The sequence below is a fragment of the Chelmon rostratus genome, chromosome 4 (genome assembly GCF_017976325.1).
Source record: "Chelmon rostratus isolate fCheRos1 chromosome 4, fCheRos1.pri, whole genome shotgun sequence".
In the NCBI taxonomy this organism is placed as follows: Eukaryota; Metazoa; Chordata; class Actinopteri; order Chaetodontiformes; family Chaetodontidae; genus Chelmon; species Chelmon rostratus.
Window position 1 is genome coordinate 27,579,763 of NC_055661.1, and position 144,179 is coordinate 27,723,941.

General features: G+C 41.6%; 2 protein-coding genes across 4 annotated transcripts; one reads left to right on the top strand and one right to left on the bottom strand.

Annotated features, from left to right (window-relative positions):
* Positions 1 to 2,187: 2,187 nt before the first annotated feature.
* On the top strand, positions 2,188 to 17,444 carry lmo4b (LIM domain only 4b). Of its 2 annotated transcripts, none has more exons than XM_041935494.1 (5): positions 2,188 to 2,269; positions 8,475 to 8,715; positions 13,346 to 13,442; positions 13,983 to 14,138; positions 16,369 to 17,444. In XM_041935494.1, exons 2-5 carry the CDS (start codon positions 8,480 to 8,482, stop codon positions 16,375 to 16,377), a joined length of 498 nt encoding a protein of 165 aa, XP_041791428.1. In that variant the 5' UTR covers positions 2,188 to 2,269; positions 8,475 to 8,479; the 3' UTR covers positions 16,378 to 17,444. The 2 variants fall into 2 exon arrangements, with proteins under 2 accessions (XP_041791428.1, XP_041791427.1); XM_041935493.1 differs by lacking the exon at positions 2,188 to 2,269 and adding an exon at positions 6,507 to 6,964.
* Positions 17,445 to 24,476: 7,032 nt separating this feature from the next.
* On the bottom strand, positions 24,477 to 107,582 carry LOC121605479. 2 transcript variants are annotated; one of them, XM_041935394.1, is made up of 6 exons: positions 107,326 to 107,582; positions 102,112 to 102,233; positions 97,428 to 97,475; positions 49,771 to 49,976; positions 43,952 to 44,207; positions 24,477 to 25,242 (listed from the first exon to the last, which is right to left on the bottom strand). In XM_041935394.1, the coding sequence occupies exons 1-5, from the start codon at positions 107,381 to 107,383 to the stop codon at positions 43,985 to 43,987; spliced, it is 657 nt and encodes a 218-aa protein (XP_041791328.1). In that variant the 5' UTR covers positions 107,384 to 107,582; the 3' UTR covers positions 24,477 to 25,242; positions 43,952 to 43,984. The 2 variants fall into 2 exon arrangements, with proteins under 2 accessions (XP_041791328.1, XP_041791327.1); XM_041935393.1 differs by lacking the exon at positions 24,477 to 25,242 and having other exon boundaries at positions 42,232 to 44,207.
* Between the last annotated feature and the right edge of the window lie 36,597 nt (positions 107,583 to 144,179).

Genomic DNA, 144,179 nt, shown 5'->3' on the forward strand with positions numbered 1-144,179 from the left:
CCGTTCTGAAATACACAGCCGGTTTAAACAAAGGAACGATCTCATCTCCCACGCTGTACTGTGGTGTAGAACAGCGGCTGTGTGCAGTGCAGAGCATGTCGCTGTAAATAAAAAAGGGAAAGAGCGGTCATTCAGTAAAGTGGGGTTAGAGCCAAATGAAATATGCTCCCAATTATGGCAATGGGTGTAAGGAGCTAATAAAGTGAATGTCCCTACAAGACACTGAACTCTAATGGATCCCAACTAATTTGCTTTGACTGATGAATTTCCCACTCCAGTTGTGTGGGGTTGAATAATTATGAAATCTATCACAAGACATCGAGACTCATTAAGGATTCACGACGTTTCATTAAAGCAATGTTGTTCGAGGCAGCGCATGGTGTTCTGTTTGTGTTTGTACGTGTGCGCATGCAGAGAGTCTGAAATAGTGTGTAGAAGCAATTATCCCGCGATTAAAGCACTTAAAGGAAGGGCTGTTTTCGCTTCTCTGCCATTTAGTTCCTGAATTCCATCAATCCACATCTCTCTCCCCGTCGCTGAGATGTTTTCTGGCTCTGTTGTGCACATTCATTATTGTCAAGGGCTTCTGGCGTGTTTGAAAATGTGCACCCTGATCCATCAAAAACCTACAAAATCCATTACATTTATAGGAAAATGTCATGACAGACTAGATGGGTTCATTATAGAAATGTTTGCTTCTGAAGCCCAAATCCTGTACAGACATGAGCTTAAAGTAGAGTTAATTTGGTGGAACTAAAGTCGCTTCTTGTTTAGAATGGTATCAAATGAGAAAGGCTTTGTGGAATTACATTTGCAATGTCTGTTGAAGTGACAAACCATCTAAAAACGCCACTCAGAAACAGACGTCGTCTGACAGACATCGTTTTTCCCCTCGATTTGCTTTTTGACCCACATGTTGTGATTTGCTTCACTGTTGATACTTGTGTCTTCCTTGACAAACCCTATCCAAACCAGGGTTTGTATTCCCACCCCACTTTTATTGGTGCAGTTGGTGAGAGGCAGGGGTAGATGATGGGAGTGCGGCAATTGGCAGTTACATGTGGCATCTAGACCTGTGGTAGCATTGTAGCAGCTAACAATAGCTAAAGCGGTGGTAGTATGATAGTATCTTAGCAGTTAGTATTGGCATCTAGCAGTTAACATTAACAGTATAGATGAATCTAGCTTTATTGTCTTCTTCTGTTCCTCTTAGCAGGTAGCGGTTAGCATTTAGCATTAGCATTAGCTAAATGGTAGCATCAGAACTGTATTGTCTTCTTCTGTTCTTCTTAGCGGTTAGCATTAGCATTGGCTAAATGGTAGCATCGGTACTGGCCACTACCTGGAGCATCTCTGGGTCAGTTGAACATGGCAGTGCTGTTTGGATTGTGTAGGAGCAGTGTGAACTGGCACTAGGGGGGGTGACTCTGGGACGCCGGAGTTCATCGCCTAGCCTCCTGGAGGTGTAGTGGGACTAAGTAGGCGAAACACCGTTGAAGGGAGGTGTCCACCTGATGACCCCCAGAGACGTGTTAGGAATCACTGCTCTTTGGCAGGTATAGAGGCAGATTAGAGCTCCAAGGTTCTTCACTGAGAATGAATCCTCTTTTTGAGCACAAGTATCTTGTGTTTAAATTAACTGAAGCCTTTCAGCTCAGTCCTCTAGCACCTCAAATCAGGCCCAGGACCAGCATATGTTGTTCCACACTGCAGGGACTTGCAATGTAAAGACATATGGGGAAAATATGCAAATATAGATATTAGTCTGAAGTGCTGTAACACTGCAAGATGATACTTAGAACAGGAGACTAACACTGCAGAACACTTCGATCTAAATTGAGCTTGATTGAGCTGGAGATGGCTCATCGAGCTCAGCATGAAGACTGGAGGCAGGGGGACCTGGCTAGCCTTGCATTTCCCAAGTGTCAGTTCAAACAAACCTCTAAAACCTGCATTAACTTTGGCCACTTGTAGCCATTTTTTGGCATCAGAAACAAGCCGTAAACACAATCCTGGCATATTATATCCTTTTAAGCTAACATGGAGGTTTGTTAGCAAACAGTTGGCTATTTACACATCCGGTGCAGCTAGGAGCAACGTTAGCATTCATTTGTTGTGGTGTTTGTCAGTCTAGTGTTCACACTCATTTAACTCTATTTTTGTTTCCACCAGGGAAGAGAAATGATGAGACGATGAGATGGTGAAACCAAAACAACGAGCTGAAAGATGCTAAAACGCTCCGAATAGCTGAGGGGAACTCGGATATGAGGTGATAATTATCTTTGTTTATTACAATGAGCGACTGCTTTCACATTACACTTACTTATTTAATCCATTTTAATATAAGACGTATTGATTATAGCAGCTTTAGGTTTCATCGTTTGCGTGAGTTTGCCAGGTTTGGTCCCATTGTGCCTGTACAGAGACCAGAACCAAACCCTGTGCTTACCAACTATAGCTGGCAGCCCCACAACTATCACTACTGCAACTACAATTATCAGTACTGCAACTGGCACTATCACTGCAAGTGCAACCGTAGCTATAACTACGATAACTGTTGTTTGTTAAGAAATAGCTTGAGCACATAACATCCCTCAGTTAATATTTTTACATTTCTGTGCAGATTTTTTAAACTGAAATACATTGTGTAAATAAAACAGCTTGGACAGAGCCGGGCTAGCTGTTTCCTCCTGTTTCCAGTCTTAATGCTAAGCTAGGCTAAAGATATCCTGACTTTGGGTCCGTATTGAACTCTTAGACATGAACATAATATCAACCTTATCATCTCATTCTCAGAAAGGAAGCAAATAAGCATATTTCCCACATTGCTGAGCAGTCCCTTTAAAAGCCAGTAAATACTGCTGATACTTGCTCTGTACTGACTAATTTGTATTGTGTGTGTGACTTGTACTAAATGCCGTGAAAAGATTCACATACAGTGTCAGCCTAAGTGCTGTGTTTGTTTGAGTTTCTTTTGTTTTATCTCTTGATCTTCAGACTGCTGTATTGGTCCTGACACATTTTTTGCAGAGTTGTTGCACTGCCCGGAGCTGATGAAATCAAGAACTATGAGCCCGGGATTTGCAGAAACCCACTGACATACAGGGGCTATTTATTGAGTTGTTGATTTCTGTTTACTAAAGCTCGCTTGTTCTCTGTTTAATTACAAACGATAAATGAACAAGATCAATACCACCAAATAAATGAAGTGAGGCATATTTTGAGAGGCGGATATTGAACAAAACTCTTGTGGCTGTTTCATTGTTTACTGACCCAAGTTGAGCTGGAACCACATGGGGAAGTGGAAGGAGTACAGAGAACATACCACAAGACAAAGCTACACAGCCATGAACTCAGATTGAAGGATTTGATTACACTAATTTAGTCATTCTGAATGTGCTTATTTTCGTGCCATTTCAACTACACATCGCATGACTGTATTGATTTGCTGTGCATTGAAAGAAATACGGTCTTATAGCGTCCCGCAAAAGCACCAGAAGTTTTCTTTTTTGTTTGTTTTCTGTTATCAAACTTTCAGATAAGAACGGTCACAGCTGTTAGATCATCTTATTGGTCTTATACATGTTGCGGAAGGATTTAAACAAGTTGTTTGACATTTTGAGAAATTTGCTTACATGCTCTCTTGATGAATTATCCAAAGTTAGATGAGAAGAATGAAACCGCTCTCATGTCTGTACAGTCAATATGAGGCTGCGGCCAGCACATGGCTAGTTTAGCTTAGCATTAATGCTGGAAAAACAGGGGGAAACTGTTGGCCTGGTTCTATCCAAAGGTAATGAAATCAGTCCACCAGCACTTCTTAAGCAGTGGCAGGCTAATAAATAATACAGCTCAAACTCCCCATAAAGCAAAATTTTTTGTAATTTTTTTGCTTTGGTTTTTGCATAAATTTAAGTGTTAATTAATGTCCTTTACAGGTGCTGGTGGGTGAATTTTATTACCTTTACAAGGAACTAGGCCAACCATTGTTTTCGTTTGCTGTACTAATGCTAAGCTAGGCTAACCGTCTCCTGACTCCAGCTCGCGACTCAACACACTGACATGGAATTGATATTGAACCTGTTGTAGCTGTTCCCATCTCCTCTCTTTCCCCTCGTTTCCACTTTTTATGCTAAGCTAAGCGGCTGCTGTGGGTTTAGCTTCATATTTAGCGTGAGTGGTATTGATCTTCTCGTCTACCTCTTGGCTGGAAAGCGAATGAGTGCGTTTTCCAAAATGTGGAAATATTCCTAATGTGTTTTTAGGTAAGTAGCCAGTCACTTAGAAGATTTCATTTGGAGATCTTTCCGCCGAGTCCGATATCCTCCGTTCAGTCAGTCTCTATCTGTAGATAATCTGAACTCTAATCTTCCCTCATCAGTTGGCTCGGCTAACTGAATATCATTCTCTCTAAAAGACAGCACACACACACACACATGCAGTAAAGCGAGTGCGATGCTGTATCACAAACAGCGGACGAGGCCACACTTTGCGGTGGTAAACAATCCAATGGGATCTTGCGAGATGTGTGTGAGAGGAAGTCGCGGTGACCTGCATGTTGTTTGGTTAGAGGATTGTCTGCAGTGTGTAAACGTGCAGACTGAGAGCGGCCTCTTTGCGGCTCAGTGTCATGTTAATGGAATATAGCACAGAGTGAATCCCAGCCTGAAGTTAACCACCATGTTGAATGTGGCGCTCCTGCTTTTTCCCACAGGAGGAGCAGCTTCATTATGAAGCACCGGGGTCTCCTTTTCATCTCGGTGAGATCACCCCTGTGGGGAGTATCAACACTGCGAGCCACATCTGACGCTCTCTTGTCCCTGTTTAAACATTGAAATAGTGTTCCGCCATATTGTTGTGTGCCGCTGTTTTTTTTTTTTTTTAAGTCTGCTTCATAATGCAGCTGCTTGGAAACTGCCACAGGACTGAAAGATCTCAGCGGAGAAAGATGATCAATTTCTGAGGGAACACCCCCCCACTCCTCCTCATCCCCAATCTTTCTCCCCCTCAGAGCTCCCTGACCCCTCCACCACCTCCTCCTCCTCCTCCTCACTTCAACTCGCCATAATTATTTTGCAAAAGAGCTCCAGAAAAAGAACACGCAGAGTAATTTCTCTTGCCCAGTTATGAAAAGCTCATTAAAATAGGCCTGGAACAAACAAAGCTTTTCCTGTGAGGCCCCCTTTTCAAACCCGTTTCATAATTTCCCACTGTTTTAATCATTTATATCAATTAATCATTCCTTGGTGGAAAAGATATTCTTCGCCATCTTCTGTGGTTTTTTTGTTCTGCCGAGTGAGAGGCTTGATGAGAGCGTCAGGAGAATGTGGCTCAAACCAAGGTGGAGTCGCACTGGCTTTGCCAAAGGGAAATCAGCTTGATGCAGCACAATCTCTTTGGAGCTGCAAGAATAATTAAACAATTAAAGTCAAGAAAAAGATCATCTTTATACATCTGATGTCTTTCTAATGAAGCCAGGGGCATCTCATAATGAAGCTGTTTTGTCATGTAAAACCACTCAACCCGGTGAATCTCAAGCAACTTTTCTCTGAGGCAACTTTTCTCCAATAGCAGCGCTCCGTCAGAGCGGCCGAAGACGTCACTCGCTCCGCACAGAGCAACTCCAGGCCGCGACACTGCAGCGCTTCATCCCGGTAAAAGCTGAATGAAGAAGAGGAGGAAATCCCTCCTCGCTGTTTTTATGGGAAGGTGTCGCGGCCGCTGCCAGTTCACCTTTGAAGTTTTAACGATGGTGAAAAACTAAAGCTGTAAGACTGGACGAATTAAAGGACCTCAGCCAAATCGAGGTCTTGCAGATTAGCCTTAATAGGTGCTGAAACCAATGACCTGAGGCTTAATGAGGTTGTAAACGACAGCAGGCCTCGCTGCGATTACTTCCAGTGACAGACGATGGCGCCACTACGCAGCTATTAGGCCCTGATATTTCCCAGAGGTTGGAGTCACCCTCGGTAAACTAAGTAGTTATTGAATGTCAACTAATTAAACTCAGACGTGAGATGAATGTGGTTTACTGGATGTTTCCACGCAGCAAGTGTTTAGAAAAATGTTCATTCTGGTCTTATATGAAACCAGGCGCAAAGGAGATTCATCAGTTTTATGAGGATTATATCCAGTTATCACAGGCATTTTCTGAACATTATAGAGAAGATGGTAAATTGCACATTTTATTCATGCAGCTGATTAAACGGGACAGTGAGGACACGCTCGTTCCGCGGGTTTCCTCGGTGTCCCCCTTCTCCAGGCTGACCCTGGACAGGTGACTGAGTGCGTTTCTCCCGCACCTCTCGGGTCCATCTCCGCCGGTCACCTCCGTTTCCATCCTCCTCTGCGTGCCCGAGTCGAGCTTGCCTCCCTCTGATTGGCTGGATTTGTTATTCCTCTTAAATGGGCTGCGCGCCGATTGGCTGCGGCGACACCTTCGTCACGCGGCTAAAAGGGGTTTTTACTGGAGGTTTCTTCCTGTCAGCGACACATGTAGAGCGAGCAGCTAACGGGACCCGGAGAGCGGACCGGAGGACGCTCAGTCACAGCCTCTCTCCTCGTCTTCTTTGGCCAAAACACGCACTTCTCGCGCTGAGGAAACTACGGCATGCGTAGACCTGTTCTCGCGTCTTGCTATGGACTCCTTTTGTTCCAGCGACAAACACGAGCAGTAGAGCGGCAGCAGCAGTAAATCGGGAGCCGTCCGGTGGAAATACTATCTGATAACTCCATTTTCTCCGCCGCTCGCCGGCGAACATCCGAGCTCGAGCCCCTCGCTGAGCCTCGCCGTCGCCGTCGCGCGGAGCTGGAGGCCGACGGCGCGCGGTAGTGCGTCCGCGTCGTACCTGTACTTTTTTTTTTTTTTTTTTTTTTTTTTGGGACTGTTGCAGCCTACCTGTTTACCTGCCCGCGCTTCAAGTCGTGAACTTTCCAGCCATTACACTTAAAAGAGACAAACGAGGTGGGTGTCCGTCGCTGTTGCAGCCGCGTTGCATGAACATTTCTGGTTAATTCTCTCTGGTTGTGGCTTCTGGCTCTTGCTGGCGCTGATATTTGATAGCCTGTTATTCTTGCGACATTATCCTCCTCCTCCTCCTCCTCCTCCTTATCCCCAGCTCGCCCCGCAGTAACACCAGTGTGATGCTACGTTTCTTTCCTTTTCCATTAAAAAGCAGCAGCCAGCCGACAGGACCTGTTCCCCCCCCCCCCCCCCTCTCTCTCTCTCTCTTTTCTATTTCCATGACTTGGTCTCTGCGCCCAAATTGCCTGCCCGTGTAATTACTTGAGTTAGCCCATTTAAGTTAAAAGCCACCCCCTCCTCTTCCTCTCCTGTCCCCTCCATCCCTCACAGAGGAAAAAAAAGAAACTCCTCTCTGAATGAAACTTGACGATGGTGCGTCTTGTTTATCCAGGGAGTCACTTTCAGGCCGGCCTTTTGATTCATCTCCTTTTAGATTTAATCAGCACTGAGGCACGCTGTGGTTTGTCCCTAAGAGCCATCGCTAATGGGCTTACTGAATGCTTTTCTGTGTGCACCCCCCCCTTCTCCCCAACTCTAATTAGCCTACCTGCCTTTCAACAAAGATTTGGCTTTATCCATGTAGTCTGCTGCTCCACCAAATTGGAGAGGATTACATGTGAAAGAGCCCACGCTAGTTTTGTGGGTGAAAATGCCTGCGTTGCATTAGATCAGAACACTTAGCATCATTGCAGCAGGTCTGTGGTATACGGCGGATATGTGTCTCATTAAAGTGCTGTGAAATATTGTTTTTTAGCTTCTAGACGGATCGCATTCGTCGCCCGGGTCAAAGGCCGAGCAAGCATCAAGTGTTTGCAAACACAGAACCGGCGAGCCAAACTGTTTCACATGTCAGCTAGAAGCCAATTCTGCGTCGGCCTTTTCGCACAGTGCTCCTTTGTGTTTCGCAATAATCACCACCTTCCAGCTATTCAAACTGCAACGGAGCGAGGAATTGTGTGGCGAAGTATTGTGCTATGTAGAATTTCTTAGGACGGCTCGACAAAACCCAGTGCTGCATAATTGTTCCTTTGGCTGCCGGTGTTATCAGTTAACAGACATTCATCATGAGAGGTCCAATGAAGCAACAGCACGGGGACGAGACAGAGATCAAGGGCAGATTAGTTCGCTAAATGGCTCGTAGCTGTCTTGCAGCAGAACAGGACTCTGAACTGTTCCCTGTGTGAGATCAGCTATTGTGCTTTGGTACGATTTGCAGCCTGCAGCCGTTCAAAGCCCGCGCTGATGCAACAAGATGTTCAAGGGGCTGAATTTTTAAATTGGATAATTGATAAATTCGCTTGCGCCGCGTGGCACACGTGACGCTGTTGTGTCAGGATCAAACGCAGTCCTGTGACCTTTGCCAGGTCCTGAGCTGCTTGCATGCAGAAGAACACTCATCTGTGTGACATGTGCGACCGGTTAACGTCGTCTCTCCTGTGTGTGGTTTTAGGGACGATGGTGAATCCCGGAGGCAGCAGCCAGCCACCACCGGTGGGCACAGGTTCTCTGTCCTGGAAGCGGTGTGCAGGCTGCGGGGGCAAAATCGCAGACCGCTTCCTCCTTTACACCATGGACAGCTACTGGCACAGCCGATGCCTCAAGTGCTCCTGCTGCCAGGCCCAGCTGGGCGAAATCGGCACGTCGTGCTACACAAAAAGCGGCATGATCCTCTGTAGAAACGACTATATCAGGTGAGGAAAAGACTTTGACGCACGCATCTTTTGTTAAATTCACACCAATTTGCAGGAGATTATCATAGCTATTCCCAAAGATTATGTGAGGTACTGATGTCACAGTGTAAGTTAGATCATCCATTTCCCATCTTGCATGAATCTTTAATTGTTTTTCTCAGAAACCAGGCAACTACGTTTTAAAAGCCCTGGAATAAATTAAGAAAAGGATAATAAATCAAGTTAGAAACCGACAAAAACAGGCCTGTAAAACTGAATCAACAGACATCTTTTGTTGGTCGTGCAACGATCAGCGAGATTGGGTGTATTCCTGCGGAACATGTGTCTCAAATTGTACTAACATCATCAAAGTGTCCTGGTTGAAGTCTCCCTGGTCTCCCCTGAAGGAGGTCAAACACGCCGGCATGTTGACGGAGCACAAAGCAGAAGAGTTGTTCTGCAGGCCATCTGCATGTCTGTCCTGTTCGCTGGTCATGGTCAACTGCAGGACAGAAAATTGCTCTTGTAAGATTTATGTCAGCTCTGCGAAACATGTGTTCAGTGTTCGTGTTGGGCACCCGCCATTGTTTTACTTTTCGGCCTTTTTCTATATCACAGAAAAGCGGCATTTAATTAGCAGGGAGAGCCTTTTTAAATATTCTAGTAGGTGTGTCAGACACCCAACCAGAGCGTATTGACGACACTCATTCTGCTAATGTAGAGCAGCCTGATGTGACGGCACAAGACACAGTTTACTGAAAGTTCAAATACTGTCTTGAATCACCCTCGGGCGCAAGAACGTATTGATTTTAACCCTTTTAATGAACTGTTTTGACCATTCTTCTCTAGCACTTTAGATCACTTTCATATCAATGCAGGGCGTGTTTCAAGTTGTGTTTGTGAGTCGAAGTGCAGGTAAACGAATGCACGTAAGCTCGGGTGCAGTTATTTTGCATTAATCGTCCAAAAAGACGGAACACAGGGGAGCATGCAACACTGCCATTAAATCTGCACGGATAATTCAAAATCCAAAGCGTGCCTGTGCGCTCTCACACCCACCTCATAAAAAGGATGAGGAAGTCAATGGGGTACTTCATTCATAATGGGACTATAACGTAATTAAAATTGGAAGGGGAGAAAATGTGGATACACCTTTCCACTTGTAATGAGAGCATGCTTGGTGGAAGAGCTAAAACGCATATTATGGAACCATGAGATCTCTGCAGAGATAAAGATAGGAGCGGGGGGAAAAAAACATGTGACAGTGAGTCTACACAATTAAATGCTTTAATTATAGTCCCCCTCCATTTCCTTTAGTCCTGATGGGTTTTATCTAATGAGATCTGGTCCCTGGCTTGTATCCGCTCCCAATGACGTGTCCGAAATGAATGAGAGCCACACTGCAAACAAAACATTTAATTAACCAAATTGGCTTTTGAGAGAGAGCAAGAGAGAAAGACAGATAGAGAAGAGGGATTATTGCGAAGGCCATTTGCCGCTGTTTTTTTTCCCCCCCCTCTCATCTTAAAGGGGCAGACTCATTTTTGTAACAGACTGCTAAACTGCCCACACGACATACATTTTAAGCTCCAGACTCACATCAACACAGCTGATATGAAAATGCCCGTCTGATCGATCAAGAGTCGAAACGCATCACGTCACAGCCATAATGGGACGTACGCCCGGCCCGGGACGACACCCTTCTCCCATCAATCAAGCAGAAACGTTCGCAAGCATCAGCGGACGAGCACCGTCCCTGTTTTTCATGCAGCGCCGCCACCGAGAGCTTTAATGTCAAACTTTGAGCCAAAGTTGCATTTGCTGTGGGGATCATGTTGTTTTAAGCCGGAGGTGATGTTATTTCTGTGGGCTGCAAGCGGAGGGAGAATTAATTTACTTGTGGCTGCTGGATTCAGGGAGAATGCTGTCCCCTTAATTGAATAAGCCTAGGTAATTAAATGGCACTTTTCCAATAGAACGTGTGAGGTAAATCTAATAGTTGGTTATTTAATATCACTTTGAAGTCTGCCCACTCAAGCACTATGACAGCACAAGAGAATGTGAACTATTAGGCCGGGAAAAAAACGGGATCTCAGAAATTAATTAAATCGCATGCAATTTAGGGGAAACGTTTATCTTGATTTGTCATAACAGAATTAATTCAAGGCCTTCAATTCACTTGGGGCCAGATCTGTTACTCTGAATTAACCAAGTGTAATTTGGCTGATCCCCCACCACCACCACCCACCCTCCACCCTTACACAGACACACACACACACACACACACACACACACACACACACACACACACACCTCCCCATCCCCCTCGTCCCAAAACACATACACAACACAGATCCAAGCACGCCCTCCCTCATCCTCGCAATCTCCCCACCCCACCCCGTCCCCGTCCCCTCCACCCTTTCCTCTAATGCAGCTCTTGCCATTATGCAAAGCCCCGCTTCAGTATCAATATGGCCTAGTGCTTTTAAGGTGCTTTGGCTGCTGATGTAGAGAGGCATTTTTAATGGACTGTGTTGCAGAAATCATTGTTGTGGGGTAATTTTACCCTACTCAAAGGCCTCGGTGAATGAGGTCTGCATTTACCAGACAGCCTAGCGGCAAGCCATGCTATATTTCACCTGGCAGTCAGTGCTGAAATGAAATCCAATAGTCATTGCCTGTATAGACAACAGACAGCTCCAAATGTGTTCTTCCCTTTGTTATTTAATTTAATCAGACCCGTTGGTCGCAGCAAAGTCAGATCCACGAGGCGAGAAAACATAAATCAAGATAAAACCGTCCTCCTGAAACATTGTACGAACCACTGAATTCTTTAGGAGGAGAAAAAAGCCGAAACCAGATGTGTCATTGCAATTAAAGAGTCCCTTGGCCTTAATTATACTGACCTGGGGTGTCTACTTCACTTCGGCGCTGTAGGTCACTGGCGGAGGAGGCCATTAGAGCCCAAGTTCAAACCGATATAGCAACTTAATTGAGCACCTAAAGGCTTTAGCTCCTTAAATCAAATACCATCAAGAGCTATCCCCTGGTAAAATAATTAACCTGATATGAGTTCCACACTGTGGCGAAATATAAAAGGCTATGGTGACAACGTCCTGTAGCCTTTGTTTCGACACCTCTCCAAAGCGTCGACGTGGAGGAAACTCCTGCAGGAACAAATCCGCCGTGAACACGAGGAGCAGATTTTCAGCTGGAGCAAAGTTTGAATTTGAGATCGAGGCGGCTTTGATATGCAGAAACGTCTTTGCAGGAGGAAGCGTAGTTTTGCTTCTCCACACGCTGCATGAGCACAAGAGTCTTAAAGCGAGGCCTATATGTTCATTTCCACTATCGTGTTTGTCCCAGTGAAAGCAGAGAATTGGCAGTGTTGTGACGACAGTCTCCAGTTAATTAGTTTCCGAAATTGAGTTTTGATGGAGCCTTTCCAAATGATGCCAAGACAAAATTTGCTTCTGCCGGGGCTGTCTTATTGAAAGCCATTTCTGTGTCCCTTTGCAAAGAGCTCTGGCTTGTTTGTTCGTCAATATATCTAACAACTGCTTGTGTTATGGTGGGGATGGTAGAAGCATTTATTCCCTCGCTCCGTCTCAGCACGAATTTGTTAAATACTTTTCGTAAAATTGTCCTCAAGAACGTCTGAGCAGAAAAAATGCAATTCTTACAGCCTTTTCCTTTTTTTTTTTAGCTAATTGTTTTTTAAGCCAAACAACTTTATCTGATGCACACACAGCAATGTTAACCACTCCCCCCTATCCCTTTCTTTTTCCATCCCTCTCTCCCCTTCTCTCCGGAGCATGTCAGATGCCGTGCTCTTATTTGATTGCTTAGGAAAAGTGCAGTGATAGAGCAAACACCCGGTGAGATATGATGACAAATGGGTCCAGATCCCAGTAAATTACTTTCTGCTCAAATCGAAATTTCATTCAGTTTGCTGCTCACCGAGATGAAGTAATCTAAATTGTGGACTCAGAAGGAAGATAGAAGGGAAGCTGGAGCAAGCATTTCATTATCAAGAGGCAGAGGGAGAGAGGGAGGGAAAGAGAGAGAGAGAGAAGGTTAGGGACGAAAGAGATGAGCAGAAGCAAATCTAAAGTGTTGACACCATGATTGAAAAGGTTAACCCATGCACATTATATATCAACCCGAGTAGCTACGGGTTTCTAATGGAAACACGGCACTGACAGAGCATTCACTGGAGTCCTAATGGCAAAAGCACTATGTCTCCGCCTGGATGTACAATCAAATCCTCTTAGGTCCTGATTGCTTATGTTCCAGGTTATTATTAGGTTGCAAAAAATGTGCACCAAAAGTAATATGCAGTTTCAGCGCTGGATGCTCGTGGAGAGCAGAGTGCTGCAGGATTCATTTTCCCGTCGATATTGTGATGATTTTCTTATTCCTCTCCTCTCTCGCTCTTTTTTTTTTTCCTGCCGCATGTTTTCCCTTCATGTTGGAAATGGAGCTGGGGAATCGTGAACTTATCACTGAATGTAATTCTCATCCAGTCAGATACTCAGCAGACAAAAGTGTGGATGCCACAGTTCATTACACAAGGCTAAATCTATGCAGATGCATGCAGTGGTTCCATAGTAACACTTGCTCCTCTTCTTCTTCTCCTCCTTCCTCTCAGATTATTTGGAAACAGTGGAGCTTGCAGCGCTTGCGGTCAGTCCATTCCAGCCAGTGAACTGGTGATGAGGGCACAGGGCAACGTGTACCATCTCAAGGTAAACTCAAGTTTCCTCTGTGAAGCTGCAGCTGAAGCGAGACCTGCAGCCTTGTGATTAACAGGCTTTCTTTCTTTTCACCTGTGTGCTACATACAGTGCTGCTCGCTGGTATAAATAAAGTTGTATTGAATTGAATTGATCGTACAGTAATTTCATGGCTTGTTTGGATCAAGGTGTCGTCTGCGGCCGGTAGATGTTGAACAGCGTTGTCGCCTTGGAGTCTGAAGTGGTTGCACAGTAGAGCGTGAAAACATGTGAAACGTTTCTCTTCTGCAGCTTCTTGATTGATAGAAAAGCTGCTTTTATTCGTCGTGTGTTGATGGTGAATCAAACATCTTAAGCTACAGAGAACATTTGGCAGTTTATGGACCAAACCATTAATCAGTTAGTCAAGAAAAGCCCCCCGCTGCTGTTAACTAGCGTCCTCGTATTTCCACCTTTACCCTCTCCTCACACCTGCACGTGTGTTGCTGCATGACGGGATTGAGCGCGGCCTCGCGGGCCTGGTTGTGATCGGTTCTCTCTGTCCCCCACGCAGTGTTTCACATGTTCCACCTGCCGGAACCGGCTCGTCCCCGGGGATCGGTTCCACTACATCAACGGCAGCCTGTTCTGCGAACACGACAGACCCACGGCGCTCATCAACGGCCATTTGAGTTCACTGCAGACGAACCCACTACTGCCCGATCAGAAGGTAAGACCCCCGCCATCCCTCCTCTCTCTGCACTAGTGAAACGTGAAGGGGGGGCTTGTGATGCTGGAGAGGTCTTTGTGGTCTGGTTTCAAAGTAAGAAAAAGGGCAGAACTTCAAAGTGAAGTACAAGTCAGTAAAAGCTCGTCATCAGTCAGCCGGAGTCATTAGCAGGAAAAGAAAAACATCTGTAATTTTCACGCCAACATTTTTCTCTCTGTTTATATTGATGTCGTCGATTCACTGCGAGGCACGCAGTGGATATTAAATCTTACAGAGCAGAGATGAATTTTATTTTTAGACAGCCAATGGATTTTTCCATCATTCTTGTTGGAGGACACGCTCTCAGAAAATCTGTATTAACCGTCAGCACAAAACACGTGAAAATGATTTTTTTTCTGTGCTGTTGTCCTCGCTCTCGGTTCGTTACGAGCAGACTCATGTTTGACTCATCTTGAATTTATTCGCCGTCCCGAGTCAGACTTCCAATTGTGCTGAAAAATGACGCTCGCTGCCATTAATACCGAGTGTTTAAAACAGCATTTGACTACTGTATCAACAAGACCGGGATCACCTGGGCTAAGTTATTACTCCAAGGCCAAAAATATGTATCCAGGCCCCCGAGGTTGAGCACAGACAGCGAGCTGCAGCAGCCACTATATCATGAGAGCTGTCATCATTGGCTTTCCCCGATTTGATCTTGATGCCTCCAGTGAAAGCAAAACAGAAGGCCTAATCATATACGAAAGATAACTTCATTCTTCAGGATAGCTTCATTCTGCCCGCAGGAGATATAATCATTTCTGCCTCACAACAAGGAGCTTTATTGATACCTTGTCTGCACACACAGCACACAGAGAGATATGGGGGGTGTTTGGAGTGTGTCAGACTCTGACTGAAAGAGGAATTATATTGTTGGGAGCGTGCATTTCACCTTGAGTGGTTTTGTGAGTCGAGGAGAGGTAGAACTCCATTAAGCCCCCCCCCTCACCTCCCCACCTCCCTCCCTCCCTCCCTCCACGTCACAGGCCTTTTAAGGGCTTGTCACTTCTACAAATCAGCTCTTAGAGCTCTTAGAGCTCCTCACATTTAAATTGAAAGCCGTTGCATTATCTAGCTTAATTTTAAATGTCTGTTTAAGTCCTCACCCCCACCCCCGGTGTCTCCTGCAGCATGGCTGGTGTAGTAAATATGAGGCCTCATTGTTTATTTATGCGCTAACATCAATTGTAGTGAAAACTGCTGAATTATTGATGCTAAAATGCAATCTGAATATTGGCCCCGGTGCTTTAATTATAGCAGAGAGAGAATTATTAAATAAACAGAGACGCATTACTCAGTGGAACAGTCTCAGGACGCTTCTGTTATATCCGAGAGTGAAATAAGGCGAATTATCCCGCCGAAGCGCCTTATCGTGCAAACGCTCTCGTTGCTTTTTGCTCAAACAGAATTTGGACGGCCTGGAATAACGCAGACGTACAGTGGGATAACAGCCCTCAAAATCAATACGCCTCATGTATCCTCGGCAGCGCGGCGTGGAGCGAATGTAGGAGCGCAGGCCGGTTTAGCGGCGAGGGGATGAAGCAGTCACCCCTCACACGGAAACGCCGGGTTATCGTCTGACCGCCGTTTTGATCATGTGCGATTCTGCCGTGACATAATTGGCGTCGTCCGCGCTCATGGCGTAGGACGTGTGATGCTCGGTTATTAAGCTTTCTTCCCAGCTCCTTCCTAATCTCTTTGTTCAGAACAGACAAATTACTTCTCTCATACGGAGCTGCTTTGACCCAGGGGAGTGAGACCCTCCCAGCGTCAGTCACTTTAATTAGCCCCCAAGTAGGAGTTTGCAATTACTAATAGACTGAAGCCCTCCTAGTGATTTGAGGGATGAAGGGAAAAGTAAATCAACCTTAGAATCATAAAGAAAATACAAAAAAAAAGAGGAAAAAAGATCAGTTTCACAGGACTGAACACCTCCTGCAGTGATGTTGGAGCGTGGTTATAATTATACCAAAGAGAATCGCTTCATGGATGCACTTTTGAGTTAATGCAAAGTAAATGGGACACCAGATGGTTTTCAAAGCCTGGCTGATCAATAAATTAAACACTGGAGCTGGTGGAAAGTTGATTTATCAGGGTGAAACATTTATGGCATTCTGCGAAGTGATAACGACGCCCCAGATTTAAAAAAAAAAAAAAAAAAATGTTTTATCTCTCATCTCTCACTCTTCAGGTGTGTTAGGCAGGAGGAAGCGCAGGAAGCAGGATGTGTGCCTTCATTTTAGCCCTTACTCATCGTCACCCGAGGCAGCGTGGATCAGCAGCACCCCGGCCTTCCAGCCGTGCTCCCAGGCCCTTCGCCCTAAAGGAACCCTCGACCCATCTCACCAGTTACCTGACTTTTTATTTCTGCAGCCCATGCCCGACGCTCAGCCTTCAACCTTGGCTTTTCCCCAGATATGGGTGGATACTTGCACTTAATGCACCTGAATCGGGACGCTGAGGACTCCGTGACCTTGGAATTTAAAAAACAACAAAAATAAAATAAAAAAAAAAAGAGGAGACCGATCAGAATCCAAGGGGACTCTTCAGGAGGAGAAAATTAAACGACACACAAGAGGATGTTGTGACTGAAGTGAGGGAACGAGGACTAATGAGGTTAAAGAGATGCAGACTTTTCAACTCTGCGCATTTGTTTAAAGACTTTTTGGGGGGGAAAACCGGGACCTTTTCATTTTTCCTCTCTTCCTTTTCTATCCTCATTTCCCAACAACATGGTGTTTCCACTTTATATATTTTAAGTGTTGTCAAAGGGGAATGTGTTTTTTTTCTTTGGTGGTACAGTACATATATATATATATACTTATATATATATGTATATGTATATATATATATAAAAGGGGTTTTAAAAAATACTGTGGCTTTTTGTGGAAAACAAATCATGAACACTCTCTTGGTGTATTTGTAAAACTACCATGTATGTACAGTATGCATGTAAATGTCGTTGTCCAGGCGTGGCTACAGTACATCTGACCCTCCGCACTCGGCTCCACTCCGCCCCCCTCCCCCTCGAAACCCCAACCCACGGAAAAACTGAAGAAAACTTGCTCATAGTCGGTAACGTAGAGATCATCACCAACATATAAATGCTGAATGAAAGAGAAATTTATTTGTGATATTTTCCGAGACACTTGCTCCAGTATGGTGTATTTAATTAATAAAAATATGGAAGATTTAAAAGCCTCCTTAAATTCATTGTAAAGCTTGGGTCGTTATTAGCAATGCACACACTCAGCATTGTGCTAACGTCGCCTTGAGTCCCTTGTTTTTACCCATCAAGCATTTCAGAGGCGTCTTTATGTCTGAATTACATAATTACAGCAGGACCCCATTCGCCAAGCGCCCGAGAATTTATCTCTCATGCAAAAGGCTGATATTTAGTGCATGACTTGTCTGTCTTGCCATTGAAAAGCCTCTATTGAAGATCCTGCAGTGCCGCCATTCAGTTTCCAGCCTGGCAATCATCAAGGCGCATGATGAGCGTCTAACTGAAAATGGATAAACATGTATCCTCTCTTTCTGTTCAAATGGCCGTTTGCTATTCATCACTCTAATACCTGACAGAAATAGAGGAAAATGTCCCTTTGAAGATTCAATTACTGCAGAGAGGGAGAGAGGTGTCCCTCTTTGGCAGGCACAAATTGAACGGGCTATTTGCAGAACAAATTGGTGTTTGAAGTCCTTGCAAGACCTAATAGGTCTGAAGGAGGAACCCGGTAATGGCTGATGCACTTATCTGTGGAGTCTGGGCCCCTCGCGAGGCCGCCGCCGCCGCCGCTGAAACAATGCCGCCGTACAGGAGAAGACTTCCACGAATCAGCTCAAATAGGCCGAAAGAGTAAACAGACTTTTGTGCTTTAAAATGGAATTTAAATGCTACGAAAATCCTGCAGAACTGGAAGAAGGTGAGCTCTTTGTTTCTGAAAGCATCTCCCAAAGTTCAGCCTTGAGAGTCCTGAACGCCGAAACCTGAGTCCTGCAAGGAGTTTCAACGCTGTTGGCGTTGGAGGAACTTTCGATTTGAGTTACTGTGGCTCCTTCGACGGCTCGTGAAATCAAATATACAGCTTTTTGCCAAAATATCAGCAGCCTCATCTTCGTTGTTTGAGAAGGTTACATATAAGAGGTCCTTCTTCATATCTGACGAATGTAAACCCTTTTTCCCAGAGGACGACCTGACACGTCACACAGGTGTAAAGAACAAAACGAACGATGGCTGGATTCCATTTAGTTGCTCAAAACAGACCCCAGGAAGTTCGTACAAGCAAAGAAAGCATGTCTCCGCTTTGCAGTTTGGACGAGTTGTTGCCGCCTAAGAGCTTTCTAACATAGATTAACTTCTTAAGATCATGTTTAGACAAGCGCCTCCTCACCGCAGCTATATATTTCAGATGATAAAAGGCCGACGCTGCAGCTGATTTAATGTGACTGAGTCCAAGACAACACCCAGATTTCTGGCCTGAGTCACAGTTAGAGGCGAAGAGTTAAGGTGTGCAAAAGGTGAGGCTCAGCAAACCAACAGCATTTAAATTTAGCACATTTAAAGACAGGAAATACAGTTAACTCAACAGGCGTTGCTCTGTTTTGAGAGCCAAGCCCATCCTCAGCCTTCACGTGGTGAAAGTGAACTCGTCTCTCGGAGGGGAAGCACACTGCAGTGTGTTCAGATTTACCAAAAAAAAAAAAAAAAAAAATCAAACGATCTCGAGGGATAATTCTGCTTTTTCACGTGACGTTTAAATGGAGCTTTGGCTGGAGGACGCCTGAACCACTTAAAACCGGAATTTGGGGGAGCAGCTACGTAAACATCGTCAGCATTAATACTTAGAGGACGGCAAAACGCTTCACAAACATCATCCTCATTTAGCTTAACCGCTGCATTTGATTTAAGGTCTTTTAGGATGATTCGAGTTTGAATTATGAAACACGTTACTGTCGGCGTCCGCGGGTGATGTTCGGGAGGTGATAACCAGAGGCCCGGATCACGCATCCCACTTTCACCTGCTTATTAAATGACTCTCAGGCCAAAGAAGCCTTTTGAGTATCAGATTTTTAAAAATGAATTATCCTTTAAGTTGATTTTGGGTTTGATTTTGCTTTTAAGTGACCTCAGTAATCCACATCATAACAACACTATTCCGTGCTACACCGGCGTTGGCCTTTTCCATTATGAAATCCGCTTGGTTCCATTAAGCTGTTTTACTCACACACACGCACACACACACACACACACGCAGCCATGGACACATAAACAGACGCATACACACATAAATATACGTAAGCCGCGCGCACACACACTTCATACGTCATCAACGTATCGAACAAGTCAAAGTCAGATCCAGACTCGCTGAAATTATTGAAAAAAAAAACCTCTATTTACACATAATCCATATGTGAGAATGTGCTTTGATGTGGCGAACCAGAGTGGGGGCTAATGGATCTCAGCCACAACAATGGAGCACACTTACATGGCATGTCGGCCTGAGGGAAATCACTTTGCTTCAACTCCAGCTCCTTCCTGCTCTCGCTGGGGAGTCTGCTGATGCACCACAACTGGATTACTTATGATTAGTCACCTTGTATTTATTTGTAATTAGTTTACGTCTTCATTCTGCCTCGAGTTTTTCATCATCGTTAATCTCAGTGTGTTTGGGAGGTTTTTTTTTTATGGAGGATCAGATGTTGGGTTCTGCATGACGGGCTGTGCAAACCGAGGAACTTCAGTCAGATCTGACGAGCTCGTTTTCTCTCTTTGTTTATCAGAGACGACGCACAAACATCTGATCCTTCATGACGAGAACTTCAACACATTTTACAGGTTTATTATTGGACTAAGTTAGAGGTTTATCAGTGTTTTTCTCTAAAACTCTAAAAAATCATCAACAGCTCCAAATTCATCCCAAATCTTACACTTAAATTTTACTTTTTGAAGTATAATTTCTGTCACCTTCAAATATACCAAAGTGTACTTGAGTAGTACTTGAGTATACTTGAAGTGTAAATAGTTGCTACATTTTTTACAAACTTTATGGTACTGAAGTCCACCAGGAAAAATTTAGGATTACGAGCATTTAAAACACACTTGCAGTACAGTTGTATTACATCACCAATGTGTTGGAAATATACTTGAATATACTTCAAATGAAGGGAAGTTAAAGTACATTTTCACTAAACATGCTAATAGTGTTTTACAAAGCACACTTATTACTATTAAAAGTATTTGTAATTTAGTACACTGGTAAAAGTACATTTAGGTATTATATAAGTAGTATTAAGTTATACATATACAATAAAATGCTGTTTTTTTTAAGTACTCTGAAATACCACTTTAAGGATATGCAGAATTATTTTATATAATTAAGTGGAACTTTGAATACACTGCTTAAAAGTATCTGTCAAACATACTTTAAATTAATCAGAAAAAGTAAAAATGTACTTGCAATGATTTATCTATACTTCAATTATATTTCTACTACACTGAAGTAAACTAATAATTGATTAATGGGATGAACTGAAACAAAAGCCTGTATTAATTACTAAGACATCATGTTACACATCATCCTGCCTTCGATCCGTGTGATGAACTATAACAAACTACATGTTTGTTTTTATTCCACGCATTATTCGTCCTAACCTGGTGCCTACATTACCCACGAATCGGCGGGGCAGCTGACGGTTTGGGGTGTCTCATGCTAGTCGCGGCTAACGTAGCCTGGAGCCCGAAGCAGAGACGAGGGAGAGCGTCTCGAGGTTCCCGATCAAATCTGACATGTTTTAAGAATTAAAAAAATATGCTGGAACAAATCTGATGGTGTTACAGCAGCGTGACTGTTGCTCTTCTCTTATTTGTGCCTTTTTTTTGTAATTTTGGACCATATTGGACTATTTCTGCCTGATGTGCAGTGAGACCTCACGTTAACGGCTACGAGGAAGAAGTCACGTTTTACCAACAGACAATAATATTCCAAATAATTTTCTAAAAGTGTAAAATTGTACATCAGTAATGTTAGCTATAATTTACTATGAATTACATGAAATAACGTTAAGGTAAAGCGAACAGAGTATATGTGACACACTGGCAGTGAGGAAGAAAACTCTTCAACAAAAACGAACCAAAACAAGGTCGCACAAAGCAAAAAGGCTGAATGTGATGAACGTTAATACATTTTTTAGAAAAGCCAGCGGGCCTTCGGTTAACTTGGTTATCCGTGTGAGTCGTAGCTAACGTTAGCCAACTCATGGAAAAATGGTTTCGAGCTGAAGTTCAAAAAAGTTTGTCAATCCAACTATATATTTATATATATATATATATATATATATATACACGTGTATATATATATATATATATATATATACATATACATATATATATAATAAATAAAACAAAATAAAACACATGCAGACTCCTGGTTCGTCTGTCAACAATAAACGCAACTAAAACAGACAAAACCCACAAACATTTAAGTATGAAGCTCACTGACCCATGAGAGAGGCACAAATATCAAGAAAAAAATGACCAAATTAGCAAAATCTGGGCGAATTCACAACATTCGAAACAGAAAATATAAAATAAATTAAAAATGACAGTTTGAAAATGAATCTGAATCTAAATATTAAACTCAGAAACTCGCCTACTCATCAGGACTTCATGGATCCTGATGAAGCAAACAACCCATGTTTTAATCCCCATGCTGCTAAACCCTGATTGGTGCACAGATGTATATGACATCACCTTGTTCCAACAAGCCCCGCCCACCTCCAAGCAGTGAGAAAAGCTAAAAAAAAAAAATAAAGAGAAAATCTCTCCTGTAAAACAACCAAAGTGTTGGATCTTTGACAGAAAATGTTGTGTTCATGTGTGACTGAAAAAAACAGGTTTTCAGGGCCTTTGATACTGTTTGCTAAGCTAACAACTAAAGCAGAGAGATCTTCGCTGTGTGCTGTTACTATGCTGCAGCCTGACAGGCCGCTTTAATGTTAACTTCATGTTATCTCGTGTTTCTTCGAGTGCATCTAAAATAAATGCACGCTGCATGAGACATTTCCTGTGTTTCTTAAACAGAACTTCCTCCATATCATCATTCAACTTTCATTTCTTTATTTTGTTCCTTCATTAGCTCATCCGTCCATCTGTTTTCTTGGCCAGTCTCGATCAGATTTTGCCAAAACCTGTGAAAATTATGCATCTCACCATCGCGTTCCAGCATTTCTGTAATTACACTGATTAGGTCCAAGGGGTTTTGTCTGTTCCTTTGTTCATTTGTATCTCATAAACCATTTATCAGGTTTTGACAAAACTTGGGCAAGTGAGGCATCTCATCACCACACTCCAGTTTTCCCAGATTATAATGATTACAAAGGTATTTACTGCTGACTGACTCGAGTCAGTCTGTTTCCATGTTCAGTCGTTTACATGGCTGATTGCTGCTCTGTCTAAAGCCTCTGTCACACTGGACCAAAAACCCGCTAACACCCACTAAAATCTGGCTTTTGTCTTCTGTGGGGGGGTAACGTCAGCATCGGTTGCAGGTATTTATCGGCTCCAGCTCCAATCAGCAGCGATGGAAACATGGCGCCCGGGTCGACGCGCAAATCTAGTTCTGGATGAGAAAGAGAAACTGAAGTAAAAGATATAACAAAGCAACTGCTGTTATGTTATCACCGGCCCCCGCGCTGTTTTCTGCTGTTCCCTGTTTGCCAGAACAGTTATGAAGTCATTCCAACCTGTCGGGACCCTTTCAGACTGGTACAGACAGACGCAGGACGCAGGTGAAACCAAGGTTGAACTTAATGTACGTAAACCTAAACTTTACCACAGTGTTAACCTCGTGTTTGCTAGCTCTCAGCAGCTTTATTTTGAAAGCGCATCTGGACATTTATATTTATTGCATGTTGGAAAACGATGGTAAAGGAAGAGTCTTAACCCCTCGACGCCTGAATTTATTTAGAATTACATTAAAAAATTAATTCTTTGTGTTTTTGCTTTCAAATTGATCCTAAATTAAGAGGAGTTTGTTCATTTTTCTGTCGCACATATAATAGATATACATTTAGGTAGGTTCACCAACTACAACAGGGTTCAAACAAACAGTATATGTCCACTTTTTTCAAGGCTTAAATGCAGTAAAAACAACTTTTTTGTGTATTCAAAATTCACTTATTTCATCCAAACAGCCACGAAACTGTCTTACAACCATTACATTGTAACAACACAACAGATGTAGTTTTCACTTTGACCGGTCCGACAAGAAACCAATGCTTGCAAAAGGTTCCTAGGTGTGTGTTGAATATGCACAAACCGGCATCAGAGGAATGCATGCACGATTCAATGTGGATTAAAGCGGTGTGATGTGAATTCCCGTGTTAAGGGGTTAAAGAGGCACCAAAGAGTTTACCTGCGTTTTTTTTTTTTTTTTTTATTAAATCTGCATATTTGCATTAATTGTGACGTAAAAGTGGTCGAACATGTCAAACGATTAATTATAAATCGTTAGATCAGTCAGATCTAGAACATCTTTAGAAGCTGGCAGGTCAGAATCTAAGCTTTCAACGAAACCTGAGGTCCCTTAAAACACCATAATGGTGTGAAATGTGGTTTATAATTGTCTTGTTTCAGCCCACCGTGGAATCAGCAAACAACTTAAAATAGTGCCTGGACCGGGGTGCTCAGTTACTTAGCAGGGTGTTCAATAACACAAAGGGGGGCATGCAAATATTGGTAAGGCAATTATTGGCAGTCATGTTTGGCCTAAAGTAGCAGGTAACTCTATCCTCTCCATTATGTATGCTGTGAACTGTGGTGCAAGGAGCGCCGTTAAAGCCTTGCTTTTTACTGTTAAAAGGCTCACCTCCTGACGAAAAGTGGCTCACTTTACGCTCAGATGTCCTTCACAGTGGAAATGCACTCGTAATGCAACAAGAGAAACGAAGCACCCCCTGCCCTCAGGACTCGTATCTTCTTAAAGCCACATTTACTCAGTGGAAAGTCTTAAAATGCGGTTCTGTTTCTGCAGAAAGAAACAACAAATCAATTAATCTTTTCACATTTTCACATGAAATCTTATGTCAGACCTCCGAAGAAATGTCCAAAATATCCGTTTTTTTCTTTTTCCTAAACAGAAGTTCCGTATCACAATGACCTCAGCGACGACTGTCGCGGGATAAAGACATTTAATCGGTCGAGGCATCATCTCTCTCACCGCAAAAATAAACACACAAAAGGAATGAGAGTCGTCCTCTCTCCATTCACATAAATGTTTATTTCACCAGGGAATATTACAAACATGACATCTGGGCTCAGACCGCTTTTATGAGACGTTATTGAGAGAATGAGCATAAATACAAAAAGAATTAGAGAGTCAACACACACACACACACACGCAAACACACGCACACACACACACACTCTTCCCCTTTTACTGGTTTGACTCTTGAAAAGCATTCCTTGTTCCATTTTCCCCCGTTCTCCTCAAGAATGTAGTAACAATAATAATGCATTAAGTGGACTGAGTACTCTAAACACTCAGAGCTTCCTCTCACAGTAAGTGCAGAACCAGTTTGCCTGCTGTTGAAAGCATCTTACGCAGAGTCCTACAGAGAGTGAAGAGCTAGGCCCTGCACCCCCACCCTCTCTTTCTGTCTCACACACACACACACACACACAGACGCCTACACGCTGTCTGTGGCTCTGGATGATGAGCCCAGAACCCCGTCAGACTCGGGGGTCTGGCGCTGTCCGGTGAATCTGAGGACCTCAACGCCGTCGTTTTTGCACAGGCGTCCTGTGACGCCGGCGGAAAGAGTCCCATCTGAGTTCCAGTGCACATCATGCTCCTGTCTGCTGGAGCCACCAGCGTGGTGCAGCGCCGAGCAGGGGGTTAAATCCCCCATAAGAACACCAAAAGGTCACCAAATGCTCTTGTTTATCAGCCATCCTAAAATGAAGCGTTGAGCGGGGATCCTGTGGATTGATTTTAGTCCCTCTGTGCCTGCAGCATCGCAAACACACCAGATTGATGGTTCCACTGCTCCTTTTCATAGAAACACGCTGTAAAAAATAAGCACAGATGTAAACTTCAGGGAATCTCACGAGTTGATTACTGAGCTTGTTAATAATCAGCACTTGGTTAATTGATAGAGAATGACGTAAAGTACAACACAGCGTTTTTAACCACAAATGGCAACAAATAACATCATTTAAATAAAATAACACCTTCACTTGACGTTGTGGCGCTCTGACTCCCTTTTGTTGTTATTCCCTGAATCACCAGAGAAGCTTAAAGGTGCTGCTTCACATCTGCCTTCACCAGAGGACACGAATGAGATGAGGCCGAGGATGACGGGCAGATCCAGCACTTCATAAATTATCTGACCCCATTTTTCTCATATCAAGAAGGACTGAAGCTTTCCACAGTAACTTGCTGTTTCGCTTCCTAACACTGATCTCTCCACAGCTGGTTTTATTCCAGAGCTCTCCACAGATTTATCATTGCACTAAAGAGTAAAAACTAAAAATGAATGCAGCAGAACCAGAGAAATCGTCTGTTTTTATTCCTTTTATTCCTGCATTATTCGTCCTAACCTGGTGCCTACATTACCCATGAATCAGCGGGGCAGCTGACGGTTTGGGGTGTCTCGTGCTAGTCGCGGCTAACGTAGCCTGGAGCCCGAAGCAGAGACGAGGGAGAGCGTCTCGAGGTTCCCGATCAAATCTGACATGTTTCAAGAATTAAAAAAATAGTATTCCTAATATTTTTAATTGGAACAAAAGCTAAAACCAGAATTTGATTTAATCCTAAAAATGTGCCAAATACAGCCGGGGGGCTCTGGACCCTGGGAGCACGGGAATGACCCCAGATGAGGTCTACAGAGGTCTGACTCACCCCCAGATTTTTTTTAATTGTCAGTGTTCAGACTCCGGACAAGATGCACAAACACATGCACCTCTACCAGCACGGGGAATCTTTCTTTATTCCAGTTCCACCAGTAAACTGGATTTACCCCCGCAGACGAGGGGCCATCATGTTAGAGCATCGCTGGGAATCAATATAACAGCAGTGTTGCGCTCTGCAGCTGCAGCGACTGAGCTGCTGTTAGCTGAGATGGAAGTTTGGTGTTAGCGTAGCCTCTGGAGCGCTAGCTAAACTGGATAGCTGCCGTTGTGACTCCTGCAGCTTTTTGTTGCTAATAAATAAAAAAAAATGGGAAAATATTCCTGCATGCAAGTCTTTTCTACAAGAAAACATAAAACACGTCATCTTTCCGTTGTTTCGAGTCCAGATGAGCAGCCCAGCTGCAGGAGAAGACGCGAGGAATTTCCGAGTCTTTAAAGTTGGAGCCATTAAAGAGCACTAAATCAAGTCGCCAGTTGTCTCAGCAAAGGACTGTGTGATTTGGCATTATCCTTGCAATTATGAGGGAGGGAGCAGGATCTGCGTAAGATCTGTCTATGCCCTTTGCTGCACACACACGCACACACACACACACACACACACACACACACACACACACACACACACACACACACACAGTGTAAGCACTCCAGGCACAGAAAATATACCTGGAGGATGTCCTCTGTCTCTGATTTCATAGCTCTGCACTGCCTAAGTCCTAAATTAACTTAAATACCATAGCGATATAAAAAAGAGGGTGGGGGTGGAGGGATGTCTTCGAGGGTGGGGGCATGCTGTGTTCATCTAAGTTGAATTATGTCTGTTAATCGCTGCCACGTTCGCCCAAAGTGTCTTTACTTCTCGCTGCTGCTGTCGTGCTCTGTCGAGGCGAGCGAGTCCTGGACGTAAAGACTTCACAAATACCCCAAAACAAAAATGCAAAGCGCGAGACCTGAGAGTGAAATTCCCATTCCTCCCCCAGTCAGTGACCTATACGTGTAATTACGGGACCAGTTCAAGCAGCTTCAAATCTACCCTGAAGAATGTCCTGAACCGTCACTTCATCGCCTCAGAACTGATGTTTTTTTTTTTTTAAGGCATCACAGTTTGCTGTTTCTTCATATGTCACAAAGATTCAGAGTCTGTGACCTGAAACAGCCCGGGGGGAGCGACTTCACAGGCAGTTTCCTCGGGGACTAATGTGTTTTCAGAGCGGCGACCATCTTTTTCGCTGTTTAATGAGCTCAGTCATAAATAAATGCATGGCCTTAATTAGCCTGTGTGTGGCGGGGGTACTGGAATTAGCGTGGAGCTGTGGCGATGGAGGCTCCGCGCCCGCCCGAGTTCTTCTGGAGATGGTGATCCGGGCGTGGGGAGGTGGCCTTTGAGCAGATGCTCTCACTCTCTGCTGGTCGAGGCTTCCACGACTCCCCCCTTTCATCTAAATCTATTAAGCTGCTTCTCACCGAGCTCTCCTTGGCCGGTGGAGGGGCTTATATCAGACAGCGGGCCAAACCAGGGACGAGCACCAATCTGTTTTTAAGATGCTCAGATCAGAATGATGAAATTAAGCTAGAATTTAAAGGAATTTGCATTATTTTATACACATTTTTGTAAAATTATTATCTAATCCGTCTGTTAAATCCATTTATTGCACTTTTAAATAAATTTTTTTGATCCACCATATTGTGCAGAGAGCAGCTGCACAATTTGGATGATCCTAGTCGACATTTCAGGTGTATAAACTGCCAACATTGTGAAAAATCGCTCTCTCTGTGCGACCGAGTGCATCGTGCTGTAGAAATTGTCCTTTTAGCAACAATGCAAAGTGAACAATGTCTGTTTTTTGTATCTGGTTCCACTCGTTGACCAACAGCTATTAGCATAATAAAAAAGCTAATTTATTTGTTGTAGGTGAGGCATTATCTCATTGTGAATCTGTGTGCGACTCTTATCTCATTTTCATATCTTAATTATAAGCTGGTAAATAAAATATGACCACGACTCAAAAGTAAGAACCGCAAACTGTACAGACGTCGCTCCTTCAGCAACGCCTGAGGCGGATTCAAGCTAACAGCTAAAACGCTATCAGCTGTTTATTTTGGCTATAGTTTGGCTGAAGCTTTGTTTACGTACAAGTGAAGTTTTCGTGTGTGCTTTACAATAAAAGCAAGGCGAACTATGACATGTCGGCTCCTGAAGACAAACAAAAAGGTGCACTGCTATAGCATAAAGCTAACGTGTTAGCTTCCTGGCTGGCAGTGGTAAGGAATGCTAAGAATATGAAAATAGCATCTATGTTAGCCTCTAGGTTTAAACTTGTAGGTGCTCACATACTCGGCCAATAAATCTGATTCTGATTCTGATTTGGAAACACGACTAACGCTAACGTGCTAACTTAGCAGCCTTTTTCTTTTGAAAGAAACATCTGCTGCAGAGTACGTGACAGACGACACATTAGGACGCATTTACTCGGCTCTCGTTTGTCATTTAATGCGCGCAGATGCCTGCGAGTCAAAACGCTGGGAAACGATCACGCGTGTGAAACTCCAGAGCCAAACATGCTCTTTATATAAAGACCATGATCCAGGGGTGACTTATTGATCGTCTCCCACCAAGTGAGACGACCGGCAGACCAGGTGGGCAGCTGCGGCGTTTTCAGCTCGCAGGTGCTGACAGAAACATCACTGAAGTGGGCGAATGGCCGTCGGGGACGCAGTGACTAATTCTGCTCTCGTATTGCATTCTAAGTTACAGTGCAACTATGAGAAGGCTGGGGGCTCCTCTGCTCCGGCACGGTCTAAAACCTGAGCGCGCACACACACTGATGACTAACCGGCCTCGCTCTGATGAAAGCAGAGAGGGGCCTATCATCTCTCTTGACCGCTGCATCTGTTGTCCGCGACATCACCGCTCTTGACCATGTAAACAGCTCGGGCGCGGCGCACTTTGCCATCTCACCACACATCAACATTTGTCCAAAACAATTTGTGCAGAGTGGCCCCGGATCAGGATTGTAAAAACACATCAGGAGCAGACATTAGTAATATTGCCGGGCCATATGTGTGGCAGACCACTGAGGTCACCTGACACTGAAGGTCACCTTTTTCAGTTCAAATTATTAAGTGCTTCCCTTCTAATCAGATGAGACGTCGCACAGACTGCCCATGCACACAGCAACCAGTTTATTTATAGGCTCCAAACTGAAATGACCAGTTGGTTTAATTTAATAGTGAGCAATAGGATTATACATGGAAACAAATTACCTAAGTGGGGGTACACGCTACCAAAATCTTTTAACAATGATGGAAACCACGGACATGATGTCTCCCAGTATTATTTCATTATTGGGTTTAGCCCCTGCATCTGTCAGCTAGGCCTGGCTTCTGGATGGGCCCAGCTTGTGTCCAGACTGACGCACAGCTGCTAGCAGCTCACATAGACCCACACTCCAGGGTCATGGAGGGGAAGGGCAGCATCCTCTCCCACCAGCAACCGCAGACGCAGGCCTCTTTTACCCAATTACAATCCATTTCGTAGCTCGTTGCGGTCGAGAGGAACCGGGCGGACGTGACGGTTTCACGTGTTTTCCACCCCGTGTGTCAGGAGGCACGTCCGTCCGGCCAACGGCGGCTTTATCCGCGGATCCTGATGTTTGTCGCCGCGTCTCCCGCGAGCTTTCACTCTGACGTCGGACCCCTTTAATCGCGAGCGAGCGCAGGCGTCATTTAATCTGATGGAGTACAAGGGGGCCAACACGGGCGTGCGAGCACAAAGCTGAAAGACGTCGCAGTAAACCATTTCTCCACTAAAAGAGTCGCGCTGGTGACAAGAATTTTTTTTTTTTATTATCAAGGAATGCAATTAGACTTCAGCCTTAATATCTCAGAGGCTGTCTCATTCTCAAACTACTCTGCTATGCTTGCCAACTGCAATCAGAAATAACTCTGTCCCTTCAACTTAATGAAAAACAAGTACTTGGCTATAAACTTGTAGTCATCCTCTATCCAATCACATTGTCTTGAGTAATTAAAATGATTAGCTTAATTAGCTTAATTAACTAAATTTGACTACAGGACATGGCCATATGGTGAAGAAAAACAAAGATGGGAGCTAATTAAAGTTAAAATAATGCAGGTTTTAATTAACTCAACCCTTAGGCATCAACATTTTCAAATTTATCCAAGCTGATAATTAAAAAGTCCTCTTGCCCAAGCAACATTTCTTCTCTGAGCTAATTAAATCTGGAAATAAATTAGCAACATGACGCTCCAAATATTAATTCCTGCTAGAAGATGACTTCACTTTCTAATGAAATTAATTAGCTGCACTGGACCCTCAATCAGATGCCAGCCGCTGTCCGTGAGCATAGACCTCATGTAATCTAGCGCCGGGCTAAGGGCCCGAGGGCAGAAATTTACAATTGTAATGAACACTCTTTAACTGTGTGTCTCTCTTAATATACCAAATGAACATGTAGATCTATTTATGCCAAGGGCTTCCTCATTTATAAAGGAGCGGTAAGACCAGCTAGTTAAAACTTTCTCTTTTCAGAGAGAATGTGTAGCGCGCGAGAGCCCATAACCACATAGCTGCCAAAAGCAATGCCAAGACCAGCTTCAGCAGCCTGTAAGGTTCCACAGGCTGTGCCTGTGTGTGTGCCAGCCTATTACAGAAGACCCTCATGAATTCACCCCCCTACACTCACTTGGCAGCTTAAGGGGATGACACTGTGGATGGGGAAGATGCAGTAAAATGTATCCGTCTGCATTTTCTAGTCCTTACTGTCCCCCTTGCCTATGCATATAATTTACTGTACATACTGGGGCAGTGCTGTAAAACACACTTCGTTATGGACATTATGGCTCTGTTCAAACACGTCTGGTGTGTGTGAAGCACCTCATAAGGCACCATATTCTTATATATTTAAAGAGACGCTAAGACTTCGCATTGAGCCTGAAAGAGACGCAGCTCACTGCATCAGAGGAAAAGCAGGTTACAATATATTCAAACAGATTTTCAGATTATGATTACGAAGATAAGATCGAGATGAAATTTTAATGATCCCCAAAGGGAAAGTGCATAAAAATTAAATAATTGCAGCTAAATCCAAAAGTTCCAGTGCGCAGCAACGAGTCAGGTGTGGTACTGAAGCGAAGGAGATAAACACAAGTTCATGATGTATCACAGCCACTGCAGCATCAGTTTATGATGATAATGCAGGTGTGATTTAAATGAAACAATTCAAATATTTCTCATGACGCTCACAGACGACTCGGGTGGATGTCTGACGTTCATCACGCAGGCCAAACAATGTCATTCAATAGCCTCCTCAATGCATTCCTGCAAACAGGATAATAAGCAGCAGTGAAAAACTACCTGGAATGAACGTGCACAACAATCAGCAGTGCAGGACAAACTCCCCTGTTAGCACACTGCTTTATTTTCAATAATGAAGTCAGTCTCACGCTCAATGTCACTGATCAATACGATGCACTTTCTATTATTCAGGGCCCGCTAAGCACGTCGGCAGCCTGACGAGCAAACAAAGACGCCGGCTGTACAGTAGGTGGCTCTCCAGAAGCTGCACCACAGCCTCCCGCAGACGCTTGTTACAGCCCATCGGGGGAGTGCGGTGTGAAGGGCGAACCTTCATTTCGCCGCGGTGACAGAAGACGCCGCGGCCTTTGTGTCGAGCGCGTTCTCTCACAACAGCAGCGCGATGTCTTTAAAATTGAGATAATTGTGTTTACTGGGCGCGGAGTGGTTTTCAGTCTGTGCAGACAACAAACTATGAAGAGGAAAAAGCTGCTCTTTTGATTCTGTCAGTTTTTCAATAATTAATGCTCTCCTCTGGCAATTTTGATCCGATATGTAAATAGCATCTCATCCCATTATGCAGAGCATTGATGAATATGACAAAATTCCAAGAGATGACAGTCCAGCTCACGCAGTTGTGGGCAAACATTACAATACGCTAACGACCCGGGCCTTTAATGTCCTCCCATCTGAGACATTAGAGAATTTGAAATTAAAGGTACAGCTGGCTCACACGACAAAGTGGCCCTCATCTAAGCGGAATACGCACATCAGTCAGGATGCAGCCATGATGCACCCGAGCCGAGCTTAAAGCTAGTTATAGCTCACATCAAAGGAGCGTCATCATGCCCAACAGCTACCCTTGCCATTTGGATCCCACTGAATCCGATCCTTTAGTTACATTTTTCAAGCTATCTCTCCTCCAGCTTCCACGCTTAAACACCATTAAAATGGAAAATATAGTGTTTTCTGCATCAGCCCCGGCCTTCGTTATTTCACAGGCTTGTCCTTGTTATCTTGATCGCAGTAAACAAGCAGCATATACTCCTCTGAATTCTCCGCTCTAGTGTGGAGTTGTCTGACAAAGTGGTCAAGAATGTAGACACAATTAGTGCTTCAAAGAAAAGTCTAGATATCAACGAGGTGGCGCGATGACCTTTAAAACAAAGGATTATAAACAGCGGGATCATGGACGTGCAGCGGCCGCCGCCACGACGCACAAACTCATCTGTTTCAGGTGTTTTTCATATGTTCTGCTTTGAGGAATAATAAATCTCGGTGCTCTAATCATGCTGCTCGGGGCTGCGATTCTTCCCTTGGATATTAATAACACAGAAAAATATACAAGCGTTTGGGTCACACAGATACGCGGCTTTTAGCGAAGACGAAGCATCTGACGGTGATGGTTAATGGATGTTCAGAGAGCTTCTTTCCTAATTATCCTGCTGTGGATATACTATGACAGAGATTCTCGCTTTTTTCCCCCCTTTCTGACGCAGATTCTCTTTAAACTCGTCGAACGGAGCGCGACTGTGATTAACTTTAAAAGGTCGTCTAGGATAGCTTTCAGGAACCATGTGATGAAACCTGGTTGAACGCTTCCAAATGATGTACTCGGAGATGAAGACACTACACCGGTCTTGCCCAGCGACCCCAAAAATACACTTTATGCTTTAATAACCCCTGACAGCGTACAGAAGTCGTCTCCAGACCTCCTGGCACATGTACCTGCAGAAAAAACATGCCGTCCTCCAACAAAAATACATCAAGATTCCCTTAAATGAGTCTTAACATGTCTCCAGCTGCACCTTTCGTGACCTACCTCAGACATGAGAGGTTAATCCGTGACAGGGTTAAAAACTTATCTGGCCTCTCCGGTCACATAACATCCCAATTACTTTAACAGTCTCACAGTGAACGCAGGGAAGAGGGAACGAAGGAGGTGGGAGAGAAGAAAAATACAACAGATAAAAGTCTGTCTCAGGGTAAAAGATAAGTTCTTATCTTAATCTAATGACTCTGCAGCCTTAATTTGTCAGACCTGGCTTGCCTGGGAGGAGAAAAAAAGAGAGTTTCTTGTACACACTGTTAATAAGGGACATCTCTCAAGTCTCGCCGTCTCGAGCTGAGGAGGAAGGATCATCGGCAGAACATTCGGCGGCGACAGCGAGACGTGCTTCATTCTGTGGATGCAGTTTTTTTTTTTATTTCTGCTAACAGTTGCTAATTAGCACCTTATCACCCTCCAAGTAGCTCTATACTGCGGAGATGCCAAGCACGGAGTATTTATAACCCAGCTCCAGTGACTGAGGAGATAAACAGCTCGGTGTGGGCCAATGGCCAGATCAAACACTTCGCTGGTGTTATGAAACTACTTCGCCGCATTATCCGACTCAAAATGTGGGATAATGAAGAAAACAATGCCTCTTTGATCAATTCCACATGCACTCGTGTGAACTGTGGGATGCATGAACACGCACGCCGCAACACCTGCGATTATATCCGAGTACTCACACCTTCGTAATATCTAAAGATGTTTTGGCCAAACCACTCCTGCGTTAGCGCCGTGCTAATGCTACGAGCGTGCTCATCCAGTGCATGGATGGATCCCTCTGGAGGCGGGCCGCTAACCTGGCGGTGTCGGTGACATGCTTTGCTAACGGAGCTACACGGGACCAGACTGACGGAAATGACACACACACCCACACACACACACACAAAAAAGCCTCTCGAGCCGCAATTTCTTTGATGAGACAAAGAAACTAGAATGCGAGCGCTGTGTGAGAGCAACTCTCAATAGATTAATTTGAAGTGTTCACTGAATTGTGATTCCTTTTAATTAATGATAGAATTAACTGCTTTGTTAATGCATTCCTGGAGGAAATGAGCTGCTGGCAAATTCTGCAGCGAACAAAAGGAGGACACATCTCTCCTGACATTTATGCAAGTCTAACTTCGCCAGTGTCAGGGCGCAACAGCTCATGTTGGCTGGAATTTATCTTGAAGGAATATTTTTCTGCACTGTTTGGAGACGACGATTCAAAACCAAGACTGTGTGTGAAATCAATAAAGGCGGCGCTGCTGCAGCTAAATGAAAGGTGGTGTTTATATGGTGGCTGAAGGTGAGACATGTTATGGGCTGTTGATATCATTTTAAAACTTGTGCATGTCGCAGTTAGCAGCTTTTCCTGTTGGTAATAACAACACTGTGCTCAAGAAAGGCTTAAAATACAAAAAAACCCAATAAAAAGTCAACATAATCACCCAAATGTTTCCTGGTTCAACTTTGACCTCATGTATAGTAAGTATGGAAGGCGTATGAACAGTTTTCCTGTGCAGGCAACATGCAGAGACTAATAATCTGGTTTACGGCGTCACGTTTTATCCAAGAACTCTGATTAAATGTGGGAAAAAATAATGACTCAAAATGTTAATGATTAATTGTAAAAAAAGGGGCGCTGTCAGTCTGAATTAGACTTAAAGCGCCAGTGTGTAGGATTTAGCAGCATCTAGTGGTGAGGTTGCAGATTGCGTCAAACTGAATACACCTCAACTGAAGCATGTAGGAGGAGCTACGGTGGCTGTTAAAAAAAAAAACGCATAAGGAGCTGTCCAGAGCCAGCGCTTGGTTTGTCCTTTCCGGGCTGCTGTAGAAACATGGCCGACTCTGACGAGAGCTCATTCTGATCTAACAAAAAACACGACGATGCTTATTTTCAAGCAATTATACACCGATGGAAACATGCTTATGAACGTTTGCTCACACTTGATTTTTAAACCGACGGCGCGTTAACAATTCGTCTTCTTGCGCCGTCGCTGGTTTAGCAAAACCGGTGAGCGCAACATTACCAAAACCAACAGGGAGGAAAGCCAGAAGCGAGACCTCCTCCCCATTGACTTCCGATTTTAAAGGACAACATCACGATTACAAGGAAACTCTTAATACTGCACAGACCTTAAAGCAGCACGAGCGTCTCCACTCCTATAGATAAGACTTATAAAGGCCTGTTTCCAAGCACCAACGGCACCGCCAGGTACTGGCACCTAACTAGCAAACGATCACAGCATTGTGTCAGTAAATGTAAAGGACTGCAGCAACAGCAGGAAGTGAGTATTACAGGCTACATCCGTGCACAACCAAATTACTCTGCGTCCACACCCAAACTCCATATAAATCCATCAAAAAAAAAAAAAAAACCTGCGAGGAGTGAACGCGGTGCTGCATCTTTTCATCCTGTCATTCCAAGCATTTAATGAACTCTCAGGAATGAGAGCAGGTTTCACAGGGGCGTTTATTCCGTAACAACAGCATGTTCCTCGATCCTGTACCGCCGGGTATGGTGTGATAATACACGTCCAAATTAAAAAGACTTAAAACTCATATGAGCTTCTGCTTTGGGACTTTAATGAAGGGAAAGCATCCCCGGCTCCTCCGGGGACGCGCTTTCAAGATGGTTCACCTATCAGGCTAAGAGGAGCACATGTTCACGCAAATGTCACCTTGTGTTGAGTCGCGCTACCCCCACCGACCCTCCCAAAAACAAACAACAGCTGCATATTCTATTCAAGAGCAGGGCAGCGGGGCATCCGCACGAGCACGCTATCAGCGGGCGGACGTTCCCTGCGCGGGCCTGTCGAGCATGATGTACGTAGCGGACCGGTATCTTCCCCACCAGAGCTCAGATTGTTTTGATATTTTTATTAACATGTCCTCAATCATAAATCACCCCGGGGAAGTGAGGCCGATCCCTCCTCTCCGCGCAGCATCAGATTACAGGCGGAAGACGAAGTTATCGGACACCTTGCCACGTGTCTCGCGTTTAAGCTACAACACTTCTTCCCGTGTTCGCGCGTGAAGCCTTAAAGTCAGTTCACATTCAAACATTAAGAGTGGACTGGAATACAATATACATAATATTATGCAAATGGTGTTTGCCTCGTGGTGGCTGGGATTCAAAAGCAGCCTTCTATCCTTCATCGGTTTTTATCAAAGCTGGAGACACAACCAGTCGGACAGGCAGTAAGCACTTCTTGCGATGTCAGGATTTGATGTCATATCGCTTTAAATAACCTCGGAGGACATCATTTTGGTTATTGTGCATCTTGTGATGTTATCTGCTCCAAAGGGGACGTATTAATGCATTGTTTAAGCACAATACTGTGTCCATTTGCATCACAATAAGACTCCACGCTCTTTTTTTTTTTTTTTACTTCTCAGCGAGCTGACCGCTCCGCAGCCCCCCCCCCCCGACTCGACTCGGGCCGAGCGGCGGCCGAGTCGTTCTGCAGCCACACACATTTCCATGTCATCCTAACTTGCCAGTGTGCGCAAAACTGTCAGACTCCCTCAAAGGCTCCGGATGCTATGTGTAATTCCTTTAACACAAGGCCACGCAGATATCCTTATCATTGCTGTAATGGTCGCTCATGCCACCCTGCATCCCGCCAACTCGCGCCAGGCAGCTGGTAATTCATTTAATTTATTCAGCTCGACCCGCAGCGGATCAGGCCGGACACTCGGCGGCCTTCGTCCTTCAGAGGTGATCTCAGGGTCGTGATTCTATCGCAGGCCAGAAAAACCTGAGAGAAAAGTCTCCTAAACTGGTTTCTGAGCAGGTTTCGAGCTGACGGACGGCAGATCGTCTGTTCTCCTCTTCTGACGGCGGCCCGCCTCGACGAAAGCGTCTCCCGCCATCGTCAGAACAGAGATTGCCTTTGTTTGTTTAATATGTAAACACCATCTGTATTTTGTTTAATCCTCCTCAACAGGTAGCCGACTCTAAAGCGGATCCCCTGTCACTCGCAGCCCGGGACGTTTGGCTCTCTGACACGCTGATTCAAATCTGTGTGTTGGTGCTTCAAAGCAAATGTCCTGTTCACATGTGGTCTGAGGCGCCGCGGGTGCGTTCAACTGGATCTCAGTCAGCGCGGAGCTGGAGATTTATCTCTCCTGATGGATCCGGCCACTCATTATGAGGTGGACTCGTCTAATGAGCTGTGATTTCACAAAGGCCTTGGCTTGAGTTCAATCTGACGCTGTTAGTAAGTCGAGCTGTGAGAGCGAGCTCAAGGCAAAACTCAGCTTCAAACTGGAATTCGGGTTCGACTGTAACACGCTGTACCATGATGTAGCTTTAATGCTGATCTGCTCATTAATGATGTGATTTCAGCTCCATGCGAACGTAACCAACAGCTGTTTGATTCTGATTGAAAGCTCATCTCATTGTTTGTTTCAGACCTTCTGCGTTCTGCACCGACAGGAAACGTGCGGCTGATAATTGCATGAAGTTCTAGCAGCTCGACAGAATCAAACGTTAGTATCGTACCTTTCTGCAAACCACGGATACATTAAATCTGTTTCATATCAGTGTTTCTATAACAGGCGTCAAAGTGGCGTAGTTCAGATTGTTGTTGTAGGAGGATGAGGAGGAGGAGGAGAAGGGTGTGATGATGGCGTGATGGCTCAGTGAGACGACTGAAAGCAGCAGACCGCCGTTTAAGCCATGTTTGTGGCGACTAAACAGAGTATTTTAAGCCAAAACGTGACCTTTTCTAATCCTAACAAAGTGGTTTTTGTCCCTAAACCAGACCAATCCAGACCTTCACCATAGCAGCACCACAACGTCAAGCTGAAAACTGAAACGTGGAGAAAAGGTTCAACGTGTCAAACGTCCGATGCCAACATTTATTCTGGTGGTTGGTTTGATTCTAGTCATTTTTTAAAAGCTGTATGAAGTTACAGCGAGTTCACATCAACATGGGGCAGAAACATACGGCGCCGTTTATCGCAGGCAGACACAGAAAATGCATTTTACTGGTTTCAAATCACAACATGTGACGTGAGAATCAACCTCCGACTCTGCACTTCCTCTCAGCTCTGCGGAGCGCTTTAGCATTTTTTAGCTCATTGTTTTGGTTTAACGGCTCAGTTCTGACGCTCTCATCAACCTCGTTTCCAACGACGACACCTAAAGAGACAGTTTTTCTCAGGAGCTGAGAGAAGAGCTGAAAGGACAGAGAGTCCAGATTAATGCTGATGTTGCTCTGTGTGCAGGATGAGTGAACACATTCCCCATATCAACCACATAAGGTGATAATGTGTTATCGCCACTTGTGTTTAAAAATCGATACTTTACATGATTAATCAGTTATTAAGTTGCTGTGGATTAATTTTCTGTTCAATGACTAATTGTTTCTTCATGCTGCAGCTATTTCTACTCCGTGGTGACACTGAACCAGCGCAGGCTGCGATAACGTGTTGTTGGTGGTGGCATGTTCGTATTATGGGCAGCTGTAGCTCAAGTGGTAGGCCATTAATCACAGGAGTGGAGGCTCAATCCCCGGCTCCTCCGTGTCCTTGAGCGAGGCGCTGCACCCCAAATTAGTGTGTTTACGGGGAAAAAACGTAAAGAACAATGCAGTCACATCTGGCACCTGGAAACAGTCAGCTGTTGCCGTCAGGCGGGAAGTTAAAGACAGAAGAGGACGCGATGTTTGCCGGCATTCAGAGGAGCATTTGTCTTGCAGCGTCGTCTGGTAACCTTTAGGTCTGCCATTTGTGGCGCTGGCCTGTCGGTGGGTGTAGATGTAAGAGAGCCCACTGGAGGGGTGCCCTCCCCGTGTGCCCACCTGCCTCTCTTACCGCAGTCTGCCGTACCATGTGGAGCCCCAGATGTAGCCGGCAGAATAATCCACACTCATACACTCATGAAAGTGTCCATCTGGCCCCACACGCACACATTAAGCCCCCGGAACCACACAGGCATGGGGACACTGGGAAGCCTCTGCAGTCCTGTTGTTGTGGCATTTAGCAGATACGGCAGCGCGAGATACTGCCGCACTTCTTCCATTCTGTCCACAGAAAAGGCAGAGCCGAGGCGGCGCGCAGCTGAGAGTCACTTGGCTGTGACCGAGAGGTGAAACGGAGACGGACGGAGCGGGATAAGCCCGCAGAACTCGCTGTTAGCAGAGCAGAGCAGAGTGAGGAGGATCTTTTTACATTAGCTGTGCCTCGGGCACATGCAGATAACAGCAAAGCTCCCGCCTGGCAGGGAGGCACCAACATTACAGCCCTGCATCGCAGCTGGCAATGTTTATCCAATCAAAATAAAAGACTTCTTTCTTATTTCAAGGTTTTCTTTACAAATCTGAAAAATATCTTATGCATTTTCCTTTGACTAAATGCAGACAGTCCTGAAAATGAGTCTCAGTAAACAGCCGATAGAGGCCTGCCTCACTTTTATTTGTTTCCATATTTAACAGTTTTTGAACAGTGTACTAATTCAACAGATGTTTACAGCAACACAACAATCAGCTCATATTCACGACAGTCTTCTATAGATTACACTCAGAGGAGCATTTATTTACAGTATTTATAGCAGACATTATGCATTAAAGGGGACTTCCTGTAAACAGCTGTTTTCTGTCTTCAGTGGCTCTGGAGGAGCGACGTCGAGGTTGATGTAATCAGGGCTGTTCAGGTGACGTCACCTGCGCTAGCTTTGGTTTCTACACTACAGATTAATAACAGCAACCCTGCGGCACAAACTCTGCGCTAACACGAGCATTTACCAAGCCAAGGTCGAACAGAAAGATGCAGCTCCTGACTGCATGATGGGAAACGTAGTCTGGACTCACATTACAAACCAAACATGGTGTTTGTTGGTCATGCATGCTCGCACATACAAGGAACTTTAATAACATACAATTAAACCGGATTAAGTTAAGAGCTCTCAGACATTAATGTCATGATGAACGTGTTATCATGACTTCCCCGAGCGAGAGCCAAAACTATGAAATCATTTCTTTTAATCACAGTTAAAGGGCAAGGCTGGTGATGTTCTCTAATTTTATTATTGTCAACAAATTACATGAAAAGCACAAAGTCACCAGTGATGAAGTGATGCTGATGAAATGTGTGAATCATCCTCTTCCTCTGTACCGTTGAGCTCCATTATTGTCCAAAAACGATTAAAACACATGAATGAGCGACACTGTTGCACACGTTCCTTCACTGAAAACACACACTGTAGTTTATTTAGAGTCAGCCTGACATAAACCACGCTGCTGCTTTAAATACTCACTAGAGCTGCAAACGCGTATGACTCCGCGACTGAAAATAGTCCCGAAGAAAAAAAAAGATTTGAACACATTTGTGTAAAATTACTGAACCTTTTAAAATAAATCAAACTGTATATTCGTGGCCTGTTTTTAAAGATTTACGTCCTGGGTAACAGTCGGCTTACAGACAGCGTGGAGGAGTCTCAGACAGGACAGAGCAGAGTGGTTTTTAATTTTCTTTGACTCACTAAAATATAAAAGCAGCGTGAGAACAGATCATATATTAAACATGTAAAAACAAACAAGTAAAAAATACAGATCGAATACTGAAGCATAAAACATTACAAGAAACACTGTGGAGCAACATGTGTGCTTCAGTTTAAAATGCTGTCTGCACTTGGAATAAACTCTTAAAAGTATTTTTGGTTGCCAAAGGCAACGCCTCGATAGCGCCTCCCAGAGTCTCTCAAACTAAGAGAATGCAGGATGAGACGCTCTGTCAGGAAGCTTCAGGCTTCATCTCTGCTCCTGACCGTCGGCGGCTCAATTATTTTTCTACTAGCCAACTAACTGCTACACCTGCAGTTCAGGTGACCAAACCAGGAAACACAGCGGCACTTAAAGACACTCTCAATCAGGGTTTTGTAAACGATATCAAAGACTGACTGACTCAACACCTGTCAGGAGGGATGAAGCTGCGTTTCTTTAAAACGTAGGTGGTGTTTTGTAGCTCAGCTGGTCGTCCGGGGCTGTACCGCCATATCTGAAGCTTTCAACACTCTCGACAACTTCACTGTCAAGTGCACCCGGCTCTGTCGTGAAATCCTGTTTGGCACAAGCCATCCTTTCTTTAGTCTCAGCAACACTGATCTCCAAGCTGCTGCTTTTACGCCGAGCCTGAGGAGAGTGTGTTTGGGCCAAATGTGCGGTGGCTAAACCAGAGGCCTTCGTTGGCTTCAGTTTGGAAAGACCAGCAGCAAATCCCTTCACCTCTGTAAGTGAGTTTAAGGTGCAAGTTTAGTCTGTCGGGGTCGAGGCTGTCATCCACACCGTTCAGTCTACTGTGATTAATATTATGCTCCCTAGCAAAGCACCGACTGTCGCTGACACAGCATCCTTCCTTCATTCTGGCTCTCCCCATTAGTGTTTCTTTCATGTTACCTTGAACAGTGGCGTGCACAGACTTTTTGAAGGGCAGGGGCGGAATGGAAAAAAGGGCACATATAGCGTGTCCTCGCCACTGAAGAGGGCACTTTAGCACGCGTTTTGGCATCCAAGAGGGCACTTTAGCACGCGTTTTGGCGTCCAAGAGGGCACTTTAACACGCGATTTGGCTCCCAGGGGACACTTTAGAGCGCGTTTTGGCGTCCAAGAGGGCACTTTAGAGCGCGTTTTGGCATCCAAGAGGGCACTTTAGCACGTGATTTGGCTCCCAGGGGGCACTTTAGAGTGCGTTTTGGCTCCCAGGGGGCACTTTAGAGCGCATTTTGGCTCCCAGGGGGCACTTTAGCACGCGTTTTGGCTCCCAAGAGGACACTTTAGCACGTGTTTTGGAGTCCAAGAGGGCACTTTAGAGCGTGTTTTGGCTCCCAGGGGGCACTTTAGCACGCGTTTTGGCTCCCAAGAGGGCACTTTAGCACGCGTTTTGGAGTCCAAGAGGGCACTTTAGAGTGTGTTTTGGCTCCCAGGGGGCACCTTAGCGCGTGTTTTGGCTCCCAAGAGGACACTTTAGCACGCGTTTTGGAGTCCAAGAGGGCACTTTAGCGCGTGTTTTGGCTCCCAAGAGGACACTTTAGCGCCCGTTTTTCAAAAACTGGGCCACGAGGGGGGGCGGTCGCCCCCCCTGCCCCCCCTCTGTGCACGCCACTGACCTTGAACTACGTTGGTGACGGGCTGCAGTTTGCACGGTTTGCAGCTTTATAGGCATCTGTGATGCTCCCAAAGCAAAGATCAAGACTGGCTGAAGCGAGTGGGACACTCCATATATTGCTGCAGGGTTTGTAAATACTCACTAAATCACGTGTATTAAAGCTGGTTGATCTGCAGAGTGAGACTCTCTCTGCTGCAGCGTTAGTATTTGGACCACGCAAGTGAGAATAAGAGCGATATGTCCAAACACAGAAATGTTTAAAAGAGAGAAAAGAGTTGAACTTTAGACCCGGGGGGGTGCCCACTGGCTTGCATAGCTTGGAGTCGTGTGATCTTTGAGCCACATCTCTGCAAGACAGGTAAGGCTGCACTCCCTGAATTCCCCTTACCATGACCTCACCCTGTTTGCTGCAAACGCTGCGAACGCAGGATAGCGTGATGGCAGGTGAAGGGAATCAGCAGCCGTGTGTCTCGCACCTCCTCTGGAGCACCGTTTCTTTCCTCTCTTTGACTTGTCTTACGGATCTTAATTCACCACGGTCCCTCCGGTAAACTCAGGAAACATCGCCGGCGTAGGAGCGAACAGAAAACAGGTGTTCCCGTGTGTAGACCAGGAAGTCGTGCTAACTGGTCCAAGAAGAGTTTCCAGGCAGCAGGAACGCCATAAGGCACAGACTAATTCACTGCCGCGCTGAGTTCATTGTGATTCTGTGTCGGGTCGCTCCCGTTAATCCACACAAAACAACGACCGCAAACTCAAACAAACGGCAGGTGAGCACAGGGTCAACAGCAGAGCCGTGCCCTCAAAACAGCAGCTTCTCATGGGATTAGCTGGGAGGAGGAAGAATAATAATCAGCCAACTCGCAAATGGTGAAATTCTGCTTTAACCACGCCGTCATGTGCAGCTCTGTAGGACTGTCCACCTGAAAACCTTCAGTGAATGTCTTCTGGGTCCAGTGTGGACGCTGGTCGACTACACTGAAGAAATCACCCCCTTTAAAACACACGGCAGACATGATTCATGTAAGAACATAATCCGCAGACGACATGATGGCGATGTAACACGAGGGCTACTTGTTAGCCCCTCTTCTATCTGTACGATAACGGTTCGTGTTTTAAGAGCAACAGCGGCGTCTCGCCGGGAAGCTTTACTCTCGTTGCTGAAGCAGCAACGGGACGGACGTCGCTCTCGCCCCCGTCATCGTCACCACTTCACAGGCTATTCAATTAGCAGAAGAAGCATGGGAGACGGAGCCATAATGGAGCTGATGAGATGCACAAGGACAGGTGACACTAATCAGAGCGGCGCCCCATTGTCTCTGTGTGGACATCATTATGGAAAGAGAGTGATTTCAGGCTCTTTTTTCTCTCTGAGCCTGAACACGCTCATGCGAGCTCCGTGCATTATCTCCCTTAGGATCAATTTGCAATATGTGAGAATATATCCAGTGGATACAGCGAGAGCGTTTGGGTTTGACACAGAGGAGGACAGGAATATTTGACACCTTGAAAATAGGTTTTAAAGTGCAAGATCTCACAAATGCCACCCTGATAAACTGATGTGATATCTCGAATGGCTGCGAGAAACATCTAATGCCCAAAGGATTCACTCTCACCCCGAATTCTGTAAACTCCTTTCTGTTAGTGGTTCAGAAAAGGCAGAGACATCCACTCTTCAACGCATCTGCTTTCCTTTGGTCCACTCGACCGGGCGAGGCTGCTGACGGAGCGCAACCTGCCGCTGCTGAAGCGGCCTCGGAGTGATCCCGGCGGCTCGCGCTCCTTCCGTCCTCTTCGGAGCCTCTGGGCCGGACCGTGAAGGCGCTCTGCTCGGCCTGCCGGTAGCGACTGCTGAGGTAGCTGGACAGACACCTGAGACGACAGCACACAGGACGAACATTAGAGGAGGTTCAGGGACTCTGACCGCTTCATCCCACAGATTCCTGTCAAGAAAGTCCAATTAGGTACATTCACACTTTGACTAATCCCAAATAACTTTGTTAGTATAATAACATAATCCTGATCTCATTATTAAATCCCTCTCCTCTCATTAACCGAGTCTTTACGGTGTGTGGAAACTGCTGCTGGATCCAGAGTGCTGCATCAGACCTCCACTTATGTAGGAGGTGGACAGTGAAATGTTAAAGAACTGACGTCTCACTCAGCCTCACCTTGACTTTAACACATTTTACATGTTTACATATATCTGTATGTATAAAAACCTACAACAATGCAGTAAAATTACACATTTTATCTCACCCAGTCTCTTACAAAAAAATTTCTACTACACTAATTTCTTTTCCCCGAGTTCGTTTTGGAGGAAAGATCAATATGGGTGGTTTGGTTTAACTTGTTATTTTAACTCAAACCATGACCTTTTTCTAAAACTAACTCGATTTGGTGCTTAAACTGAACCAAACTGCAACCATCATCTGAATTATAAAGCTTTATTTTGAAAGTCTAACCGGACGTTACATGTTTATGACCAGCAGGTCTATTACACACCTCAGTGTGAGACCGGGTTCAGTAGCTACACCTGTACACAGAACCATGTGCACATCTGCTGTCTGCATCCATGTCAGTTTTACAGAATATCAGGCCCTTTGGGGCTTCTAGCACTTTGATTTAATCTATATTTTACATTACCAATGAATGAAATGATTAAGAGAAATATAAAGGTGTTGCTCGCAGTGATGAACCCACAGGTAACCATCACCAGATCCTGCAGGTCCCTCAGCTCAGTCACACATCTGCTGATGTGAATTGGTTGTACAGGAACGTATTGTTAGGTCAGGGGTGTTACGGTGTATCACTGAATGGTGATTGGCTACAGGCACCTCCACCTGGTCAGACTGTAGGTCATGTTTTAGAAGCAAAGAGCACATGTGAACACATTTTGTTCAGAAACATCCAAACATATAAACACTTTGACCACAAACAAACAAACAGGAAGCAGGAGATAAAACTGATCAGGACACGACGACAGGGACGGTGTTGCACTTTGTTCTCTGGGCTGCTATCAAACGGGAAAATGTGCATGTTTTAGCCTTGTGGAGGGGCCGAGTGCAATCACATGATTCTCCATGTTGGCGCGCACTAACTAGCAGCAATGAATTAGATATCATGAGGTGACTCATGTAGGAGCTAATCAAGGTGGCTTGACTCCGAGGTGGCTGGACGGCCTCATACCGTATCATTTTCCACAATCAGCAGCCACTTAATATCAACACATACACCTTCCAGCACTGCCTGGCAACCTGATGGAGGACCTGACCAATCAGGACTGATGCTCATTACTTCCTCCTGTACTTTACTATAACAGCTAATAATACATTTTAATTCAAAACTTAACTTTATTAGAAACGGTTGGGCACACTGGACAGCAAACAAAAAAAATCGCCCTCCCTGCAGACTGACTGAGCGCGTAACCTCAGTCCACATCGTAATTGGCTGCTGAGGCGAATCGATGCCTCAGATCAGAATTGAAGCATTCTGCTTGTTTACAACATCTATCATTTGTTCTTATCAAGTGTGGTCAGAGCAATTTTCCCTCCCTTAATATAGGTTTGATGGGACAAAGAAAAGCTCAATTCTCAGAGAATTGGAAAACACATTTCTTGTGCTTTGTGGTAACTAAACTGTCAACAGATAAGAGAGTCCATAGTATCAACTCCTGGGTAATTCATCTCACAATTGTGCTGTTGTGTTTTCCTTTGGAACAGCTTGGAAATATGGTTTGAGGCCTTTGCTCAAATGTCACAGCAAATGCTTCGTCCAAATGCTCACAAAGGAAAATGTAAAGCAGAATGCAAATACTTTAAGCGCCGCGTTCTCTCCGGGCCGGATCTCTCTTAGCTTGTGTGTGGTTGCTACTTCAAAAAAAAAAAGCGCATTTGTACCCTTGTGTACACTTATATCTGCAAAAGGGCGATGAGCTACCCGTCCTCAGGCAGATCTGCAAACTGCTGCAGACAGTAGCGTGAGGTGAGAGAGCAGCGTAGGCCACTTTGTATCATGTCAGCACTAGCGGTTAGACGCCATCTCCACAGTGTCCCTTGTCACCAATCACATCCTTTTAAACCACCCAGGGAGCTCGACACCCCCCTCACACACATACACACACACTCCCTTATCTGTCAATGCTGCTTAAATAATGTAATTAATGACTTAATTAACATTTCCATAATCTATTTTAATAAATCTAACACGGCATAATGAGAGTTTCTAACCTCCAGGCAATGGCATATAAAAATTCACAGTGCAGAGCTGCATGGTCAGGGCACTGTCTCAGCGCCCCGACTCTCAGCGTGACAGTAAAGGAAAGAGAGGGTGCATATTGTGTGACAGCCCTCTGAAAGGCAGTTCAAGCCTGACAAATGTCATGTGACTTTGTGAATGTGTCCAATAACAGACCTGCAGCACAAGGAGGGCAAAAAAAAAAAAAAAAGCTGATTTTGGAGGTTCGAGCTGTTGAAAGACTGAGATGAAGAACAAGTGACACATTTCAGCGCGTCTCCTTTTACATTCATCTGTAGCTTCTAGCACTTGAACCCGGCGCTGCTTTGCTCTCTTCTTCTCCTGCTTCCTCTGTCTGATGATAAAATGTCTTTAAGGCAGAACAATTTACCTCCCTTTGTGACTGAAGAAAGACACAAAACAGAGCAGAAACACACTAACCACCATTCAGGATTAGTCTGACATTATTCAGTATTTTTCTTATTTTCAACATATTCCATGAAGCTCATTGGTTCTTGTGCACAATGTCTACTGTTAAAAACAGGCCACGAGTTCATACTTTTTAAAAAAGGTTCGGTAATTTCCTAAAAAAAATCTGCTCACTGTAGTTTTTATCGTTACTTAAACAGGAGGAAACAATGCATTTGTTGGGGACTATTTTCAGCGGCGGATTAATCCACATTTGGTGCTCTGGTGAGTATCTGTAGCAGCAGGATGGTGTGTGTGAATAAACTAGTGTGTGTTCATGGTAATGGGGAATGGGGAACATGTCAGCCAGTGCAACAGTGTGGCTCGCTGATGTGTTTTTAATAGTTTTTGGACAACAATAAATCAATATTTGGACAAGCTATTTCAGGTCTTGGCTGCACAGAGAAGACTTGCTTGTGGCACGAGTTTATTGTTGGGTTTGGCTTTTTATGGGATTTGTTGACAACAAGAAAAGATAGAATATTAGTAATTTTATTTTTTAAAGGAACAGAGCCCAAAAAAGCTCCCTCAGCAGCATATTTAATCAAATTTTCTGCAGAACTGGCCTTTGACGTTTTTTTAAACAATTTATTTATTGAATTGAACTGAAAACTGAACTGAAAAGCAGTGACATCAGAGGTGGGAAAATGGGGGTGGGATACATTTGGTGAAATAGACACAAGATGTAACACATTAGTAGATGGAAATTAAACTCCATAACAAAGCAACATATTTACTCCCAGCAATCACGGCGATTTGACAAACTGCATCGTGTTTCTCTTGGTACGAGGGGAGTCAGATGTGCCATCTCCAACACCAACCCAAACGATTCAATTATTCTGAAACTGATTCAATTATCTTTGATTATTGGATTGGTTTGCAAACTAAAGTGTTGTAGCCATGGCCACCGACGACAGGTAACACAGTGGGGGGGTGGCTCAATGCTTCCGCCGCCTGCCATTAACTCGCTTTACTGCATGTCACCGTCTCATCAGGAGTCGTTGTAAATGAACACATGAGCACTCAACACGGACCCAATAAAAGGTCATTCTGAGCTGTTTACTTGTTTATCTTTTCTCATTCCTGTTGCAAAGACTAGCGGAGCGTGTGGCGGGTGAGAGACGAGGGGGTTGCTCCTTACAAGGACTTCCACCCTCGGGGTGAAGAGTGACTGAGATGCACCCTGACAGGGGGCAGCAGGAGGCTGGCACATCCCAGGCAGCACGAGCACCATGGGGCACGGGTCTCTGAGGCCCACCAATCCTAATAAGGGCACCCACCGACCTTCCTGTTGTACCAGTAATAATGTGAGCAGCAGTTGACAGAGGACCTGTTTGCGGAGGGATACCTCCAGAGTCACAGGGTGCACGCTCAGCAGAGATACTGCATGTACGGCACATGTTTCTGTTGCATGTAACTCACAGTGCCTACGATCTGAACAATGACTTTACTGAATTCATTTAACACTTGGACTTCGAAGCTCCAAAACAGCAGAAATATGTGACGATAAGCTATTTCGAATGATTCATGGACGTTAACAAAGTGTTAGTGTTTTAACAGCATGACTGTTCGCATGACAACATATCTGAACGTCTTTCAACTCAAACAATGAAAAAATACCTGGAGCCGAGATCCGCCAAGAATGTGGCTCGTCTGAAGCTGCTGAATGTGTTGTAAACAAACCAATTTCCTGTCATAAAATTACAGCTCATTACTAGCGTGGATAAGGGCTTCAACAACATAATGATGCAGAAGCACATTACCAGTGCAACCACATTTATTAATTACCACTTCACTAGCCACATTCCTCGCAAATGCGGTTAATGGGGAAAAAAGTTACGAGCCTTGTTGAGTTAATTACAAACAGCCTCTCTTATTTTAGTTAAGACAAATAATGGAGGAAGGACAGATGTAGAACACAAAGTTTTAATTTTGCGACTGGCACGAAAAGCAGTTTAGGGTGATTGGAGGGTTACGTCACTTCAACTACTGCCATCATATTTTACAGTGAATTGTATTTAGCAGTTTGTCTAAATCCCAGCTTTCAGTTGATTAAGGTCAGTCAGTTAAGTCACGTTAAAAATGTGATTTTATTTTCAAACATTCAGACTATTTTTCTGTTTTTTCCAAGTAATCAAGTATTTTTTTTACATTTACAGCCTGATTGAATTACTGCTTTAGGCAATTACAGATTACATAACCTGCATTTGTAATCTGATTACAGTATCCGCCATATGTTGCTTTCTAATCACAGAGTAGATATTGTTTATGCCAGACTCTAATGCATTATTTACAAGCTAGATGTTGATAAAAACAGACTGTTCATTTACTAATGGTTTACAGTACCGCAGGCATCATTCCAATTAGCAATATCAAAATGGGAATGAAGACTAAGTGAAAACAAGAGAGGTGGGGGGGTGTTGGGGTCGGACAACAGCGTGTTTTCAGAGACGATTATTTAGTTGACTCAGACACTCGCTGCGTTTTGTTTTGAAACTCACATAAAGATGAAATATTACTTGAAAACATTGTTTGTATTTGGCAGATGAAAACAGATCTAAGATCAGAATAGAACCAGAGAGGAGAGGCCGTCATCATCTGAATCATTAATATTCTGTGTGTGTGTGTGTGTGTGTGTGTGTGTTTGCCGTCTTCAGACCGAGGGCACTTTAAATCTAAAAAGTTGAGCCGTGATGGTTAAAAGACACAGAGTGAAGAATAAAACACTCACTTGATCAGCAGGATCTCTGTCAGCAGCCCAAAGCAGGCTGCTGCCAGTTTAAAGGTGCTGTGAGGGGGAGGGTCGGTGAAGGCAGTCATCATGCAGTGGACAACATACGGCACCAGCGCCATGAAAAAAACCACAACGGTCAGCACGAGCCACGTCTGCCACCGGATGCTCAGAGACCGCCACGGAGAAGTCCGCTGGAGCTGATACTGGACGGGACAAAGAAGAGAGCAGGTCTCATGTCATCACCACACAATCACATCACGACCAGCGTTAAACACATCATAAAGAGGGTTTTCAGCAGCGGGGCTCACTGGTGTCAGACCACCATTTTGGTCCAGACTGAAATACCTAAACAACTATTGGATGGATTGCTGTGGAGTCAGGCACACTCAGACTGTGTGCCCCTTCTAGGATGATGAATTTTGCATCAGGACCAAACGCCTGCAAAACTAATGGTATTCCCATTAGCCCCAACTTGTTTAGCGCTAATGTTAGCATGCTAGCATGCTAAAGTAAACGGCAAACTTTACCTGCCAAACATCTGCATTTTTACAATGTCACTGTTAGCATGTTAGCATGCTGATATTACGATTCAGTTCAAGTCAGTGCTGCTGGGATGGCTGTAGATTCAAAGCCTGATAATCAGACCTGATGATCGTCTCCTTTTATGCTACCTGATTTCCGATTAGAAGGAGGTTTTTTTTTGATTTTGCTGTACCCCCTCAGCTGATATTATAAGCCAGCAGTTAATTTTTCATGAAAAATGATGAAATAATCCAATTTATGAGTTATTTTTTCTATAAATTAACATAAAACAACCAGGACAATTGTATTTGACATCATATTGACTTAGCTTTTATGGATGTAGCTCTGGGTAGCTTACTATGAAGTAAGATGAAGTAACCACTGTTAATCCTTCCTACAAAGCTCTGACTGGTCAACCAGGCCTCCATCAATAGAAAAACATGTGATGTATTTGAACCGTGGAACAAATAAATGTGAGCAGCGGTTTAAATGTCTGTACGACATGTAGACTCTCAATCTTACTAAAATATTTCCCAACTATGAGAAGATTTAGACTAAATCAGTACAAAGTACTTAAACAAATTAACAAAAATTTTAAAAAAGTACTCACACAGACACATACATTAAACAGTGAAGCACACATGCAGTCATCGAGCTAGCATGCAAACACTTGCTGCCCAACATCTGGTTGCTCTGAAAGTAAAGCTGAACAGTTAATTGAAATATTGATAAAGGTAAAATGTGTCACAACGTACGATCATATATGATGTTTTTTTGGTGCAGACCACATCATCATTTTTAGATCCATCTCAGCGAAAATTAAATGCAAAAATTACTAATCGCAGTAAAACCGTGACTCATATCATAACATGATTTTTTTTTGGTGGATCGTTCAGCTGTACTCCGGAGACAAACCAAACCACTTGAACCGCGTTTGATTAGTGTCTGGAATTCATCTGCAAATGCACACTTGCCTTGTCCTCTTTCATGGCTGCTATTCATTAATTAGATTCTTTGTGCAACTGAGCTATCCTCAATGTTTAAGGTTACATCAGGCCCCAGTAAGTGGCTGCCTGATAACAGAATGCATCCATCTTCATTACTCAGCCCTTTCTGTCGAGGCTTGCTCCTCCACAAGTGAGCTATGTCAGTAGGTTCTAAGGAGCTGATACATTTCATTGCATTCAGATCCTGAACTTTTGCCTCCTTTGATTTTAGTCGCTCTGATTAAATTACTGGCTTGTGGTTTCCGTTCATATCGGGTTCTTTTGTGGTGATTTTTCCTTCTCAAGGTGGAGCAGCGGTGCGGCCAAATGAAACCCAAACAGCTTCTTGTGTTTTCAGATTACAAACTCTCTTTATAAATGCGTGGTGAGGATTGTCAGAAAAAAAAAAACATTACAGCCGAGTAATTTGTAAATCCTGTGTTAATGTCACATTTCATCCTGTCCTGCTGGATCAAATGGGTTTGAAAGAAGTCCTTCTTCAAACGAATCCGGTCTCACATCCATTTTAAACATTCTGCCTGATTTTGAACATTAGTCTTGACAAGCCAGAGCTGTAGATCAGGTTCACATTCAGGTCATTACATTTAAAAAACCTATTTCAATTCATTTGGAACATGGAAAATACATGTAATAATTCAGAATTGATTAAATTTGAAATTAGATTTCTATGAAATTAATTATTGAATTAATCATACATAAATCAACAGCTAATGTTGAATTTATGCAGCTTTTTTGCATGTTTGTGTGAATGTAAACCAGTTTGTTCTGCTGGTACAAAGGCTGTTAGAGAGAAAAAGAAAAAACTGTGAGCTTATTCCGTCCTTTTTGCCAAAGAAAGCCCAGACATTCAGATAAATGTCTTCACAAACCAAAACACATGTTTTCAATCTTAGAGGAAATATGAATAGACTCAAGTCCTGAAGTAACAACAGAGGAAATGTGTTGCCACACAGTGCAGCCTTTCTGTTGTTATTTAGGACAGGAAGCTGATAATATAAGCTATTAAAAATGCTACTAAATGTGGTGGTCAGTCCTCAAGGTTCGGCGACTGAAAGCGGTCGAGCACATTCTGGTGACAATCCTGAAAAGTCACATTTAAATGATGCTGTTAGCACCCCGTCCATCAGCAGATCCTCAGCTTTCAGTCGTATCAAGGCCAAACCAGTCTGAACAAGACTAAAAGCAGCTCGGTGTGTTTATTGTATTCCCTCAGCCAAATTAACTATCTGCGAAGAAGCTGAATAAACTAACCACAAGGAGACGGACCATCACATCTGTCTTGTCTCCACGTGACTCTGCCTGGAATGTAAGCAGGTTTTTAGTGTTCTGGAGGCTGGTGGTTCAGAGGAAAAGGAGACACAGTAGTCCGTCTATTCCTCGAAGAAACCATGATTAAAGACACACTATGTGAGGATATGTATCACAGGCCTGGCAGACCTTTCTGCCCCTTTTTGGTGAGGAACACTGTCTCATCAGAAATTACATTTCCTCTGCACCTAATCTTAAATTCAAATAACTCGTGATAATCCAAACACCAGACCGAGAAGCGAGCTGTAACTTAAGAAGTCAACACACAATACATTAACCACTGGTTAAAAATCACAGTGTGTTAATTACATCCTGATGTTTTATGACTATGACCTTTAAACACTATACCAATCAATCAATACAAGAGGGAAGCAGCCTATTGGGAATATTTAGATCCACAGTTTCTGAAAGTAGGGCACTATTTATCCAAACACAATCATTATTAATAACCGGACAGTCAACCCAAATACATTTTCTGCATATTTTCCACATTACCCCCTCTCCCTCCAGAGGTACAACCACAACACACTGTCCAGCACAGAGATAATTAATACACCAGAGCAGCCGCACGGGCACAGCAAAGGGACAAAAGCACAAATACAATATTATCTTTAAAAAGTCACGGTCAGACATGTTTGACCTGACATTCAAATGACTGTAACGTCATGTCTGATTTATCATCACACGCCGACGATAATTACATAAAGGTTTAGTGTAATGTTCTTAGATGTAACAACAAGCAGCTACAGAAAAAAGGGATGATACGGTACACCCCAGTCAGATTAATGACTGCATAAATTTCAATTTCATCCTCTTTTGTTACTTTTGCTACGGCGTCAAGCTTTGAATTCTAGGACGGCTCGTCTGCAGTTTACAGTGACGGCGGCGCAAGATTTACGACTCGAATTTCAGAGTCATTTTTAAAACAATGTTCTTAATTTCCAACAGAAGTTGAAGATTATATCAGCTGTAACATGCTAACTAGTTAGCATTAACTCTGCAATATGGTTTTGATGGTTACATACAGTTTATGATACAATGCTAACAGTGTGCTGTAATGGGGCATAAAAGAGTGCTAGCTAAAGCTAACAGGACCCTGGTACAAAGTCAGTCTGGATGCTATAGAAAAACACTGAACACAGTATGATTTAGGTTTCATTTTTTATAACAGAAATTTCCCCAAATCCAACAAAGAGGCGGACAAAGATGCTAGCATTAGCCTAAACTCTGTAACAGTACATATCAGGCCGCAGAGCTTCCAGAATCTGAGCTGATGAACCAAAAAGTCCTCAGATAGCAAGGCATGCTAACGTTAGCAACTTTCTTTAGAGCAGAAAAAGGAAGGAAGGAAGGAAGGAAGGAAGGTAGGTAGGTAGGTAGGTAGGTAGATAGATACTTTATTTATCTCCAAGGAGAAATATGCAGTTCCAGCAGCTCAAAAAGGTGGACACACAAGGGCATGCAAAATAAGAACAGGAACTACTTTCAAGTAATGTGCAACTTACAAAACAAATCATTCAATCCATTCTTTTTATTTCTAGTTTTATATTTTTGTTCTGGAAATATGAAAAACACCAAGGCGTTAAAGCCTGAGGTTTAGCTAACAGACAATCCCACCTTCAGGTGTCAGCACAACCTGACATCTGCACACCTGTAAGGATGTTATCAATCGTAGCATTGGGTCCTGCGTGGTTTTGGTGTTTGTGATCATTACTGAACATAACCTCTGCTAAACGAGTAAGCCGACACGTCATCAGCGTATCGACAAACTTTAGTTGGATCTCCTAATTTCACCTGGAAATGCCAAGCAGCTCCCGTGTACATGCTGCTTGTTTGCTAACAACAGGGATGAAGTTCTACTTAGCAGGGCCAGACTAGAAAGTCTATTAACTTATTGAGATTAAAAGCCTGATGCCTTCCCTCCCACTCGACCCTCCGTGGCCCCTTCCCCCAGACGGCATCACACCTCCAAAGGAGAAAGGTGATTGATGAGAGCCATCAGGCGGCTTGGAATCTCTTCTCTCATTAGACTCCTTATGCATCTGAGCTGTTTCAACACACACTGAGAGAGCAGATCAGGGGGGAGGGAGGGAGTGAGGAGGTGTCCATCCTCTGACTTTTTAGAAGATAAGTACTCACACTAAAATATTTACCATGTACATTAATCTCTGGGAAATTAATTTGCCATTATACTTTCTGAGTTTTTTTCTTCTCACAGAAGTGTGATTTCCACTCCCTGCTCTTCATGCTCGCTGAGCTTTCTCTCCTTTGATTCGCTCATGGGACTGCTTGGAAATTAATGTCCCTGAGGGAGCGGCGTTTGGACAGCCAGGGTGGATCCCATCATCGACCACTGAGGCTCTCTTGAGGAGGTTTAGCTGGAGTGGCGGAAAACAAAGGAAAGAATGCTACGTATCCTAAAATCAGACATGCTCAATCGTATTAATGCGAGTGCAGCACATTATTATGTAACTAATTGCCAATGGATTGCAGCATTACTATAATGTGCTGGTGATTGTATAAGACGGGTCCATTCTGTTCAGATAAATAACCTCATTGTATCTGAGACAATAACGAAGATAAACAGTAAGAATCAATGCCCTCTGTGGAAACTATTTAGTTTGCTGCAGCTTTATTGTGTTCACTTTTATTTTATACACTTTCTGAGTCAAGTGCAAACTAAGGCAGCACTTTTGATGAATTAGACCAACAGTATAGTGTAAATAAGGAATAATCACAGATAGAAGTGGGAAAAAGTAGAAATCTTTGCTTTTAAGTGGTTGTGGCACTGGAATTGACCGTTTGCTTTTCGCTCCACCAAACAGCACTTGTACAATCACACCTCGATTTCTCCAGGTGTTGAGTGCAGGGGCTGTGATAAAAGACATGTATGCAAAGAGTCTGAGTGTTTTGTCTTTTTTAGCTTTTTCAAATCCAAAAACACAAGAGCAGAAGTGTGAGAAATGGGTTAATATCTGCTCAAACGCAAGCTAAACCTTAGCATGTCCAGCTAATTATGTCAATACAAAATCTGTATACTTTTGATACTATCAAATGAAGGAACAGAGATCATAACGTTTTAAACTTGTGGTATTGAAAAGGTATCAAAGTATTCATACATGAAAACCCAAGTAACTAAAGCCAGTTTAATTTTTAAGGCCATGAGTTAGCATATCATTAGTGAACTTGATTATTTCGCGGGGCTACAGTTTACTCCGAATAAAGCCTTATTCACAGCCCGTCCTGGATCGTACTACATATTTCAGAGTGTGGGTCATGCAGCTCTGTGCTGCTTCTTACCGAGTTTGGGGAAGTTTAGCTTACCTGAAACATTAACCAAGTGTTATGTTGACCAAACACATTCGTTAACCATTGTGTGGCTGATCTCACATTTTTTCCTCGTCATATTTATACTTGGCCAATTACCTGCATGATGCAATACAAGAACAATGCTGTTCCTTTATATCCATGTCTTCAACTCATATTATCAAGAGGTGAGCATGAAGCTTTCTGTGCCCTTTGTCATGTAGCTTTAGCCTCAGTCTTTTACCATCACGTATGTAGCCATCAAATGCACATTTAGCACCTTTTTACAGAATTTTCCTTTTGAAATTACCCTGGAGGAGACAGCATTGTCAAACAACCCATAGAGCTAATGTTAGCTTAATTAGCTAGCCAGCTACAGCCAGCTTCCAAACACTTGTCATTTTAGCCTACAAGTCCTTCTTTTGTTAACCTCTATCTGCTTAAGATCGGCCTGTTATCATTGTAAACTGCATCTGCGCTGCATGAGAAAGCAAAGCTTCACTGGTGCACCAACTGAAACTTGGCGATTGCTCAATTGTGGTTGTTGTGCGTCCTTGTGGGCAAGTGTAAGACAGTGTGAGAGGATGTGGATGAGTGTATGCGAGTGAGAAAGACAGAGGATGCATTGTGTGAAACAGTTTGTGTGTCACGGAGAGAGAGAGAGAGTTTGTCTGTGAAGGGTGGGGTTTTGGTCATCTGCCATCGGATAAGATATCCTGACAAGGCAATCAGAGAGAAACAAATTCTGCAGCCACACGGGTTCAACTCTCTCGTTCTTCACCCTGATGAGCTTTTGAAAAATGGAGTGCAGTTGAAATTGGTTTTGTATGAGAGGCTTCAGATCTGTCTCTTGTCAGGATTATTGCCACCTGTCTTCATTGGCTGCAAAGGTCTGTTAATTAATCTGCCTCTCCTTCTTAGTGGCCGGAGAGGACGGAGCGAACAGAGCGCCGGAGTGTCGGTCCAAACAAAAACACATCTGCTTCATAAGAAGGCTGCGGTGGTGTTAAGCAACATTCCTAATCAGTATCACTCAAACACTACATCACCTCCTTCCTTTCTAATTTTTTGAGTGAAGCTGTTTAATTGGATATTTAATTTAATTTAGTTAATGAAGGTACTGGGAAATTCTGCTTGAGAGACAGTGACATCTCTTGAAATCAGTGATGCTTCAAATAGAGCTCTCCAGAGATCCTTTCCTGACTGATCGTGTCCATCTCTAACAGTGAAAGTGTTTAGTACAGAATATTAATAAATACTGTTGCAAAAATGACTATTTGCTAATACAGAAAAATCTGCAGTGTGCTCACTGATCCCTGGTAAAACATGTCAACTGATATCAGTAAATGTAAGTGGAAGCATGCAGTTAAGAGCACCAGCATGTGATCCAGCATTGATTAATTGGACATGGATAGATTAATATGCCACTGGATACCCATGCCAAGCTCATCAGTGTAAAAGTGTTATTACACAACCATCAGCTGGGATGCTATAAATGAGCGGGAGAGTGGAGAGGGATTTACTTGGACAGGATGCTGCAAGACCGGAGACAGGAAAAAACAGAGGAGTGCACTCAGTAGAGGGCAGATCTCCGACAGGTGTGTCTGGTGTCTAGGGGGGTTTGTGGGTGAGGAACAGGGAGTGCAGGGCAGGCTGTGCGTCCGGCATGCATGTGTGAGAGCAGAAGGATTAAGTGAAGCAGTTGATGATCACTCGTTGCCTCTACTGGCTGGTTAAGAGTCAGCAGTCAATGATGGTATAAACCAGAGCAAAACATGCATAGACTTGCATTCATTTCCTGGAGACTTACCCTCACCCCCTAACCCTGACCTAAACCTAACCTTAACCCAAGTCTCCACCTTAAAATGTAATAATTTTTATTATGTGAATTTGCGTTTTGTCCCCATGAGGAAGACAAGTCCCCACAAAGTGACTGTGTAAACAGATCCACATCACTAAGCAAATGTCTGCGTGTGGACTCCTTCCTTTTGTTGCATGAGACCCAATCATGATCCCACAGGAACTCGCCATGGCCTCGGCCCTGCAAAGTGTCAAATTGATCAAGTGTTCGCTGCGATTGTCTGCTGCAGAGTGTCTGCACCTGTGCATTCCTCTAAGTGCTGAGATCCCGGCGATTCTTTAAGCGAAGTGTGAACTTGGCCTGCTGTTTGCAGCTCAGGCGTACCCAGACTTGCCTGGCTGAGAGCAGCTTGTATTGTACACACACTCCTGTCACTCTCCACTGTTCCTTTGGAATGTAAACCAGCAGTGTCACACCACTGTGATATACTGGGGCTGCACATTTTTGTTGCAGTGCAGGTGCAGTTTGGGGTTCAGGTCTGTACTACCTTGCCAAGTTACAGCGTGCAAATTATTCAAAAGAACAGCTACTTGGACGTAACTGCGTGCACAATAAAGTTTTTCTTCCATTTACAAGTCTAAACAAAGAAAATCATCAGATAATGTTCATTACATATTTCCCCTCTGAATGCATGCCACAGTACTCTTAATCAACAGCACTTTTACATATGTTTGATTAAAGGAAAAACGGGCTGTTGTTTCTCCAAGGACATCTTTTCATGTGAAGAATACTTTTTCATTTAGCAGATGCTTATATGCAGAACAGTGTTGTTGCCGCCCACAGGTATAATCAACCAGAAAATTAATAATCATTCTGCAGGACTACAATAAATCATTACGCTTTGGACAATTAATAATGGAGGCGAAGCTTGGGATGTCTGATTACAATAGTTATGATGCATATCATCAAGATTTAAATTTAACATTTCACAATGGAATTTCAGACACCAGTGCACATTACTGATGTTTAAATTTGGCATTAGGGCGTGTCAGGGAGGTTGAGAGATGGTGTGTATCTCCATCTACAACCCTACCCAAACCGCTATTTCAAAAATTACAGTGCAGTACTTTTTGTAGCTATAAATTTACATTTAATGCACCGTAAGAACAGGCTTGACTAAGGAAAAAAAGTTGAAAGAAAGAGCTTTATGGAGCATCTTGTCCGACACGTTCTGTAAGTATAAGTACATTATGTTTGGGGATTAAACTAGCTGAATACCATAATCCTGACTACAAACTTTTAAAACTGAGGGACACATATTCAGGTGCCAGATGTCATCTTGCAACGTAAATGAAAAGAGTGGCGTCTTTTACAGTTCTTTTCATTATTTATACATTATTTTTCAGTGGAAAAAGGTAGATTTTCAGCATGCATATAAAGAGGTTCACTCTACTTGCACAGCTTTAATGGAGAAGATCAATTCCTGGTTGAGTGATACAGACAGTAATAAAATGGCTGGTGCTGCCTTGCTTGATTTTAGTGCTGTATGTGATTTAACAGACCATGAGGTACTCTCTGCTGCGTATTTTAACATTTTGTTTGATAACTGGAACTGTGTTCTTTCATTGTATTTTTTCTTAATCCAGTATGGTTCATTATGGTATCCCCCAAGGAAGCTGCTTGGTGCCACTGCTTTTCTCCATTTTTATCAATGATACACCACTTTCAACAAAGCCAATGTCAATATTCACTGATGACAACATTGTTTATACAGCACCATCTGATGAAATGTAGTGATAATGAAACATACGATTTAGAGATTATTCTAACAGGATTCCTAGTGTTTCCTAGACTTAACGCATAGTTTGGCCCTGGCCACGCCCCAAGGAGAGAAAATCAGTTCTGTTCTTGCTTTTGGGAATTACAACAAACATTTTGAACAAACTAACATTTTGTTAAAAGATTATGTATCTAGAGTTGCTGTTGCCAATGTAACAGCTAATAGGGATCAAAATAAACGATAAAAAACAAACAATACCAGTTTAAGCCCAATAAAAAACAAAAGCATTTTTCATCTTTTTTTCACTCACTAGCTGGCAGCCTCACCTGTAAATGAACCGTACATGCACCAAAGCTTGACTTCAGAATAAAACTCCAAAAACGTTGCCATAATTTTCACAGTGCTCTCATAACACAGGTGTGCAGACGTCTCGCATGCTGTGAGGCTAACTAACTCTGGCACCACTCAGTTCTGACATCCAGCTTGGAAGAATCATGGAAGAAACACTGAAAAGCATCTGAGCGAGGGAGTTAGCTCACTGAGTGGACATGAACTTCCTCCACCTGACATGTGGTGGGAAGAGGATTAGTTGAACACACTCAGCCCTGGCTGACTCACACTTTGTGGAATCACAAAGTAATCTCGAGGCACATTCACTTAGGAGGCAGCTTGATGATCCCAGGCCAGTGATTTATTCATCTTAGACACGTTGCGAGGCTGTAAGAATTTGTCAAGTTAGAATCCTAATTAAAACTGTTAATCACAGATTCCTGTTTGTTCAGCACTCGAGTGAAATGAAAAATGTGATCAAATTATTCATTGCTCCCTTTCAGACAGGTAAGGCAGCCCAGCCCCGAGCGTCAATGTGCCGCAAAAGTTTTTTTAAAGGCTTATGAAGACTCCAAGCCCTGACTTTTTAATTCATTTGGTGTGTATAAAAAATTTAAGTTGACATCAACAATTTAGCCACCTGATCAGTTTGGATTTATCTATTTATGTAGATCAGCAGAAGTTGAGACATCTAGAAAATGGGCTCCAGGCAATGAGAAGTATGCAGTGGACTGGATCAAAGTGCATGTTCAGAACTGCTGCTGCTCATATTGAGAGTGAAGCCTGGAGCTACATTACACAAAGGCAAAGTGACTGAGGAAAGGCTGCTTTATTTTCTCAGCCCTAATATTTCCAACTGTTCACATACAGTTTGATCCTGTCGGTCTCATGAATTCTCCTCCTAAAATTACAACACTGCCTTAGTCTTTTCGGATTCTTCTCCATTGTCATTAAATTTCGCTATTGTGAAGGGTTTTTAAGCACATGCAGCAGTCATAAAAACAATGATGAAGACTGAAATCGTCCTTTAAATCCACCATCTTACAGTTTGTTTTGCTTAGCTGTGACCTAGACATGTACAGTACTCCTGACCCAGCACACATGTATCCCTGAAGCTGGAAGGAAAACCCTCATATCCTTTTATTTTTAGTGTAGAAAGGGAAACCAGGTAGCATCAGGGAGTCCAGAACAAATGGTTGTATCGCTGCCTGCTGTGAGGACCCACTAAAAACAATGTGGACAACAGCAGGCAGTCAATCTAAAGACCACCAGCGGGCCCCTTTGATGTAGAGGAGCTGAAGACAGTTTGATGGAGACATTCTCCTCCATGCATATGGACACAGTGTGTTGATTACTGAGAAAAATCTCCACCTCACGTCAGAATACAGGTTAAGATTTTAATTATGTACATTAAACACACACATGCAGCCCAACACAGAGGATATACCAACAGCTATCCTACAAGAAATTCATTAATAACAACCTTTGAGGAATCCATATAAAAATGTTGAGTTTATATCATGCATTAATGTTAAAAAACAACAACTGAATGACATTTCCTTGACTTATGTTTTCACTCCCAAATATTGACACTGGTGTCGGCTCTAATTCAGGCTCTAGTTCAAGAGAAGGAAAACAAAGATCCTCTGATCCTGGAACAGCGTACTGTACAGCAGTAGGTGGCGACTGACTTCAATAGTCAATTGACCATTTGGGCCATTTTCTTATACGAGGAATTATTTTGTTTGCGTAGGATGCTCAAACTTTCCCAAAAGGAAAAAGAGCAGAGCCATTTTACTTTTAATACCTACAGTATCATGTTTTATATGCGTGACTGTGGATCCAGATGAAGCAGTCATAGAATCTGTAAACCTCTTCAAGTGCCAAATAATCTGTTCAGATGGTCAGTTATAACCAGACGTCAGGGCTTCCACTGCCACCTGCAGTGAACAGGGCACATACTGTACATGTTCTAATTGTGAGCCCACTAAAGCTTGCCACATGTGTAGATTGTAAAATGCATTGCATTACTGATGTTGACACATTCAAGTGTTGCTAATGTTAAGTCCTATAAGTGTAAAGAAATTCAAAGTGAGACAAAAAGGGAGTATTTCTAATTCGCCCTTTATTATGCAAAATGCCTCCAGAATGTTGTACAGCATGTGTCCAATATTCAACAACAATACATATGACAGATGTCTAATATTCAGGTGTTTACTTAAACTGGGTTAGGTTTCAGATTAATCAAATGAAATGCCTTGGGAGAATTTCTCCAGGTAGTTGGATTTTTGTCTGCGGCTGACATTATGACGTCGATTATGCTGTGAAACTTGACCAAATGTCATGGAGCATGTTTGGAGCAATTTATTTAAACTCTAAACTGTGTTTGGTTCAGTTGGATCGGGCAGGTGACAACACTCAAACTCCAGCATGCCCCAAAATCACCACAACAAGATCCTCCTCAAGGAGATGGTCTAGAGACTCGCTGTAGACTCTCCAGGGACTCCACTTTGGGAAACACCTGGTTAGTGGATAATAGTCAAGAATGTGTGTGTGTGTGTGTGTGTGGGGGGGGGGGGGGGCTGTAGATTAATTGTCCTAATTCCTCCAGTGTGACATCCTGCTTCTTTCACCATAGAAACAAGGCATCTGTACAAGTGTACAGGATAGGACTTGTTCAAAGAAACAAGGCCTCGTCACCGGCATCTATAATGGAACCAAACACATACTGTTAAGGGCCACGGGGGGCTTAATGCTGTACCCTAAGTGCCTATGATAAGATAGAAAGCATTACATCATGCCACAGTACATCTGTGTGCACCACCAACATGCAGGTTAATCTCTGTAATTCTGATCTCTCCCAGCATGAGTTAAAAGCCATTCCAGTGAAATGTAAAACTATAAAAAAGGGACGGACTGACATATCTAGGTAAGTCTATCTTGGGCGCAGTCAACGGTAGCTGGAAGTCCTGAAGAGCACAGACATGTGAAACTCAATACGATTACATCATGTTTATTGATGAGTGGAGTTCTGATCTGGATAATGAAAAGGGTTAAAAACTGAGGGCTCGTTTCAGCCACATGTTGAAGTCATCCATCTCTGTAGTGGCTCTGCACAGACCCCAGATTCTTCTCCAGAGTCTCTGGATTTGGAGCTCGTCTCCGTTAAACTGCCTATGAGTAAGAGTTTGGTTTCTACCATCTGGAATTTGGTCTCTTGGTTTTATCATGGATGAGAAAATATAAATAACAGCCTGTTTGTAATCTTCTCTGATAAAATGTTGTGCTCTGATTGATGGTGTTCATCATCATGAATAAAGAAGATGATCCTGAGAGATTAAAGATATTTCACAATAAGGCAAGAAGAAACAAGAAATTCCTTTCCAAAATAAAAGCTAGAAATTATACATTTTATTTAAATACGACGGCTATCGTAATGCTAACGTCAGTAATGTTATCTTGCCAAAGTTCGGCGATATCCGCTTCTGGGTGTTGTTTTTTTTGTCATTACATAAGATTGTTTTTGCGTAATTATACTCTGTCGTTCCAAACTAAACAACACTAGATTAGTGTGGAGTGGGGAAAAACATCAATGTGCTGTTTAAAAATGTGCTAATGTTTTATTGTTTTCGTTCCTCTTTCGGTCCACTTATGAAACGACTGGATATCGTGCATTCAGTCATTCAGTACATCAACAGCAAACAAATCAGAGATTACCAGAAATGATCAGGTACATCACTATAATATTGCTTCCTTAGTTTTATTTATTGCATGTTACTGTGATAATGTGATGCTGGTGATGTATTTCAACCTAATGAGCTGAGATAATAGTAAATTAGCAGCTTGTAAATTGATATATTGCTGTTCTTTTCACTGGTTTTCCCAGTGGAGGCTTCTGCAGATGGGCAGTACTGAGGGTTTGTAGCATTTTTTTCTGCCTCGTCGGCCCCCTGTGTCACTTCCATGCAAAACAAATGGAGACATTTTTTTTTCTTTTTAAATTGTACTTATGTATATTGTAATATTACATTAACACATATGTACAAGTTGGGCAGTGGTCCCTTACATTTTTAGCTTATGCAATTTTAAAATGTCGCCCGTCATCACTGGTGCTACATGTGAATGGATTATGACCAGGTCAACCAAAGAGTGATTGTAGTATTTTATGGACCAGCTGTAATTTGGAACAAATGTTATGAGAAATCAAAGTCCAAAGACTGATATTTTAGTTGGTTTAGTTGTGTTGCGTTAAAAGTAGTTGAGTTCTAGAAAAATTTAATCGAAAGAACTGCTTCACTGAAATCAAAGAAAATATGCATTCATCATTCAATTATGACTGAATGTATTAATCTGAATGCTTGCCAATAGACAAATTGCCAGTTTTTCTATGTTCAGCAGACCTGTCCATTGATAGTTTTGTATTTCATTTAATTAGTAGTAACAACAGAAAACTGTCTGTCTGTTACCTACAATCATCGTTATTTCTGTAAAACTTCCTTAGCAGTTATTAGTTAAGTATTAAGAATTATGAGTCTGTAAAATAAAGCGTGATTTTTTTTTTCCCTGAAGTGGTAAAATTATCAAGAAATTCACAAGATATAAAGGGAAAATTATATAAACGTCCAAAAAAGTTAATATAATTTGGCTTTTTTTCTGCTTTCGTAACCCCTTAATCACCTCGCCAGCCTTTAGTTTTATCTTGCAACCCCGTCCCAAGCTCCGTGCTGTGAACCGCCGGTACAGGCAATCCCATATAAATTATGTCTGTCACATGTCTGTCACCGAACAGTCGGTGACATTTTGAAATGCTCGGGAAGCCTGATAACGTAAGTGCAACTCAAACTGAAATTCTGGACAAAGCGTCTAATTGTTGGAATAATTCTGAAAAGGAAGGTGCAGTTCAACATGGGTTACATTTATGAATTAGTTAGAGCAGCTGTCACTCAAGTACTCTTCATCTGCAGAAAATATCCCAGTCCTCAGTCATCTTAAGGTGTTCATTCTACCGTGTGACAGCCCCGTAGGTGAGTGGGCCCCACTCTAAAAGCCCATGCAGACATAGATGCGTAGCACTGGTGACCTTTAATTTCATTCAGACTGTGTACAAATGACTTCAGCATAGTCCACTTAGGGAAAAAAAGCCTGTGAAAGAAAGTCTTTGCAAGATTGTAGCTACTTTGGGTTTCGGCACACTGGCATTATCTACTCCCAAGCTTTAATGACTTCCCGCCGAGAGGAGCCACGGTGAGAGCCTTGGCAGTCAGACTAAGAATAGCATTAGACACAAGGTTATCTGGGCATTACACTCACTGTAACATGCAATTAACTCTACTCCTCCATTTTCATTACACAATTATTCATTAATGTCAATTTAATTTTATGCATTGTTCTACATGACCAAAGCCTGATTACGGGGCCCTTGCACTCCAATATCCCAAGTTAACTGGTGCCAGCCTCACTTGCGGGCCGACTAATTGCAATTTAGCCCTAGACAGCACCTCCCTCTTTAGGCTGTCCTTAATGGAGCAACTGATTCACAGACAGGTAACGATTGGAAAGACAAAGTGCTTCTCTCTCTGAATGGAAAACAAATGCACTGCTGCTAAGCTGTTTTCTTTGTGATAGCACTAAGGTCTGCCCTTTGTATTCAGAGAGGGACATGAGGTAATATGTTTCCTTAAATCCCATTTGTCTTCCAATTCTATCTCCATATAGAAATAAGAAGACCCTATTAAATCACACAGGGATGTCTATACAGAGGGAGCAATGGAATTTAGTTTATGGACAGATAACAATTTGCATTGCCATGTCAAGATTAAGGCACCATATGTAAGTTTTTCATTATACACAAGCCAAAAGTATTCTAAAATGGTCTAAAGATAAGGGGAAGAATAAACTTCTGATCCATTTATTCTCAGTTTGGATTGTTGCTGTCCCTCAGTGTTTCTCTGAGTTACACAAAATTCTCTATAGCTTGATTATACGGCATATACTATATATACTGGATAGCTGCACCTGCTCCTTATATAAGTTCAAGCTTCACCAGCTCCTGGTAACAATGGTAATGTACTGCAGAAGAATGGTCAGAAAAAAATGTGACATGCTTCATAAATTTCCACTGAAAAAACAAGGTCAAACAAAGATGGAGGAAACTTAGACAGGCCAAAGGAATGAAATCTGATGTTACAGATCCACTTTCACGCCACGATACTCAGAACTAGTGATGGACAGTCTGTTAAAACCCGCCCAAATGCTTTTATTCTTAAGAATACAGAGAGCTAAGATTAGAGTGACCATGTTTTCAAACCCCCAAACTGGACTGTACCACAAGTTCATGCACGCACACGTGTATGCACTTATGCACGCACCACCTGCGTTTTCATCAGGATGGGTGACAATTATTTCAGCGCTAAGCACACCCAGCACACCTTTCAACACCACGGAGGCCATGAATGCTGGGTACTTCACAAAGGAAGGAGCAGGCCTCCCGGAGCTCCTAACAAAAGACAGACTTTCTCTGTCAGAAAGAGCTGCAGGCGTCATAGCTCATGACGCTTGCCTGTGACTCACAGGCCTGAACAGTCTGGACAAGCAGACGTGGACTGACTGACACACATACTGACGAATCAGTGAATTCAGAAGCATGGTGCTTTGTTTGTGTTTTTATATTGGGTTAGGCAATTCAAGACTTCTATGGAAGTTGAGAAAACAAGTATGATATTTTTATTCTTTTAATAGTGATGAAAACCAGTACAGTTAGTGTTTTACAGATATTTGTTAGGGCTCCGGAAACCCACCCTGAAACCAGGACAATCCCAGACAAACAGGGAAGTCTGGTCACCCTTGCTAACATAGCTAGTTTGGTGCTTCGCTGCAGCGGTAGGAAGCTGCTTTTGTCGTTGAGTGTTTCTGTGTTTGAGTATCTCAGTAATCTCTGGTGCCGTGTTGTAGATGTAGTGTGATTGGGGAGACTGATCAGGGCTGCTAACCAGGCTAACAGCCTACTTATCTGGAACACCAGTTTGTTTGCATGTGTGAGGCTGTAAGATGCTATCAATTTGCCATTTATATATAGCAGGAGCAGAAGGCGGCTTTTTTTTGCTGCAGTACCCGGAGTAACCACTAGGCGAAGTCTGCAGGAAGGCTGAGTGGCGGCAACGTATCCAGCTTTGTTGATACATCCCTGGTCACTAAATTACGTTAGAATTAAACTAAATATATGAGGATGACGGGAAATCGCTCATTAATTTTTGCTGTATGAAATATTTCGGTGTGTGTGTAATGATGAAATAAAAGATCTCAGACTTTTTCTATGCAAAAGACTCATTTCTCTCAAATTTTGTTCACAAATTTGTTTCAATGTTTCTTAGCGAGCACTCCTCCTTTGCCAAGATAATCCATTCACCTGACAGGTGTGGTGTATCAAGATGCTGATTAAACAGCATGATTATTGCCAGGTGTGCCTTGGCTGGTCACATTAAAAGGCTACTCTAAAATGTGCAGTTTTAGCTTGAAAAAAGACATTCATTAGGCACTGAATGATGGATTTCACAAGACTGGGGCCAGTCAGCATCTGGTGTGACCACCATTTGCCTCATGCAGTGAAAAACATCTCCTTGGCATAGAGCTGATCTGGTTGTTATTTTGTGGCCCGTGGGATGCTGGTCCACTCCTCTTCAGTTTCCATGTGAAGTTGCTGGATATTGGCAGGAATTGCAGGAACTGGGATGTTTTCAGCTTTCAGGAATAGTGCACAGAAATTCTTTGGCTTTGTAAACTAACTGTCGCATTAGCTGGCGGCTGGTCTTATACCGTCTTGCAGGTGAAGAAGTGGGATGTGGAGGTCCTGGACAAGTAGGTTACACCCGGTCTGCGGTTGTGAGGCTGGTTGGAATTCTTGGAAACGACACTGAAGCCAGTTTATGGTACTAAAATGAACGTTCAGTTCACAGCCAACGGCTCTGGTGGACATTCTTGCAGTCAGCATGCCAATCAAATGCTTCCTGAAGACTTGTGATGTGGGATTGTGTTTCATGACAAAACTGCACATTTTAGTGTGGCCTTTCATTGTGACCAGCCAAGGCACACCTGTGCAATAATCAGGATGTTTAATAAGTATCTTGATATGCCACACCTGTCAGGTGGATGGATTATCTTGGCAAAGGAGAAGTGCTCACTAACACGGATTCAAATAAATTTGTGAAGAAATGAACAAAAATTTGTGAAGAAATAAGTATTTTGTGTGCACCGAAGAAGTCTGAGCTGTTTTATTTCAACCTGCGAAAAAGGAGAGCAAAGACAAAAAAGTTGCCTTTTTATTGTTGTTCAGTGTGACAACACAGAGAAAAAAGTACATTTCCCCAAGCAGGATTAAGAAAGTAACAATTAAAACTAAGATTCAAGTAGATTAAAATACATGTTGAAGTGTAAATAGCCTGGGTCAAAGCATTGGACCGAGGGATGGACACACCAACACAGAAATCCCTCAAGTTGTGTTGGTAGTGTGGCTAAAAAAGGCTATGACTGACCTTTCAGTTCCATCCATCTGATGGTAATTAGGTGCTGCAATCCCATTGTTTACGAAGGTATTAACACAACAACTGTTTGGGCTTTTCCTCCCATCCTGTCTTCCGTCCTCTCGCCGTAGGGTTTTGTGCAATAACTAAAACCAAACCTAAAGCAAATTGTTTCACACTCGTCTGTCAGGAAATTTGCCTCATGCATGCAATAATGGTCAAAAATTATAAACCACGAGGGACCATTTTTTAATACACCTGACATGGAACAGATGATTAAAGAGTGCAAATTTGAGGGTCACCCCAGGCCAATTGGACCTGTCTTTCATGCACTGATTCACATCAAAGAGTCTCAGGCAAGACTCCTTAAGGCATACAGTATGTGATCAAAGCACTCCCCTCTTTGTAAATTCCATTTTATCCTTGTAGTTCATATTATGTTTCGGAGTAGCCATACAAATCTCAAGCATAATTGGGAGGGTAAAAGACATTTTAATTCTTCCAGAACCATGTTCAATGCACAAAACAAGAAACTGTAATGTAAGATAATGATTAATGCACTTCTTTGTTGATTGACCATTGAAAAGAATACTCTTTTATTCTTCTGTTCCACAGACTCTGTAAGCAGTAGGGCAGCAATTATTGTTCATTTTCAGACTGGGAATAATGAAGGCCTTCAAAAGAAAATTAGATAATAAGCATATAAAATATGAAAGGAAAGAAACAGCCAACTAGAGTCTTCACTCGGAATAAAAGAAGATGTGATTAGCATGGCCAAAGGTTTACAACATTTTGTTTGAATATAATAGATATAATTACTCTCATGTTGAATTGAATTCACTTCATAACAATGGATCAGAATGAGGTGAAATATGTCTGGATTAAAAGTGTGATTTTTTCTTCTTCTATGTCTTTGCTCATAGCGAATTTGGATCATGTTGCAGTCTGTTATTATTTTTACAACCACAGAATCTCTTTAAAGTCTCTTTAAAAGCATGATAATTGGATTTTTTTTGTTCTTGCATCAACACAGATATACAAGCTGTTGGAGGAAAATTACTTGGGTTCTGCAGAATTGTTCAGCATGTATGACGTGTATAACGACTTTCGCTGAGCTAATGAGAGCGTCTGAGCTAATCAACAGGAGTGCTCTTCACGAGGTTTGTCAAATTTCCTGCTCCCTCGTACTTCTCATTAGGCTGAATTCCTTTCATACATGTGGCACCATTTAATTGAATGGCAACACTTCAGATACGTTCTGTGTTTGGAAATGAGCTAAATAATGTGTGCTAAGCTACTTTTCAGAATATTTCCCCTCCTCAAGCACTGCTTAGGGACGGTCAAGAATTCATGCAGAACTGCTGCTAATGCAGCGACATGCAAAGTTAGATTTGAAGAAGGTGCCACTTCCCAAAATGTGGTTTATTATGGCTGATATGGCTGTGAAGAATATCATCTCAGTGAATCCTGGGGTTGGCACGCTGCACTGTATGCTCAAACACACTTCATCTGTCACGCTCATGAGAGTAATAATGATTTACAAACACTATTAGCATCCTCACACCTAACTATATCGAGAAAAAATACAAATTAGACATATAAAATGTGTCAGGATGGCTGCAGGATATTATAAGTAACACTTAGATGAACAAATCCTGAGGAGATGTCAAGGAATAAGTAACTAACTAACTGCTAACTACCGAGTACATCTGAGTCTAGAACTATAGTAGATGCAAAGTTACTTGAGTAGCTGCTGCATACTGTGTTATAGTGAATTAAATGTGTTACCGCTCTCATAGAAGCAGGAGCCAGGAGACCGTTAGCTTAGCTTGGCGCAAAGACTGGAAACAGAGGAAACCAGCTGCTGTGGCTCGGTCCAAAGCTAACAAAAAGCTCACAGCTCACATGTTACACCTTGTTTATTTGATCCCCCCCCCCCCAAAAAAAAAAAAAAGAAAAAGGAAAAAAGAAAAAAGAAAAAAGAGAGATTATGTCCAGGGTAGAAATGCAAATTTTTTCTCATCTACATGTCTTCGTGTTTTCTATTAATTGGCTACAAAGACACAACAGATGCTAGCAAGCTAACTGATAAGCTGATACACATTGTGGCAAGCTACTAAAAGCCTAAATGTTTATGTCAATGTCCTCTTAACTTAATTTCTTCCTCTTATTTTCAACAGTGAGATAATTCATTTCTATATACAGTATTACATAACGTAGTCCTTCAAAATGATTCAGGTAGTACTTCTTAGCAATTCATTAATTAGCATTTAGTTCCTGATTTGTCCCTTCCTCATCCAACTACTCAAAAATTTTGTGTAACAGCAGCTTTGCAAAGAAGCGCTTCCTCCAACTGCATTTTCAGTGGGAACAACAGGCAAAACGAAGTTTCAATTAAGTAATTATGCAGATGTTAATTACAAGAGTTCAAGTCATACTCTTTCATGTTTCCATTTTTGTCTTTGTTCTGTCTGTTTTGTCAAAGTGGGAAATGCAGAAAGGCGGATGGAGGGAAACAAAGGTGGCGCATATATCCTATGAAACAGGGATCATTTCGCAGACATAAAAGCTTTGATCATGACTGCGAATGTTGATTTAGATAAGTGAGAAAAAAAAAACAGTTATCAATCTGTCTGCTCAATATTCACGTTCTGTTGACGGTTGTTGTGCCATCGTCATCCTGGCTGATTGGTGGGGATTGATTAACAGCTTTGTGCATCCCCCAACTTCTAATTTATTTTTGTCTTTTAATTAAAACCTAGTTCACTTCACCTCTGGCTGTATTGTGCAGCAGTAGAACGAAAATGAATGAAGTGCAGCCTCGGGGTAAGAGCACTCCTCATAAGATTATAATTGTCAAGATGAAACTCTCCTAAACAAGCTTCAGCTAAACACATTTTCAAACATGAATTAGATTAGTGCATTTCCTTGCACAGTGAATACATGCATCCAATATTTTGTTATTGTTATATTATTAATCCACAGCAGTGAATAATAAATGCCACTCTATCTTGGAGAATGACACATTTTTCACAGATTTCTTTCCCGCTTTCTTTCATGATTTATAAAAGTGTTCAGATGAAACAAAATGAAAAAGATTACACCAACACAGAAAAATATTTTCATGTCAAACTGTAGATCAGCTAAGATTTGTTGCTTTTTAAAAATAAAACAATTCAGAGAGGCTGTATTCTCGCAGAGTGGTTTTCTGGGTAATCAAGACAATAGGATAATTACATCTGGAAGAAAACCCGCAGCATTTAAAACGCACCACTGACATCACACAGCTGATGTGCTGCATATCAGCGCGTCTGTACAATTAAAGGACATATGGGAAAGCATTAGTATGAGCGCAGGAGGCCCTGGATGTTAATGGGAGACTGAACTCTCTCTGTACTCACTTCTTCAGCTGGAGTGTTGAGATGGAGCTGCTGATTGTCCACTGAGAGTTGTTTACATTTCTTCAAAAGCTCCATTTAGTTTCCCCTGACAAGGTGGAATAAGTGACTTGGCCATGATGGATGGAGGCACCTGTCCTAATGGTGGCTCAAACTGTGCCCACTAGTGCACGGTACATTGATAAATTGACAACAGTTGGGACATGCTCTGCTGGCAGGGAGAATGGGGCTACTAGGACATCCGACTGCTCACCATGTCTCCATGTCAGCGTTATGGAACCTCACAATGTGGAAGTCCCCAAACAGCTGCAACAGAGAAATGAGAGCTCGCGGGGGTATCTGACGATTAATGTTTGATCTTTGTCACTGCCAAACAAAAAAAGAGATGACACTTTAAAACTACAAATCGGTCATGTATATAGGTATTGTATTATATACGTGATACTATTGGATAATAAAATCGGTCAAAGGGTTTCCCTAAAAATAGTTCACTTTTCATTTATGTCTTAATCCAATTTTAGAACTAAATCCAGGCTTCAAAGCTGCACCAATCTATATTTTCATATCAAGAATGGATCAAATAACACTTTTCAAAAACTTACACCACTATTGGCAGGAAAACATCATCTGTCAGTGACTTACTTTACTTTAAATAAAAAATAAATCATCTAAGCAGTTTTTGATCTACTGACTCTTGTTTAAGCTCAGATGGATTAAAGCAGTCGAGGTTATGGAAAGTTTGGTAATAAACATGGCTGCATCCTGAAGGAGCTACCCGCCCGCCTCACAAGAGACTTTCTGTGTTGCAACCATCACAACAATCAATCACGTTGCCAGTCAATATTTCACAAGCATTTGTCTCGATAATATAAATATTGGTAGATGTAAAGCTGCACTGATCAATATTTTTATACCAGGCTAAAGGAATGCATGCAGGATTTTCCTGAAAAACAATGCAGACTCATACAAAAGTATGAATAATCAGTAATGGAGGAGGTGTATTTACCTGCAGAGACTCTGGCCTCTGCCTGTATTTGCTTTTTATTTTGTTGTGTTCGAGATGTTTCTGGCCTTCAACCGTTGGCCAGTTGATGTGAGGCCCCAGCCAATAACAGCTCGCAGGTGAGTTAAAAACAGGTAGTGACCAGGTGCCAGACTATAAGCTGCACCAATCTTTAACAGAAGCCTCGGTGATGAATCCACAGTGACTCATCATCTCACTCTGCAGATTCCTTCAGCTCCACAGAGCTTTTGGTGTCTTTCAGCTCATTGCTTTGTTTTTTTGTTTTGGCTGGAAACTTCACCATGTGACTCATTCTGAACAGATTTCCACCGACAGCAGGTCACTGTATACTGTGAAAACCTCTGACAGACCCACTGTGCACCACCCACATTAACCCAGGAGCAAACCACAGAGTTAGTTAAGTTAGCATAGCTACATGAGCATTTAGCCGCTAAAGAGGCAGATATTCCCCTCAGGAGCAAAACAGAGTTATAACCAGAGTCAATACTGGACTTGCATTTGTCGAGTGGCCTGCAACAAGACTCAAAATTAATCCAAATGTTGCGGCATGCTTGCTGGATGTGTAAACAGGCAACTGTGTGCTAGCACGTCACCACAACAACTTTATAGGGTGATATGTCAGTGTTGTATTTATAGCTGGTTTCACTGCTCCAAGGTGGCCAAGAAACAAAAGATCAAAAAACAAGAGAAAATCAATTATTGCTGCTTTAAGCATTTGCACAAACGAACAGCGGTGTCATTTTTTAGGTGAGGCCACTGCGTTGGTTATAGACTCAGGCCTCCTCGTGGCTCCAGACATCATCACGAAATAAAAGTGTTTCCACACAGAAATTCAATTCCTCTAATAATGACTACATAAACTGCAAATGGTTGTTTTAAAAGCTCCAGATAGTTATGTACTCTGTATTGCTGACTATCTCTCAAACAACTCATACAGTTTATAATGAGCGTCAGTTCAGCTTACCTCAAATGAGACTCATAAAGCTTCCCTTGGCATCATCCCTGCTGTCTGTTTTGCCTTAGTATGATATGGGGTCCATAACAATCAGCACCGCCCTAATTATTTTTGGCACTCAAAACTTGCTCTGAATGAGAAAAGACCAATTTGAGGCCTTTAAAATGCCTTAACCTTCTTTTAAAGAGCCAATTAGCCAGCATATCTACCCATGAAGCCCAGCATTACACCATTTCTGTCACTTCTTTGGCAAGAAACCTATTTTACACAATTAATGAGGATACTTTGCAGCTTGCATTTCAAAGTCCGAGCTCTATTGTTGTCTGTGCAAGTTTGTCTTTCAAAATCTCCGGCATGTGTGTCAGCACATATTCCCTGCTTAACAGCACAGACCCAGTTTTAAAGTGTGTTAAATTAAATTAGAACATGGAACTTTGAACACACACTCATGCTATCTGCTAAGTTTCTAATAGCATATCCCTTTACAGCCTGTGGCAGGTCATGTTGCACTGAAGAGAAGGAGGGAAATGAGATGGAGAGGTCAATCGCCTATCACGCCTCGTATTGACAGAGGAACTTCTGCAAATGTAAATGAAGTTATTTGGAGAACCAGTCTCTGCAATTATCTCACATCTGCAATAGTTTACTTGAGTTACTCTGGTGATTAGTCAGACTCCTCAGGCCTTATGAGATCAAAACCAGATGTTGCTGTTCACAGCTATGAGGGCTTCATGCGAGAAAACAGATCTATGTATGTAACAACCTCTGAAAAAGATCCCCAGTACTGACAATAATCTCACTCAACAAACTGTTTACTGACATGGACTTGCATGGTGGTAACTGATCAAATATAGATATCTGAAATCCTTTAGGTAATGATTTTTATACTGTATCACAGCAACATCACATTTGGAGGCTAAAGCCTGTCTGCACCAGAACTGACTCATGATTGTTAGTCATTTGTCTCATGGACATAAACGCCATAAATGCTCTCATTTCAATTAAAGCTGTTGTCTCTGGGCTCTGTGCAGGCATGCGTTCAGCTTCACGGCTGCAACCTGCTGCGTCTTGGAACACTTCAGCTGGTACACACTGCATCATTTCTGCCCATTTTAATATGAGTTTGGTTGTTTTTTTTTCCTGTTAAGGTTTAACAAGCTGTGATCTTAAGTAACTGGGACTAGAAATGTTTAACTCAGATGTCTGAAATCCTGGAAGGGTCAAATCCTTCCACTACTTTCTCAAAATTTGTGGACTTTTCTTGCATTTTCACAAAAAAAAAAAAAAATTGTCCTCAATAAAAACCTTCTAACAGCACCAGTAAGTGTCTCTCCTCCTCCTCCTCCACTGATCAGCGATTGAAGGCAGATGGTTTTATTTTCAGTGATCCAGTGAGCACCATCAAACTCCATGGAAACTAATTTCACATATGCAGTATATAGACAGCATATGGCTGCAGACGGATTGAGAGAAGTGTCATTTTCAGTGGGCCTCCAGCAGATGTGACTCAAAATAAAAGGTGCTACCTTTACCATTACCACGTCAGTTTGTTGTGTTGCTGAAAATGTGATAAATGGAACTTGATAACTGCGCTGTGTGTTAGTCAGTCCCATGAATAACAGCTGAAAATTTGAAATGGAAATCACAGTTATGTAACAGCCCAGATGGACTACATGACAGCTCCCCCAAAGGAAGCCAAATATCTCGATCGCCCCCTGGTGGTTGGCTGCAGTACAGGTCCTAAACCACACCCCCTCTATGCTAGCGGATTGGACGCGGACAGAACTAAGAAATCTGCGAACAAGTCCAATAAAATGTGTAAATTTAGACAGCTCTTCTCACGCTGATGTATCTCTAAGTGTTCATTTTCTAATAAGTTTGGTTTTCATTGGTTATTTGATGCTAATGAAAAGGGGGCGTGACCTCATGATTGACAGCTTGTGTGTGCTTGAGTTTGAGTTTGGGCGATACTGTGGTTCCACACCCCCGATCATTACATCGCAGACCATGACTCCAAATGTCGTCACCAGCGTGGGACGGCAGCGCCTGTATTCGGGAGATATTTAGGTTTCATTTTTGTAAAGCAGGAGAAAATGGAGAAAATTATTTAATTGCCTTACCATAATTTGCTACGTGCAGTATAAATTAAAGCACAATCAGAACACTGTCACTCTCAAATTCTGTTTTCACTCCCATTAATTGTGTTTGTCACAGACTTTTTTAGAAATGTGTAAATTATACTATTTTTAAGCAATATCTGGTGTCAGGCTTAAAATAACTGCAGAGAGTCATCCGATGAAAAATTTGTGGATGTGTGTTTGGTGTGTGAAATCCAGACAAAGAGAAAGACAGACAGAGTGTGTGTTGGTGCATTTTGAGGGGGAGGTGTGTGTGCAATGTGAAGTCACACATTCACCCCTCTCAGCCCAAAATCATTTTTAGGCCTATAAGCAGTTTGCTTTGCTTCTACTCGACTTTTGTCATTTTTGTGATGTTGTCATCAGCTTAGCCCCGATGCTGGGAATTATTGGAAATTTTGAAAACATGTGGAAAGCTTTAAAGTAGCACTAATTCATCCTCTGAGCTTATCATGCCTTTCACTTTTGTAAAGCCACATAACCTACACGATTATTCAGTGTGTCAAACTCCTTAAGCGTTAGTAATCGAACAGAAAATGAAAAGTATCTGACTTTTAAAACTGAAAAAAATGCAGAAAATTGAGAAGGAGCATATGCATGAACGAGGTGTCCCTGCTTGGTAAACTTGCACTGAATCAATCAAAGCAAGAGTGGAGGCGATTGCCTATCTCACAGATAGCTGCAGGGCAGGAGTTGCACAGCACAGGGCCAGGCAAAAACAAAATCTTAAGGCTGATCTATTTTCTTGTTTGGAAGTAATATGAGTTCCAACATACCTTCTTGTGATTTAAATCAAGGTCATTAACTGTGATGTGTTGGAGGATGCAGAAATTGGGACATTAATCCCGAGGAAATAGTTATCTGCCTGAGGAGGTGTGATCAGAATGCAATGGGACTGGATAGTGGTGGATGAAAAATGTGACAACAAGTCTGTGTCACCAGACATTATCTTCCACAAGTTTTGCACATAACTCCTGAACTATTCAGGATGTCACAGAGGGAGAAAATCTAGGACCGTACCTCTCGTTCCCATGAGCCTCATTTTCTCAGCTATTTATTGTGTAGCGCTGAAATTCTCCCTCTGTTCTAGGTCTACCTCTCAAGAGGAAAGACATATTAACAACAGGACTCACTTGAATTTTAGATAAGACTAATGGTAGAATCACAGGAGCATGAAAGCCTTGAAACAGGCTTATATAAGAGAGGCCATCATTTCTAATTTTCCTTGTTTTATTCTATCATATATTCGGAAGAAACCTCTTGTTCCTGATCTGCTCCTGTTTTAATTTGTTGATGTTGTCTTAGTGTTAAAATTCAGCATAATGTAGATTTCCATTTCATACTCATGACAACGTTGGTGTGTCTGTTAGTGGGTCCACCACTTTAGTCCAGACTGAAATGTGTCCACAACTATTTGAAGGATTACCATGAAATGTTGCACAGACATTCATGGTCCCCACAGGATCAACTCTAATGACGCTGGTGATCGTCTGAATTCATGACTTTGACTTTAGGTTTTTATTGGAATATCTCAGCAATGATTTCATGGATTATAGTTGTGAGCTTCGGTACAGACGTTCATGGTTCCCAGAGGATAACCAGTAATAACTGACCCCCTGATCTTTGCTAACATGCTAAATTAAGATGGTGATCGTTAAGCGTCAGAACATTAACATGCTAGCACTGTGCGTGCGTTAGCAAGCGGATATGAGTGTCTAGCTCAAAGCACCGCTGCGCTGTCTCAACATGGCTGTAGACTCTTAGCCTCCTTATTCACTCATTCTTTCAAGCAGTTTCCAATTTGCCGTTTTTTAAACATGTTATAGTTGCTGTCAAACAAACTCAACACTTCCTTCACTGATGTTTCGCATTAAAATCCGTCCTGCGGCTCAAAGGGAATAATCCATTCCAACAGTAGTTCTGTCAGATAACATCGGAGCAGTAGAGTGAATATGACATGACTCTGCTCTAAACTGATGGACACTCGGTCACATTGGCATTTCAAACAGTACAATATGATTTTTGCAGTTATTGGATGGGTGGATGATACAAATACTTGTTTAGAGTGAAGTGTGTGAACCTCTTGTTCCATCAGCGAACTGTCTCCTCCTCTTCAACAGCTCCTTATTGAATTAAACGGTGTACGGTCCTTAGAATAAAATGTAAAAATCAGATGCACATGTGCTGTAGGATTATTTTTGTTTTATTTAAACACAAGATCAAAACCACACATCAGTGTCCAATCCCTGACTAAAACATGATTAAATGAATTCCCTCTTTCTTTTTAAAATCACATTGTTCCATGTGTTACAGCCTTTTCTGTTTTCTCTCTATCATGAGGAGATTTAGATATTCTGCGCATGTATTAATTAGTGTGGTGCATCTGCAGCTCGTGGCAAAGGTAAATCCCTTTGTTGGGAATTGGCAGGTGTATAAAATGTCTGAGAGCTCCTTGCATTTTGTGTAGCTGTCCGTGTCTTAACATCTTACATATTTTACAGACTTCACATTTCCTACCACTGAATTCTGCACTGAAGGTTAGAAAACCAGATTAAATCTGTGTGTATAAAATGGGATTTCTTTCTACATCAAACTTAAATTGTGAGCCAAGGAGATTAGCTAAGCTAAACCCAATCTAATTTCAGCTTTGCTCTCCAATTTGCATATTGTGTAGCTATAAGATAGGATGATTCACCTTTTACACTTTCACAGATGGGATCATCAAGGATCAACTGATGCATCAATGTATTTAGATTTTCCTTTTTTCCGGCATTAAGTAGCTTTTGATAAAGTCTTAATTTCCTTACTACATCATTATTAGCGTTTGATACCAACGTGCCATCTGGCAAATGTTAAAGCACAAGCAGATAAGAATTCATAATGAATATGGTTGACTCTATGACAGATTGCAATAAAAGAGAGGGGCTGTGACAATTATCGCAGAGACAGAGCGTGAGGGCATTTGACAATGTGGCAGGCCTGCACTTGCTAATTGCAAAGCTGCTCATACATTCCCACTATCTCACCGACCATCAGAATTCCTTTATGTGCAATCACATCTTTTTTTATGTACCCCCTCCTAAAATCCCACTCTCCTGCACAAGTCAGACTGTGTGTTTAAATGGAGTTTTATTTAGCGGTTAAATTGAGTTCAGTGATATATAACAGAAGACCTATAACACTTTCCCACCTACACATGGTGAGAATGAATCCAAATTGTTCCATTTCGCAGCCGTGTCAACTCCTCCCCAGCACCACCTGTCATCAGGATATTTTGCAGCAATATCAGAGGAAACACTTTGGAGATTGTGTGAGCTGTATGCTTTCATCAATGTCCCTTAATTAAATCTACCTTTCCCCAGGCTCTCCCATGATCTCTGCAAATAAAATACAGAGTAAACACACCTAATTAAAGAAGTTAAAACACAACCCAACCAGGTTCTGCCTCAATGTCAGTGGTTGGCATATCTGCAGAGGCTCTGCAGTGCGCTGTAATTCCTCCCCGGCTCACAGTCAGTGCAGGCTAAAATCATGTGTCATTAGTAAATTACACAGGTGCCAGACTGAGTTATCATCTTGAGTATGAAAAGCTTCATAATAACCTAAGGAGGTGCTTCTAAAACGGTCCTATCTTTTAAGCTAAATGAACACGCCACACTGATATGAGATTATCCAGCTTTAGAGCAGACACTGTTGCCCCGAGGCCTGCAGCCAGTTTATGATGCACTATTTTCCCCTAATCTTTTTCAACCTCAACAAGCACAAGTGCAGGGTAAAAGGAAGAAGAGAAGGGAGAAAAATGTGTTGTAGGTACAAAATTTGGAAGTTCTTTTTTTAAAATGCTTTTTTAACTCACTGCTATTTCCAGAATAATCTTAGAGGTTGGCTGACAGCGGTGGGAGGGCTCGCTGTTACCGAATTCCAGTGCAGCTAAACAGCTGTAGTGCCTTTCACCCAGACGCCTCATGAAGGGATGGATGGATGTTTAGTGCTTTGTTCAAACAGTTGCAGTGCAGCAACAAAATAATTAGTTTCATTCTTATTCCACACCTACATCATAAAACATAATTTGGGGATTCATATTCTGGTTGAAGATAACTACGATTATATGACATTAGATAGTTGGGAGTTCTGATCTTGCCAGGACAATAATTCCTTTCTTTTCATTTGCTGCAAAACAATCATCTTGCATAATAATAAATGGGATTTACACTTTAAGAAACCTTTAACAGAGTGATGATATATACAAACTGTACTTTGTGCAGATATTGTATTGACTGCATTACTGTGAAGTAAATCTAATTATTTGACTCCCACCTCTATAAAACATTAGATATGCCCCTGTGTGTGAAATCTGGGGGTTTCAGGGGATCACTTAATTAACATCCAAGGCCCCCTAAAAACGTAAAAACACTTTTTTTAAGGTCATAATTTTAAAGACCCTTTAATTATTTTCTATTTTTCTACACTGTGAATCTTATTTTGGTGTAGAGATGTGGAACAGGAGCAGAAACTGTGACTGACAGTGAACAGACAGCTCATGTACATTATATTCACTGGTGATCACTGGCTATCACACTCACATTAAACTGGAGTTATAAGGCTAATTAAAATCTAACCAGCCTCACTTAAGATTTTTAAAGCTCCCAAAAAAACTGGATAAATGTACAGTAATTCTCTTCAACATGAAATATTCATGACTGAATAACGAGAAAAACGATCTGCTTTTTCAGGACTGTGTGGGCGTGGTTTGAGTAGATTTGACTGACTGCTGACAGGCAACCCTTCAAAATAAAATCCTGATTGGTGCACAGAAGAATGTGACATCATCTTTTCCAGCTTAGGCCCGCCCACTTCAAACCAGTGAGGAGAGCACAGAACCAAAGAAACTAGCAACAACTCTTTGTACTTTGAAATGAATTAATGTATACGGTGCGAGTCAGCTGCAAGTGAAGAAATGGATGAGCAGATTAACAGAAGTGACTGCCTCTATCTGAGACCAAATCTTATGAAAACATGTTGGCTTAGCAGTCTATAATTTACTCTGCAGTCCAGTAGGCTGGGTGCATATTTTACTGAGCAGCTCAAACATTGTCAAACAAAGAGATTGCCATATTTAATCAAGATTAAAGGAGATAAGAGTGGAACAGGTGACTGTGAGAGTACCCAGGACATTTGCAGGTCCAGTGTATAACTCATGATACCACTGCAGCGCGACTGTTTCACAGTGCAAGTGTTTAAGCAAAAGATCTGACTGGCCAAAATGTTGGTGCCACTTTTTTTTTTTTCTTTAACCAACAAGAATACATGCAGTTTTTTCAGCAGGCCTCTATGTGCACAATGAGATGAGAGCTGAATTTGGCTGAGTTCATTAAATTCCCAAAGTATCTGTTTGTATTCTTGCAGTCTGCCCTGTGATTTGAATAACATGAGTCATAAAAATGTAAAAATAGTAGAAATGTTAATTTTAGACAATTTATCATCATTCTGTCCTTTTTAATGCATATTTTCTGTGCATTGATTCAGAATGCCAAGTTTGAAAATAAAAGTACATTAAGCAAAGTATATTATATTAAGTATTATCTAGGGCTACTTTACTTGAATATTTCCATTTTACGTTAAACTTCTACTTCACTACAATTCAGAGGGAAATATTGTATTTACTGCACTACATTTATCTTACCCTATAGTTTGAAGAGATTCTGAAGATTTTGAAGATTTTTCATTTCAAACATAAGATTAGTTTATAAAATATTATGCATTATTACAAGAACCTGATTCCATTCCATCTGGTGGGATGCTGTGTAAGTAAAACAGAATGCAATCATTTTCTGATCCTTTTTGACAGAAACTCAACTGAAAACAGTCAATATATTTAATGTTTGACCTCATCAGCTTCATTGATTTCTGTAAATATCTGCTTATTCAGAATCTGATGCAGCAACACATTTCAAACCAGTTGGTACAGGAGCAACAAAAGACTGTGAAAGATGTGGAACGCTCAAAAAAACACCTGTTTGGATCATTCCACAGGTAAACAGGCTGATTGATAACAGGTGATAGCATCATGATTGGGTATGAATAATCCTGGAAAGGCTCAGTGGTTCACAGTGAGGATGGAGCGAGGTTCAACACTTTGTCAACATATGATTGGATGAAGGGGATTTTTACATGGACTCAGGAACACGTCAGGAAACTGGTTTTATTCATGTTCTACACAGAGTTCAGACTTTTTTTGGAATTGGATATGTAGATTAAACTATTAACGTTATAAAGTCAAGAAATTACGTCCATTTTAACTAATTAATATAATATTAATGATAATATAGCACTTTAGGAGGCCATTCTGTATTAGCACTTTTCTTTTATATAAATTTAGCATATTTAGCTGATAGTATATTTACACTGCTGTATTGCTGCTTCTACAAAAGAATGTTTCATCCTCTGTTAATGTGGAACACAGATTTACAGCACAAACTTAATGAACAACAACTACAAAAGGCAAAAAAACCAACAACAAAAACACCAAATGTCTGTTTAAATAGATAGGTATGTGTAAAAAGTTGTCTCCAACATAAAAAAATATAATTTGACTGTGTATTGCCTGAAAATGTGTTTGTCAGTCTATTGCACTTCCATTTGTAAGGCCTCCAGTATGTGACTGTCTAACGCTTATCTCTCCAGGACTTATAGGAGTTAATGAGAGCAGCTTGACAATGTGAGACTACCTGGAGCCTGAGGGTCTGTCGGGGAGTGAGTAAACCATTAGCCCTAGCCCCGGGGCAAATGGCTCCTAAAAAGTAGAGAGTTCTGCAACACCATTTTAGTGTCCATGCAAAGGCAGATACTGTGCTGGCATTTACTGGAGACAGGGACAAGCTGCTTTGTCCTGTTACTGCCATTGCAGATATCTAATGCTGTGTACTGACAGAAACCTGAAGCCCGAGCTCGTCAAAACAAGCCGGAGATATAACACTGACATACAGTAATCCCTGCAACCAACACACATGCACCGGCTTTTTAGCAAGGCAGTGAGAGTTGATACAGACAAGAGTAATGGGTCTCTCACCTGTAACATGATTCTGTCTTTAGAAGGAGGCCTGAGGACGGGAGGGTGTGCCCACCCTCAGTCCTCCCACTTGGACACCGCTATTCTGCAGCTCATTGTCTTTGTGTGATGGGTCAAGAAGATAAATCCTCTTAGCTCTCCGGTTTTGCAAACAGCCACAGAAAAATGATAGCCCTGGGAGCATATTTTTGGCATCATATAAATAAGAAATGAAAAAAAAAAGAAAAGAAATTATACCCCTGAAAGAGTCATCTGGTTTGCAAGCCTTGTAGGGATCCACAATCACAGGCCTGTGATCCACTTTTAGATACCAAACCATATTGGTAACACTTAAATAAGCAGTGTATGAACTATTAATGGGAACGCACTATGTGAACATATGTGAGGACATTTTTATGTGTTTATTAATGTACTTGTCAGTAGTTTTAATCAGATTTATAGTTTTAAAACATGATGCATTTATTGTGTACAAGCAGCTAATAAATGTTGTATAACTCACTGCAAAATTATTATAAGCCAACATATAAATACTGTACACACTTACTGCAAACTCATAAGTATATTTTAAACACTGCAAGCCCATATGTGGCTATTAGTGCAGTTTGTGTGTGTGAGTGTGTACTTGTACAACTATCTTTGTGAGAACCAATTTGAGTTTTAGACTTTGGGAGGACATTGTTGGAAAGTGAGGACATTTTCGCTGGTCCTCAATTCAAATGGCTGTAAATGCTGTTTGAGGGTTCAGATGTGGTTTTAAAGGTTAGGTTAGAATCAGGCTCTTAGCTGTGATGGTTAAGGCTATGGTAAGGGTCTAGGGAATGCATTATGTGCACGAGCGTCCTCTGAAGGATAGAAGTACAAACGTGTGTGTGTGTGTGTGTGTGTTAGAGAGGCACGAACGCTCGCACATGCGTAGGTGTGTTTTTAAAATCCCACACAGTCATATGCCTCAGCAAAGCTCTTGATTAGTTGTGGTTTTATGTTTGGATGGTCCATTTAATTAGGTTATGTACGAGATAAAGGCCAGCCAAAAGTAATCACAAGGATTATTTACTCTTGTTAATTGAGGTTCCATCTTAACACCACAACTAAAGGTTAATGTTCTCTTGGTATATTATTTACTGTCCACGCTCCAGAGGACGGCTTGCACCACAAACAGTGGAGGAGGGAGCGGACGCTCCACAGGTATGGGGGGGAAATGGAAAATGATTTGTAGAGTAATATTGACAGTAGTTGAACTTTGGACGTTTAACAGCCCCGCTCTAAGCCTTCTGAAATACTGTACAGCCTTCATTTTAATAATCTTTCTGTGGCTCAGGTGTGATGCTCAAGTTTCCTGGAGCTTTAGGTGGGTGCAGCCCATCACCACTCCTAATCTCTCCTTTAACTAACCACAGATAATTCTCCATGCACATGTAAATCATAGAGCGAGCTTTAAAGTGAATTGAAAGGTAGATTTGAAGTGACATTGTGTGATTAATTCTGCCGCTCTCTAAATGACCCTTCGTTCTGTCTTCATAGGAAAGCTGCTCTAATAGTCTTTCCAATAGTGATTAAAATTACAAAAATGTGAACCTGTAGGTTAATAAAAATGGTAATTTAACTAGTATCTGATTTAATTGACTCTGAAGAAGTACTTAAACGTGTTTGCACTCTGGAAAATCTACATGGCTCAGCGGCAAAGAAATTGGAATATCCAGCTGTCAAGATAATAAATTTGACTATTTCATCACTGTAATCTTCATACAATCTCCCTTTGTGCTGGTCCCTACCGCTCGCCGCTAATGTAATAAATCACCTCCATGTTTGGAATTGTTTCATGTGTTTTAGAGTAATTGTAATATACTCAAAAGACCCCAAGTGTGGTGATCAGCCGGTGTTCTTAACCTTTGTAGATTCAAGATTTGGAAAGTTTAACTTGACTTTCCACCTACATTAAAACTTCTGCTGTGTTACTGTGAGAAGGCTCCATGGAAGATTTTTACAGTTTCACATGGCGGTTTATTGTAAAACCCCTATTTAGCATTGGTTTATGACACACTATAATTTTGTAAGCAAACACAGGATATTTTAGAAGTGTTTATTAGTAACTCGTGATAAGAATGTCTATTCAGATTCACAGAATATTAATCATTAATGTCTGTTAATTTGATCAGAGGAAGCACTGAAAAAGATTTCATGTTTCTCCGTTTGTTTTCTGATTTTTCTTTTCTTTTCTGAACTTAAGAAAATCTTTGTCCCAGTTTGCTTTTATTGGCAGCTATACTCACTTTATACTGCATTAATACTGCAACTGTTCCTAATGACATATAAGCACTGCTTATATTAATAAAATTTGCACTGACTAATTTCCCTGGTAAGATATTGACATTCTGCGAGCACTGTCAATGGTTAAAAATATATGTTTATACTACACTGACGTTATATTCCTTAATATTTCATGAAACCAACCCTGTTTTGATCATATTTATAGTCTGCATACTATTTTTTTTTTTTATTGTAGTCATACAAGCTATTTACATTCCATATAATTACCTGTCTATATTGTAGTTATCATTGTTGTTGGCGGAGTCCGCCATTCCCAATGCGGTCACTTTAATACTGCAGATATGTGCTAATGACACAATCACTGTATTTATTTATATTCATAATAATGCTACAGATGTATCAGCTTCCTGAGTCATTGACAGTTTACATTAGGTCCTATCTTTCAGGGTAATAAATGTTATATAACATTTTATTTTAAACACATTTTTTTTCTTTTAATGGGATCAAATGAACTTGAATAAGCTTTGAGTAGATTCAATCTTTGGGATTCCTAACTAAATTAATTAAACCCAATTATAAAGATAGCTAATAAACAATGTACATACCTCCCTCTCTGAATGTTGTTTGATTAATTTACTAACTATCAGAATTACCTTAGGTGATTAGTCTGTGAGTTGTTCATGGTAGAATCACCGACTGGCCTTCAAAATACATCGAAAAATCCACAGACGAGATACACAGTGTGATCTAATTTAAACAAAAAAGACCGCAGGGCATCTCTATATATATACCATAATGCTGCCCACCAGAGCTGTGCAATACACCACCACATTACACGTATGGTGTGAGGGCTGTGGCCTTTCCAAAACTGCATTTTTGGGCTTTAATTATAGCGCCACCATCTGGCCGACTGGACTCATATTTCTTGGGTAGCATTTGCAGATCATTTCCAGTTATTGGGCTGAGTGTCATGTATCTACCTCCATCCAGCTCATGGCAATTTGAGTCTTTGAGTCGCTGCGGCAGGCAACTAGAGACAATAATAATAATAATAACAATAATAATAATAATAATTAAAAAATAACAATAACAATAATAATAATGTGGCAAAAATACAATAGTGCTTGATAAAACACATCCTTGCCCAGTTTACTACACTCACGGTTTTGCTGCTACAACTTTACTTGGTCTGGTACGACCAGTAGCTTATGTGGCTAGCTAATGTTAGCTAACTTTAGGTAAACTGTGAACAGCTGTGAAACCGACATGAATGAGCCTCGTCTTTGCCACCTTTCGCTAATGTGCTATTGTTAAGCCTTTTTTCAGCATTCACCTTTATCTCAGTTGTCATTTGTGGCCTCAGAGCATGATGTTCAGGTTGTTTAAGCGATCTTACTGCACTCCATTCTTGGCTTGTTCCAGCTGTTCATTGACGCAATGAGACGTTTAATAACACTGAAACAATGAGTTGATTAATCAGCAATTATTTTTATTATCAAATAAAATGCCCCAAATCTGTCTTTCTAATGTGAATATTTGCTTGTTTCCTTTATCTTCTAGTAATGTGGATATCTTAGATTTTTTGACCGTTAGTTGCAGATGTTTACTTTCTGTATTATTGCTGATATTTTTGTTTCTTTGTACATTTTAGGGAAATGTCTATTTCTATACATTATATCATGTTGGCAGTGGATCAACCAGATTTGAACTGAGGACGTTGCCTTTCACAGCTGGCACCTTAACCTAGAGGCCACTAGGTCACCCTGGGGTTAAGGGTAATTGTGATTAACTGTGAAAATAATTAACAGATGAATCAATATGAACATAATCTGTAGTTACATCTCTAATCCAATTCAGTAGTTAACAACTGACTTTAATTTGGGTGAAAAAAGTGTTGAACTGAGTCTTGTGTTGCTCTCATAAATCACTCTTGAAAAGACTGCCAGTTAAATGCATACATTGTAAATGTATACTACACTGTACTGTACTACTTACAGACTGTATATGACTCCATACAGCAAGTTTACACTTCAAGCCTTTGTGTGCAGTATAATGATGTGGAAAGACAAAATAATATGTGTTTCAGTGTCTGCAGCCAAGGTAATTATTGTGATAAGACAAAAACAGTTGTGAATGCTGTCCAGGCAGCGTCTTGTGGAGATACATCAGAATTCTATTGTTAATTGAGTGAGCATTATAAAGTGTAATATTACTTATTACTGCATCAGTGCTTAAACACTGAAAAAACTGTGCACATCTTAAACCTCCCAAACTGTTTCTAAACAGTTTCTCAGTGGACAGCTGAACTTATTTGAGGTCTTAATGCAGCAATATCAGATTTGGTTTCATGGTGTTTGCAGGTTGGAATTGGTTTAAATAGGCCATAGGAAATTGACTCCATTTAATCTGAGCATTGAAATGTAGACCGTGTAATCAGTTCTCGTTCACATGTGGGCCAAGATAAGACTGGTTTTATTTGTGTGTAAATCTATCCTGAGAGGCCTCATTCTTGGCTGTGGCTTTAGTAAGCCATGCCTCCAAGCTACAGCAGCGTGTGTGTGACTGTGTGTGTGTGTGTGTGTACATAACTGGTCCTTCACTTGGGTCCCCACCCTCTGCCTCGGGATCCTTGTGTAATTGAGAGATGATCTGGGCATCGCACACAAAGCATGGTCACACCGCCTCAGGAAGTGAGCACAATAATCTTTGTAACAAGGCGAAGAAGCCTCTTCCTCTCTCATTGTGGAAATAAGGAAATGTAACTCAAGGGGAGATAATATAATTCCTTAAGTGTATTGTTCAATAAGAGATGAAGTTCGGCAGAGGTTGCCTTTAAGGGAATGTAAAATCTGACATGGACAGTATAACAGCCCCTTAACGCCCCAGTCCACACTGTGTATGAACACTGTACTCTTTGTTTCAGTAAAAGTTGCAACACAATACGTGTATGCATTCTTAATCATTTGCATCCATATCTGTTACTTCAGCCTCGTAGAGGCACAATGCATTATGAAGAAAACTTGATTGTGAGTTGTCACCTGAGCCTCATTCCCTTTAATTACATCCGTTGCGTGGACATATATGCATACAAATGGCTTATTTGAAGAGTGGATGAAAAGGAGTTCATTTGAAAAACTACAACAAAGCCATTTGTTCCTACCAAAACAGCACTCGCTGTATGACAAATCATGCTTTAGTCTTATGAATAATTCTCAAATTCTAAGCAATCACGTTTTAAAGATATCGTAAATCCTGTTTAAATAGCCTCATTCATTACACCGCGGATATGGGAGGGATGCTAATAAAGTGTTACGTCTGAAATTGTCACTGACTTCATGCGTTGCTGGGAGATGTTCAGCGCAGAGCTGATGTATGGTGCGACTGACTGTATGGTGATGGAAATGTCGCCGTGGCCTCGTTAGCATTCTGCTGTAACCCTCGGGCAGGGGTGTCAGATTCTCTCAAAATTTACAGCTCAGTTTGGAACCGAAAGACTCTCTGCATAATGGCTGTGAGGGGCCTTATAATGAAAATACTGATCCACACATAGCAAGGTCCGCTACGAAGAGGATGCTGATTTATGATCAACTACATATGTGAAAGGTTAGAAGTGGTCAAAAGCAGCAGAAACATGAAGCTGGATTAGTTGTTATTAAATGCAGTTTATGTAAGTTTTCTTTCTTGCGTTATTTTAATCACTTTGGTTGCTAAGACAACTGCTGTATGTAGTCAAGTCCAACATCATAATGGCTTCAGGCCTATTGCCTGAACAACGAGCTCAAGTAGCTATCAGGAGGATTCATGTGCAGCTTTTTAATGCCAACAAATCATTAAAATGAGGCCACCATCACATCTTATGTCTTATTATAAGCAGAAAGCAAAGTAAAAAGGATATAGGGTTGAATAATATTAACAACAAGCAATACCATAACAATTGTTATCAACCATTGTTATATTTGTAATGTAACACATTAAGTTACATTCAATTGATGATCATTAAAAAAGGTTATCCTCTTAACAGTGAAGGTAATGCTATTCACCAAACAGCGTACAAACCTACAGAACTTTATGATAAAGGACAGGCTGATTATTGCCTTAATTTCTTTACTGTCAACAAATCACAAAAAAAAACAAAGAAAAAGGAATTGATATAAATACTTGCTAGCACACCAAGTGTGTAAATCCGCAGCTGAAAGTAGTCCTTGACATATCTAGTATTTTCTTCTGTTTGAGTAATGTTTGCTGAAGACTGCAGTGTCCCGCTGTTTTTGAATGAAACCTTTAGGCTTTCTTCAAAGAGAACATATGACTTTGAGTTTGAGTCTTTGGTAGGAAACAGTGGGTTTGGGGCTGAGCGCCGCAGACTGGGAAGAAAATTCAGAAAGCATTAAGAGACCGACTAACACAATGTCGGGTTCGGTCTTTTCGTGGGATACGTTGGAAAGAACACAAGTAAGAACCAGCGTCAGTTTTATTTAAACTCTAATTGTGGAAAAGTTTCCAAAGATACCAAACATGAATCTGTGTGTAGAAAACGACACCTGGAATATGATGCAGTTCTAAAAAAAGATGGAGTCTTGGGAGTGAATGTTCCCTCAGTGTTGGAGCTGCAACGAACACATTTTATTATGATGATGGTGTTATTACTTTCTTGACTAAGTAATTTATTTGTGTGGTCTACAAAATGTCGGTGAATAGATCGACACATTCAGTTTACAGTCACAGATGGTAAAACAAACAGAAAGCAGCTGAAATTAAGAAGCTGGAATCTGTGAATTTTTGCTATTTTTACAATTATTTTTATATCAGGCTAAATTTCCACCACGTGCCAGAACTAAACTGAACCAGGGAGCCATATTTTCATTTCAACGTGTCTTGGCGTGTTTTTACCTTGATGATTTAGTTTTTACGCTCACATTGGCACAGGTCATAAGTTTCCAACTGAAAACTTTATTTTCATTGCAGAGAAGTGTGTTTTTAACTTCAGAGCACTCAAAACTGCATGCTGACTCTATTTTGATGCTAATAGTATGGGGCTGTATCTTGTACATATGGATTTATGTTGCCACTTTTCTTGCCACGTGTTGACCTATATATTAAGAAGCTGGATATAACCGTAACAAAATAAATTCAATACCACTGTGGGCAGCTGCTCTGATGTATTTGAGACAGTATGTAAATGATTACAGGCTTTCAAAAGTTCCTGCATGCGCTGCTCTCTGGTTCCTGCTTTAGACGTCTCATTCCTTGAGCACTCTGCTAAGAAGGGTAGAAAATGTGAATTAGAACTAAGCTACTTAACCACAATGAATTAAGGCCTAACATTTGAAAATTTGATACTGAAATTACTGTCATTATGGTGCATTATGTCTGAGCATAATGATTGCTTTGGCGCTATTTGAAGACAAAGGCAGGCTCTGGAGGGAAAGCACAGTCAGAGGAAAAGTTGATTTCATGGCTGTTAATGATATGTGAACTTCAAACCTTAAATTAGCAGCCATCATTTCCTGCCATTTCACAACTCTTCTTTTGTTAGCTACCTAAATAATAATGCATCTGCAAATGATTTCTCTTTCTGTGGACACAGAGTGAGCCATACCTACAGAGAACTACTTGTCAGACAGGAAATTACTCTTTTTGTATGTTTGCTTTGTACAACTTGTGCTTCAGTGAAGAACAAATGAGACAGAACATGCTGTAAAGGCTTAACAGGAAAGGATAGACTGTTTTAATCTTTCATCGCGAATTGATGGATATTACGGGTTTAGAGGACGATTTACATTTTGAAACCATATGCATCGTCTGCAAAAGTAGGAATAATAAGATATGCTGTACTCGTGCAGAGCTTTCTTTGGCCTCTGCTGTGTTTTTGTGGGTACAAAGTTTGCACCAAACATCCAGAGTGTTGACAAAGAGATGAACTGCATACCAAGATCTGGGACCACACAGTAACTGTGACCATGTTTTCCTCACAGCTGTATTATCGAACTACCAAAACAGACACATGGAAAATGGGGCTGACTTAGCCTCCATTTTTTAGGATGTTTCCAAGGTTGCAAACAGTGCGTAGCAACTGGAGCTGTTATTAATTCTCCATCAGTTTCAGTTTGGACGCCTGAAAGCCAATTAAAGCAAACTTAATTGAATCAGCCTCAGGACCCTCCCGAACAGGAACTCAAATGAATTGTGCTCGGGGACGGATGGCAGGAAAGAGAAGGAGGGCAAGGAGGTTAAATAAAAAGGGTGAAATTACCAACAGTCCAAGTCTTTGCTTGGAATAATGGCTACAGACTGACCCTGCTATGATGTAAATTAAATCTTGTTTGCAAACCTTATCCAACCGAACCAGATGCTAGTTTTTGTTTTTTTCTCTGGTGACATTATGACTCTTCAGTCCAAACCTGATGCAAGTTTCAACCAAAATGAAGTGTGCTAACTGTTGCACTTAGTGTTCGCAGACACATGTGACTCATAAAGGAGGGGCAGCTAGCACTAGCTAGTCCTGCTCTGTTCTATAATGTGGGATGAATACAACGCTGAGTGTACAGCACGTGGGCAGCTCAGCAGGTGTTAAAACAATGGGATCAAAAAGTGGGAATCAGTACTAACACCACCCAGCTAGGCTAACTAGCGTCCACTTTCCAAATGGATGCTAGTTAGCCTAGCTTGCTAGCGTCCACTTCCTGGGTGAAACTCAAACTTCCTCTGCTGAGTGTCGTCAGTGGTTGATAACTAACCCGGGCTTGTTGAAAAGGGAGAAAACAACTTAAAGTTAGTGGGAAACAATATTCTCAGGTTTTAATTCTGGTGTCAGCAGCAGCATCGCCGCAGAGGCTGACAGCGCGTCTGTTAGCTAAGTGTTCAAACGTCGGTCAAAACACTGCCTTTAACAGTTTTATCCTCCTTTGAAACAGAAGAATTGCAGAACAGATGGAGTATCCTTCCAGTTTATATGTCCTCACATAAGAAGTGAGGGGAATCCAAATTCCAGGTTAACTTTAAGAAAATGGCCTCTATTTAAAAAAAATATGAATAAATTCAATGTTATGAATGAAAGAGAGAAAAAGAAAAGCCTTTGTTTGAAGAGATGCACAGAACGAACACCTTTCTGCTGGTGTGTGTCTGTTGTACTAAAGCAGTTCACTACGAAGCGTTGTGCGCACACGCACACGCACACACACACACACACACACACACACACACACACACAGACACACACACACTACCTCAAGGCCATGTTCCATTGTCCTGGGAAAGCCACGAGGAGGAATTCCTTTCATGTGTCATCTCCTGTCACAGTCCTGTCCTGACAGAGGCTTAGTGACATACGAGAGGCCTCAGCAGAATGTCCTGCTTTTAGTCAAATGAAGAGTCTGGCAGCTGCTGCATTCATCAAAATCAAAGGATAATCTGCTTTCCATATAAAATCAAGTGATGATTAACATTTTTTTTTTTTTTCAGAGAGGGGGATGGGAGCGTAAATGCTAACACCTTTAAGGAGACACTTGAGAGACACGGGGCGGGAAAAGTTCCCAAATGGTGCAGAATTGTGTCAGAAGAAGATTTGAAGTTACATTAATGTAACATATAAACTAAGCTGTCGGGTTCGAGTGTTGCTCCGTCTGGACTCAATTCTAAATTATAACTTTAATTGCCCACTGCCTGATAAAAGCAGTTCATTTGAGTTGCGACGTCATTCTCAAACCCAGACATAAATCACAGAATGGGCATCCTGCAGTAAAATGCTAACACTATAAAATCTTGTGGAATAAATTTTAAATCTAATGTTTTAGAAATGTTCAATTTTTATCATCAATCATCTTGATGTGTGTTTAGATGAAATGTAGAAGGCAAGTAACGAGCAAACTAGCATATTTAGCATCGCTGGAGTTTTCTACAATCTGCCATTGAGAAAGAGAGAGGGAGAAAAAAACACATAAAACTACATATATATACTTGTGTATACAAAAAAAACACCAGAAAAACAAAAATTTCTTCAAAATTTTGGCCATTTTGTTTTTTTCTTTATTCCAAGATTGGCTGAATAAACCATGTATTGAGGTGCGACTATATGATACCTTAGCTACTCTCAATATGTCTGCAGTCATTATCAACAAAATGTGTCATTTCCTGTTGGGACCGTACATTGTTTTTGTTATTTACCGTTATGAAGCTTTTTGTCCTGTCACTAAAATTAAAACTGAATTTATTACCGGACAAGGCCATCTGCACCTTTATTGTTCTTATTTGCACCTCCACTTGCTGTTTGCGCACCCCCCACCCCCCCTTGTGTGTTCTGAAGTGTTCTGAAGAGCTTCTGCCAGAGTACATTTCTCCATTGTGAGATTAATAAAGTCTTATCTATCTATCTAAAAGTGAAGCAGCACCACACTGATGAAATTAAATTCCCCGACAGGACTTAAACTTTTAAAGAGATCTACAGTTATTGAAGCAGGTGAGGAACCCCATCTGGTACCAAGAATGACTGTTTTTTTAATAAGAGTGCATCATTAGACACAGTCTATCCTCCTCACCCCGGCTCTGTGTCGGATAAGGGCTAATCAGGGCCAAGGAAAGGAGCTGTGAATCTCTTCCTCCTTCACAACTCCCCACCAATGTCTTCTCCGCCGGAGTCCAATCAAAGGGAGCAGAGGCCATTAGGCGGCTCTGGACCTCCTTTTCTTTATAATTACACCCTCCTGGATTGACCGAGCACCAGCTAGCCCTCTGCTATTTGCGGTAATTAGTCCAGAATGTGAGCTGTCAACATGCAAAAATCGTGCCAGTAGGCCCACAATGCCACAGCCACCCCCACTGTGTTCAACAACAAGCACCTAGCCTCGGCCACTGGAATGCATTAACTTTCTCCTCTCTTTTTTTTCCCTCGGCGACTCATGTCAAATCCAGGTCCCTCAGAACAAAATCTTAATAATTAACTGGCAAATTTTAACATGATTGCTTGTGACACACCTACTCTGGTAATTATTGCTTTGAGGCCATGTGCTAATGAAATTAATGCATTCATTGCCCCAACAAATTAGCATAACTCATACAAATGGCCCACATTTGAGACCCCGTTGGTAAGCATACAAGAAAAAGCAGCATCAAAAAGAAAAAGCTAGAAAATGAAATGGTTGGCACATTGAATGGGAGACTGTATGATGAGCACTGCCTGCTCAGAGTCTTAATAGCTAAAGGCTCTTAATGTTAACCAAGGGTGATTGCAGTAATGCATTACAGAGTGATAGCAGCGCAGGACCAAATGATTATCACTATCATCATTATAGTCATTGCTGATCTACATATACATCCCTCTCTGGACAAATATTAAATGGCTGTGCCACTGCAGACATTAAAATGTTATTATACTGATGCATTAACTTACTGCAGCAAAGTTCATATCAATATACAGTAGAAGCTTCCCAACAATCATTCTCTAAATGGCACAGCTGCCACTCGCAGCACTCACCAGTCCTGCCACTACCCCTGTTCATGGCTGTTTGGGCTCTCAGTGGGATGTCTCTAAGACATTTACTGCTCAGCATTAATAATTGATGATGATGCCATCGGTAGAATGGGTGAATACAAGTGCAACGGTCAGTTGGAGGTGCTGCAAAAGTGCAAGAAATGTCCCCTCTTCGGTAAAAGAGGAGCAGAGATGGTTGCAACACCTAAAAATGTGTTTGCCTGCAGCCAAATACTGTCAGGGACACAGAAAAAAATGAAAATGGCTTCCATTGAAACAACATTTAGTTATATTATTACAGTTAGGTGAGAGTCTGCAGGTTAGTATGACAGCTCATGGTAGTACTTGCACATCCTCTCCTGATATATGATGGGGAACTCATTTTGTACAGCAAATCATAGAAGAATTTATGGTTATATTAGGAATGGTCCAATGCACATTTGATATAGTGCAGGATGTTTTGTGCATAATGTTGAACTGACATTTAAAAAAATAACAAACTTGCTAAGAAATAAATACATGTGTAATTAATGTGATTTAATTTGTACTGTAAAACTGTAATTATTAAAAAGAAGAAATTTTAGTTTTGGTTGTTTCTCTGCAGTGACAGCGGGCTTACATCGGTGTTCTCCAGGTGGCGTGAATTTTTGGCCCCAGCTGATGATATTGGTGCTGTCATCTGATTGGTGCATTGCCTGTGTGGGTGGCCACTAAAATTTGTAATATTTCTTCATTCCCAGTGGCCACACAGGAAGTCAACCAGCTGGGCCAGATGTTGTCCGCTGTTGCTTAGTCTACCTCGTCGTTTGATGCACAGTGTTACATACAGAGTGCTGAGGTTGTTAGGAGTTATGACAGCCTGGTCATCTGTCATCACCACATCTGGATCCATCATGAAACAGACTGCCACATGTGGCTGGACTCTCTCCTGTATGTAATACAGGACGAACATAACGTTCAGTGTGTGGGGGCTGCCGGTTACTCAGCAGGTGTGGAAACAACATGAACACAAAGCTACATCTAATCAGTTCTAAAACTGGAAAGCTAAGCTAACTAATGTGAGCGCTCCAAGTGGAGGCTAACTAGCCTAGCTAGGCTAAGTAGTGGAAGCTGGTTAACTTTTCGGGGACTGAAAGCTAAACAAGCTAATAGGCCTAACTAGCTAGCTTCAACTTTGTGAGTGGAATTCATATTTGTGGTCCCCAAATACAGAATGTCAGCACATCTCTGACTCTCAAATGGTCAGCAGCTGTGAAGGGAAACAAGCGTCCCAAGGAGACGAAGATTAAATGCTGCTTCTAAAGATATGTAAAAAACAGTTTTATCCTCTGCAGAAAAAACAAAAAATATGCACAATACCTGCCGGATCATTATAGTTTATATTTACAACAAGTTCTCATCCCAGGTCACCAAATACAGACACAGCTTTGTTACGCTCCTCAGTGTCTCACAGAAGCACAACCAACCCTTTAGCACCTGTGTGCGACCTGCAAAACCTTCCTGCCAGAAAGCCTTTCAGGCACAAGGTTGTCAAACACGCTGTCAGACGCTTGCTGTTGTCAAATGCTCGCTGTTTGGTTAGGATTAGCCACCAAAACTATTTGGTTAGGTATGGGAAAAGATCGTAAAAAGTCCGGTGTGTGACCACCACTCTATCCCGACCTCCACCCTTCTCAAGAGTTTGGTGCTCTCTCTACTGTGTCGGGTGGAGCTGTTGCTGTTGTGGATGGGTTTGCGTTGGAGTTAGCTGAAAGCCCGGTACAGACGCTAAAGGGCACCTTTGGCCCTGTTGGTAAAACACTGCAGCTGTGTGTAATAGAGACATGCTGTCTTCTGTAAAAGGAAACAACACTCAGGACTCAACTGCTCTTTGGCCCCAAAGGGAGACAAACACAAACTCCTTGATGAATAACAACAATCAGCGGAGACTTCCCCACACACTAAATGTTTCATTTAACTTCCATCAGTGTGTGAATATGTGTGTGTGCATGATTTCATGTTTAAAATATCTTGAAGTCCTGAAAGGTCGTCGCCAGAGTTACTGTGACATTTTCTTCCGCAGACTGGATCTCTGCCATACATACACACAAGAACAGATAGCAAAGATCGCATTTTCAACCCGCCGCTGCAGAGCAAACAATGAATAAAACACTCAGTAGCCAGCTTCTGATGCTTTGACCCACGGCACAAGCATGAATACATACAACACATCAACAGCACACTTCCTAATCTGAGATGGTTAGTAATGTGGCCACCTTATCCAGCATGCAACCCCATCTGTGATGACACATCAGCTCCACCATTTCATACGAATGAACACACAAACACAAGACACAATGTGTTGACAGAAAATTTGCATTAGGAATGTACCACAGGAAAGCGTGATTAATTTCTGCTCATGAAATGAATACAGATTTTGTCATTACATGGCTTGTATCCTTTGCCAAATATTGTAATGTTTCTCCCTCCTTTTCCACTGCGAGTGTTCTGCTGCAATAATGAGGAATAAAAGACAGCTTACAGCTCATAAGCAACACAACTGCTGGCAAACCAGCTAAATCACGGAGCAAAACAAAGACCTGATTGCTCATTAGTATTATGGATCTGCTCTGTTTAAATGTGTTTTGTGAGATGCAGCCACTGTTTAATGACTTGAACGGTGTTTGTTTAAATGCTCGCTACCTACATTTCACACATTAAGATTAAAAGAACGAGACGTCCTCAGATATCTCACTGAATTCATCACACTCGCATCAATGCGCTTACCTTGGCTTTGCAGACAATGCATCGCAGCCTGTCTTCACTGCCACATCCCTGTCAGGAAGCAACGTTTAAAAGCAGTTTAGTGACAGTGAACCACCACAACAGCAGGACTAAAGCTGGACTTGCTCTAGAAATCATTTGTTTGTGTTTTGATTAATAAACTAATTACATTTGTTTGGAAAATGTGATCGCATCTTTAAACCAGAGGTGCATTACGCATAATAACATTAATTTAATTACAGTGCTAAAAACCTTTATAGTAAAGCAGCTGTGAGGTGAAAAACAACATTTTTAGGAAAAACTTGCCCACATTTCACATAGAGATAGTAAGCAATAGTTAGACATTCATAACTAGATGTTATTATAATGCATATATGACAGAACTGCTCATGAAACAAGAATAACACGTTGGCAATAATCCTCAACTATGTGAAGATGCTAATAACAAGAAAGGCATTTGCACAAACACAAACTGCCAAATCCATTGCTAATATGCATGGCATGTAGGAGCACATTTTGATAGATGTTAATGGCATATAATTATAGAACACTGCTATTAGGCAATGTGATTTTATAAAGAGGACCATTGCCCCTGGCACTGTGGCCTGATTGCTGTGAGTGTCGGGCTAATGAATGTAAACCAAGTCTGTTTGCAGTGAGAATTATCAACCCATGAGAGAGAGACAGAGTGGGAGAGGGTGAGGGGCAGTGGGGGGGTTAACTCACTATTCACACCACTCACAGTTAAAGGGAAATATAAGCATGCACGCTCATTGTCAAGGGCGCGCTCGCTGGCATAAACACACACACAACAACACGTGTAGTACGTGTCAGTGTGGAAACTCATCTTCTCATTATGTTTTTCATCCACTCACACTCGATGCCTCACTCTCCACTGAATCAATGCTATATTTAGCGAGTTGTTAGCATTTTCAAAACCGCTCCTTTTTTCTATGTACTATGTATTTTATTTCAGATGGATGGGGTTACAAATTCTGCAGAGCAATTCTTTGCAGAATGCTATTCCCATTAACTTCAATGGAGTGAAACCAGATGTAAAAAAATGAAAAACATATTTATCTGTCAGGGAAGCGACTGTATACCATTACTTTCCAAAAGCCTGCGTACTTGCTCTGTATATTCTCAAGCCGTCGTTGGGTTGGGCAGTGAGACACACCAGGCCACACTCGGCTGGTGCGGTACAAGCCATACAGTCCTCCCATGCCCTTGTACTTTGTGCTGCGAGGGTTTTCACCCCTCTAGGAATGCACTCCCTATAATGAGGGTCAGGGGTCAAAGTGCTGCTGCGCCTGGAGGCCGGGATCTCCTAGGCACACTCAGTCACTGACTCTGTCCCTATATTTAAATCCTGCCTCAGGACATGTTTTTCAAAGGGCATCTCCTAACTAGTTCCTGGTTACTAATTAGTTTTGTGCCATGCTATTTGTCTTTGGGAACCTGGGAAGGAGAGGGGGGCACAAATGAGGCAGTCTAAAAAAAGATAGCGTATGGTTTGCCTCAGTGCAGATGATAATCATTCAGATGGTCCTCTACTGCAAACACGCTGAAGTATGTATCAACAGTTGTGGAAATGAATGCCGGCGCTTGAATGTGTTGAATTCAGCCTGCCCGCTGCTTAGTGACAACATCTGTGTGATACTGTTGTGGGAGAAATGAAATAAGGACGTGGAATTCGCCCTTATTTTGTTCGAGCTGCTTTTAGCAGTGGTAACGGTGCATGCTATCACTCCCAGCTGGCTAGCTCCCTCTCTCTCTCTCTCGCAAGTCAAATCATTATTGGATTACATTTTCTGGCTTCATAAAATGCGGTTAAGAGGCACTTTAGACATATGTGCATGACCTGCTTTCCAGAGATGGCTATCAGAGCAAAAGTGACAGGTCAATTGCTGATTTCTGTTCCGTAAAAGGGAAAGGGCCTCCCTTCCCTGAGCACTCTAAAAGGTCGCACACTCTCTCCCTCTCTGCCTCTCTCACACACACAAAAACTAAAGTAGTCTCGCAGCATCAGCACACACTCTGAGCGGAGAGTGGGTGTGTGCGCGTCTCCTTCATGAGCCTGAGCTTGTGTGTCTGTATATAATTGTATAGTGGGAAGACACACACTTAATGGAAGTGGCTCTTCACTCTGACAGCTGGGTGGTGCAGATGAAAGGTCTGCTGTAGCATGTTGTCTACCACTTGTGGAGCATCCAAAGAGAGCCAGAGCTCACAGGAGCGAACAGCACAACAGCAAACGATTCAACAGCAGACGCACATTTGATCCCTAATTAATAAAGAACGATCGCATGCGATAATAACTAATTCATGCATTATGTACAGCGCAGTGACTTACAGATGCAGGGTATTCCGGTACAGAATTGGATCTAGATGTTATCATTTAGAGTTGCACTCTGTGTGTACGTCATATGGGAGCAGGCGTTCTGAAAAGCCATACAGATAAATACAGATACTGTACAGTCCAAAAAAGCATAAGTGACACAGATTGAATTAATTTTCCGTTTATCTGCTCTTTGGCTCTCCAGTCTTCTATAAAGCTGGATGACTCGCGAGATACAGATTTAAAACATAATGGTCAGAATTAGTGGAGCACATTCCAAGATACCCTGACTTTAATCAAGCTCCATAAATACTGGATACTTCCTAAAGGTAACCCGATAGTGTCTCTTCATCAGATCCTCCCTGACTGTTAAATGCCCACACGACTCAGTGCCCCCAGTCTGCAACACAATCTTTTGTGTTGAGTCTCAAAGTCCAAGCCTAGATAACTCTGATGACCTCATCGGGGTTATTTTGTCAGGCGTAACAAAGGTCCCTCAGAGCGACACAAGACTAGAATTCCCCATGATGAGTGAACTAATCTTGACTGGTGAAATTGGTGGATTTCGCCTTTAACTGAATCACTACTTTATTTAAAGATGCATCGCTCAGTTCTGGTTGCACTTTGGGGACAGCTGAACTCCACAACAAGTTAAAAATCACATATTGTGCCTTTGTGAAGTCGACATAGCAAAGTGTTTAGGCATTCAGTATACATGGAGCATTATTAGCAACAGAGAGATGTTTCTGGTAACCTGATCATGAGATTGTGTGAGCGGAGAATCCATCTGTCCAAACCACAGCGTCCTACGAGGAACTACTGGTAGCTACGGGTGGGCATTACAATGGCTTTTTGCTCTTCTCTCGACGGGCTTAGGCAAGAGATTCACTCTCTGCTCTTTTCGTTGATCTGACAGGTTGAAGACAGCCTGTGACAGATGGCTCATCCAATCACCTGCTAAGCATTTTTTGGAAATTGACCTTTACCAGACAGTTTCTATAGATGCCTTCCTGGATGGTTCTGTGTCAGGTTGGTCTCCACCAACTCCTGAGAAACAAATCTGGCTTTTCGTCGCTAAATGCTTCACTATGTTCAGCAGCTAGTTGCTAACTTTTTCAGCCTGCTGTTTAGTGTTAATAGGAGTTGGTCGGTTTATTCCAGCTTTTTTTGCTGACTACAGTTGTCTGCTGCTACCGAAACAGGGTTGACAGGGGTGGTGAAGCAAACAGTGGGGAGTACAGCCAAAACAATGTGCTAAAAGAGGCTAAAAAGCTCAATAGAGCCGAGGGGAGCTGCAGGTTCGTGACTATGAGCATTTTTCATATTACACATTGTCACTTGATTCACTGTTCACATAAAAAATAAATGAGTGCAGCTTTAACTTATAGAATAATGTATGCAATGATGCTTTCAATAAGTGCTAGTCGTATCGTAATGTGATTATTATGATGCTATTTAATGTGGTTGAACAATGATTACATTATGTATAAATCTACAGCATATACGTGTATAATGTGTTCATGCAAACTAACGAGCTCCTAAAGTACATTTTCATGTCATGTGACATAAAAACTCATTTACATGCAGAGGAGGTTTATTACTTTTATCAAAAATTTAAGGCGAGGTGTAAAAATCTGCAGTTAATTTTACATTTCCACATCAGCACACCTCTTTGCTTACTTTTTAGCTTTCACTTTTTACTTCTGGGAAAACACTTATACAGAGGCAATTATATATTTTTACAACTCTGGCAGCAGCAGCAGTTGGCTGGGAATTAATGGAGGAAGAGTAATTAGCATGAGCAGCAACGAGCACCATGACAGCACAGAAAGAGAAGCGTATGCCACCTACAGAAACTTACATTTCATTAACTGAGATGAATGTACAGTGATCTTTTTGGAGGTGCAGTGCAAAAACAGCACATCAGTGACCGCTGTATCAATACAACTACTGGTTCAAGGAGTGCTACAGATGTTAATGAGATACTTTGCAGTAGGTGACAGGTGTCAGGTGCATGATAGCTTCCTGGATCCCTGCCAGTCCATTATGAGGCACTTCTCACTGTTTCAGCCTCTGTGTTTCAACTGTATAACGATGACGTGTTATCATTGTTAGCAACCCTCATTAAAACTAATTGGTATTGCTATTTGAAAGGTAGCTCATTACCTTGAGGCAAACAGCATCGTTTTGTCTCAATAAGGAATGCTAACATGGCAAACACATTTATTCACTGTTAGAAATCCAACACAGACACTTCCCCCTTCACTTGCTAACAAATGGCTGATGAGGAAAAACAGCCAGGCTGAAATTCTAAATATCAAGGGTCCCTATGTGGAAAGACTGTCTTACCGTCTGGATCCATGTGGACAGACACACGTGATGGGCAAGTAAATTCTTGCAGTCACAGAAATTCCTCAGTGGGTCACTGGCTTTAAGTTCAACATCCCTGCATATAAAGCACTCTGACGTCTCTGTAGAAGAAGAACAGAAGATGAAGGTTACCAATGGTTTAGCAATGATTTCACAATGCATCAAAGTGGAAGACCAGATTCACATTAAGGTTCATGTTGGTCAGGAAATCGCCAATTAACTCAAAATTGATTATTATCTTTAGAGAAAGACCTTTGCAAATATTCCCACTTATACTGCAACTTATTTCCTACTACAGCATTCAACACACACTGTACAGCTCCCCCGAGCATTAGGCCTTTATTTTGCTCCCAGTGGGAAAGTGAATGTGGGCTTTAAAAGTAATTGCAGCAGGTTGGCATTCCTGACAATAAACACAACAATAAAGAGGTGAGTGACAATAAGACATAAAATTATTTTCAACCACTTGTTCATTGTTTGGTTAGTTTTCTCCTTTGCTGATGGTGCTATTATTCGATTTCCATACAGAACAAGTGGGTATAGATCTTTTTTTTCATTTGGCCGAAGCCAAACTGTTTTCATTTGGCTTTTATTCTGCAGATTTCATAAATTTCTGCAGGAACAAATACCGGGTAAACAAAGTCTCAAAGAGAGCAGATCTCAAAGAGGACTACATGTCTTAAAGGTCCAGTTTGAAGGATTTAGAGGAACCAACTGGCAGAAACTGAATATAATATTCATAATTACCTTTAATTAGTGTTTAATCACATGAAAATAAGAAGTGTGGCTGTTAGATTAGAACAAGCTCTTAATATCTCTATAGGGAGCAGGTCCTGTTCCTCGGTGCCCTCCGTGTACCAAACCAAACACTGGCTGTAGAGACGCCTTTCACTTTGTTATTGTGACTGAAGGCCACCGTAGGTTCTCCAATACGTTTAAGGAGGGAGGGGTGAGAAGTGTTCAGTTATGATCCACAATATCTGGTGACAAAGACTTCAGGTGGAGTCCTGTGAAACTGTATAGACTCTGCAATATGTAATGTCAGGCTTTTAAACAGCAAAGCAACAAACCAGAAGCACTAAAAATCCAGTCAACAACCAACAAACCTTGAAGCTACATTATCTTTTTTTTCCTGTTCCTTTTTGTGTTGGGGGGCCATATTGGTCTTTTTTTCTGACACAGGAACAAGCTGAAACTATATAAGATTTCCACCATATAAGTTGTTATGGAGACCATGTTAGCAACAGTTCACACGACCAGTGACATGAGCATGGATCTGAGTTGTGTTTCTGGTCACCTGGAGAATGTAATTGCAATATTAACTCTGCTTTGGTCTCCACCAACCCTTCAGAAATATATGGCTTTTTAGCAGCGACATGCTCCGTTAAAATCACCAGCTAGTCATTAACTTTGTCTGCTGCCTGGTGCTACGCAGGTAGTGTTCGGTAGGTTTATCAAAGCTGTTAAAAACAGCTGCCCGCTGCAGCTGGAAACAAGGCTAATGAGTGAGACCAAACCAGAACTGCAAAGTTGCGGACCCTAACCCCAAAACCCTGAACTGAAAGATGCTAAAAGCTCAGTGGCGCTGAGGAGGACTGCAGAATCAGGTGATGTGGGTTTGTCACAATGAGCAGCCCCTTTCACAATATAGGTAGCCATTTGACCCACTGTTCATATAAAAATACTGAACATACTTACACACAGAATGAAACTAGACAATGCAACAATGAGCCAATAACAGACTAATCCCACTCAGGGTCGCCTGGGCTGAAGCATGTCCCAGGATGCACTGGGCAAGAGACAGGGTCACCAATCTGATGACATATTTCATAATTTCCCTAAATCAGATCATGAAAACGAAACAGGATTTATAAAATGTGCCAAAGCCCGGCCTGATGTGAGATTTTGTTTGGCAACAGGGTGAAAAGAAGGGTCTAGAGTTGTTAATTGCTAGATAACACATTGTTCGCTGCCTTCACAACTTACATCAGCTGCTTTGAACTCACGGCTGAAACGATGCCTGATATCTTGCAGTAAAATGATCCCACCCGGTTCAATTAGGAGTGGACATAAAAGGTGAGCGGTGGAATATATCACGCGTTAGCTGCCAGGCATGTGGTCCTAGCCCCGGGCTGGAGTTAGCCACAAGATCCATGCACAGTTTTCTGCTCCTTTGTGCTGCAACCAGCAGCTCTGATCTAACCAGCAAACAATATCTCCGTCAGTGATGATTTCTGAAGCTAAATGTTGGACAGTAGCTCGAAGCCAGATTTGTTGGTTTCATCCCATAAAACTCTGGGAGACAGCAGTGAGAGCTAGCTGTCATCTGCGTGCTCTTCTTACTGGGGAATAAACTGCTGCCTCAGAAGCTCCTGTCTCTTTTGGGCCTCTCCGTGAACCAGATTGCTTCAGGTGCAAATCTATCTTCAGATGAAAAATCTTTTAATCAAAGGGTGGGTTTTTAATGTAACCCATCAGATTCTGTGTAAGCAGATTTTATTACTGACCAGGCATATATCTCACCTAGCATTAATATCTCTGAGACAACCTGTGTAATAGAAAATACAGATAAACTTTTTTTTTCCCTCAACATCCAGTTTGGTTGAGTTTAAAAAAAAAAAATAAAATCAGGATTTCTATGACAAATGTGTGGTGTCTGGCTGCCTCTTCTTCACCTCCCTGTTGCAGACACCAACCACCTGGTCTAAAAATGAATAATCTTTTCAGCGAGGCACTTTCCAAAATACTACTGCATGTCAAAAGTCATATGTTTGCTTCCTTTCCGTCTGCCTGTCTAACAATATATCAGGTTTAGTTGGCTTTCACTCATTGTCAGAATAATTTTGTATGTGTCGGAGAGTTTGCAGAAAATAATGGAGCCATGCAGAAACATATAGAGCATGACAGTCTAGCTAACAGGCAGCCTGCGTGTTTCAACAGCCTGACCGAAAATATTTCCAAAGTTACTGTGATGGCAGGTTCACCAATTATACCCACAAGTCCTTTTTAACATTTCATTCCCCCAAATCTGTACTGCTTTTACGATCATTATGGCAAGCCCAGAGGCACTTCTGCAGCTAAGTAACGGATGCACCGCTCACAGTGAGAAAATAACTAGAAAACAACATTACAACAGAGATGTAAACATGCGGCGCGTCAATCGTAGCCGAGCTGACACGTCTGCATGATCTGTGACTCCCATAATTAACTGTCAGCGATGTCAGTGTTCAGCAGCGCTGCACATGAAGGTGACTGCTTGACTAACTGGCTGAAGTCACCCTCTCTACACGTTTTAACAGCTAACAAAACTTTCTCTGCGCAGCAGCAGCAGCAGCAGCAGCAGCAGCAGCAGCAGCAGCAGCAGCAGCAGCAGCAGCAGCTCCGGGCTGTGCTGCTTCCATATGATGTGCTGAAATACAGTTCGTCAGGTAGAGACGCTGATCTCCCTCTATCACAGAGGAGATTGTCGAGAGCTCTCTTTATCCTGCTGGACTGTCTGAAAATGGCTATATAGCGCTGGTAATAGTGGCGGGTGTCTGTCAGTGACGTTTTAATTCGCTGCTGCACAGTACCACATGAATTATAAGAAAGAAAACGATGGAAGGACAGAAGCCACGATCAGCAGCAGTCGTACAGTACACTATACAGTAACCACATGAGGAAAATGCCAGATTGAGATAATTTAATTGTCCATTGCATTGCTAACGACCTCATTAACAAAAGAATGATGGGAAATCAGCATGGTCTGGGCGAGGAACCGCCTGTGTGACAGCCATCTGGCTACAATGGGGGGTGGGGTTGCGTGGGGGTTGGGGGACTGGTAAGTTAACACCACGGCGTCATGACTTCCAAGCGCAGGCCTAGAGCACCTCTAGATGAAAGCAGGGATTAGTGTTTGGGTGACAAATTCAACTTCTGTTTTTTATTTATTTTAACCAAAATGTGATCCAGGTCACAAAACAAGAAGTAGTGTAAAAACACATTTCATACTGGGCATGGGCACGTATTTATCAAGCATCTCAAGGTAGGAAATCAGTCGTAACTGGCCAACAACTGTCAGAGCTCATTAAAAGATACTGTTATAAAACAAATTCATAACTTTTGTGACTAAACTTGTGCAGGATGCAAACACGAACACATGCTTTCTGCAAAAGCTGATGTCCTCTCAACCCGAAGACGCTTTGCAAAAGCGATGCTTTAGGTTTCACAAGCTGCATTCATGCAACTCGTTGGTTAATTATCTATTTACTTAAAATGGGCCTATAATGTTTGACAGATGGTTCATATTTGTCAAGACTTGGTGACAGTACAGAAATGATCAATATCTTCCCCAACTGTAGGGGCACACAAATTTAAACAGGCACTCCAACAAGTTATACTGCACTTTCATAGAGCTGGGAGACTAACGATATCAGATTTTAAAATAAGAATCAAAGAAGTAAAGGTCTGGATCTCCTTACTTCCCACAATGCAACTCTGTACCATCTTTAAATAGACCCTCACTGCCTGGTAAAAGCCTGCATCTTTCAAACTGCAGTTTGTAACGCAGGCTTTCGGTTATGAATCTGTGGTCTCCAAATCCAACTTCCTTCCACAGCCAGAACAGATATCACATACACTTGTAATTGTATGTACACGTCTTTTTAAGCCACACAACCTGCTCACCACTGTTTACTTATGTACAGCCTATTATGACAATGGGTTACTGGTAAGTGCTATTAATTAAGCTACGCATGAGAGCTACTTATTCGTATGACCTAAATAATTTACCCACCAAAATTATTTGATTATACACATTAAGAAATTGGGGAAAAAAGTGGTTTGTGGATTTTGATTTTTCCCACTTTCAGAAAATTACATCATCATAATTTCTACGACCGAGGCGAAGTCCTTCTCATTAAGTGCAGGAAGCTTCATACATGAACCTCAAGTTCTGCTCTGAGCTGCTTTAACTTTCAACACAAATCCTCAGAGGGATTCTGAGATGCCTGATCGATACAGGACCTGGTCTCCGCGTGGTAACATCTGAGTGACAGACACAGAAAACAACAAACTAGATTTCTACTAGGACTGTATAAACACATCTGTTCTTATGTGGAATGCACACTGTCTCCTTGTACATTATGTTCCATGGGAAACTGAAACCACGTCTATCATGAAATGGAAAGTGAGACTTAAGGACGGCATACATACCAATGAATAAACTTCTGCATGACTCTGCTGAAGACAGTGGTTGGTACTCACTGCCCATATTTCACTCTTTGTTGTTGCTGAGAGACGACTTCTTCCACTCACTTCTGAGTAGTTCCAGATTTCCACCACTTCCTGTTAACGCTCCTCTGCTTTCTCTCGCTCTTACATGAACATTTAGTTCAAAATCAGCGTGTCAGAACAGGAGTTCAATAGTGTAAAACTGCACTTTCTACTACTTCACACAGTCAGCTGATCGCTCTCTGTGTTTTTGTTTTTGAGGAAGTTGTGAAACGAGCGGCCAATCACGGCTGCACACCGGGGTGCGTCAGGGCAGGAAGACAAATGCAGAAAAAAAGAAAAAGAAAAACTTTCCAGTCAACTTGGTGCATTCCCTGTGAAGACTGTGTGAAAACAGATGTTGTGAGGGAAAGCGATGACTCTAGTGTGCCACACAGGTAGACGCTTTTTTCCTTTCAGCCACATGCACTGCTTTGTAATGTTGGCAAGATTTCTTAATGAAGGAGAAGCATGTAACAGAGGAGATTTCTGTCCTAAAAACAACACTGTGTTGCAACAAACCATCATGAATGCTCACTGCAGGGAAATGACTCACAGATTTTGGAATTTCCCCATAATGCTGCGAACTGAGTACAAAAAGGAAAGTTCCTCAGTTGTGGCATTTATTTCTCATCTTACCAGCCGACATTTTCAGGTCTCTTACAACTGTTTCGAAGTTGGAACATTTTTTTTTTAGCATGTTCACCATTTAAAATAAGTAACTAAAAAAGATGATGATCTTGTAGTAGGTTTGAATTGACCAAAACCTTTAAGAGCTGCAAAAAGAAAATCGATTTTAATACAAATAATACAAAAAAACCTTCAGTCTCGTCAGTACAATAAGTCTAGCAGTGTGAAATGCTTACGGATCATTTTCTGCACTATGTATTATCATCTAAAAAGCATTTTAAGTGTGTTGCTGTGGTGTTTCCCTCAGTGAATGGCTGCCTATGAAAAGAATAACATTTTTTTCATTTAGCGCTTTATAAAAATCAAAGTTACACAGTGCTTTGCAACCCAAAACACAAGAGCAGCATTTTACAGAAAGAAGTGTTTTTCTGCGCACACGTAGGCCTCAAATGTTAGTAAGCGAGTTTACTATCCCCACTTTAGGACTGGAACATCCCCTGTAAGGGATCCATAGTGGCGCTGCAAGTTTAGAGCAACATTAGCAGCTCTGTCCTGCCCTTTAATTTGGTCTTAAAGGGAAATAAAGGATAAATCTAAGCTGTGTATATCTTTCCTAAGTCTGTTTTTCTAAAGTTAGCATCCAAACAGACACAGTTATGGAAGAAATTGCTCAACTCATCTCAATAATAGTTTTCATAACACTTTATTTAAGGTACACATATTCATCATTGTCCTTTAACTAGTCGCTTATTAACGTGCATACTGGCTTATATTAGTCATTATAATGCACTTATTTATCTGTTGACCATACTCTACAACTACCAGGCCAATTAAGTATGAGTTTGCCTTCAATAGCCTCCTAATTACCGCTTATTGACAGTAAGGAAGCTGTTGTACATGAATTATGATCGTAATAAGTTAACCTCCAGAATAGTGTTTTATAATGATTAATAAAGAGCCAATATGTTACTAAGATGCATGCTCATAAGAAACTAGTTAATGGTGAACATGTGTACCTCGATACAAAGTGCGACCATATTGTTCTTTATAACACTGTAGGGCTAACTGGCTCTACCTCGCAATGCGAGAACAATGTTTCTTAATTTCCATGTCTTCTACATGGATCATCAGCTGGTGAGGAAGCCGACTCTCTGCCTGGAACATGTAGCTTCAGCTTCAGTCTTTTAGCACTCTATCACGAACGGATCCATCATGTGCATATTTAAGAGCCACTTTAACATTTGTTTAGAAATGATTCAGCTGTAGACACTGAAAAATCTGCTGGAGACGGAGTTTTCAACCAATTTATGGAGTTATCGTTGATTAGCTAACGCTAGGTATCTACAGCTGACGAGGTCTGCTGGCGGCAGCTGACGTTTCAGCTAGAAATGAGAAGCCTGCTTTTATTTACTTCTGAATGAAATCAAAGACCCACTGTTTAAAAAAAGTTCTTTAAACTGGAGTGGTAAATCTATCGTTGTTATCATTGTACACTGCAGTGCATACCCATCTATCTGGCTTTTGATACTAAAACAATAGCATGTGGTGTGTTTAGCTGACTAAACCAACCCTGCTGTGCCTATATTGGGAAGTGGGCTGCCTGTTCCTAAAGGACTGCCATATATTTGATTTCAGATCGCTTTGCTTCTGTGACTTGCTGGAAATACGTTACTAAGCAATGTAGCACAGAAAAATTTCTAATTTGCTTCATATCACTATCAGTATATCGTTTAGATTGCACAACCTTTCTAAAGACTACTGTTAAAACCTTCCAAAACCCACCAGATCGCACACTTTTTTCTTGTGATGTAAAGTTCAGCACTTTCTCCAACAAAACCTGCAGCTCCAAAAAATAAAGAAAAGCTCGGAGAAGTTGTGAGGACAGGACAGGTCTACACTCTGCCTAATTAAATGGCATGTCTCCTACTATTCATGAAGAGCGCTTATTAAAACAAGCATTCACATCCAATCCACTAGATAAATGACTTTACACCAAGTGCCATGAAGCCCATTAAATTGCTTCTTTAGAGATGGATCAGGTCCAAACACACAATCAAAGGATTTGACTGGGATTATCTCAGATTAGAAACACTCAGGGACAAATGAGGAGATGACAGGATATCATACATTGAAAGGATAAATTAGCAGTCACATACCAGACCAAATTTGTGACGGGTGTTAGGGAATAAAGAGCGGGGGAACGGACTGAGTGCTAAAAAGCTCGGAACAGCTCTTTAGTTTTTAGTAAGCCCAGTGATACATGGCCAATGTAAACCACAGTAAAAGCTTTTCCCTCTCCCTCTAAAACCTCCTGCCATGTAAATAGAGTCCACATCAGGGACGGCATCGCCCACTAAACATGAAGAAGTGGAGACAAAGCAACATGTGAGGGATTCATCTGTAACCATCCTACGATGCTGCGTTTTCAAGTTCACTCTCAGATTTCTGAAACACTTTGAAGTCAATTTCAAGTTGCTCAAAGTGGAAGTAAATTTATGAAACACAGCCTTTGCACCACAAAGAAATCTTCAAGTATTTCTGTACAATCGTGTGGCTGAGCAGTAATTGTTTGATTAGATTTTATTGTGATGCTTAAAATGAATTTATTTTGTCACTTAAATCAGAAAATAAAATCAAAGCAGAAACCGAACAATTATCCGTTCTTGACTGTATTTCAGTCGCATATAAAAAACATATTGATGACTGTGGGTAGTTCGGCCTTTGGCAGTTCCTCTTTCAAAAACGCAGCCCTACAGAATTTGCAATAAACCATTTTTAACCAAACATGAGACGCGTGAGCTTAATTTTAAAATCAAAAGTGAAAGATGGCTTTTTTTGCATGGTAGATATTTTAGTTCTGCTCCAATTTGAATATTTAAAAGTAAAGTAAAGCAGCCCTGGTGCTGATAAAACACTTTTCAGGTGGATAAATAATGTAGGCAGTGGTTAATGTTAGCATGTACTTCTTTGCATATTTTAAAACCAATGAGGACCTCCGTTCTATCGCATTAGACCGAGGCTTTCGCTTTCTTCCAGACAGCAATAAAAGGTATTTTGGAGGGTTTGCGCATTAAAGAAATGTGACCTCTGAACTCAACATAATCTTCTCTGTCATATGTGCTCTGACTCGGTGGCATGGACAGTGGGAAGCAAAGCCCTACCTGCAGCGCCTGTTGAAAGCTGAAAAGCTCAATTCATCTACTCTTTGATCTGTTTCATCGTCTTTAAGGATGACTGATGTGACTTACAGGTCGTCTTTGTGTCGGATTTCACGGACTCTCTGTTAAACTGTAGCTCTGTCTGGATGTTGTATGTTTCATGAACTATGACTAGAAACCAAAGGATGACTGTGAACGCTACATTTTGAAAACAACAAGAATACGTCGAACTCAAAATATCCTAGAAATGAAATCTTAATTCTGCTCACTTTTTGAATAAAGAGTAAAATGTAAGGACACTTCAGCTTCTGTGTATATTCCTCCATAGAGGAACTGCTTTCTGAACAGATCTGTGGAAACAGCTTCAGGCGTCTGGGTGGACGTTTCATTGGCAGCAGCTGAGACGTTTGAGGGCCGGCGTTGCAAACAGACACATGTCAAAACCCTTGTGCAGCTTTTTATACCTTATTGGACAAGTGTTTCATCCCAGCACGTGCCCTGCCAGCAGCGGAAAGTGGAAGCTAGAGAGCTAGGCTAAAGCTAAAACTCACAGAAACGGATAGTCCTTTACACGCAGCACTTTGTATGTTACACTGTGATTCAAAGACAGATGTTATGAACCATTTCTAGTGTCTGTGCTGTCTGTGCTGTAGTGTCATTGTCAGGGTCATCTGACAAAATATAAAAATACAGAGTTCACTATCACTGCAGGAAAATGTATAAAAATGATGTTTTTATTTCTGGTAATCACATTTTTGACCACTGCAGATATACTGATTTCTGAAAAATAATTAATCTTAATTTCAGTTTAGCTTTAAATAAACCTCCTGACTGACACACACACACACACACACACACACACACACACACACACACACACACACACACACACACACACACACACACTGTACTTCTCAATGCAGTACTGACTGCCTTTGATCATTCCACTTGATCACAGCTTTAAGATGTCAGCTGCGTTTCAGATAGGGAGAATTTGTCATTGGCTGCTGCCAACTTTCTCTCTGTCATCCAGTTTTACTGCGTTGATTTACAGCAGAAGCCGACAATCTGGGTGTGAATGAGGGCGTTTCACAGACACATAACTCCATATCTAACACCTTCTCATAAACAATAAACTGCTGAAGTTATTTTGTTCTCGTCTCATCCTCCACTATTAACAAGGCTCTATTAAGAAGCACTGCGGGGAACACATTCTGATCTCTCGGATTGCTCACTGCAGCTCTGCTTGCAACCAAAAAATAAAAACAGTTATTGTCACAAAGTTCTAAAGCAAGGTCAGACGTTCAAGGTTGCAACACAGTTTAAATATTCAGCCTTGACCATGGAAAGCTTCGGGAGGTAGAGAATTTTCACTCCATTAGAGAGGGGACAAGCATAATTATGAAAATGAGATAAGGGAGAGTCAAAATGACCTGATTGAAAAAAAGAGAAAAAGTCCTCCAGTGCAGAACTTGGTTTGATTGATTCAGAGCAGATGAGCCCAGGGCTCCACTGTTGGCAGCCCAGGGTTCATGCTGTAATGATAGCTTTATAATTAAGATTAAAGACCAGAGAGCACAGACAAGACACTTGAGTGGTGTTGGGGGCTTCTCCGATGACACTGGGAATAATTGGAGAGAAGTATCTACAATCCCTACCTCCCCAAAGAGTAGGAGACTGTGGGTATCACTATATGCAAACACTGGATGTGACTGACAATAGCAACGAGGTTGAAATACCAAGATGGCTGCTTTCAGACTGCGTGACAACTCGCAATCCCTGTGCCACTTACAGATCTAAAAAAGGAAGAGCCTGCTTTATGTATTACTGTAGTGTATAATTTTAAAAATTGAAGCAAAAGGCATGTGTTAAACAGCAGATTATGTGTGATTATGATGATTCACTCTTTACACAGGGCAGATTGGAGAGCCATCTGGGCAGCAGTTATGACTGAGACAGACTGACTTCTGTTACTAATGAGTTGGACAGCATGAAAAGAACAACCGCACTCTCTACAACTTTCTCCTTTTAGATTTGAGGAGACGGTGAGGCGTTTTGTCCGGTGTTTTAAACATCCTATGAGGGAGTCACGTGAGAAAAATCACCCCACGCACTCATCCTTTGTTAAATAACATTTTCAGTCGTCTGCTTCTCAGCGTTTCACCGCAGCTTGTCAAGGTTCATGTTCAAAGTGGCCATCATTTCTCACCTTCGCTGACATCTCCTATCTGATGAGGCTGAAGTCAAGTTGCTTAGATGACTAATAATCATATCAAAGGTGCCATGTCATGCAGCAGATTTAAATAAGAGGGTTTGGGGGAGCATTTGCATGCATCTGTATGCCTGGGCTAAGAGGCTAATGTCATAAAGCACGGCGCAGACATGATTTAATGTAATCTGTCATGTCATATGCTAATCTTCAGTCCTCTCGGTAACATACAGCATGTTAGCGCGGGGAGATTTCAAGGAGCACTACAGTAAGTCAGAGGTGCAGCACTTAACAGCCTGAGATTACCTACAGGACGGGTCTGAGCTGGTATCGTCAGGGACAGACGCTTTCTGTTCATATTTGTCAGCTGCTGTAAAAATGGACAGAGATGAGGCTAAATTTAGGGGTTAGCACTACCTGCATTTGTACAGCCTGACAGCACTTTTACTCCCCCAAATTCTGTTTTTTCCAACTTACGCACATTTTGTCATCAGAACCAGTGTCTAATCACATGGTGGATGAACACAATGTCAACAGTTTATTAAGAAAATATTCCAAATGTGATGAATATCAGTGAATTTGATGCAACACAACATTGCACTGTTTTTCATCAAACAGATCTGCAGCTCTGGGTGGGTCTGACCGAGGCTACTCTCACGTTGAGGCTACGCTCCTGCCTGTTTTCACTGTTTGACCAGAAACAGATGCAGCATATATATATATATATATATATATATATATAATTATACCTGAGAGATGTCAGCTAGTATACTTACTTAATCACTTTATTGGCTGTTGGATTTCCCCATATTTCTCACATCTAAAACAATGAATCATAAACTGATACAACACTGGTGCGTTTGCCCGTTCATCAGCTACTCGATGTGACCTTTTCCTGATGGGGGTAACTCTTTTTCTTATTCACTTTATACAAAGCGCAGTTTTCACACACTTTTATCACTGACTCACAGTCCACACGGCAGAAAAGAAAAGAGCTAAATTTGGTCACAAGTGGCGCCGCTGCCAAAATACCAAAGAATGAAAAATATATTCATTGGAGGAAAATGTCAGGTAGGAAGCTGTGAGAGGGACTTTGGAGGTCTGACAAGACACAATTACAGACCGGCCCCCCACTGAGGACTGGGATGTGGTATTTTCATGTTGGTAGTCTCTAAAGTAAGCCCACAGCAGCGTGGCACAACCCTCTTTGATCTATGTGGAGGGGGCGTGTGATGCATCCCTTCTTCGCTGCTGATATAGTGTGGGAATGAATGTCAGAATAAAGTCAGCAAAGGGCCAGCCCCTCCCCAAACACACTCCCGAGGCACACCAGCATTAAAATGTGTAAACCTGCGTAACGGCGAGCCGTCTGTCTATTGCTGATGATCTCTGTAAGGGAGGACAGACTGTGAATAACACGTGACTGTAATATGATGGGCTGTAATGTATGTTGTAGTAAAAAATCATATCCCATTTTTCCCTCAGTCTCCTCAAAATATGCCTCTATTCCTTCCACATGTCCTGTATATCCTAATATATACAGTTTATACTCTCATCTGATAATCTTTCCAATTATTCATACCCTGAAGACAGCCTGATAAATTGCCTGTGGTAATTAAAATGATTAAGTGAGAAGTGCAAAATGGTAATTTGTCCTTGCATGACAGAGTTAAGTAAACCTGGTTATAAAACTTGCCTAATTAGCTGTCGTAAAGTAGAGCAGGACGATAAACCAGTGAACAGGTAGTTAAAGGGAATGAAGTATTTGATTTCAGACTTGCCAGATGGTCATCTTGCTGTTTTTCACCTTTGCTATCTAAAACTCTTTGTAGATGTTGTACCCTGTTTAACATAACGTTTAACACTGTCACAAAAATACATATATTTTTTGTATACTGAGGCATGAAAGGCATGAAAGCAACTGATGGCCATGAAGATTTGAATCTTTTAAGCAATATATTACCTAATTGTGGAATTTAATGTTGGAATTTAAATGGCACTGAATTTATACCACTGAACTATTTTACTTTAAAAAACCATCCACCTTAATTTATGTGGTCTGAATTCCTCTTCTTGAAATGTTCAACAGGAGTGAATAAGGTTCACAAATTCAGACAAAAAATTTAAAAACCCAATATTTAAAAACTTTATTCAAATTACTCAAATACAACAACATCCAAGACGCCAAGACCAAGCGATGGAGCCTTCTGTCAGTCATGTGATTGTAATTAAGGTCTAATAGATTCAATCTTTTCTCTTCCTCCTCCTGATCTAACCACACAGGTGAGGAAGGTGTTGGTGGAGGTGAGCAGTGTCACAGCTCTGTATCACTGCTGTCATCTATTTTCAATAGAAAGTAGCTACAACCGGCGTGTAAAGTCGCTGGATGTCGCTAGCTTACATCACGTGCTAAGCTGCAGATTTGTGACATCAGATAACTGTTTACGTACACATATACGAATTATTTAAAAACAAGTCAAGCTAAACTTAACCGAGTCTAACCAGCTTCATCGTTGGCTAAAATATTTTTCAGGTTTCTATGATCTGATCGAAAAGCATCTAAATCTTCCTTTCTGTGGACACAGTGGGGGTCTGTGATTGGTCATTATGAATGCACATTCACGCTTCTGTCTGGCTGCTGATTGGTCGACTTAATGTGCTTTCCCCCAGTCGCTGAACATAGTCAGTACAGTCCAGAAAGAAATTCAGACCACATGAATTCAGGTGGTTTTCAAAGGAAAATATGTCAATATGATCTCCATGAGATCTAAAGTTTTCAGTATTTTACACGTTTTCAGTTGCTTGTTAAAATGTAAATCTTCATGGCCAATACTCGCTTCCATACATGGCAGGTGTTAACATGATGAAGCTAATTTAATCTCATTTGTAAATGAGATGATTGTTTATATCCTCCCATCAGTCTTTTGGAGTCTAGAATTATAACAGCCACATTTTATTCCAGTGTGAGAGGGAAAGTGTAATAAATTCAGCGTCCATAAATATTTCTCTTCTCGTTTATGTTCTGTATAAAGTCTGTCTCAGTTTGACAGGCCTCTCCTCAGTTAAGGTTAGCCTCTCTTATCCTGCTCCGTCTTTGACGTGAAGCTACACCGTAACGTCGACAAACAACATGTCGTAGCCAATGAACAGCCCACAGAGACATGCACAGCAACCGTTCCCAACGTCGCCTATCTCAGCACGAGTCTGTCACATGCTCAGCTGCATTGCATGTGACACTACACTCGGGGGCAGATTTCTCTCAAATATGATTTGAGATGATTGAAAGCTTTTTGATTTAAAAGTGTATTCTCTTAAGCTAAGTGCTCTCAGAGACCATCAAGGAAATTTAATTGCCTCACTTAGAGAAAAAAGCAGGTTTTCTGACCCAAATGATATCAGATCTTAACATCTCAATAGAAACACATGGAATTGGATGGTCAACTGGGCGCCTAATGTCATTGGGAAATGCAATTTTCTGATGGCATTTCCTACGTCTGTCTCACCGAGGGCACAAGATTGATCAAAATCTTAATGAGCCATTTTCAGAAGTGGACTTTGGCTTTGGCTTTATGGTAGATTATGGAGCCAAACAACCATGAATGTTGACCTTATAAAAGGAAAGTTTCTATATTTGAGGGAAAGTCGGCCTGACGTGACTACTCAGTCACTGTGCACCAGTACAAAAGGATTTAAAAAATCAGGTTCGTAAAGAAAGAGCAGAATAGGCCTATACGAGCACAGACTGTACATATAAACACACAGATAAATAAATCTCACACAGCAGAACTGTCTTTTTCTTTTCATCTGACTCATCCCGAGCATCGGGCTCTTTAACATCCATCTGAACAGAGCACACAAATGTCCCATGTGCTCCCCAGCATGATGCGAAGACACGCCAGCAGCCCGCTGCCGGACCCGTCACGGCTGTAGGTGATGCCAAACTAAACTGCATCATCCCAACCTCAGACAGACCGAGAAAAAAATGCGAGGAACATAAAAGACTCTTGTGCAAACAAGAAAAGGAATTGTTCAAGCAGTATTATTATGCTAAGCACGGGTCAAGGGCACAGCTCCGTCCATCTGGCCATGCATTCATGTTGTTGATATTCCACTAAAAGCAAAGAATGCTGTTCATTCCAACAAACCACTCAACACTCTCAGTGCCATTACACTGTCTTCAGCTTGGCTTGGCTCCAGAAAACAGGGAATAATACCAGGATGGCTATGTTAGCTAATGCTGTCATCACACATGTGCTGCAGCCCATTACAAAGCCTCTGCCACATTTGTTTCTGATCACATTCATTTATTATTTTCTGCCTGTCACTCACTATCATTTGAAGATCTGCTGACGTTTAAAAGGTTAACTGGGCTGAATGCCGGCACCTCAGCTTTAATGTGTGCTGTGAAATAGATTTTCATGAATTATAAAAGGCTGTGGTCCACCTTTATACATTTAAATTAACGTGGAGCTAAACACCAACATATAAAATGTGAATCAAAGACAAAGCCCAAATATTGGAACTGTGAGGAGAGGAGCAAAGGCTTAATGTTTGAGTAGGAACACACACATTATGAGAGGGATTGTTACTGCTAATTGTACAGCTGCTAGCTCAGGTATGCAGTGAGGTGAGGAAGAAGCAGGCTTTTAGCTGGACATGACGAGAATCTGCAGGAGTGCTTATCCACCCCACACTCTGAGTCCAGTAGCTTTCTATTTCATGCCTGACACTGAGTTGTTGTACAGCAAGAGGACGATGAAACTGGCCTATGCAAACGACCTTTTGGTGATTGTGAGCCTGGCGGATTAGGGTCAAAGGTGACATGCAGCTGTACATGTGGTCTGTATGGGCTCTAGACTGCCGTATGCTGGTATAAATCTTCATCAGTGCAGCCTTTGGCCAGTCAACGTACTGTACGATCCAGCAAGTGTCGCCTCACTGTTACACCACAACAACAACAAAAAGAAATCTCTCTCTGGTGTGGATTCTTTAAACACTTTAGGACATTACAATATAAAGCATATTTTGGGCCTTATGCATACAGCTCAGCAGCAGCACTGTGCTGCACAACATCTGTGCTTCAGTAATTTGATTTTATTTCTAAATTTATTTCAGGTCTGTTACCCTTATTACAGAGCTCCTAGCCACAGCCTTATTCTTAGCCTCAGTCCATGTTTTCATTCAGTTAAAAACAATCTATTACCAAAGCATTACAGATCTAAAGAGATTCATGTTCTTATGACTTTGATCCTTTTGACCCCTGGTGTCTGGATGTTTGGCTCAAGATGATTTCTTAGAGAGAGAAACGTCGTGGTCTACTGTTTTGATATTTCAAAGCTTTCCAGCCCCATAAATTCCAGTTAGTTAGCAGTTGAATTCTGACCGACAGCTAACCTGGAGGATCGGAAACAACTACCAGACTCCCTCGGGTATATTTCACATCGCAATTTTGATTACATTAATCGGGATCACGATCACATTCAGAGATGAGCAGTAGCTTTGCTCTGTTAGTCTGTGAAATTATAATGTTAGCTTACATTAGCTTAGCAGTCAAAATGAGATTGAGATCTGTCAACAGGATCATTCAGATCAGTAATCTCATACCAGGGGCTGCGTTGTCACAGGGAACATGGAAATATTGTGGAGTAGCTGAGAGAAAAATCACGTTCTGCTAAATTTAACACAATAACCAGCAACCTTCCAGCTACAACAGGCCGACTACACAGGACTCGCTTCCCAACAACCAGAGTCAGTTGGAACAAAAGAAGACAATGTGCGGCAATGGAGGGCATGGAAACTCATTAACATTCAAGAAAAGAAGTCAACATGGATAATTAAAATGGTTAAAACACTCATCTCATTTCACCCTGAGTGGTAGCTGCATGAATGCAATCTTTATGAAAAAAAAATATAAACATGGATAATTCCAGGATCACTGTATTCTGTCTGAAAACATACTTTGTCTGGTAATAGTGTCAAATATCATTTAGTTTAAAGTCCATTCAATGAAAGAAATTTGGAAAATGATGGGTGGTGTTGATGAAGGGGTATCTGAGCTCAAGAAGGGTCTGGAGCCACTGATTCAGATAAGATATCTTCAGCTTACCAGCAGTTTGTCATTATAACCAGCAAACCACACAGCAGCAGCAGTAATCACCAAATAGAATTCAACGTCTGCATGTAATGATACCAAAAATTACAAATTCATTTTCGGCGTCTAGTTATCACTAACTGTGAGCTAGAGTACCGTTGGTGTGGTTTTCTACATGAATTTTAAAGTTCTTTGAAGCTGACTTCAAGAAAAACACTGATTAAAACATCGTTCAGTGGTGCAGCTCTGCTGGAAATAAAAACACTTATTTGATTGCTACATTTTTCATCCATATGATTCATAAAATCAGACTTTCCTAAAATAATTCCCGTTTCTTCATTGCAGTTGAAAACAAACTGATTTATGTATTTAGATTTAGCAGAATTCAATAACTGGACAGTTTTCATAGTTTTGTTTACTGCCCCCCTTTAGCCCCCTAGAGGAGCTACTGGGCCCACCTGAGGCCCTCCCAGATGATCCTGGCCCAAACACTGATCGCTGCTTTGGTGTCTTTCTCTGCTGTTGTCACTGATTGGACTGCAGCTCCCATAACCTCAAAGGTTGTTCAGCTTCTGTGCACCGGTGAGGAGGCTTCATACAGAAAATTAAATGACAGAAGACGTGACTTCCTCCACAGACAAACTAATATCTACAGCTGGATGTCTCATTCGCTGCTGACTGATGACTGTTTGACAGTTTCGCTACAGTCATGGTGACTTCAGGAAATCTGCATAACATTTAGAAACTCGTTGGAATGAACAACTACAGTTATATCTGTAACCCGCGCAACACAACATTATTTTGATCTGTGCATTATGATGTTTACAGACATCTCTGTAGATGAAGATAAGCAGGGAAGCGCAATCTGGTCGAGCTCATCACAGACTGTCCTTGAGGCTTTGAAACAAGATCCATTTAGATTGTATGGCAGAGTAAAGGAATATGGCCTATAATATCTACAACAGCTTTGTAGATAACGATCAAATGAAGAGGTCTTAGGAAAATAGCTTGAACCCCAATGCTGATTAGGATCCAATTACAGGGTGAGAAAAAACTCCATAATTAACTTTAGGATGGTGCATTTCAGACTCCAACTAACTTACCATTATTTTGTGATTTCATTTGAATTTCTTCAGATGATCAATTAATGATCATTCAGAACAAAAATAACTCCACAAGCTTTTCCATATGTAGAATTTGGTCACTTCCATTGTGCGTTTTCTTGTTGTTTATTCTAGTATTTCTGTATCTATATGCACGTTTATATGCATACTTTTAAAAACAGAACCAAATAAAGGTCAGATACCAAGAAAGCATCGAGTTTATCAGTAAGTCTTTTTTCACAATATGGCAGAAATGTATTGTTCTGAGTGTGTGCACGCTTTTCTTTCTCTTATTTATGAAATAATACCACATATAAGGTGCTCTACTGCAAATATTTGCAGAGTACTTTGACAAATAACTGAACAATAAATACAGCTCCACCGCTTCACCTTTCAAATAAATGCACGTCTTTAGTCGTTCTGGGCCAATTCAAGCACCGGTACTGGAACAGCAGCAAAAGCGGTGCATCAAAATCCAAGTGTCAGCTGGCTCGAGCGCAGTCATGTTGACTAGCTAGGCTCCTTACATGTTTGCTAATGACTTAAAAGAAGAGCCAGGTGTCTGAGATTGACAGCATTGTGTTAAGAACATAAATAGATTAATTTAGCAAAGTTAACTTGAGTGCATCAGTTTGGGAGTTTCTTTGAGGGGGAACAAGTCAAAAGTCTAATTAATTTATAAAACACATTTCATACAATGCAAGCTCAATGTGCCCCATTCACAAGTATGACCAAAATAAAGTAGACCATGAATACATGTTTAAATACATATCCAGGAAACACTTCATCAAAATATTCATAGACTGCACACGACCAGCATGAACATACCGTCCCTCCCACCTGAGAGAGATGCATTCAACGCCCTGAGAGCAGCTCTGCAGTGAAAAAACATTTAACCATTTTAAACAGTAGAAATAAAATAGAAAATAGAAAATCAAAATTCAAATGTTGATATTGTGCCGAGTCGCTACAAATAAATACATTTACGGGAAACGTTGGATGGAATTGAATAAAAATCATTAAATAGCATTTTAAAATAACGAGTGAAGTTGTACAAAGTGAATTTATTATTAGTTTTGGAGGCAATCATGGTCCAACAGGCAATTAATATAGGAGTGATGTTCAAAATTAGTCCAAGCATCGCAAGTCTTAAATCACTCATAGAGGCATCTTTAAGTAAAAGTACATAAAAAGTCCAATTCCAAAAAAGTCGTGACTCTGTATAAAAAGAACAAAAACAGAATCAGTCATTTACAAACATGGTGTGTTCATTATTACTATTTTTATTTCATTTTATATGTTCTCACTATCATTTCTTTTGCAGTTAGTATCATTTTTTATTACGAGGCAAACTAATTCTAATCCCCGAATAGATCATACCTCAAAAAGTCAAACAACCCCTGTCCTTCTATGAAATCAGTTCACAGCAGCAGGTGCACATGCACTCTGCTGCACATCAGTGCTGGGGGAGATGTAAGCCACTGCTTAATGGTGTGTTGCTGAAATGGTTAGTAGATCATCAATCCCCGTTTTAAACGTGTGAAAACGAAATGCAATTAGTGATACACACTTAATTGCATTTGAGAAATGTAGGCATGTTGTTTTTTTTTTTGCTAAAGACAGTTGGCTAGTACAAGCTAAAGTTAGCAGCCTTCCCCCAGTCCAGCTGTTTAGCCCCATGGCTCGCTAGCTAGTGCTGACTTGTGATAGGACAGCATCCTATTTGCAACTGGGGAGAGCTGTGTGATTCCACTAACACACGTCATAGCTGGCAAAACACTGAAATCAATTAGACATCTCTGGGTGATATGCAGAGGAAAATCATTGGGTCCTCAGTCTGGAGGTTGATAGTACAACAGGTAGATTATCTAAGGTGAGATTTACAATGACAGGCTATTTTTTCATCATGAATGCGTGTGTAGACGACCAATTTAGACCAGTCAAGGAATGATGATGATAATAATGATGATGATCGGGCAGTTAAAGCTGCTGATCTGTGTGAAGCAGGTAAAGATAAAAAAACAAAAACAATTCTCCATAATTATTATAATATTAATAACAATAATAACAATAGCTCATGGAGCAGACGCTGCTAGGTGGTGTCAGCAGACTCTCAGCTGTACTCATGCTGCTGCTTCTTCTGCTTTGTGTTTGAAAATCCAGCTATTACCAAGTTGGCAGGTTCCTTTCATCTGTGGCTTTATTATCTGTGTTCCCTAAATTAATTTGCATGGTGGATATACTGTCGTCTTTTTATGTGAATTATGCCCCTTAAAATCTTTTGGGTGAAGCCGACAACACGATTTAGCTCTTTTTCAAGAGAAGTGGCAACAGTGTAGAAGCCATTTTCAATAACCATTGAGCAACAAAAAACTGCTTTATTGAAGTGAAGAGCTGCAGAAAACCATGACCCCTGCTCTAACTGAGCTCCCAAAGAATTCTGACTTGCATGATGCCTCTGTCCCAACATGTTCAGCACCACGTTCAGAATAAGCTCATAATTAAAAAAAGTCAATGAAGCTGATGAGGTCAAACATTAAATATATTGTCTTTTAGCAAATGACCACATTCTGTTTGATCCAACTTTTTTTGGAATATCTGGGCTGCTTATATCTTGTCTGCATTTGTACATAGGATTATCGATTTCATGATGTCTTGCTTATTGCATGCATTTAATTTTATGCATTTAATTTTTCCCACTTTAGGTCTCCACATGCACAAGCTGACAGCTTCAAACTACAGAAAATACACCTTGGCTCACGGTGTAGTCAGTATCTAACTATCTAACAGACCAAAAATGTAATCCAACGAATAAGAGAACGGTTAATTATAATGATATTTATTTGCATTGTCTGTCTAGACGGGTACAAACTGACAGCCACATCAACAAACAGACAATGAAGAGCATCTCCATCCCTGGTAACCATGTTTAAGGATGACTTCACTGTATATGGATGGAAAATCCAAATGGTGTATTGTTAATAAAGACAACAGTTTTAACCTTAAAAAGAAATGTACAGAGTGAACACACGTGAAATATCTCTGAAGTGCAGCCGAAGAAGACTTAGACTTCCAACAGCCAACAGCAAAATCAGACAAAAACTGATTCCACATGGATCATATCAAATCAAGGTGGAACAAATAGGATAGAGTTAACGCCAGCATGTTCCTTTAGAGTCATCCCAGGACTGTAAGGCCTACTCTGGTGTTTGTTTGCCATGTAGTAATGAACTTGCTTGATTCACTAAAACCAAGCTGCCGCCGTCACACTGTGACAGCAGAGCTCACAGCTGCCTGGGAAATAAGATAAACTATTAGCAGATGAAACAGAGCTATCGGTTCCATCTCACTTGAATCAGGAACTTGTTTGCCTCTGCACAACCTTCAGGAAATGCACAGGGCCTCGGCTGGTACCACGAAATGACGCCCAGACACAGAGCGCAATTAAGCCCTGCGTGGCATGGGCAGCCATTATGTATGAAATCAAATTACCTTCATTAACCTGCCAAGTTGGCTGAAGGCATCACTACCCACTGGTTCTTTCTCCGCCCTCATGGAGGAAGATGAATGACAAACCAAAAGAGGTGTAGCATGCTGATATCCCTGTGGAGCTCTAATACAACATCCCCTCCCAAAATTTTCTAATGCATTCATACTCATGGAAACCATTTCTGCTGCCTCCACCACGTATGTTTTAATGTTGCAAAATGAAATGCATGGCTTGAAAACAATACCGCACGGTATGAGATAATTAGCTCTCCTAGCTTGACAAATGGGCCGATACCTATGTGCATACATGCTTTTGAGCACTGCATATGTTGCCTTCATGAATAGGCATTGTGCTGCATCCCCAGCTGTAACACATATATTTATCGCCATAACTCTTTAACGCCTAAGCAATGGCTGCACAGAAAACATACAGCTAAACTGCACCATACGGCTAAATAATACAGTGAATAAAGATATGGGATAATGGAAGGCAGTCATGGCCACATCACAGTCATGAAAATAAGAAGAGGTGGTTTTTTTTTTCAGTGTTTTTAAAAAGTAAGCTGACTTTCTACCACTGACCTCATTTTCCACCATGGAGGATGTCAAACAGTGTTGAATTTACACTCTTAAAGGGAAAGAAAATCTCCCCACAAACGGTTATTTCTCATAGGAAAACACGAATCAAGTTAACAACAGAATGCAATCCTGTCTGGTTGTGCGCATAATCATTTGGCCTTATGTAAAATTGCTGGCAGAGGCACCAGGGGGAACTGATATTTGTGGTGACTGGCTATCAGAGCCAGCATCAGAGGTAAGTGATTCTATTTAGATAGATAATAAATATGCGGTCATGGGGAACCTATATCCAAAACCCACATAATGACTTTCTGCTGTGGCTGGAGGAGGAGGCTGCCGATCAGTCTTTACAATATTTACAGCAATTTGCTCCCCTTCAAGCTTCTTAGCGCTAATTCTATTTCCTCTTCATTACGAACACCATATTTTTAATGAGAGAAGCCTTCTCCCAGTCTGAACGTCCCCTCAATTCTTGTATTTATTAATCACGCAGAGGCTTTTAGGCTGCACACACACGGGTATCACATGGCGAAATCAGTCCTGAATTCCACTTAACTGATGCACTGACAGATTGGGGAATTAGCTTGAATGTTATTTTGAATGACGGTCATGTAGCAGTCCTGAGACAACAATAGAACGAATGCATAAAATTCATGCTGAATAAACGTTGTTTTCAGCTGTAGAGGTCAAACGATAGACTAAAGTGATTTTCATTAAATATGGACTTTTTTTATTTATGCAAATGAAAAGCCAATGATACTGTGGTTGAACTGAAGTTTATGTCCGTGCCAGCCGGAACTGGCCGACATACGTAATATAATATCCACAGATGAGAGTAGATATTATCTGGGATTTTGGCTGTCGTAATATTGTGACCTTAATGTTTTCTTTTCCTGGTTGCGAAAGGCTGCATTACACTTAATGGAACAATGTTCGACTCTTCTAGCTAAGTGAAATGAAACATGCGTCTCACTGCCTGCTTGGTCATCATATTCACGTTCCTAATGATCATTTCTAAAACCTTTCATATCATCTGAAAGCACCAATAACCATCTCCAAAATATGAACACATTACAGATAACAAGTGGCATATTGGGCTTTTTCCCCAGTATTGTGCAGCCTTAACACCACAGGTGAAATGTACGATGTGTGATCAGACAGCCTCTGTCAGGATATTTATATGTGATAAAAAAGATTGTACTGGCATAAATGCAGAATATCTGACCAGAAACCATCTGTGATGGTTCTGTGGAGGCTTTTGTGAAGAACAACAGCACACCTGCAGTTTGTAAGTAGCCACCAGTGAGAGGCTGAGACGCTGCAGAGGAAAGAACCATTTTTTTAGAGGTTTAAAAAAGAAAAAGACAACAGTATTGAGATATTAGATACATAACTAACTAACTTTAGACTGACATGCAATCAAATGTGATACTGGGCTACAATATCTTAGTGGGTTTCATAGCTGGACAATAGTAGTTTCTGGGGTTTATTAGATTAGATTAGATTAGACTTTATTGATCTCACAATGGAGAAACTAAACCAAATCTGCGTGAGCTGAAAAGGTTTTAATTGGATCAGAAATCTGGACATACTGTAACTGCATGAATTAAAAAAAGATAAGAGGTGCGATGCGATCTTGAGAAAAATAAGAAAAAAAATACAGGAGTAATTTTCAAGATCAGTTAGAATCTGACCTGTGATAAAACCACAGACACACTGCGCTAACATTTATACAATCACTCGCCGTTGTGAAAAAAACATGATCTGAACACACTCTAATGGTCAAATGAATAAAACCTGCATTAACCGATAGTTTTTAGGCACTCTGAGGGATCAGACACACTCTACGAACACTTATAATCTGATATGGTCAACTTCTGGAGTTGCTAACTAGCACATTTAGCTCATAGAGAAGCTAGTTGCTAACTGTCATTTGTTGCAGAGCCGGGTGGGTTTAGAGCTTTTGAAGAGAAATGAAGATGATGAGAGTGGTGAGACTGAAGTAAAACAGTGAAGCTGTGTGCTGTAAAACCAAAACAATCAGCTGACAGACACTGAAACTCTGGATAAATGAGGGAAACTGCAGAGAAGCATTTATCACCACCACCAAGCCCGTCACACACTACACAAATATTGACTATAGCTGCTTTAAGCGAGCTAAAAAATAATAATATTGCATTCAATCTGAATGCACCTTTCAGACACAGAAAATCCCCCCAAAACAATGAAAACTTGAAGATGGGAAAAGCTAAATTGACTCCGTTATAATTTAAATCTGACAGTACTGTAGTAAATATCATTTTAAATGTGATATTAAACCCTCTCAGCCTCTACAGAAGCCAGGAACAGCGCTGGGCTGTGAGGCGACTTTGTGGCCACACTGGGTACTGCAGGGTCACATGGTACATGCTGGCCCAAAAAGAAAGAAAAATGTTCTTCCTCGTGTCACAAAGACCCTGAAACGATTCTTCCTATGATATTAATTACATGCTATCTATTGTACTGAATTCAGCCATGTTTACTTTGCTTTAAATCTTTAATTTTGTCCAGAGCCTTTGACTGAGCTTACTCACTTATCGTTATCCACCTTGTACTTACATCATCTTCTTAATCTATTTTCTTTTTGGTCTTTGTGGCATTTCCTTTTTGGGCTTTTAAACATATTTTACAGAGCTCTTTGGGCTCGACAAATAAACTTGCCTTGCCCTTTAAGAAGTCTTTGTAAATGCAGTCAGAAGTCTACAGTGCTGTTACTTATAGGTTAAACTTGTGTTTTCTATGTGTTTGTCCCTGAGTTAATAAATGATCTGGCCTTTAAATCTGTGTGAGAGTTGGTGTGTGTGTGTGTGTGTGTGTGTGTGTGAGTATGAAATGAAATACAGTACTTTTACCATCTCCTCACATCTCATTTCACTTCTCAAATGGACATCCTCAGAATCACAGCAGACATGCAGCATTACGGTAACTAAAGGAATCCTGGGGAGTATGTCATTGATTGACTCTAATAGGTTACGGTAAATCCCATTTTTTCCCCCTCATCAATTACTCTCATTTATTTAGTGGACCATAACTCTATTTGTGAATGAAAACCTTATTCAGAAGACAAGAAAAATTAGCTTGTGGGTGCTGGATTGTTGGAAAAGGAAGAAAATGAGGTGTCTAACCCAAAGTGACATTTACAAATTACCTGTTAATTTCAACTGGGTTGAGGGATGATAGGACTGAATTACACTGACAGGAGGGTAACCGGGTAATGAAAGCCGAGTCTGTAGTGGCCAAATGGGTAACCTGCACTTAGAGACAAAGTGGGTTTATTCCATGTGAGCACCTGAAGTATTTTCAGTGTCTTATCTGAACTGTATTCTGTCCACACTCACCTGAGAGGCTTGTTCCAGCGCTACAATCTACTTTTGGTCCAATTAAGTGGAGGCTGGATGATGAATAGTTACAATCAGGCTTGTTTTAGAGGTCTGTGCTCAGGAGGATACCAACCATGCAGAGAGAGTGCGAAAACGTCCAGGTGTCAGAGTGCAAGGTGAAGTGCCGAGACTTACAACAGTGTCACCTTGAATCCGTCCCTGCTAATGTCTGCTTAAAAAAAAAACAAGTCTGTCTCAGTGCTGAGACAACAAGGCACAAAAACTGGTGTCCCTCCCCCTCACCCCCTCCCTCATGCCCTGAGCAAACATTAGGGAAGAGAAAACAGTGCCAAGTGGAAACGGGTGACATTTGAATTGAATACCTCAATAATGGATCATCGTCAGTGGAAACAGAGGACGTTGGTTAATGATGCCTGTACTCCTCTGAAAGCATCATACTAGATGCAAGAGGGAAGATAAAAACCCCCCTCGCCTATTAGCAGTAGAGAGAATGCACATTTCTGATCTCCAGGAATCTGGATTTAAACACAACCATAATGCCCAGGTTTGTGCTGTCATGTTCATCAGCAGCTCACACACGTCACTACCTTCCTGCACATGTGAGAGAAAGAAGGAGATCAATTAGGGCTGTGTGCTGATTTGCCTTAAAAAGGTCACTCGAGTCTTCTCACTATTGTAGGATACTTGGCAGAAACTCCTTAACAATCTCTGCTGTGGCTGAACAGAGCACTAGACTCCACCCTGACCTCTTTAGAGAGGCCTGCCCAGCTTCTCCCTCACTCTCGTCTGACCGGAGAAAACTAATGAGTGTGAGGCTGTGGGTAAAACCTAATGGGGCTCAGTAGTTTTTGCTCGGGGCTGACTGCTGAAAATGAACATTTAACCACAGCTCCAGTAATTGAAAAAATGACAAGCCGTACATACAGGCCATCGCCCCACACAAACACACACATACACACACTCACGCACACACAGAGCGGCCAAATTATTATGATTATTTGCCACCTCCGGATTAGAAGCGCCTCTCCGCACTGTCACTTACATCACCAACCAGGAGTAGTGTCAGAATACACAGGAAGAAGCAGAGATGTGGAAGTAACATCAATTAAAATGAGAGTGTTAGCCTCTAGTTATGCCAGATATGGAGTAAGTGCAGAAAGGCAAGGTCTTGATGTTACATAGACGTAACTGTGTGGAGGCTGGCTGCACAGTAATAATAGAAACGTAATGTTCCTGGGAGTTTTTTTGAGATTAACTTTGCTCACAGCTCCACCTGCTTGTCATGTATTGACACTGACACTTGTGTCTTTTGAAAGTCAAATTGGAGCGATGGTGCATGATGTAACCTTTGACCCACAATATATGTACCTTGTGTAGGGTGTTCAGTTCCACAACACAGATAAGAATTAAAGCAGTTGTAGCACAAGAGCATGAGCATTGATACCTCAGTGGAATGTGTGTGTTCCATTGTGAGCATTCAGATTCTATACTTGAATAAAAGTATAGATCACAAACAAAGTAATGCCTTCAACATCCTCATGATCACAGTTAGGTTGGAGCCAATCAGGGTCCAACATGCAACATAATATCAGAGAGTTCATAAACTCTGGATAAGAAGTGAATGCTCTTCAATGTTTTTTAATGGAAAAACCATGTTGGAAAGGGGCCTTTAAGCAAAATACATGCGAAAGTATAAAGTTCTCAGTATGCGGGCTAAACTGCCTCTGTCAGTGTTGCATTATATATTTACTACTGGATCGGGTAACACTATACTCAGGTATACATATTTACCATTAACTACTTGCTTATTAGCATGCACACTAGTAGCATATTGAAGCTTTATTAGTCCTTTTAGTCCTATTAATGCCTCTTTCTGCGGGTTACTGTCATTAAGATCATAATTCATGTATAAAAATTCCCTTATTCGTTGTCAATAAGCAGTAATTAGGAGGTGATTGAAGGAAAACTCTTAGTTAATGGTCTAGCAGTTGTAGAATATGGTCATGCATGTCACATTAGATTGTTATTACAAATGTATTAACATGCACTCAGTGTTTATGTCGTAGATGGCTGTGATGGAGCAACTCTTTATATTTCTAATTTAGGTCATTTCATAAAGGTGGTACAGCTGGTTTAATTTACTGCACAGCAATTCTTTCTTTTAACTCTAGCCTCCAAATAAAAGACCTACACGTATTGAGTGTGTTAAATGTGACTGTGTCCTGAAACATATATATTTCTAATTGTTACAACAACTAACTAAGCCCAGATAATGTATTTTAGTAGTTAAATTATTTGTGCTTTAAATTGTCGTGTTGTCAGTTGTGGACCGCTATAACGCTCGAGCGCCTCAGGAGGTAGTGATGATTTCACATATATAAAATGAGACTGATTAAAGCTAAATTATCATCTCAGACATTAACCAGATTGAACACGAGCACTGAAACCACGATCCATCATAATAGTTGAGCATTATCTTAAATGTCCAATGGCTATTCCATTTATGAATGTTATGCTTGATGGATGATGGCAATTAACAAAATGTAATCTCCAAAGAGTTCTCAGAATTCTCCCCCCACATTCAAACACATTCCCATAGAAAAGGTAAGACCTTGTATGGTGTGCCGTGCTTCAGTAGGTTTACCATATCATCTGAATGCTGCAGTCATAGTTATTGTGCTCTCAGAGTGTTTTTTAAACATAATCTGAAACAGATTTGATTGCTGAACTGAGATATCAGTCACTCTGTGGGTTTTTTAAGATGTTTGTACAGACCAGCATTTGCAATTACCAGCAGTTAATGGAGCAGCCACATGTTTTACACCTTGTTCCAATGAAAACAGCGTTTCTGATGAACATTTTTTCAACCTGAAACAAAAGGTCCCTTTTCCTCTTCCTGCCAAAATGAAACCTCAGCATGCAGATGGCCTGTCTGTGCCGGCTGGGCCTCTCGCTGTCCAGAGACACCGGAGATGCAGTCTCGAGCCACACTCATCTTACAACGACAGTAAATTATGTCTGCTACTAATGGTCCAGTCATGGGTCTGTAACATACAGTCTTATTCTACAGGAAAGATTAATATCACTGTAGAGGCTTAGGGAGGTACGCGGGTGGCTCTGTCCATTGCTGACTATTTTTCTGACGGATACATTAATCCGAGTTTTGTATACAGGATTAAGAATAGCGACGTCGCACACAGCGAGGCACATACGTGAACAATCATGACAAAAAATGGCCACAAATGACAAGATATCAAAGCAGCTGTACATGTTGATGTAAGCGATCTTAAAGGTAACAACTGGCATGTTTCTTCTAATAGTAAAAATATGAACATAAAATAAGACAATCCTTCAATAATCCCACAGCAGAGACATTTGCAGTGTTGCAGCAGCAAAGCGATTAGTGTAAACAGTAAGAAGCAACAGTAGAACAAGGTAATGATAATTAAGTTAACATTGATAATAAATAATAATAAATTCCTCCTTGCAGCCGATAATGCATCTTCCATTCAGACTGGAAATGATATCAGGAGATTAACGTGTCACTCATTGGTGATTGGTCAACACCAAGCATAAAATGAACGTTCTTTAACAGCTGAAACTTTACAGCATGTGGCACATACAACCATAACCCAGTCAGTGATGTCAGAGCGGGTACTTTGCCTTTGACAGCTGATGGAAGACGGCGACTGTGAGCTGCCATGTTTTAAATTTTCGACAAACAGACTGTAGTTCTGTGTGTTGACTGAGATTCTCTCATGATATGCACAGAACATGATGGATTTACAGGATTATGGCACTTAAGTGATCCTTTTGGTTTCCAGACAGACTATATCACTGCTTTACTCATTGCTTCTCAGAATGCAACGATCAGGCCATCACTGTGATACAAGACAATCCTGTTATTCTTTTATTCAAACCTTCCCCACTAAAGGCAAAGAAAAAGGTCTGTCAGCCAACAACATCTGGACCACACAGCCTAAAATCTTGTGTTTTCTGACCTGAGTATGACCCTCATTCCAGAGCTGCAACAATTAAGACATTAATCAATAAATCGATTGACAGAAAAATTGTCAACAACTATTCTGATAATCGATTAAGTTATTTTTCCAACCAAAAACTCAAAAATATTCTCTGGTTTGAGCTTCTCATATGTGATGATCTGCTGCTTTTCTCTGGTTTATATGATAACAAACTTAATATCTTTGAGATTTGAAGCATAAAACACTTTACGTGAAGACATCACATCTTAGAGTCGAAATGCTTAATAGGGAAAATAATCAATAATGAAAATGAATCATTCATTGTGGCCCTGCTTCATTCATAAATCCATTGCATATTTGAGTTTCATGCAAAATCTTTTTTTTTTCCCATTATTTCGTATTATTTGATGCTAAATTGTTATAGTCCCTTTTCCAAGAGGGTCCAAGAGGTTAAAAACACATTAGTCATGTACGAGGCACAGCAATCGATGGCTACAACACCCTCACCTGCCAACTGCGAGTCTGCACCTGCTGCTGACAACTACATTCAAACTACAGCTTCAGACTCCTCTTATGGAGAGCTGCACACATAATGTCAATCAACTGTCTTTGCATTGGTTATTTCGTGGCCATCTACTTACTCAAATCAGGCATAGACACCACACACACACACACGCACACGCACACGCACACACACACACACACACACACACACTCGGAAGCATGCTAAGGGTTTGAGTAAATACAACAGTTCAAGCAGACGCTATCACAAAACAGTTTGTCAAACATGACTTTGTGAGCTGGGGAGGAAGCTGTGCCTTTGAAACAGTTCTGCAGATGATTTTTTTTAAATAATTACTCAGGCAATACTTGTTTTCATTATTCCACTTCCAGTATTGACCTTCTTTCCCAGGCACTCCACCTGTTTTTCCTCTCACTGTAGCCTCTCCTCCTGGCCTCTGTCTTCATTACCACAGCGAATAGATGCTGTTGCTGTAATGAGGGACAGATTCTGCATATGGACACCAGCTCAGTGCAGACGTACAACCACTGAAATGTTTTAATCTTTTTAAAGGAATGCTCCGGCGGTAATGAGAGGTCAAGTGATTGGGTGTTACGATTCATTGAAATGCTTTTGAAAGCTGCACTGGCCCCTCCTCCTGTCATTGCATTAACGTAGTACGGTCCTCATTCATAACTGTCAAGAAGCTCCTCATCTCTACCCCCAGCTTATTTAGGTGAAAATCACACATAAAATGTATTTTCCACCGGGGAGAGGACAGAAGAGAGAACTAATCTCATTTCTTTTGACACTTCCCTATAATGATCTTTTGGAAGGGAGACAGTGGAGGATAATCCTGGGATGGATATGAGCCTATCCCATGTCTGCAAGTCTGGTAAAAGCAGGAGACGCAAGCTGACTTTCAGATGTATCCTCCAGCTTGTGCAGCCGTTGAGGTGAGGGGGGGGTAAAAGACACTAACAAGATCATGCAATATTAATGAGGTGCTGAGATATGGGACATGCAAGGCAAATCGGCCACTGTATATGCAGGAATATAATATCGTACATGGACATGAGGACTTGCATTTGTGAAAAGGGGTGATAAGTGATCACAACAGGTGTGAATGTATATCTACTGAAAATAAGCTTTTTATTGTCATTATTTTGGATCCCAAAGCTGCATACTGTCAGACTTCATTTTGAACCTACATCTGGAATAACTGATGAATAAAGGCTGTTAGCAGTAATTAGGCCTGAGCTGTCCAATCAAACACACAGTCTTCAGATATGTCACAGGGGAAGCCACCTTTGACTTTCCAAAAAACATGAAAAATGCTCTCATTGCTAATTTCTATTTTATTTTGCTTAAGTTAAATACTGCCAGAAGAAAAAATGTGTCCTGTAGAGTGTAAAGATAATTCATTTATTTAATATTTACTGTCAGTATCAGGATGTTTCCTAAGAATTATGCGTTTAATAGTTTGGAACTGATTTTTTCTTTACTTCCTCTTCTCTTAACTTCTGGTGGCTATTTCCAGCAACAGCAAACATAAGTTAAAAGTCTCGGTTTACACAGTCAAGTATACATTTCAAAAGGTAGGAACACATATCCGCATTTATGAGGAGGTCTGACACTACGACATCCACTGCGGATACTGGATTCGAGCTCACTTTGTGTTGCAACAGTAGCCTAAGATTCCTACCATGAAACATCAAGATTAACTGATCAGTGCAGGATATTTACATAATTTGCTTTCTTTGGCTTCCTTGCTGCTGAGAAAAATAAGGTGGATACACTTGAGATCACGATGTGGGTTCAGTATGAGTGTAAGTGTAAAAGTAGCACTTGCAGCCTATATTGTTGGTGTACAGTAACAGATGGGGCACATCTACAACATTAGCTGACTTGACCAACAACCCACTTTAAACAGGCTCGCCAAAGTAGGTCAGCAATCACACGTATTGGTCCAACTCTTGGTCCATTTTCATTTGAAATGTATAGATGATAAAGATTGTGTCCATACAATACAAAATTGTGGGTATAATGAATTCTACAAGCTTCAGCAGTGCTATGAATATTCGTAGGAGAGACGTTGCAGGAGAAAGCACAGTGGCACTGCTGAGGGAAGAGTCCCTGTGGGAGAAATGAGACCATCTGCCCCTCTGCAGGTGACTGTCCCCGGATAGAGGATGGAGTTAAGCTGAGACAGCAAAAGAAAGAAGCAGGGTAAACTGTCCTGCTACGAAGCTGCTGTAGCAGGCAAAGCCCTGTAATGGGCCCACTACTGTTGTTTCTCGAGTGTAACAGCGATAACTTTCATTTATAAGAGGCTGTTTGCCACAGGGGCCACAGGCACACGACTTCCACTGTTGAGGAACGTCCTCCTGGGTGTCGCACCACGGGCCACGGATTCGTCACTGGCTTAGAAAGGTTAAGAGTGCTGTATGCTGAGAATACTACATTCAAAAAGAAGCTTCACTTTCAATGACGAGGTCATGAAAGACCCAAGTTCAACAAGAAGACAGCAAAAAATAAAGGTTTAGGATTCATAATAATAATAATACATTTAATTTCTAGTGCACTTTTCATCGGCACGATCTCAAAGTGCTACAAAGTTAAAAAGTTAGACAAAAAAAGAAAAAAAAAATTAAAGCAGTGCTCAATAAAAACAATAAACAGGTTAAAATCAGTTCATAATCAACATTCATCGGCCTTTCTGAATAAAAAAGTTTTCAGGCCTGATTTAAAAGAGGCTCGGGTCTGAATAGCCCTCAGCTGGGTTGGGAGGCTGTTCCAGAGGCGTGGTGCGGCCGAGCAAAAGGCTCGGTCTCCCATGGTGGAGAGCCTGGTGCTGGGGACTTGGAGAAGCAGGGTGTTAGTGGATCAGAGAGTGCGGGTAGTGGGCTGTAGGGTCAGGAGTTCTTGGAGGTAAGTGGGTGCATGTCCATGGATGCATTTATAGGTGAGTAGCAAGATTTTATAATTGATCCGGGATGAAACAGGGAGCCAGTGCAGTGATTTAAGGATGGGGGTGATGTGCTCGTATTTACGGGCTCTCATCAGGACCCTGGCAGCGCTGTTTTGGATGTACTGCAGCTTCTGGATGGTTTTGCCAGGTATCCCGATGAAGAGCCCGTTACAGTAGTCCAGCCTTGTGGAGATGAATGCATGGACCAGTTGTTCTGCTGCTTGGAGGGAGAGAGTGGGACGGAGTTTTGAAATATTGCATAAATGCTCCACATACCCTTCTGGCTAGCACTGGGTGGAGTTCAAGTATCCTAGTGCTGTTAAAAGAGCTACACTTTGTTATCAGTGTCATGCAAACACAACAGTTTTCTTACTGAAAGTGTCTGAAAAAAAAAAAAAAAAAAAAAACGTTTTCAGGAAAACCGTCTCAGCCTCACCCCCGTGCACTTGGCTTGACAATCGCTCGTTATGCAAATACGTTGCCTGAGGTAATGCAAGCCAAAACAGCCAAAGCAAATTAGACGATACAATTCTGCGGAGCGAAGACACTACAATTAACAGCTTACTTAACGATGTTACTATATTTTGGATCAAAAGGAGTGAGGGCTGCGAGATAACCTTGTTTTGCTTTCATGTTTAGATATGCTGGTTGAACACATAATATATAATTTGCCCAGAAGGAAATAACTTACCTAGCATCAGTGTGTGAGCAAACGTGTCTGATAAGGAGATTTATGGCAATTTGACATGCTTCTGTTTGTCAGTTATCAGCAACATAAACTAGGACAAACCTGGGCCACTTCATCATTCTGAAGAATATAAGGTGCAAATATCTGTCCAAGTCGCTGCGTAAATACATTAAAGAAAACAACAGAATTAATTAGGCCAGGATTAGCTTATGAAAGATAATTAAAGTTACCCCGTGGAGTTTCCATTGTAAACAAATACTTGTTTTGTTTGTAGTCAGTGTTGCTCACCAAATGGTTTGTGTGTGTATCCTTAAGGCCTTACAAACACGCTAGATGCATTTCATACCTCACAAAACATGTGGGGTATGTGGTGGAAAGTGCAAATAATAGTTGCGGGGGTCCATGTGATGTATGCAGTGATGAAAACGCTGGAATCACACTTTGTAAAAGGAAGCCACAAACACAGAGCTCAGTTCGAGTAGTTCTGCGGCCGTACAGCAAAACAGGAACAAGCTTTACTGTGTGTGCTCAGAAGAGAAAAGAAAACAACGTTTTGGGAGATTGGGACAAAGATTTGTTTATCCAACACTTCTTATGCACTGGAAGCAAAATGAAAGAAAATGTGAGAAAAAACTGTGTAAAGGCAAAAAATAAAAAAAACCCAGAGTGGAATCTAATGTGTCTTTAAATCACATAAAAGGGGCGAAGGCAGAAAATCAGGTGGAGTCGTGCATATCTTTCAGGTACAATATCAAAAATACTGCATATTGTGACATGAATTTTAGGTGTTGAAATACAAACAATGAGGGAGGCTCACGCATGAAACCACTGGTCTAAACCTCAAGGGATATCTTTATCATATTGTTTGAAAATTTTTTGAGTTTTGGTGCAACTGTGACATCAAGCAATGATTAAAGTGAGGAGAAAACATCTATCATTACACTAATTTCAATTAAGCAATGCAGTAGCACTTAAACTGTCTGCATCACATGGGCTGATGACATGACAACATGGGTCCTACCTTTTTTTTCCACCACCTGGGGTAAACAATTAGCACATTTCTACATTACTAAGGCACTCACTCTCTGTCTTTGTGCTGCTCTCATGCCAATACCTCTATTAACAGACATACTCCATTAGCTAAAAGCATGTTTTTCTGTGCTTGTTATAACCGACTGCTCCCTATTTGACTATTATTAGCTCCAATACATCAACTGTAACATTATTCTAATATCATAGCTTTTAAAAATGTCACCCCAGACATCTTTGATAACAAGCGACCCATTTCTCAAAACAGAAATCATCAAATAATGTCTTGATTGCATCATAATGCTATAAGGAGATGAGCGTGTATTTGGTAAATGGAAAATGAGTCCACAAAACAACAAACCAAATGCATATCATCCATTGATGGAAACATCTGTGAATCATTATGCAAACTTAGGTTAATTCTTTAGAGTTCAATTCATTAAGGAGTATTGTTAGTTTCAGTGGCTGAGCCCTTATTATCATGCATTTAGGAAATGAGGCAAATAGAAAAGGCATAAGAGCCCAATCAATAGCTCTTTTCATTTTGCCTTAATGGCCACGTCTTTTTTCCCTCGTGGACTAAAAAGAACACAGCAGAGGTTGGTGTTACAACCATAAAATGTAATTTCTCTGCAGGAAAAACATAATAATGCCTCCTATCCTCTTTCTGCATATTCCTATAACATTCTGCCAAATTGAGTATGGATTTAACATCAAAAGGTTACATGAATTTTTCAAATGAGATATTAAAGTCAATATTTCAAGCAGAGGATATTTCAATTCGGGGGCTTACATGATAGGGGCTGCGTGCTAAGATGAGCTGGCTTGCAGGCATGGCTGCAGTTTTGCCACAAAATTGACTTGCTATAAAAGTCAAACGCAGGGATTTTGATGTCAAACATGACAGGAAACATAAAGATGTAAAATTAAAATTGCCCCAATTTAAAGGGACAAAGAGTAACGTGAAAACAAATGTGTATGTTAACACACCACAGCCCTGATTCAACAATCACTGACGGAGGAGAATCCACCGAGTACTTAAAGAAAGTCTCGATTTTCAGTGGGACATGTTTTCCTTTATTAGAATAAGTTCACTCAGCCGTACATAATCAAAACACTGCTGGACTGCACTGCAACACATTGAGAAGAGTGAACTTTAGATTTGTACTGCAAATGATCAAGGACCACATTTATGTCTTATAAACACCAACTACAGGAACCTGCCAGCCTGCTGAAGCCCCACCAAACCATTTCTGTAACTTTCTAAAACCGACAATTCACCACTTAGAGCAGGTTTGGCCAGCTGTGCAGAGAAGACAGCAGACACTGACCTCTCCAACAAATATCTAATTCTCTGATATTTACGCAGAATTAAAGCATCATGCAGGAATTATGGAAAGTCATTTTGGGGGGTAAGTAAGTTTCGTGCATAACTACCTCTCATACAAACAACAGTTTCTGAACAACGAAAGGAAACATCATGCTGCCATATATGTTAACTATATGGTAAACACGATGTTTAACCCCACCTTTACCCACAACAGGAAGCACAAAGTAAATACAATCACCTCAAACCTAAATTTTTAAAGACAAAAATATTCAATATTCACTTTTGTTGGTCAAAGGCCAGCGAATACAGTAAGAAAAGGCAGTCAAATAAGATGCATTTCAGATTTTCATTATATTAACTCTCATTTCTGATAATATTTATGCAACTTGAAAACAGAGCATAATAATGTAAAGGTAAGCTAAGAAGCTTCCATGATGACATCATTTTAAACATCTCAGCTTCAGGTCTTCCCCTCCTTTCATTAGCATTGGTACCCATCTCCTATCATGGCTCATTGCCGCCATCAGCTGACCACAACCACACCCCTTTCTGGTACATTTTGACCACCTGACACAAACAATAAGGGGACCCGCTGATCCAAACATTCTCAACATCTCGACTGCTGGTCAAAAACTAACCTATGTTGGACAATTCAAAGACATGATGAAAATATTAATTTTGTGCGCACAGATCAAAGCAAACGTGATTTATGATCCAAATCAGATGGTTTACCTCCATGGTTTGTTCACCACCAGCAGTGTCTTTTTTTATTGTACTACTTGTACTGGACATGATACTGCATCATTGTACTGAATTCCGGAAATATGGTTTTGCAAACAAACACTGAACTAAAGCTTTCAGGCGCACGAGTGGACCGAGTCACTGGACTCCTCATTCACACACAACAAAGATCCCTACGCAAAGAGCTTCATTATATACTGTTTGTAATCAAGCTCTCTAATCAAGTCCTAATAACAGAAATGATACTCATGAAAGCCTGAACCCAACAGCTTTTACGGCCATATTGTTCACTAATAATTTGACTACAGCGAAAGCCGACTGATTTAATGGACTTGTTATGGATCAGACCACTATTGTCTGAGGAGGCATGAATTAATTTTGTTGAGTAAAGCAGAATCACTCCTCTACTCTCTCAGATTAACAGCTGTATTTTCAATATGGCTTTCACCGGCTAATTAAGAAATAGGAGCTGATTCTAGCAAGAACTGATTCAAAAGAAAGTTTTACCTGCTCTCGATCAGTGGGGGTATTCTTGGGGGAGCAGGTCGGTGGGTGCCCCTCTTCCCAAAATCCTCCACGCCTCATCCTTCATCTGCGGCTGCTCGTCATGTCCCGTCACCGGCACAGTTACACCTGAACACTCTGCTGCTGCCAAACACCTGGCTCCATCTCCCACTGTCCAAATGAAAAATAAGCATAATCTGCCTTTCTGAGTATCCAGCAAATGAGGGATTTCATGACAAATTGGGTGGAGGTTTATTATGCAAAGGGGAAGGCAGAACAGAGCCAGAGAGGGGCTAAAATAAAGGGAGGTGTAGTTAGGAATGGCAGAAATTGTGGTAATGACTTGTAAAATTTTGGCTTGGTTGCTAATTACTGTGGGTATATTTACAGTCCATGCCATGTTTTTTTTTTTTTTTGTAGAAATGAACAAAGAGTTACTCTTTGAATGTGAATTTTAACTGGATGCTATGAAGAACATCCATGATATACATATTGTGTGTGTTCACTTTATATATTTGAACATTGGTTTATTATTAAGCCTTTATTTTAACTCGGACACACTGAGGTAGAGACCACATTTCAAATAGCAAAAAACAGACGTAAGATCCAAGACAACAAAACCATCTTGAATATATCATATATGTATAATAGGTCATCTCTGCCAGGTGAAAGCAGCCTGTCAGGGCTGCCAGTGATCAACAACTGCTTCAGTTTGGGATCTTGTTTCTGCCGGGGACAACGTATGCGGCCGTCACTTGACCGTTGGTCCATTCTTTTGCTGGCATTTTCACTTTGAAATTTTGAAACATTTTATGTTGTTGGCGTTTTGAAACCTGCATTTTGTCTCCAATTCATTTCACCACTCTCACACACACACGTTGGACACACGGCCTGCCCTACACTCCCTGTTCTCCACCCACATGACCCCAGACACACCTGGTGGAGATCTGCTCTTCTCTTTCCTCTAGTTATAATCTTCAACTGAGTTTGTGTAGGAACCCAGAACAACATGGTGAGAAATAGGTGCATCTTTCTGAGGAGAAATTCAGATTCACACTGCAATCATAGATTAACTGCCTCAATAGCTTGATGGATGTGTTTCTTAAAACTTAATTAGTGTCAGGATAAGTGGCTGTTCAATAAATGTCTGGCAGTTGAATACAAGTGGCATTCAAAAACATTTCAAACGGCATAAAACAGAGATGGCGGCAGGAAAAGAGGCATGAAAAAGAAGAATACAAAGGCAACTGGACCTTCACGGTTTGCAACACTTTTAGGGGTACCTGAATAGTCCAGGGCCCTGTTTCCCAAAAGCACTGTCATTTTAGATGCACATACAAAAGACCATAGACTAACAAGCACCTCATAGCGTAGATTCCTAAAAGCATCCTTAAAGCATCTTAAGCTGCTTCAGGACCTGCAGCAGGAACGAAAAACTGATGTTTTACTGAGGCTTTTATTGTTTTTAAGACCACACTTTACTGTTAAAAATGTAAAATAAGGGGTGATGGCTTAATTAACAAAAAATAAACCTAAATTGATACAAATGTTATTTCTTTGTATTGTCAGCATGTATATTCACGGGTAGATGCATAACTTGAATGTAGACACACACATGCTGAAGGACTATATTACATTATCATGTAAACACGACTGCAGATCATTTTTCCCCTACCCAATCTCCAGAATACTTACAACCAAACCCATCAGTTGGTGCAGACAGGTGCATTTCAACCATATGTCATATTTAGATTTATGTGACTTATCTCAATACAAATATGCATGGATGTGCAAACAAGAGAGAAACTGACTTAAGCCTGATGGATCTGCATGCACAACAAAACAAGATATTATTATACACTATTTATTCTCTTATCTTTATATTTATAATGTTGTTTTCCAGTAGAGCTAGACGAATAAATCGCTCAGGCCGACATTAGATTATTGCAGACCTATCGTTACCAGTGAGCGCTGAAATGCCAAACTAAGTTTTCAGTAGTTTAGCAATGGTATCACCGTTACATCGTTTGTCCACTAGGGGGCACTGACAGGTTCATTTTTTTACCTGTAAAATATCCCGGTCAGTATGTGTCCTGGTCACAATTTAAAATCAGATTAAACTTCCAAATATCAGTATTGGCCTCAAAAATCCAGCATGGAATCTGGTTTGTAGAGTGCGAAAACCAGGATCGGTATGTGAGGAAAAACAGACCTAAACCTCCAAGTTCACTTCAGAGAGTGTGCAAAGCATCCTTTCTTGTAAGTCACATAAAACATTAGACACAATAAGGAAGTTAAATAACGCAGTTGTTCCAGAGGCTGACAGAGTATATAACGTCTGCCGAAAACCTAAACACAACTGGTGATGAATAAATATCAACTTAAGGAGGGACAGATAAACAAACAAGGGGAAAATGGCGTCACTTGTAAAATGGGACATTTACAAAAGCTGCTGATGTCTAAAAGGCAATTGAATTTGCATACCACAAACTTTCATCTGGGGGATGTGAAGAAAGGCTCCACCACAGGAATCATTTAATATTTAATAAATTAGAAACAGTAGCTATGGCTAATTAGAATTTGCACATTTACAAATCAGCCCTGATAGCAAAACAAATTATGAAATATAACGGTGCTCTGTGGATTACCAAGGGAAAATCAGATGATAGACAAAGCAAATGGAGTATCACTAACAACATACTGTCAGAACACATCACACAGCTAATCCAGTTAGAGGGGGGTGCCGTAGAGGCTTTGCTTTAAAATATTGATACGCTATTCCGTAAAAAGCTTTTTTCTTTTTGCAAGAGTACATTCGGTCTAACACTTGCTTATTGCTCATGGGTCATTAGCCTCTCATCCTCGGCTCCTTGGCCAGTTTGCTTTGAAAGAAAGGCTTGTGATTAAATGAATGTGTTTGCTCTGGTACTCCATTAGAGGAGGTCTGGATGCTTGCAGTTCCATTGTTTATATTATGGGTACAAAGGCAGGCAGTGTGTAAACTGTTGTTGTATTCATTATTAGATTACTTCCTGGTGCAATGGCTTTTGGTAAAAGCCATGGAATTCTTGTAAGGGGACTCGACATGAACTCAGAGGAAAAGCATTTATCAAATGATAAAGGCCAAGGCTGAGGCATATTCAAACGTAAGTAGTTATAGAGTGGATGTCATATAAAATCTACATCAATACAAGTCAAATAAAGAAATGTGGATTAGCACAGAGTGGATTGGGGCTAGTCTGCATGTCAGGTTTGGGCTTTTAATATAACAAAGTGAGAGCATATTTATCATAATGTAGCAAACACATCATGTAACACTTTAACTCCATTTTACTCCAATTTGAAAATATTCTGTCAAGCTTTCATTACAATGAGGTTTGAAACTAGTCTCTACAAATGCAGCATCTGTCCCTTATAATGCTGCTAAATCAAAGTGCAACGGTAAATAAAAACAGAAGTGACGAAAATATACAGTTAACAGACAACATGTTCTGACTCTTAGCTCACGACGCTTCAAACTATGATGCTCTATGCACACCTCTCGCATCAGTTTTGCATGTGCAGGGCTCCGCATGGGGTAAGAGATCTTGACCCATCCAGTCACTCCAACCACTCATGGACTTTTGTAGATCTCCATACTACGTCAACTGACTTCTACCGCACATCAAAACATAATGGTAGAAGGACACCTCCAGAAATGACGCTGTGTTGGTCCATTGACCAGTGAGAACACACTGAAATAGAATATATGGGAGTGAACTTTCAGTGAAATACTGAAAATGTTGATATACTGGGAGGCCATTTCATTTTGAGTTGATTTTGTTCATAATATAACTTAACATCAGCATTACATGATCTTGTGTGTATGATGCATCAAAACTCCTGTGTAAGCCTGCACACGGCATCATCACGGTTGACACGCGTGGGTTTTTTTTTTACAGACTTCAACACACATCAACTCTCCAGAAAAGCAGAAATCTCATCACATGTATCTGGTGTGTGCGACTGACATCACCTGAGGCAAATAACGCCGCTCTCTCTGACGTGGCTGGTGTGTGCTGTACTTCCGGCTGTCCTGAAGGGTCAATGGGTTGAAGCACTTGTGCTTGTAGAGCTACTTGCGACGCTGTGACGCAAAAGTAATGGCATGAATTCTTTTAAACAGGCCACAAAAGGCCACATTCATGTTCCCACAGACTCAAAGTTACCGTCAGTCACTAAAGAGTGTTCACCTTGTGATCTTTTTTTTTTACAGGTCTGGCATAATTAAAGGCGAAAAAGACGATACAAGAGGAAGACTTGATGTTTTATTAAAGGCTACTGTTGGGAGACCTTTGCACTCCTTGACAACAGGGGGTCAAATAATGCCCTTTGAAAGAAAAATGTGTTGTGACATTGTCAGCCTTAATC

Excerpts from the sequence above, each read along its gene's own strand:
- lmo4b (XM_041935494.1), top strand. The coding sequence starts at position 8,480 with ATGGTGAATCCCGGAGGCAGCAGCCAGCCACCACCGGTGGGCACAGGT. Across the intron at positions 8,716-13,345 it reads TGTAGAAACGACTATATCAG|ATTATTTGGAAACAGTGGAG; the intron begins GTGAGGAAAAGA and ends CCTTCCTCTCAG. Across the intron at positions 13,443-13,982 it reads GCAACGTGTACCATCTCAAG|TGTTTCACATGTTCCACCTG; the intron begins GTAAACTCAAGT and ends TCCCCCACGCAG.
- LOC121605479 (XM_041935394.1), bottom strand. The coding sequence starts at position 107,383 with ATGGGCAGTGAGTACCAACCACTGTCTTCAGCAGAGTCATGCAGAAGT. Across the intron at positions 102,234-107,325 it reads ATGCAGAAGTTTATTCATTG|AGACGTCAGAGTGCTTTATA; the intron begins GTATGTATGCCG and ends CTTCTTCTACAG. Across the intron at positions 44,208-49,770 it reads ACAGAGATCCTGCTGATCAA|GTGTCTGTCCAGCTACCTCA; the intron begins GTGAGTGTTTTA and ends CTGTCGTCTCAG.